Raw genomic sequence first — 123,243 nt, forward strand, 5'->3', positions numbered from 1 at the left:
CACCGATGATTAATACGGGATCTAAACTCACATCTTTCTTCTCAAAACCCCGAAAGCGTATTTATACAAACACGGTGACTGACAGACTAGAGCTCTAACCGTATTGTAGTCCATCATCCACTGATTAGAGCATCCTATACCCTCATACTGGTCACTACATCGACCCTAAATCCAAAATCGAGTACAACTATATTCTTTCACACAATATGATCAATAATTCCATGATACGTACTATTATTGTGTAAATATGTACTCAAAATACAACTCCAAAATCACCAATCCATTCTCAATCATATCAACACACCAATCACACGTCAACCAATATATATATTCCACGTAAATATATATATACGTAATCATCCGCTCAGGGATGACCACTAATACCAACTATAAACCACACATAGTGAAAACCGAGAAATTCACTTTTATAGTTTAAAATACCTTTTACTTACCTATGGATCGTAGAAGATCGAGCCCATGTATTTTAAAACAAATATTCATTTTCGTCAAACATTTTCAATCCATTACGATTTAAGTAAGGTAATTTTGGTTCGTAATATGAACCATGTGAGGTTTACTCACCTCGATATTTCCGCTGCGTCTTCAATTCAACACAATACACACCGAAATCGTTCACCCAAGGGAGACCGTCAATCACCTAAACAGTTGGGTTTGGCCGGAAATTTTCCAGAAACCCGCGAAGAATTGCAGAAACCGATGTGCTATGATTTCGACGTGAAAACTTCATCCTCCGGCCTCGATCCCTTCCGGAGAGTTGTTAAAAACATCAAGGTGAACTCACTGGTTCAAGAATCAATCAAAACGATGCACTACAGCTCGAGATATCACGATCGAAAGGTTTTGGTTTTCGATCGAAAACCGGTCGAGCTCCGACGAACGTGAAACCGGTCACTCCAGGTGCGATCCTTCTGGTATGATGATCAGCAGGTTGAGGCGACTTCATAGAGCTAAGGATCGGAAGTTTTGGTGGCCGGAGCTAGGAGAAAACCGGCGTTGACTACAATCGAACTCAAATCGGTTCAAGCTCCCCGCCGCCGCTACAGACCGCGCCGCCGTGGAAGGCTGCCACATACGGGTGCGCAAGGACCAGGCGAAGCCAAGGGAAGAAGTTTGGTAAAGATTGGTGGCCCGTGGAGGAAGATATGGCCGGTGGAAGTTTGGAGGCGATTTCCGGCTTCGGGAGGAAATCTGCAGCCGGTTTCCATTTTTGGAAATTCTGAAAATATTTTCGGAAATTTCCGAAAATGGAAGCTTTATACTAAATTGGAAACTTTTCAAAAAAAAAAACATAACTAATTCATACGAACTCCGATTTTTGCGTTCCGCATATGCACGCGATCGTATCGACGAGCTCTACAACTTTTGTGAAGGAAGTTTTCCCAATTTCTGTACGTATAAAAAGTCGATTTTCGCGTGCCCCTAATTAACGTACGTTTTCGAAATAAAATCGTTCGAACTAAATCTACACTTCTCCAAGCTTCGTACATTCTCCCATGACCACGAAATCATTCTAAAATGTTCTCGGAAAATAACTTGAATTTTTCGGGTATTACAATTTCAATCTTTCGCTCCATCTCCATTCATTGTTGGAGATCGAAACTGCAATCTTTGTCGACGAATGAGAAGATGAATCAGCAGTGAACACTTTGGGTGATGAGAGAAATGATAGTATTGGAATTTTATTCCTTAGGGTTTCTTTGGTGACCTGATAAAGGAGAAGAACATAAAACTGGATAACGGCAGCTAGTAGCTAACGGACACAACAATTTTTTTTTTTTTTCACATCGTTTTGGTTTACTGTTGGTTAAATGCAGGGATAATTTACCCAGATATGAGTTGTAAAAAAAATCCATGTGGGGAGTTTTGATTGGGGCGGCATACCATGTGGCAGTCCTACATGGTTCTACTGTAGGATGGAAAAATTTCTCGAAATGGTAATGTATCTATTCATAGTTTCATACACGTAAGCACCACTTTTCTTCTTCTTTGGGTCAGACGATATACTTCCCTTAATTAAAGCCTAGAAGGCCCGGTTACAATAGGAGAAGGCCCAATCCAAACAGCAGAAATATATTTAAGCATAAATCCAGCCAATTCACTAATGGTGATGAATTGTATTCCTAATCTCAAGGACCGAAATGTCTATGATTGAGATTCTCGAACCTTTTTGTCATCTAAGAACTTTAGATGACATTTTTTGAATAAATGGTAATTCCATTGATAAAACGCATGCCAAGAAGGCCATTACATACCCACCCGCTGCCTCACAATGGACAGAACAAGGTTTCGTGGTAAAAACCACAGTGATACATAGGATAGACCAACTATATTTGAACTACTTATCGCTCACTTATCTAAAGCGAGCCTATAATTATGACAAAAACATAGTTTATAGGCAAGTACGCAAAGTAACTAATACTCATTAGCGCTCACTAAGAACTAACGAGCATAGGGTCCTAAAAAGTAAGGACTTATTACAAGAACAAAACTAAAAAAAGGCCCAGAACTCAAAGAAAAACAAAGCCCTAGGCCCAACAAGCAAGGCCCAGGTTCACTCCAGATGAACAATCTGCAATCGGCGTACTCCGCTAGCCACCACGACTCGCCGCCGCAGTACCGACCTGCCATAGCCCTACCGCTACGATCCGCTGCCGCCCTGCCGCACCGAAACCGCCGCTGCCACCGCCTCCATTTCGCTTCAGGAGCCACCACCGTTGCCCGCCCAAGGACAAAAGAAAACGACCTGCAAAAACAGGTAGATCCACAACCAAAATAGGTGGGAATCCACCGCTTCCAAACCGCCTAACCACTGCCCTCGCTCGGACGTGAGCCTAGTCCGCCGTCCAATCCCGAAACGATGCAGCCAGATTGCAGCTTGTATCAATCTGAAGAAAACCGCAACCTTCACTGTCAAAACCGTTAAGGCCAAGCCATCTCAAAACTCCAAAGACCATAGACCAAAGCATCACCAGTCCGGCAGCATTCGACGTCGACGAGGCGACGTTAGAACACCACCGGACGAGCATGGAATTGCAGAAGTTGGCCTCGGTTTGGTGGCGGCATCCTTCTTTTGTCTCCTTATTACTAGAACTTTAGATGGCATTCGGTAAAGTTTCTATGCATGAAAATGAAAATATAGTGAAAATATATTCTGTAGGTCCAGGCAAAAATACCTGAAAATTCAAAAACTAGAAAACCTGACCGAAAATGACAAATTGGGCCGGTAGTGTTAAGTGATGCATCTTTGCCAAGGCTCGGGCCTAATGAAGTGGTATATCAGGTTGGGCCCGGGCCCAAGAATGTAGTGATTAAAACGACCAAAAAGCTCGGTCTTGACATGTGTCCGCTTCTCATTTGCTATGGGAGGCAGTATTATTCTACAATCATGCATTCGACTCTACCTGATAAGGGGTGTATAAAACCCCAAATTACTATTCAACCCAACCACAACCATTTTCCCTTAAGTCATTTTCCAGTTCTGAAACCCTAAATTACCGACCAACGACCAATTTGCGATTCCAATTAAGGAAGACCCAAAATCCGACCAGTTATTATGAGGCGATTATTATCCCTTTCTTCAAGCATTCAACCCTGAGAAGGCAGTTTCGATTCTTCAACCCAAATCGACGAGTGCAAGCTGTGCAGCTTCTAGTAGATGGCCCCATCTCTAGCTCCAAAAACTCCATATGGTCATTAGAAACTTATTTATGGTCTTGAAAATGGCTATGGAATGGTTTGATGCAGGTTTGAATATATGAAAGTTGCCATTTCTGGAAGGTTTAGCATTTCTAGGAATTTTGTGACTTGGTCCGAGCCTTTACCGGCCTGGCATTTCTGTGAGCCCTGGAAAAATTGTCGAGCCAAGTTGAGATCGTTGAGGATTTAATTTATGATCTCGGTAATTAATAAAGGTGCTCGAGATTATATTTCAGAATTTTTCACAAGGTGAAATCCTTCATTTAAGAGTTTGATAATAAAATAAACAACATGACGAGTTCGTGAGAATTTTTCAGACACCCGAAGTATTTATTATGAATTTTTGAAGTTTGAGAATTATGGAAATTCATTTTAGATAAAAAAAAAAATGTCTTGATGCGATTTGAACCGTTGACATTAGCATCGCTTGATCTGAGCCATTGAAAATCATTCAAAGAAGACCATATAAGGCCCAGATCGTATCTGACGACCCAGAACTCTCGACCCATTTCTCTAGCTCGACGACCCGCGACTGCGGACCACCCTTGTTTGAATCCTCTTTCCAGCACCAATGTGCTTGTGGTCATGGATCGTCCATGCATGAAGCGGGAAGAGAGAATCGAAGCCCGGAAGCTTCGAGTCTTCCGGCGGTTCCAACGGTTTTCCGGCCATCATCGGGGTTGCATGAGGTACCGAAATTGATCCTCTCGTTGTGCTCTACTTTCCTCTGTAATTAGTTTTTGGCATTGATCGATTTTTGTTGATTTTCGTTTCTGGGTTATTCCAGCCATTTCGAGACATTTTCCAGCAACTCCGGTGGTGGTCTGGCTTTCCTGGCATGCGAAAGTTGGCCTACTTCTTGTGCTCTACACGCTTGTGTAAGTAGCCCTTTGATTCGGTTTAGTTTTGAGGGTTTGTGTTTTGGGTATTTCCACCACCGTCGGCACCACCGTCTGTGGTGGTGGTGTCGAGCTTACATAGGCAATTTCCGGTTCACCTAGATATGCAGAAGTAAGAATTGAGGTTTGGTTGTGTTTAAATTTCAGAATTGGTGAAGTAGTGGAAAGGGAGAGCAAAGGGAGAATTTGTCAAGATTGCTGTGTTCTTCATCAAGGGCTTTGACTTGCCAACTCGGACTCTACTTTTGATTGTATTTGCTATCATGGTTAGTTGGGTTCAGTTTGAAGTTCTGAGCACTGCCTTGTATGGTTAGCTTCTGGAATTGATTTCATGCTTACTGCATGTCGTGTTATGAAAATGGTGATTGGGACTTGGTTCATTCTTGGACAACTAGTTATAATATGTGGAATTGAGAGATTTAGTTATTATTCTGATCTATAAAGTGTAGATAATGGACTGTTGTACTAATTGAATCAAACCAAGTCAATTGGTGTTGAAAAAGGAAGGAAAGTAATAGTAAGTAGAGAAGAAGGTTATTGGGTGCCCTTAGTAAATTTCGGTGCACTTGATATAATTGGTCGATATCTTAATTTCAAGTAAAGTATTCGATAATTGGGACTTTTGTGAAACTAGTCACGATTGGTCAATATTGGTCAAATCCTGGTCAAACTAGGAAAACTGGTTGGACGACTAAATCGATGAAATTTGCGTCTTTATTTCCTTAAGGAAAGTTATTAATATTACTTATGTCGGAATCTAGGACTCTAGTTACTCGAGGAACGGAATGTTTGTGACTCTCCTCGATTAGGTTTCATTATATCACGCTTTTTATAAAATGAAGCATGTTAAGTCTATGTGGTTTGGTTATGTTAAAATGCAATGGATACTAACCAAACCTTGAGAGATGTGATGGCTTGAGAGTGAAATGTGACACTGACTTTCTTGGGTTCGATCCCCTTAACCTCTGGAGGGTTAGTTACACCGGTTGGACGATGGGCGATCGTAATGACGACCCGATTCTGTGTGTGTAGCTAGGTAGCGGACTCTCTCGCTACGTTTACCTGGTTATAAATTAATTTGAGGTAAGTTCGTGTAGTGGGTCTATAGGACCGGCCATTAGGTAATATTTGGTGCGCGCGTATTTATTTTAGTAACATGCATCGATTTTCAAGTGGGAAAATATTTTAAAGTTTGTCGTTCTTTAAATGACATGATTTTAAGTATGTTTTTATAATGTGGCCACAAAGCAATACTCTATTGTTTTTAAACCTAGTCGAGATGATTTCCCAATGAGCAGCGAGGAAGAAAGCTCACCCCTACAACAGTGTGGATGCAGGTACTGTGCACTGGTGACTGGATTGATGGACGGAGCAGGGTACGCGGAGACAACTTTGGTGAATAGTCCTATGGGAAATCAGGTTCCGAGCCGAGTCTTGAACTTTATCTCCTGAAAGTCAGTATTCTGGAAATTGAATAGTCCTTTTTTCATCTTGTATCAAAATGTACGTACCAAGTCTTGTCATCCTAGTGTTGAATTAGAACCACGTACTTTAGATGAACGAGTTATTAAATTATTTTAAAAGTTTTCACCTCAAAAAGTATTTCTACTTTTCCGCTACGCGTTTTACGGAAAGCTATTTAATAAAAATACCTTGCGGGTTTTTAGGATGTAAACTGAAAATTCGGTTTATGTCTTAGAGACACGCGGCACTGTGACGTGCTCAAATTGATGAGGTGCAGTTTGGGGCATTACAATTTCAACTACACAAACTCGGCCCAAAAAAATACAAAACTGGTCGGTCCCGGGCCTTGGAATTTATGAACAAATGTGGCGAGTGACCAGGCCTAGTATTCGACGATTCGACGACTTATTTCTAAAAATGTGAAAAATAAAAATAGAAAATATTTTTAATTTTTACTCCAAACATTGAAAAGTGAAAATAACAATTTGATATTTTCACTTTTTTTTCTTCTCCTAATTTCAAAAAATGTGGAGAATATTTTTCGCATTACACTATCATACACATTTTAAAATTTGACAATAAGATTTTGTTTTCTCTTTTTGTTTGTTTGTTTTGTTTTGATACTTAGTTGAAATTAATGCTGTTTTGCAGTTTTATTTTCTCAAAAAAAGAAAAAGAAAAAAAGAGTATGAATTAGTATTTCATTTATGAAAAAGAAGAGCGACCGCTAGGGTTTCTCAAAATTTCTCTTCTTTTCGTCCGGTGACGCTGTCGTCGGACGGGACGTATTGGCCCGTTGGGTTTATTGGCTGTGTCTTTGGACAAGAGGATCGGAGCAGATGGGAGGGGAGATCAAGGCGATTGGGGAGTCGTGGTTCCGCCCTTGTTGCTCGGGTTTGGGATCGGAGTGGATTGGTGCAGCGGCTGGACCGACATGGTTGCAGGGTCGGTGGTGTGGAGATGTATCGTTGGGTCGGAGACGGAATGGAGGAGATGAGCTCGTGGAGGCGAGGCTGGACCCGGATCAAACTAACCCGATCTAGGTAGGGTCGCGTGATTTCGGTATGATGTTTGGAAGGTTTGGTGCCTCTCCACGGCGCGACAGGGAAGGTGGAAGATTGATCATGGAGGTGCGGCGGATGTGGTCGGGCGGAGCAGAGGGCAGTCAGTCGGCGGTGGCAGTAATGGGGTTGGGCTGGGCTTTACTGGTGGCTTGTGGTCTTCTGATCTCTAGGGTTTGTGCTTGGGCTTGGGCCCTGCTTGGGCTATGTTTTTTATTTTAGTCTGTAGCTTTATTTACTTTAGTTGTTTATTTTTGTCTCGCCTTTGGATTGTAATAAGTCCCTGCATGTATTTTGTAGGGCTAGTCGGGCTTAATGTCTGTGTATGCACTCTAAGTGCCTTGTTTGACCTAGTGAGGCGACGATCCATTCTGGTTAAATGGTCGCAACTTCCTAGTGGCAGGATGAAACTAAGTGTCGTCGAATTTACTTTCCAGCAGCAACATAGTGGGAAAACTGTAATATTGGTAATTATGCTTCGTTGTAATCGAGTTATCTTTCCGGTATGTCACTGCTATGTCAAAGCAAATAGAGTAGCCAGTAGAGCACTCTTTGCTAGTTGGTGCATGGTTGAATACATTCATTTTGTAGAGACTCCTGATATGATTTCAGGACGTACTCTAGATACTTATTGTAATCAGGGGTTTAGGTCTAATGCCCCCCCCCTTATATTCGACAGTTTCATTAATCAAGGCTTGAGGGTAGCTGCACTAGCCCTTTATTCAAAAAAAAAGAATAAATGACACATTGGCGGATCAATTTAGGATTTTGTTTTGGTGTCCACAACATTACTTGAAGCTCAAATATTCATACGCCCCAGTGTTTTGAAAATGAGTTTTCAGTCCCAGTGTCCCACACACTTTAAAGAAAATTGAAGCACAAGTATATGGATGATGTAGGACGAGAATGAGCCTGGTTTTGCCGAAAAACTAGAAAAATAAAGAAGCAGCGTGGAATCAAGAAGAGTGATTGGAAAATAGGTAATTCACGCATAATGAGGTTACTAGCCGCTGCAATATCCAAGAAAATTTGGTTTTGGACTTTTCGGATTTCTCGTGCGAAAAGTCAGGTTCTGGATTGTGAATCAGATTGGAGTAAAATTTGGCTAGAATGTCCGTTTGAGACACATGATCCCTTTCCAGAATGGGAACGACGAGATCTTCAAGACTCACTTTAGTGAGCCCTAACGGATTTAGGCCAAAATATGTCGTTTTAATTATCCGATTCGGGATTTAATATTTTTAGGCTAGTTTTACATTTGTTTTAGAATTCTTTTATTTTAGGTTTTTAGTTTCCTTTTAAATTTGGATTCTTTAGGATTTCTTGTTAGATTATAATTTTAGGTCTTGGATGCCTATATAAGCACCATCATGTTTTGTATTAAAATCAGTTTTATCATATCAAATTTAATAAAATGAGAGATTTTTCTCAAATTCACTGGTGGACTCCAGATTTATCTTTTTAGGGTTTATTGCTTGTAAACTCAGGTTACTTTCGACTGCGTCAGGTGGTATCAGAGCAGGTCTTCCCTGTCTCTCTTATTTACCTCAATTATCCATGGGTGACGAACGTACTGCCCCAATTACAAGAGCGGATTTGGATGCCCTTATACCGCTCATATGACTGCTGTCATAAATGCTCAGATTGCTGCCATGAACGGTCAAATGGCAGAATTTCGTGGGTTGTTAGAAGGAATAAACAACAACAACAAATGTAACAGAGGCGGGGAAGGACAACATGCTAGAGCTCCACGTGGTGGTGGAGGTGATATTAATTATGATTCTGAGGTTCTCATAACCAAGGCTGATATTCCTTACTTTTCTGGTCACATGAGCGCGGATGATTTTCTGGATTGGCAGGTTAAAGTGGATAGATTCTTTGAGATCATGGAGGTTCTAGAACACAAGCAAGCTAAGATGGTTTCTCGGAAGCTAAAGAAAGATGCTGCTTATTGGTGGGATCAGTTGCAGAGCTCTCGTCAGAGGCAAAGAAAAGAGCGTGTTCGGACATGGAGGAAGATGAAAGGTCTTCTTAACGAAAAATTTTTGCCTAGAGATTTTTCGATCAAGAATTACCCTCTTAAGGTTTTTGAGAAGAAGTTAAAGTCCAAAGAGTTTTCTTTACCCGTTGAGATTAATAGTTTATCTGAAGAAAAGTCAGAAGAATTTCTAATGAAAGATGCTCCACAAGAAATCATCCGTCATGACCAAGAAGAGGTTAAAGATGAAATTGTTCATGTAGACATGGTTATTAATAATGAAGAAGTCTTGGAGCCTGAAATTAATCATTCAGAAACAGATCGAGGTCATTGAAGAATGCAACTTTGAGTGCCGAGAAGAATCTACTAAGGTTACTTATGAAAGCCAAAATGCATATGATAGACTCATCTATGGTGTTGGGTTCATGATTGTGCCATCAGAATATGCAGAAGTTCCAGCCAATAATCCACAGGTTTAAATGTCTAATTTTTTCTTAGGTCTCTTGTCTGCCTATTCTTGTTTTTTATTCAAGAGGAACTCGAGGGCGAGTTCTTTCATAGTGGAGGAGAATGATGTAAGACGAGAATGGGCCTGGTGAAAATACAAGGACATAATATGATTTTCTGGAAAACGAGGATTGTAGTGCACTGATAAATCCTTACTGGGCAGCAGAAACCAAAATAACAAACTAAACACCAGATTTTGGTTACGCAGTGAAAACCTCAAGTATAAGATTAAAAACACTGTGGGGCTCTTACTCTTGAGAACCCAAAATAAAGATCATCATATTGAAAAGGATATGTTCTTTTACAAACTTTGAATAGCACTAGCTCGGCTATAAGATTCACACAAAATCTAATAAAAAGTTTGTCTTCCTTCTAGAACTCCTTCACTTGAACGATCTTCAAATCTTGTTCTTCTTTCTTCACAGTCTCCCTACTGATCTCGAGAGAGTATTATGCATATGAAACTATGATCACAAACACTTATACATGGACCAAGTGTTTTGACTCTTTGTGAAGACACAAACTCAAACAAACATGCAAGACTCTATCAAAATTCTTGCCTCTATGGATGTGTGTGCAGACCGTGTATATTTTCAGCTCATATTATAGACCTGCGGCAACTACTCAAAGATGATGCAAAGATTCTACCCTAATTCCCAATTAATTTGGAAAGAAACTTCCCATATATGAACTCCAACAAATCTAAGGGAAATCAATTAGGAATAGACAAGTCCTAAAAACCCTAGGGCATCAACACCACGATTTTAACACTCAGAAAAATAAAAAGACATAAATACATAAAACCTAAAACCTACTTTCCAAAATCGGACTCCACATAAAACTGATGCAATTACCTGTGACTCTTCGAGATCAGTAAAGGGCTTTGTCATAGTTTTGTATGGGAATGCCAATACGATATGTACAAGAATTGTACCTACACCTGGTTTTGCCGAAAAACTAGAAAAATAAAGAAGCGGCGTGGAATCAAGAAGAGTGATTGGAAAATAGGTAATTCACGCATAATGAGGTTACTAGCCGCTGCAATATCCAAGAAAATTTGGTTTTGGACTTTTCGGATTTCTTGTGCGAAAAGTCAGGTTTTGGATTGTGAATCAGATTGGAGTAAAATTTGGCTAGAATGTCCGTTTGAGACGCATGATACCTTTCCAGAATGGGAATGACGAGATCTTCAAGACTCACTTTAGTCTTTAGTGAGCCCTAACGGATTTAGGCCAAAATATGTTGTTTTAATTATCCGATTCGGGATTTAATATTTTTAGGCTAGTTTTACATTTGTTTTAGAATTCTTTTATTTTAGGTTTTTAGTTTCCTTTTAAATTTGGATTCTTTAGGATTTCTTGTTAGATTATAATTTTAGGTCTTGGATGCCTATATAAGCACCATCATGTTTTGTATTAAAATCAGTTTTATCATATCAAATTTCATAAAATGAGAGATTTTTCTCAAATTCTCTAGTGGGGACTCCAGATTTATCTTTTTAGGGTTTATTGCTTGTAAACCCAGGTTACTTCCGACTGCATCAATGGAGCACGAGCTTAGATAAGTTTCAGGGTTATGGCGTCCATAACATTACTTGAAGCTCAAATATTCAAAAGCCCCAGTGTTTTGAAAACTCATTTTCGTCCCACACACTTCAAAGAAAATTGAAGCTCAAGTATATAGAGCACGAGCTTAGACAAGTTTCAGGGGTTAAGTTAGCCAAGATTTGAAATCCCAAAAAGGTGGTTCACCTAGGATATTTTAAAAGACAAGAGTAATTGAGCAAACAGCAGAAGTCTTGTTCAGAAGCGAATAGGAAAACCACGCAGTACCATAATCATCGGTGAAGGATATGAAATGGGAACCAAATTTATCAAAGTTCTTGCATATGCACAAAAAGATGCACCTTCTGACTATGAGATAGTTGCAATCTACACAGTATCAATATTACACAGAGATCTAAGGATTTTAACAAGGGCTAATCTGAAGGGTTGAAATATCAAATTCCAATTCCCATTATTTTACATAAGATTACTACAACGGCTATCTAACTGAGGGACGTAGCATAGTGATCGAATAACCGTTCTGAGACACAATCTCAAAGGAATTCCCTAGTTCAGTTTCATAGCTGTCCTGGTTTCTTTGAGACAGTTGTGTTTCCAGACACTGCTTCAGTTCTCCAACAACTTTACTCATGGTTGGCCTTTTATTGGTCTCTGGAGAGACACATGCCATTGCTATTTCCACTACTTTCCAGGCAGAGCTGACATTGAATATTCCTTTTAACCTCGGATCCACAATAGTGTCAATGTCTCCTTTTGGAATGATTGATCCAACCCATTCATTGATGGCAATTCTCTCTCGTGTCCTCGAAACAGCAGGTCTACCTGTGATAATCTCCAGCGAGCAGTACAACCCCAAAGCTATAGACGTCACTCTTCTCATTGAACCTATTTAGTTGTTTATACCTTCAAGCCAACCATGCAACTCAAGTTTAGTTGAGAAATAAATGTGATGAAGAGAGGCTTCAGATCAGTTCGGATCAATGATCTGGGAAATGATTTGATGCAGGTCACATATTCATAAGATAAGCTTGAGATTTCATTATGAAAGAATGAATCATAATAGAACCGTAGTATGACATATTACTTACTCGGGTGCTAGGTAGCCAGGGGTTCCAGCAACACCTGTAACTATATGAGTCCCATCGCCTGCAGGGAAATTTCTAGAGAGGCCGAAATCAGAGAGTTTGGCTTGGAAATTTTCTGATAGCAAGATGTTTGTTGTTTTCACATCCCTATGGATCATAGGAGGTTTACAACCATAGTGTAGATACTCCAATCCTGCATTTCAAATATTCAATTGATTTCACATTTTAGACAGAAGGAAATCAGATGGTAGCTAAGACATGAGTTGGAATATTGCTAACTATTTGCTTACCTTGTGCAGCGTCTGTTGCTACTTGAAGTCTACCGTCCCAAGTCAAGACATTTGAACTTTTATCTACATCCATAAAAACACAGAATAGCTCAAGCCTCCACAATCATAATGTTTGAGCAGAGTGTAGAATTTACTTAAAAAAATTATATCTCTAGTGTATAAAACTCAAAGCCCTGAAAATTCATTGGAGGACTGAGAATTTGCTAGTGACTAATTTCGATATTGCAGCTACCAAACCTGAAAGATATTCTTGTAAGTTTCCCCTGGCCATGTACTCATAAACGAGTCCTTTGTTGTTTTCATCATCACAATATCCCACAAGGCTAGTCAAGTTTGTATGATGAACCCTCATAAGAAGATTAACCTATAATTAAGAGGTGACAAACAAAACATCTTAGTTGACTATATACATGATTGACAAAGAATATAATGCATTTGCTTATCTTGACAAACTTGCCTCTGCGTGGAATTGTTCAAGCCCTTGACTTGATGATGATGAAAGCAGCTTGATAGCTACTTGAGTATTGTCATCTATGTAGCCATGATAAACAGTTCCAAATCCACCTTTGCCAAGAATCCTTTGTCTATTGTTAGTGATCTTGAGGATCTCTGAGTATGTGAACTGTCGTTGTGTTGGCTCAAGTTCCACTGACCCACTGCGGGGTTGTGCCCCTACGACAGCTCCTAAGATCATAATCGTAAAAAGTTGATGATGAGCATATATATATATGAAGAAAATCTTGCATTGCTACTGCTTCTCATTATTCTTATAATTTCTTTAGTTCTTGCAAGTGTTACTGCACAAATGTCTCCTATTTTTTTTGTTCTGCACAAGTGCTGATTCAGGATCTACAATTCCATCTCATATTTTTTATTGAAATACAAAAATAAAATACAATCTAACATATATTGAGAAGTCTCACCATTCTGTCTTTTCCTTTTCAGGCGCCAGAAGATAATTGCTACAATTAATAAGAGGATTGAAATTCCGATGATTGACCCTATTATGGGAATAACGAAACTCTGCTTCTTCTTTTTTTTGCAAGAAACATTTCCAGATAGATTTGGATTGTCGCACAAACTGACATGAAAATGGTTGATAGCACAGGTAGTTACAATATGATCAGTTGCAGGCACAAATACTGAAATTTCATCTATAATATTAGTAGCAGATGTTTTAGTGCTGAACCATCTTCAGTTTTTGTGGAAAAACCAGAACATTTTATTTTATCATGAAATAAGATATATATTTTTTTTTTTTGGCAAAGCATGAAATAAGATATTTGAAAATAGAAATAACAAAAAAAAAAAAAAACTGATGCCTGCATCTTCATCAATCTTAAGATCATATTTTTAGAGTGAGTAAACACAAATTTGAAACAACAGCCCAAAAGAATACAAAAAATTCTATGGTACAGGTTTTCAACAAAACAAACCTTATTGATAGTAAACCATTTTTTGCTCTTTCAGTAAGTTCATTTGGAACTGAGCCTGTGAGCTTGTTGTTCTCCAAGTATCTGTAAAGGTAAAATTAAGCACTATAGCACACTTCGTAATGAAAGGGTTGAATTGCAGTTTTGCCAATATATATTTAACAACAAGACTTACATGACATTTAAATTTGACATTTGAGACAAGAAGTCCGGAATTGGTCCTGTTAAGTTGTTGTTAGATAAGTCCCTGAAATCATAAGCAGCTCAATCAGATATCAACCAGCTAAATGAAATTCTGCCAAACGCAACTCTGACAATATATATTATGTTGTCTACCGTACCTTAGCAGTTATTTTTGTAACTCATTAACGTTGATGACAATAAGACATATTTTTTTTTTTTTGAAATAGGGTCAGCACGGCTGCCCTCAAGCCTTGTCCATTAATGAAACCTCAGAATACATGGGGGGGCATGATACCTAAACCCCAGATCACAATAAGCATAAAGAGAACAACTCGAGATCATAACGAGAGTCTCAACAGAAAATATGTATTCTACCAAGCACCAATTAGCGAAGAGTGCAACATTGGCTACTCTATACGCTTTACAAAGGTGGTGACATAACAGAAAGATTTTGCTCACGCGGAGCCATAATTGACTATTACTATCAGCTTTCCCACTATGTTGCCACCGAAAAATAATTTCGGTGACACTAAGTTTCATTCTGCCACTAGGAGGTTGCGACCATTTAGGAACTCGCAGCCTAACTAGGGCAGACCAGGCACACAAAAGGTGCAGTCCGGGATAGAACCCACGTCGCCCTACCACAACTGGATAGGGACTTATTGCCGGCATAAAGCCACGTCTAATTACAAACGAAAACATAACAACAAAACAACCCAAACCAACAACAAACGAAAAAAACAAACACCAACACCTGGAAAAAAAACAAACAGAAATTAAAAAACAGCAGCAAAGCCCACAAGCAGAAACCCGGCCCATCCACCATCTCTCCCAAAGGCCCAAAGCAGAAGCCGTCCACCATCCGGCAGCCGACCGCCCCCACCGCGCAGCAACCCTGCACCGCCGCATCACCACGACGCTGTGCAGGCCCTTCTTCAACCATATCGGTGCCCGAACCCAGAACCAGAACCTAAAGCCCAAGCCCTGAGATCGAGATCTCAGCCACCGTCCCCCATCCCCCAGTTGCCGCAGAGCCTCCACGTTTCGCCGCTGGCCATCCGTGTCCCAGAGCCACTCCAACTGCCCTAGAAACAACACGGAACCCCGCCTGCAGACCCACGTCCAAACCCAAACCCATATCAAACTCAGATCCATCCACACCCTGAACCAACCAGACTTCGCCCACCGAGGACCACGCTGCCAGGAATCCCTGTCACCCACCCACGATCGACGGAGAGGAGAAACCGATCTGGAAGCACCGCCCCGATCCAAGTAGGAACTGTCGATCTCCACCTCCGAACCGGATCCCCGCCATAGAGCCTCGCCGCTAGCCTCCATCCTCATCCCCTCCCGGACCGGAACGCAGTGGCAGGGGGCCCTCCGGCGTTCGGCCGGGAGAGAAACGCTCGATCAGTGATTTACTTTTCCGCGCGTGAGGCGCGTTCTGTTTCTCCCAAAGACTTTCTCGTATATTTATTATTGTTCTTTGCCCAACTACAATAAGACATATTTTTGTACTTACAAAGTCTGTATCATTGCGAGATTGGATATAGAAGCATCTATTTCCCCTGTCAATCCACTCGATGACAAGTCCCTGCAGATTGCATGTTCCAGTACTTACAGTTTACAAAGGCGTATGTACTGCAATATAAATTTTCAGTAATTTTTTGGAAAACATATAAACTTACAAGTATATGATTCTCGGTGAATCATTTGGAGAATAGCTACAGTTGAGACCTTCCCATGAGTAATTCTTTGGGAAACATGGATCTCCTTGCCAATTCTTCTCAATTTTATATGCTACCTTGATATTTGTGATTGCATTCACTAGTATTTTCAGAATCAGACAGAAAATGTATCAAATCATTGAAATACGTATGTACATATGCACTTAACAGATAGCAATGAATTTAGGCTAGTGTAAGGGAATAATTACTAACCATCATCTTGGTTTGTTTCTTGTTCTGAGAATTCTTTTACTGTATAAATCTCGATGGCATTAAGGATAGGTTGAAGGTCAGAGTTGCCAGCTCCCTTTATGACTGAAAAGTTGTATTGTCCTCCACTCATTGCCTTAGTGCTCCAAACAGTAAATGTCTCCAAGTATCCAGGAGCAAATGGTCCATAAAACAGTTCTCCATTCATGGTAATTTCAAGCTGTCTAGACTGGTTAGCTGAGAGTTCTTCAATTTCTGCAAAGTGCATGTAAACATAATATTCTGCATTTTTATCAGCAGGCAGCCAGAAGAAACTCAAGTCATCAGTTGCAAGTTTCGGCGTGGCAGCAGTACGCATAACATCAGATGCTGGCTGGTAAAAGCCGTTTTGATTGAGGTCAATGGTCGATGAGGTACTTAATTGTGTCCAATCTTCTCGGCTATGACTGTACCAGAATCGATCATGCATATCGAATGGATACCTATTAAAAGATCATATAACTTCCATTAGTATACATCTCCGACATGTAAATTGATCAACAGTGGATCAATATATGTAAATATCTGATTACCTATATGCAGTTAGATTAGGTGCTATTTGACCAGTGTCAAGTCGTGTGTAAAGTGACAAGGACCCTGTTTGTGTTTGATAAGTTGTATACGGCAAAGGCCTCAGTTCTATTGTTGATATAAATGGAACCCCGGAGCCTGTATCCACAACACAAACATGTAGATAGCTTCTCTTGGCTGGGACATAATGTATGAGCTCCTTGCTTGTGGAACTGGATGCATCTTCCAGACTGACCAAGTCCCACAAATTAGATCCAAGATGTAGTTCAAACTCTGGCAATTTGTTTTCTCCATCATAGTTCCCATAAAAGAAACTGGCTCTGATCAAGTATCTGGTGCCACTTTTAACATTTATTTTGTAGCAGTTCCTGGTTCCTTGAGGAAAGCTCCTAAGAGACCAGTAAGGCTGTTGGTAGCCGTTTCTGTTTTCAGGCAATACCAACTTTCTTTCACCAGTGTCTATGAAGGTTGCATCTGAAATGTAGTCGATGGTTGTTTTCTTTTCAGAATAGGTGGAATTCTCCGCAAGGCCGCAATCTATGCTGATGAAGCCTGAGATACAGACATTTAGATGCACTTACATATCATATACAATATGATAATTTTTTTTTGGAAGAATTTGTGACATAACAGCAAAGTTAACATACCTGTTTGATCCTGCGCATGAACTAAGAGCATAAGAGCAAAACCAGCAAGCAGTGGAACCAGGAATTGCTTGAAAATCCCTGACATTGTTGTACTTTGGGAAACAAGACACAGATTAATTTGTTTTCGATCAATGTCCTTTTATATGCGCAATGCTGTACAAATTCCATTTCTTGACCTAGTAAACCTGGAAGGTGAAAGATCAGTGTTTTAGACTTTTGGTACATTACCTACCCATATACATCATATAACGACTGTTATGGACAAATATACTAACTAATCATAATAGTTTAGTACAACAAGTACACAAACTACCAATTCATACCCTGAGAAAAAAATTGCCACATGAATCACATGACAAAACAATTATATGAATTATATGTTGTTGGCCGGGATCCCCACAAAACTGAATGTTGTAGGGTTTATTAGTAGCCTAACATGGTACCGGAGCTTATTTTTTGAACACCGGCCGCCTGCTCCGGCCAATTCATTTTTTGTTGTTTTATGCTTTTCATCGAACACGTTCTATGCATAATCCACCTTCCCGAGACTACCCAAAAGGAGACAGCATTTGAGATATCAAATATCATCATTGGAGAAAGATTTTGGTTACTGATCCCAGATAAAAATCAAATATGAAGCAATATTAGTACTAAATTGCAAGACCACAACCAGGAGTTGTACGTGTAATGTGAACTTGAAAGCATGGACATATATTTTTTTTCAACATTAACAAAATTTAATAAATAAATTTCTGTTCATGTGGAAAAATTACCCATTGATGTAATAGTGTATGATCAACTAGTGGCCAAAGCACAAGATACGTTGACGAATTCCAGTTGCTGGTCGATCAAATATATTTATATACCGATCTGTTTGCAATTGCAAGTAGAGTTCGCTGAAAGGTTCACTACGACTAGATTATCCATGACTTTGGTTGGGTTGATGGGATTGAAAGATTCATTATTAATAATTTACCACATGATTAACTATTTTTTCTTTGTGACTAAGTTGTTAAAACCCCATACGTATTACTTACTAAAAATAATGAATAATTTGTCATCAACATCTTAAGTGGATGGTTAATTAAGTTGGTCTTTCCATGGAGGAAAAGATCGTACATGCTGTCGTTATATACTATGGCCCTTAGCTCAAGTTGCATGGATAAGGTGAGTATGGAGATATATATATATATAAGGACTAATTTCAGTTTACCCCCTGAGGTTAGGGGTCGTCATCATGTTAGTCCCTCTAGTTTCAATTTTGTCACGCCCCGAATTTTGAATAATAAATTCAAATCCGAAACATGAATAATTACAATTACAAAATCCAAATCTCGAAACTTCGAGTTCATTATTACAATTCACTCTCACAAGCAATATTGTAAAGCTCAAATGAGCATAACACACCTCACAACGTACAATTGCTGTAAAACTCTAACAATTGCTCTAACCGCACGATCACCGTCCTGGTTCTCCTGTCCTGTAGGATTACCCGCTACACAATTTGAATAGTGTACCGGGAGTTGCAACAACACAAAACCCGGTAAGCTTTTTACAGCCAGTATGAGTAAACAAGAAAGAATTGTTGATTTATTTCTTTACAATTAATATAACTCAACACAATCACCATAAAAGGAAGGATACTCTTGAGGCTCTCTTTTAAGAACTCATTCTTAAAAGACTCAAGTATCCTCAACACTTCTCACATAAGACCCCTCACAGTCTCAAGTAACCTCAACATCACTCATACATGACCACTCACAGTCTCAAGTAACCTCAACATTTCCCTCACAACACCACTCAACAATTGGCAGACAGACTAGAGCTCTAACTGATCGTTTCCACCTACCCGGCGCGAGAGCGTGGTTCACGATTTAATACTATCAGTTCCACCTACCCGGCGCGAGAGCGTGGGTCGCTGATAGTATGCCATGGTCACCCCGTGACCTATTGATCTCCACAGATCACAACAATTTATTGTTCCTCAACAATAAAACTCAACATCTCTCTCAATATATTGTTTCTCAACAATAAACTCAATACCCCTCACAATATATTGTTTCTTAACAATAAACTCAACACAACTCCAACAATACATAATATTTCACAACTCCAACAATACATATTATTTCACGTAAATAATATATATACATAGACATTCGCACAGGAATGCCTATTAATACCAACTATAGTTCACACGCATTAAAAATATAAATTCATTTTATACTTAAATTCATTTTCTTACCTGTGAGCCGCAGCCCTATGAACCGTAGTTGATCAAGTTCATATTATTTCAAAACAAATCTTTATTTCATAAACAATTTCCACACAATTACGACAAAAAAAATCAATTAATTATATTCGGTTCGTAATATGAACCATGTGAGGTTTACTCACCTCTAATCCAGCTGCGTCTTCTTAACAGCTCAAAATACGATCCACAATCGTCCACCAACTTAAACCGTCAATCACCTAGTCAGATACGATCTTAACTTAGCAATCATTCATAAACCACACATATACAACAATCCAACGGTCAGATTCTAAATTAATGATGATCCAACGGTCGGATCGAAATTACGCGATGATCTAACGGTCAGATCCTCACGGATTGCCCTTAGGATCATCCTCCAAGATTATCACGAAGATCCAACGGTCAGATCTTCCTGAATCGTCCTTACAAACATCTCCACAAATTTATACTATAATCCGACGGTCAGATTCTCACGAATCGCCCTCCAAATCACTATTTCACATTTATACGAAGATCCAACGGTCGGATCTTCGCCCGTGACCACACAAAGTCATCGGGACAGTCATACGATCAACATATCTAAATTTGAAGTAAAACCGATGGTCAGATCTTCGCAGATCGTAAACTTAAGATAAAACGTAAAAACGTTAAATAGTAACGTAAAAACGTAAATCCACTATTTATCAACTTTTTCTAACATAACCTTGTAATATATCAAAACGCTCGTATGGATGCGTAGAACATAGCCTAGATAATAAAAATTCAAAAAATGGTCGAATGCGCCGCCACAAGGGGCGGTCAGTGGGGGGTCAACGCGGCGGTCAACGACGGTCAACCACCTCCGATGCAAAAGTCGTCAACTACAAACTTGTTCCAAATGACGAGCTGATCCACTTTCATAACTAGCATGAAGTCTTAAAACGAAAGGAAGTGGTCGGAAATTACCTAGAACAGTCGAGGTGACTGGAAAATTTCCAGAATCCGGCGAGAAACTGCAGAAAACGGCGAGCTCCAATTCGACGTAAAAACGTCAATTTAAGGCTTCGATTCCTTCTGAAGAGTTGTTAAGAAACTCAAGAAGAACTCACTGGTTCAAGAATCACAGAAAAATATGGTCTGTAGCTCGAGATATACCGATCGAAAGCTTCGGTGGTCGGAAAAATTCCAGAATTTTGCAGAATCCGGCAAGGCTCGATTTCGACGTCAAAACTTCAATTTAAGGCTTCGATTCCTTCTGAAGAGTTGTTAAGAAACTCAATAAGAACTCACTGGTTCAAGAATCACTCAAAACGACGTCCTGTAGCTCAAGATATTTGGATCGATAGTTCCGGTCTCGTTCTTGGCTGGGTTGACTTGTAGTTGCTGCTACGGGATGCGCCGCCATGCAAGGCTGCTTCTGGGGGCTTCAGGAGGTTGAGGGAAGCACGAGGATGCAGTTTGGCAAGGATCGGTGGCCGGAAGCACGAGTTATCGAGCTTGGAACTAAAACGGGCTTAAAACTAACCGGACTTCCGCCGCCGTTTCGGACCGTTCTGCGGCGTAAGGCTGCCTCCTGCAGCTGCGCAAGATCAAGGTGAAGCTGTGGAACGTGGTCTGGGGTCGATCGAAGGCCTGTGGAGCGAGAACAAGCTTGGAGAAGGAATGCTCTGTTTTGGTTGCTAGTTTCGGCAGAGAGAGAGAGGTTTATTTTTTTTTTCTTTCTTTTCTGCGTGCTGCCTACCCCTTCCACCCATTCTAATTCAATATACAAAAGAAGCAAAGCAAAGCAATGCAGCCGTCCCTTTGTTGCTCAAAACACGGAACATGCCGCACCATTTCTATTAAAAGAAATCTCCACTTAAAAAAAAGGGGTTATTACAAATTTAATCATGTTAGTCCCTGTACTCTCAAATTTCATCATCCGTGTCCAATTTCTACTATTCCGTCCAATTTGGACCGTTAAGTCTGACTTTTGAGGGCTAAAATGGTCATTTCAAGACAAAAAAAATTAAAAAAAAAAAGATTTTTTTTTCTTTTTTCGTTTTTTTTTTTTTTGCATTTTTTTTCTGTTTTTTTTTTTTGCATTTTTTTTTCTTGTTTTTTTTTTTCTTCGCTTATTATTATTATTATTATTTTATAATTTTGTCTTCAACCTATACACCACAAGTTATAATAGGTTTATAAAAACAAAAAAAAAATACTCTAGGTAGTTAAAAAGCCGCTCGCTGGTCTACGATATTTGTGATATATCTCCGATAAAACGAACAATTTTAGGATATATCTGTAAAATATAATAGGTTTATAAAGTGAAGAATTTTAAGATATCCTCAATAAAGTGAAGAAATATCTATAAAATATGATTAAAAAAAATAAATACAGATATTTCTTCACTTTATTGGGGATATATCCTAAAATTCTTTGCTTTATCGGAGATGTTCCACAAATATCGTAGACCAGCGAGCGAAAAATTTTAGGATATATCCCCAATAAAGTGAAGAAATATCTGTATTTATTTTTTTAATCATATTTTACAAATATTTCTTCACTTTATTGGGGATATATCCTATTATTCTTCACTTTATAAACCTATTATATTTTATAGATATATTTTACAAATATATCCTAAAATTTTTTACTTTATCGGAGATATATCACAAATATCGTAGACCAGCGAGCGACTTTTTAACCACCTAGAGTATTTTTTTTTTTTTTATAAACCTATTATAACTTGTGGTGTATAGGTTGAAGAAAAAATTTATAAAAATAAAAAATAAAAAAATAAAAAAATAAAAAAATAAAAAAATAAAAAAATAAAAAAATAAAAAAGAAACACCTAGAGTATTTTTTGTTTTTGTTTTTATAAACCTATTATAACTTGTGGTATATCTCCGATAAAGCGAAGAATTTTAGGATATATCCCCAATAAAGTGAAGAAATATCTGTATTTATTTTTTTAATCATATTTTACAGATATTTCTTCACTTTGTTGGGGATATATCTTATTATTCTTCACTTTATAAACCTATTATATTTTATAAATATATTTTACAGATATATCCTAAAATTTTTCGCTTTATCGGAGATATATCACAAATATCGTAGACCAGCGAGCGGCTTTTTAACTACCTAGAGTATTTTTTTTTTGTTTTTATAAACCTATTATAACTTGTGGTGTATAGGTTGAAAACAAAATTATAAAAAAATAATAATAATAATAAGCGAAGAAAAAGAAAAAAAACAAGAAAATAAAAAAAATGCAAAAAAAAAAAACAGAAAAAAAATGCAAAAAAAAAAAAAAAAAAACGAAAAAAAAAAAAAATCTTTTTTTTTTTTAGTTTTTTTTTTGTCTTGAAATGACCATTTTAGCCCTCAAAAGTCAGACTTAACGGTCCAAATTGGACGGAATAGTAGAAATTGGACACGGATGATGAAATTTGAGAGTACAGGGACTAACATGATTAAATTGAAACTAGAGGGACTAACATGATGACGACCCCTAACCTCAGGAGGGTAAACTGAAATTAGTCCTATATATAATATGCTCTCTACCACCTACCACCGAAAGCAACAAGCTCTAAATACTTTAAAATTTGTAAAGGAGAGACAAAGTAAGATGTTCAATGAAATGTCTCAAAATAAAGTATAATTTATAGAATAAGAGAAGGCTGACACACATGGCTGATTTCATAACCTTCTGTCGTTCCCCATATCTTTTGAGAAATTGAAGGACGATATCATTTCTAGGAAAAAAGTTGTTATGTACAGGGTATTAGTGTACATTCTTTATAAGGATACATTTTTTTTTTTAAGAATAAATAATTTCATTACTTATCCATAGCCAGAAGGCACGTACATCATAAGTTGTCTCACACTAAAAGTTCCACAAGCCGCCAAACAAATGACAAATAACCCTCATTGTAAACAAAAACGCACAATTAATATGCTTAGCCAAATGAAACAAAACCCAAAACTATCTAAATTCATGCCGTAGCAACTTTAATCGCCTAGAGACCTCAATTAGTGTACAACTAGAGAAGCTAAACTTAAATAGCGCCAGAGTCTAAATCAAATGCTAGGCACAGAAGCAGGAAACTTAAAGTTTTCCCTTGCCCTTATCTTTAGGGCCAACATCCTAAGTAGTAGTAGCAGAATGATAGGTGAGGCGTAATGGAGTCATTCCCACCTTCTTTTGAGAGCGAGAATTCTTATTCTTGCTTCCAAGTGGTCTGCCCACTTTCTTCTTCAAAGTCACAAGCGCAACATCATCATCAGTTGCAACCAATCCAAGAACATTAGCATGAAGAGTAAGGAGCTTACCACCCAGAATAGTTTTGAACTTCTTTGGAGAAGGAAAGCATGCTTCCTGCCGACCTCTTTTCTTGTAGGTCAGAGTCTTCTTCTGCTCGGTTTGCATGACAGTTCTAGGGGCAGCAGATACCTCTTTTGTTTCGGAACCAGATGGCACCTCTGAGGTTGCCGCGGTGGTCTCAATCTACAGCACGATCTCTTGGTCCATGACCTCAAGCTCTGTCTTGGTTTGCACGGTATCCTAAGTTGAAACAGGCTCAGAAGTCGAGCGCTCCAATCGTCGAATGACAGACCTCTTCTTTTTCAGCAAGGAAGAAGAGGGTTTGGGTAAGTCCAGACCAGTCTGAGCCGAGAAAGAGAAGGCACCGCCTGAAGTAGAGGGGCTGCCACCAAACTTCAAAACCCTAGAAGCAGATATGGCAGCATTGGGTGCCTCACACTTAGCCCCTGAGTGAGTAACCAGTCCACATTGAGAACATCTACCCTTAAAATGTTCAAATTAATTGAAACTGTAGTAGAGGCTCAATGCCTAGAGCCAGAAAAATCCGACGCTCAAGAAGAACTGGTTTGGAGTTGTCATGAGAGAAAAGAATGCGAATGATACTTTTCCGAAATTCTTTCTTATCATAATCCAGATATCCACCCAAAAGATTTCAGATGAGTATGAAGTTATCGGGTTCTTCATAGAGAGGAGGGATGCCAGAAACCCTAACCCAGATCCTGACGTTCTTCATGGGGACCTCAGTGCTGGGGAGAACGCCATCATACTCCTCCAGACAAAAAACACTAAACACCACCCCTAAGCACCTTGTTCCGATCCCGGACCGAGTCAAAAGAGAACAAGAAGCGGTTATCAACCCTTTCTTGTACCATGAAATCTTTTTCCACCATCCAAGTCTGAAGGAAGTGTGATTTGAAAGCAGCAGAATCAACCGGCTTATGGGTGAGCGGTTTCCTGAGAAGAAAAGACTGGGAAGACTGGCACGGGTTCTCCTCAAATCTTCCCCAGATCCAGGTCGTTACCCCCTTCAGCAAGTGCCAGAGAGGCAGCAAAACTAGAGGTGACAGCATCAATAGAAGCCATTGAGGAATGGAGTAGTTGAGGCAAGGGAAAAAGACGGCAAAAGTCGCTGACGATATTGCTAGGGTTTTGAGAGAGTTGCTAGGGTTTGAGAAAAAATCTGCTCCTAGTTATGAGGTTTATTATATTTTAGCAAGGAAGATGATAAATGGAACTTTTTGTGCATATACTTGATTTAGTCACTCTATTTTTAGCTATAGAAAATATCAAAAGGGAAACACTAAATCCAAACCACTGTTGTGACCTGACCTTCGCAATGATAATTTGGGTTTCACAACTAAAACCAATTGATAATGGTTGGAGTTAACCTAAATCCTTATAAGCCCATAAATAAGGGTATATTTTTCCAATGTGAAAGCTCTGTTTTTGTTTTCACATTCTCAAAACGCAAATGGTCCAAAGTCCGAACTAGTCTACTCTAGGGTGCACATCCAGCTAGTCAGCCTCCTTTCTAAAATATGCATTTATGTGATCAGGAATATAGGGCTTGATTGCAGTTCATGCATAATACAATACAAAGAGTTCATAGGAGGGACTAAAAGTCCTACAGGGTCGAATTGTTACATTCCAATTCTCATTATTTTATCGACATAGGTACTACTACTACCACCTCGATCTACTACCTAACTGAGGGACGTAGCATTCTGATAGAATCATTTAGAGACACCATCTCAACTGGTTCTCCTAATTCAGTTTCATATCCCATCTGCTTTTTCTGAGACAGTTCTTCCGTAGCCATGCACTCCTTCAGTTCCATCAGTACCTGACTCATCATTGGCCTTTTGGTGGCGTTTGGAGACACGCATGCCATTGCTATCTCCACAACTTTCCAGACAGAGTTGACATTGAAATTTCTCTCTAATCTCGGATCAACAATACTGTTAATGTCACCTTGCGCAAGCATGAAACCAACCCATTGGCTAATGTGAATCCTCTCAAGCGTTCCTGTTATAACAGGTCGACTTGTGATAATCTCCAACAGCACAATCCCAAAGCTATAAGTATCACTTTTCTCGTTTAACCTGCTTGTTAAGTAGTACCTGAAGTAAAGCCAAACCATGTTCCTCATATATATCATATTGATTTCGCTAGTTTCAACGTCCATTTGAAGTTTCAAAAATAAGGATTTACCCCATGATGTGAAATTTAAAAACAATCCACAACTACTTACTCAGGGTCAAGATACCCGGGAGTTCCAGCAACAACTGTCGATATATGAGTCCCACCATCTGTAGGGAAATTTCTGGATAGGCCAAAATCAGATACTTTGGCTTGGAAGTTCTCAGTTAACAAGATGTTTGCTGATTTCACATCCCTGTGAATTATAGGTGGCTTACAACCATAGTGCAGATACTCCAATCCTGCATTCCAAAATTCATCAGAAAAATAATTTTCTTAACACAATAAAAAAGTAAACAAAGAGCTGCTGACCTTGTGCGGCATCTGCTGCTATTCTAAGCCTATCTTCCCAGCCCAAAATATTTGAACTGCTATCTACATCATTAGAAATAAAAGGATCTTGATCAGACAAGAAATGCGGAACTTTAGACCTTAGTATTTTCAATTACAGCTAGAAACCTGAAAGATGTTCTTGTAAGTTTCCATTGGCCATGTACTCATAGACGAGCCCCATATTGTTTTCATCATTGCAATATCCAACAAGGCTTGTCAAGTTCGTGTGATGAACTCTCATAAGAAGATTAACCTGTAAATTAAGAGGCCATAAACAGAAAAGTTTTAGTAGTTAATATATGCATAATTGAGCTAAAAAAGACTGCATTTGGTTATCCTGATAAACATGCCTCTGCATGAAATTCTTGAAACCCTTGAATTGATGATGGAGAAAGCATCTTGACAGCTACTTGAAGTTTGTCAATATATCCATGGTAAACTGTTCCAAATCCACCTTTTCCAAGAGTCCTCTCCAAATTGTTAGTGAACTTGAGGATCTCAGAGTACGTAAACTGTCGGTTTTTTTGCTCCAGTTCCAGTGACGGAAAGTGGGGTTTTTCATATATGGCAGCTCCTGGAATCAACATCATTACTAGTTTAATGTGCATATATGCCTTAAGCTTTTTCAAGAGTCATTGACAGTATGACTATATATCTCCTAGAATCTTGAGAGTTTTTAAGTACCATCATTTTTATGGCCACAGAACAAAAAGAAGCTTCATAGAAATTTGGAATTCTTACCATCTTCTCTTTTCCTTTTCAAGCACCAGCAGATTACTGCTACAGATAAGAGGCAAAAAATTCCAACGACGGATCCTACTATGGGTATAATGAAATTGTTCTTCTTCTTTTTGCAAGAAAAATTTCCAGATAGATTTGGATTTCCACACAAACTGCCATCAAATTAAATGTTACAGAAAGAATAGTTAGATTTTGAATATTACAAATTCCATTTACTATTACCAGCAGATATCAAAGTTCTCAACAATCCATTTTGAAGAGGAATATCTGATCATGCATCTTGTCAATCACTCAAATTTTAGCAATAGTTTTCAGGTGAGTCATTAAACATTAAATTTGAAGCAGGTCCTAAAAGTACACCTTAATGATAGTAAACCATTCCTCCTTCTTTCAATAAGTCCGACTGGAACTGAGCCTGTGAGCTTGTTGTTCTCCAAGTTTCTGCAAAAGCAATTAACAAAATTGTATCACCAAAGTTGTATTTAAGAATTTGCAGTGTTGCCCCATATATAATAAACAATATTATGACTTACATGATGGTTAAGTTTGGCAGCTGAGACAAAAAATCTGGAATTGGTCCTGTTAAGTTGTTGTTTGATAGATCCCTGAGTCATGAGCAGCTCGACTTATATAAGTTTAACTGATAGACTTATATACAACAAGCCAAAAAAAAAAAAAAAAAAAAAAAAAAAAAAAAGTGGAACTCATTAGTTTGATATACATGCAACAAGCCATATATATGCTTACAAAGACTGTATCATTGATAGATTGGATAAAGAAAGAGCTGTCTCCCCAGTTAATTCACTCGAGGACAAGTCCCTGCAGATTGTATGTTCCGTAGATCAATTCACCAAGACTTAAGTACTGCAACTAAAATATAGACTGAGTAATGTTTTTCGAAGACAAGTATACTTACAATGATATGATTCTTGGGGACTCATTTATAGGATAGCTACATTTTAGACCTTCCCATAAGTAGTTCTTGGGGGAACATGGATCTCCTTGCCAATTCTTCTCAATGGTATAGGTTGACTTAATGTTTGTGATTGCGTCAACTAATAGTTTAATCAAGTAGGAAATGTAATCAAAACAAATGAAACACAGGCACTTAATTGATAGGACGAAGTCAGAGCTTGGCAAGGGATGAATGACTTACCGTCTTCTTGTTTCGTTTCTATTTGTAGGAATTCTTTTAGCTGGTAGATCTCGATTCCATTGAGGATGGGTTGAAGGACAGAGTTCCCATCTGGGTTTGAGATTGAAAAATTATATTTTCCTCCAGTCAAAGCTTTTGTACTGGTAACCGTTGTGGTGTTGAAGAAATTAGGAACAAATGGCCCATAGTAGTGCTCTCCATTCCAAGTAATATCAAGCTGTCTAGACTGGTTGGCTTGGAGCTCTACAACTTCTGAAAAGTGCATGTATACATAAAATTCTGCACTTGGATCAGTAGGCAGCCAGTAGAAACTCAAGTTATCACTTTCAAGTTTCGGAGTGGCAGCTGTACGCATTACAATAGATGGTGGGTTGTAATCATTATCAGGTGCAGAGTTGAAGGTGGTGGATAAGGTACTTATTTGTGTCCAATCACTTTGGGCATAGTTATACCAAAATCGATCATGAATATCAACTGGAAACCTATATAGAGATTAACAAATCATCATACTATCATATTTAGCTATAATTTGATCATTAGTACGTGCACTCACCTATATCCTGTATAATTAGATGGTGATTGACCAGTGTCAAGCCGCACATAAAGTCCTAAAGACCCCATTTCTGTCTGATATGTTGTACTGGGCAAAGGCCTGAGTTCAATTATTGATATAAATGGAACCCCAGAGCCTGTGTTCACCAGACAAACATGTATATATGTTGTGTTAGCTGGGACATTGTGTATGAGCTCCTTGGTTGTGGGATTAGAGGCATCGGTCAAACTCACCGAGTCCCACAAATTAGGTCCAAGATGTAGTTCAAATTGTGGCAATTTGTTTTCTCCATCATAATTCCCATAAAAGAAGCTGGCTCTGATCAGATATCTGGTGGCACTTTCAACAATTATTTTGTAGCAGTTCCTGGTTCCTTGAGGGAAGCTCCTAAGAGACCAGTACGGCTGTTGGTAGTTGTTTCTGTTAGCAGGCAATACCAATTCTCTTTCACCAGTGTCTATGAATGTTGCATCTGAAATGTAGTTAATTTCTGTTGTCTTCTCAGAATAGCTGGAGTTCTCCTGAATCCCACAGTCAATGCTAATGAAGCCTGAGATGGAGAACATGTAAAAACAAGAGAGAAACCTTAGACATGTCTATACTTTCTTAAAGGGTGTCCATGACATACAAAACAGTAACGTACCTGTTTGATCTTGGGCATGAACTACGAGCATAAGAGCAAACCCAGCAATCAGTGGAAAGAGGAATTGCCTGAACGTCCCTGACATCATTATACTTGGTGAAACAAGACACAATTTCATTGCCAAACAATGTCACTTTATACATGAAAATGATGCTGTTCACATTTCATTTCTTGACCTAGTAAAGCTGGAAGGTAGGTGAAGGATCACTATTAATTGTTGTTTCAAGTATAATAACTTATCGTGATTAGTAGAACAAGTGATAAAGTAATCTGGGGTTCACATCCAAAACCAATTGGCAATGGATGGAGTGGCCCAGACCCTTATAAGCCCATAGGTAAGGTTATATTTTTCCAATGTGGGAGTTATATTTTTCACATTCTCAACAACAAGTACATGAGCAACCGAGTCATGTATTTTGAAAAAGAAAAAAGAAAAAATGGTGCTTTTAGCATTGCTGTTCTCAAGCACAAATGTATAACTGGTCACATGAATCACATGAGGGAACATTATATAGGTTAGCTTTATATATATTGTTGGTTAATTCCCCAAAACTCAATGTCTTGGTGTTCATTGATAGCCTAAATGGAATAGGAGCCTATTGTTTGATCACTACCAGTTCCATGCCATTCAAGTTGTTTCTGTCCTTTCGTCGAACATATTCTGTGCACAATACACCACAGCCTTTCAGATATCAAGAATCATCAAAGGAGCAAAGATTCCAGTTGCTGTCCCTAGATAAATATCAGATATGAAGTATAAGTAAAGCATACGTACGTACGTGCAGGATCACAACCAAGACTATGTGCAATGTGAATTTGAAAGCATGTATGCATTTATTTCTTTAAAATTAACAAGATTAAATAAATGACCAAATTTCTGTTCATGTGGAAAAAACTACCCATGGCTACAATAATGATCAACTAGTGGCCGAAGCAGAAGATATATATGTTGACAAAATTCCCGTTGCTGGTTCAACTCGAATGATATATACCAACCTCTCTGAAATTATATATTGCAAGTAGAGTTGGCTGAAAAGGCTCATTAGTAATAGATAATCCATGATTTGGATGGGTCAATGGGAATTGAAACATCCATAATGAATAATTTACACTGTTTTTTCTCTTTTCCTCAATCCATATTTAGTTGTTAATATATATCCCATTAGTATTAATTATTAGAAGTAATGTGTACTTGGTTAATATTGCATCTTCCGAGCACCCGTTCATCTTATTATCATGGAGGAAAAAATCACTCAAGTTGCATTGATGAGGTAATTTTTTTGGACTGAAGTTAAAGATCCCAAATTCAATTCCCACTAAACATAAGTATTCACATTGAGCCAAAACAGAATGCTACTATTTTTCAGTTAAAGAGGGTGAGGGAGTGTGAACTCTCATCTTGACCGTGAGGATATACCGATATATGTTTTGCTAATGGAACACGTACAAGGTGATAGGTGTTCGATGAACTATCGCAAAGGGGCATTTTAAAAGACAAGACCTTAACAACTGGGTGAAAAAGACCAAGTTTCCTTTCTTAGAGTTAAGATATGCATGAGTGTATAGAATGAAATTGGGTCTTATGCTTGTGAAAGCCATGGAATACATTTCTGAATTCCACCCTAATTCATTGTAATTGAAAATTATGTTCCATTATGCCATTGTTTAGAGGCAACAGAAGCAACTCAGAGGGGTGGAGAGCCTATCTCGCATATATTTCAGAAGGAATCGGAAAGTCACAGGACTGGGAGATGGTCATGAAGTACCAGAAGAAGAATGGGTCCTTGTTTAACTCACCATCAACTACTGCTGCTGCTTTTACTCACCTCAACAATGCTGGTTGTCTTAGTTATCTACGCTCACTCATAGAAAAGTTTGGAAGTGCAGGTTATTACTACCTTCATACTTTCCAAGTTTCCATCAATATTTTTTTCTTTTTAATTGTATTTGCTACATTGAGATTGATTTAAACTGATTATTCTTAATTTACCTTATCCAGTTCCAATGATTTATCCTCTAGATAACTATGCTCGCCTTTCTATGGTTTCTAGTCTTGAAAGTATGGGTGTTGATTGACATTTCAGGGAGGAAATAAGGAGTGTACTTGATGAAACATACAGGTATCAAATCCGACACCATATGTAGAACCAGTAGTGGAATGTAACTTTCATGAAACTGGATTCCACATTATTATTATTATTTTATTATTCTCAAGTGAGATTGTATTAGTTCTCATCCATGGGGAAGCATGACATTACCCAACAAACAGATGCTGGCTGCAGGGGGATGAAGATATATTTTCAGATGCTGGCATCTGTGCCATTGGCTGTTTAATGCAGAAACAAGGGAATATTATTTGTTGCTATTGATTATAACAGGCCTCTTTCGGATTAAGGCCCTTTTGACATTGTGTTGCATAAGGTTGGGAATTTTTCTTTACTCAGCTTCTTCTGTGTGTGGTTTATGTTAAATTCAAAATCATATGATGAAAGAATCAAGAATGTAATAACCTGTTTTTTTTATTCAAAACAATTTGGTGGCAAACACCTTTGTTAAAAGGTAAGGTGTACCTTGATTCAAGGCCGGTTGTTCTAATCATCATACATGTCTGCATAATTGAAAGAAGCAGACAATTCTCTCTCTCTCTCTCTCTCTCTCTCTCTCTCTCTCTCTCTCTCTCTCTCTCTCGCTCGACCGAAACCGAAAAACAGAGCAAAGGCTCTTCGGTCTCTCTCTACCTCCACCGGCCACCAAACGGCGTCGAACCACTTCCTTTTGCTTCGTCTCAGCCTTGCGCAGCTGCCAGAGGCAGCCTTGCACCGTGACACGGCCACCAGCGGCGGCGGGAAGCTCCGCCCGGTTTGAGCTCGTTTTGGAACCAAGCTTGATATCTCAAGCTACCGGTCACCAATTGTCACACCCCGAATTATGAATAATAAAATTCAAATCCGAAACCTGAATAATTACAATTACAAAATCCAAATCTCGAAACTTCGAGTTCATTATTACAATTCACTCTCACAATATATTGTAAAGCTCAAATGAGCATAACACACCTCACAACTTACAATTGCTGTAAAACTCTAACAATTGCTCTAACCGCACGATCACCGTCCTGGTTCTCCTGTCCTGTAGGATTACCCGCTACACAATTTGAATAGTGTACCGGGAGTTGCAACAACACAAAACCCGGTAAGCTTTTTACAGCCAGTATGAGTAAACAAGAAAGAATTGTTGATTTATTTCTTTACAATTAATATAACTCAACACAATCACCATAAAAGGAAGGATACTCTTGAGGCTCTCTTTTAAGAACTCATTCTTAAAAGACTCAAGTATCCTCAACACTTCTCACATAAGACCCCTCACAGTCTCAAGTAACCTCAACATCACTCATACATGACCACTCACAGTCTCAAGTAACCTCAACAATTCCCTCACAACACCACTCAACAATTGGCAAACAGACTAGAGCTCTAACTGATCGTTTCCACCTACCCGGCGCGAGAGCGTGGTTCACGATTTAATACTATCAGTTCCACCTACCCGGCGCGAGAGCGTGGGTCGCTGATAGTATGCCATGGTCACCCCGTGACCTATTGATCTCCACAGATCACAACAATTTATTGTTCCTCAACAATAAAACTCAACATCTCTCTCAATATATTGTTTCTCAACAATAAACTCAATACCCCTCACAATATATTGTTTCTCAACAATAAACTCAATACCCCTCACAATATATTGTTTCTCAACAATAAACTCAATACCCCTCACAATATATTGTTTCTCAACAATAAACTCAATACCCCTCACAATATATTGTTTCTTAACAATAAACTCAACACAACTCCAACAATACATAATATTTCACAACTCCAACAATACATATTATTTCACGTAAATAATATATATACATAGACATTCGCACAGGAATGTCTATTAATACCAACTATAGTTCACACGCATTAAAAATATAAATTCATTTTATACTTAAATTCATTTTCTTACCTGTGAGCCGCAGCCCTATGAATCGTAGTTGATCAAGTTCATATTATTTCAAAACAAATCTTTATTTCATAAACAATTTCCACACAATTACGACAAAAATCAATTAATTATATTCGGTTCGTAATATGAACCATGTGAGGTTTACTCACCTCTAATCCAGCTGCGTCTTCTTAACAGCTCAAAATTCGATCCACAATCGTCCACCAACTTAAACCGTCAATCACCTAGTCAGATACGATCTTAACTTAGCAATCATTCATAAACCACACATATACAACAATCCAACGGTCGGATTCTAAATTAATGATGATCCAACGGTCGGATCGAAATTACGCGATGATCTAACGGTCAGATCCTCACGGATTGCCCTTAGGAACATCCTCCAAAATTATCACGAAGATCCAACGGTCAGATCTTCCTGAATCGTCCTTACAAACATCTCCACAAATTTATACTATAATCCGACGGTCAGATTCTCACGAATCGCCCTCCAAATCACTATTTCACATTTATACGAAGATCCAACGGTCGGATCTTCGCCCGTGACCACACAAAGTCATCGGGACAGTCATACGATCAACATATCTAAATTTGAAGTAAAACCGATGGTCAGATCTTCGCAGATCGTAAACTTAAGATAAAACGTAAAAACGTTAAATAGTAACGTAAAAACGTAAATCCACTATTTATCAACTTTTTCTAACATAACCTTGTAATATATCAAAACGCTCATATGGATGCGTAGAACATAGCCTAGATAATAAAAATTCAAAATATGGTCGAATGCGCCGCCACAAGGGGCGGTCAGTGGGCGGTCAACGCGGCGGCCAACGCCGGTCAACCACCTCCGATGCAAAAGTCGTCAACTACAAACTTGTTCCAAATGACGAGCTGATCCACTTTCATAACTAGCATGAAGTCTTAAAACGAAAGGAAGTGGTCGGAAATTACCTAGAACAGTCGAGGTGACCGGAAAATTTCCAGAATCCGGCGAGAAACTGCAGAAAACGGCGAGCTCCAATTCGACGTAAAAACGTCAATTTAAGGCTTCGATTCCTTCTGAAGAGTTGTTAAGAAACTCAAGAAGAACACACTGGTTCAAGAATCACAGAAAAATATATTCTGTAGCTCGAGATATACCGATCGAAAGCTTCGGTGGTCGGAAAAATTCCAGAATTTTGCAGAATCCAGCAAGGCTCGATTTCGACGTCAAAACTTCAATTTAAGGCTTCGATTCCTTCTGAAGAGTTGTTAAGAAACTCAAGAATAACTCACTGGTTCAAGAATCACAGAAAAATATGGTCTGTAGCTCGAGATATTTGGATCGATAGCTCCGGTTTCGTTCTTGGCGGGGTTGACTTGTAGTTGCTGCTACGGGATGCGTCGCCGTGCAACGCTGCTTCTGTGGGCTTCAGGGGGTTGAGGCAAGCACGAGGATAAAGTTTTGCAAGGATCGGTGGCCGGTAGCGTGAGATATCTCGATTGGAACTAAAACGGGGTTTTAAACAAACCGGCTCTCCGCCGCCGCTGCCTGTCGTTCCAGGGCGTAAGATTGCCACAGACAGCTGCGCAAGGAAGAGACGAAGGCGTGGGACGTGACTTGAAATCGATTGATGGCTTGTGGAGAGAGAACAAGCTTGGAGAAAAATCTTCAGCTCCCTGGGTTCGGCCGAGAGAGAGAGAAAAAAAAACGAATTTTCTTTCTTTTCTTCTGGAGCTGGTACACCACCATCTATCAACATGTAGAGTATAAAACAACTAGTGTCGCACTACCTCTCTTATTGCTTGAAACACGGAGAGCACCTCAATCTTTTTTTTAAACAAAGTATTTGCCACTATAATTTGTGATAAAACCAGAAAAAATGAGGTACAGCAATGATTAATGTAGTGTAATTTGATTAATCCTTGCTACGAAATTAACAATTGAGATTTGACGTAATTTTATTTTCTACCAAATTTAAATGAATACTTCATTGAATAAAACTGCCGCCAAGTATTGCTCGATTGAAAATCGAGGTTATTACACCAATCCTCACCAAAATCCATCCACAAGCTCGCCTCAACTTCCTGAACCTCCCAGAAGCAGCCTCACACGGCGGCGTGGCCCGTAGCAGTGGCTGCAAGTCAAACCCAACCAAGAACGAAACCGGAGCTATCGATCCGGATATCGCGAGCTACAGACCATCATTTCTTGTGATTCTTGAGCTGGTGAACTCAGATTGAAGTTTTGAACAACTTTCATGAAGGGATCGAAGCGATAAATTGAAGTTTTTACGTCGGAATTCAAGCTCGCCGGATTCTGGAAATTTTCCGGCCACCGACGCTTTCGATCAAGATATCTCGAGCTGTAGAGCTTCGTTTTGAGTGATTCTTGAACCAGTGAGTTCGTCTTTAAGTTCTGAACAAGTCTCCTGAAGGAATCGAAGCGAAAAGAGGACATTTTTACGTTGATCGGAGCTTCGCCGGTTTCTGCAAATTCTCGCCGGTTTCTGGAAAAATTCCGGCCACCTCGACTGTTTTAGGTAATTTCAACCACTTCCGGTCATTTTCAGCTTACATGGTAGTTATGAAAGTTGTTAAGCATGATGAGAGGAAGAAGAGCAGCCCGGCCCCGACACCATTGGTGGTGGTCGGCGGCGGCTCTGCCACTAACTCCGGCGGCCCTTTCCGGCCACCTCCGGGGATCAAAAATATGGTTTCTGTACATTTTCAGATTCTATATTTCAATACGATCATTTTGGTATATTACACGTAATTTTTGGATATCGTATGATTAAGTTATGAATTTTTAAGTTTCGATCGATTTCGATCGTTCGATTTGTGATCTGTGAAGATCAGACCGTCTGATGGAATTGTAGATTTGATATGTTGATCGTATGACTGTCCCGATGACTTTGTGTGGTCACGGACGAAGATCCGACCGTTGGATCTTTGTATAATTGAGAAATGGTGATTCGGGAGGCGATTTGTGAGAATCCATCCGTCGGATTTTTATATAAGTTAGAATCCGACCGTCAGATTCCCGTATATGTGTGCTTTTGAGTTGTTGGCTAAGTTAAGATCATTATTGGATTAGGTGATCGATGGATTTATTTGGCGGACGATTCGTGAGATTGTTAATTGAGCTGTTAAGAAGACGCAGCTGGATCAGAGGTGAGTAAACCTCACGTGGTTCATATTACGAACCGAATAAATTTAATTACTTTATTTTGTCGTAATTGTGTGAAAATATTTATGAAATAAATATTTGTTTTAAATCATATGGGCTTGATCAACTACGGTCCATAGGTAAGTAAAATGTATTTAAACTATAAAAATGAATTTCACGATTTTATTGTGTGGACTATAGTTGGTATTAGTGATTATCCCTGAGCGGATAATTACGTATATATATATTTATGTGGAATATATATATGGATGGTGTGGCATTGTGGTATGTGGATTATTGAATTGAATATTTACATATGTCGGAAACATATATGTATTGGTAGAATTGTTGTGATGCAAACAATATTTGTGAGTGAGTTCATATATTGTTTTTGGGTATGACTTTTCGGGAAACAATATGTCGTGGGAAATGGTATTTCTATTGTTTTGAAAAGTGTTTGAGGATTTGGGGAGTTGCAGGTTGTGATTTCTCCTTTTGGGTTGGGAAACATTTTCAGGTCCGGTATGACCATTTTAAATGTTTTAATCTGACGACCGGTGGTCTGAGGATTTGAGCGTCACAGGTTGTGATTTCTCTGTTTGATTTGTTTTAACATTTTGGGTCCAGTGCGACTCGCTTAAATGTTTTGATCTAAGGGTCAGGTTGGCCTAAAGATCCGGGGTTTGCAGGTTGCATCCTCAGGCAATATATCGTAATTACGCCTTTGGCCCGGTTAGTGATTTCGATCAGTTAGAGCTCTAGTCTGTCTGCCAACGTGTCCAGGTTGGACCGGATTTTCATAATGATTTGTTAGGTTAACATTTCCTATGATTTTGTCACGATGTGACTTGTAAGAGTCCTTTTGGTAAAAGGTGTTGAGTTTTGGATGGATTTATTAGTGTGAGTTGATGATGTTTTTAATTAATTTCCTTGTTAATTCTTTTGTTTAAATTTCTATTCTTTTTCTCTTTTCTTCTTTTTCGGTTATATTGTTTATTATCTCTATTTATTTCCTTGATCATTTCTATGGTTCGATTTCCCGTTTATTTCTCGTTTTCATTTTATTGTTTGTTTTTAATGTAATCTCCTTAACTAAATTATATGCAGGGATTACTATGACTTCTGATTTTATGCGTGTTGGTTATTTCCTGAATTAATTTTCTATGCATGATTAATGTTCTTATTAGTTTAATTGGGAAGTGCAGTGATGGATGAGACTTGTAGAAAGTTGAGAAATATTATTCCGTATTGTGGGGATAAAGACATCTTGTTAAGAGTAGAGATGAGTGATTCATTTGATTTCTTTGTGTGTGATTTCAAATGATTTGGAGTTAATGATTTTGGTGATCGATTATCGAGATTGTGGTTTTCTTTGTGGATGTTGAAATTGTTGGTTGTTACTTGAGTTAAAAGTACTGTGTTATAATAAATCAACCATTCTTTCTTTTACTCATACTGGCTGTCAAAAGCTTACCGGGTTTTGTGTTGTTGCAATCCCGGTACACTATTCAAACGGTGTAGCGGATAATCCTACAGGACTGGAGAATTCAGGAAGGTGATCGAACCGTGTAGAGTAGCTACTTTGAAATACTCTGATTTTCAGTTGTGAGGTTTGTTATGCTCATTAGAGCTTTACAATTTACTTTGTACGAGTGAGTTGTAATAATTAACTCGAGGTCTTCGAGTTTTGAATTTGAGCGTGAGTGGCGAGGTTGTTTCTGAAAAAAAAATTCAGAACGTTTATTTGTTTAAGTTGTTTAATTCATGTTTCGGATTTGAATTTGTTATTCAAAATTCGGGGCGTGACAAAGAAAATGTTGTAAATTATTATGGATATATCATGTAAATTATTGTATATTAGAAGATGCTTTCCTCTTTCCTAGTTTTAGGGGATCCATGTTTTAAGGAGGACTTTAAGGGTCCTTGTTTTATGGAGGATTTTAGGCTATATGTTCCTTGCCTTCCACTATATATGTAATCCATTTCTCATCCATGGATGATAGAGAAAACAGAAAATACTACACTCCCTCTCTGCATCAAAACTCTCTCTCTCTCTCTCTCAAGTTCTTTGAAGCAAAACTCTCTCCATTTTCTGAAACACTTTTATGTTAGTTTTACAACACGTTATCAGCACGACTAGCTCTAGGATTCGGATTGCCGATCGACAAGAGAAGAGGTGAATAAGTCTTGGGTTGCAGAAAAGAAGAGGTTCATCATTCAATCAACATCAATCTACCAGCTCTACAACCAAGTATGTTTTTCCAAGCAAAAACGGATTTTACTGTTTCAGTTTACCTTCTGTCCTCTGTGTTCCCGTATTTATTTAAAATAGTAATTCAACTCCAAAATTCACCAAATTTTGTATGCTAGAGCCTCTGTGTGTTTACTGCATCTCTATAATTTTTCAAATTTTTCTGGGTTGTTTTGGTTGGGATTTTGGTTTGTTTTTCGACTGCTATTCAGTAGAAGCTGCAATCACGATTTATGACTTTTATTGAAGCATCTAGTTTAACTTAATCATCTATGAGAGACACTTATTTCTCTTGCACTATAATTGGCATAATGGAATGAGTAAAAGGAAAATCAATAGCTTTTTAATTTAGCTATTAATTCATGTATATTGTGACAAATATCTATAAATACTTGTTTGGACTTTGTGATAATGATACATCTTTCCTTCATTATTTATTATGATAATGTTTTGTGGTGTTACCTGCTCATATTAAATTTAAATATTTTACCCGCTTAAATTCTTTGCATTAGAATATATATGTGCGGAATGCAGGTACTTAACGAACCGGAAGTTCACACACATAAACATTGAACCAAAATTTCATACATAAATATTGAACCAGAAGTTCACATATAGTATCGAACCTGTAGTTTTGACAACACTGAAATATTATGAATCTTTCCAAGTAGGCTCACCCAATTCGATGTGATGTCTAGGCAAGATACAATGAGGCTGTGTACTTAAGAGAGCCTCGCTCCACCCAAACCTCATACTCTTACCTGGTCGTATTTAATTGGAGTTACCAAAAGGGTTGAGTAATAACTTTTCATTCCTTGGCAGACCAGCTTGAGCCCAGCAGGCCCACTCTCCCTCTGCGGGACCTAGCAGCCCAGCAGGCCTCACACACCATTTAAATTACGCATGAAAGGCCGGGTCACAAGCCCGCAGACTAAGCCCGATAGGCTTCACTATCAAGCCCACTCCTTTGGTCCAGCAGAATCAAATAAAAGGAAAAATGATTTGATATTGTAAATAGATTCACCATATTTAATATGTGTAATTAATTGCCAGAAACATTTATTCACATAATTGCGTGATAATTAATATGTTATTTTACTAGCATGCAATTAATATCTCAATTGATTTGTGATTTCCATTTATCCAATTTGTGAGATTATTTCAATCTGCTCAATTCAATATTATTGTGTTACTTGTCTAAATTTTCGCACTAGAATATATGTGTAGAAAATGCAGGTACCTAATGAACTAAAAGTTCTAAATGAACCAGTAGTTCATTCACATATCGAACCTGTGGTTTCGATAATGCCATTTAAGAAACTTGAAGTTTCCTTCATAAATTCACCACACATGATAAAACCAGTAGATTTTACATGTTTAATCCGATTTTCCATACCATGTTATAGAACCTGAAATTCCTATTAGTTGCTTATGGACGATACTACCCAAAGCACTAAGATTATTTGTTCCTTTCCTGTAAGAAATGCCAAATCTCAACAAACTTGACTTTGTTGCTTTGGAGGTTTCCAGAAGAAACTATCTAAAGTGAACTCAAGATGTGAAAATTCATCTGATTGCAAAGAAGATGAGATCAACAATCAATGCTAACAATGTCGTCATTGAGGCTTTTAATATGAGTGCCATAATTTTCAAAGGAAACATATGGAGAAAACACTCCAAGTTGAGTATCCGATGAAGAGGATACACAGACTCTTTGGGTCGCTCTAGAAGAGCACTTTCACCATCAAATGACCATTTTCTTGCTTGAAGCAAGACATGATTGGCAGAACGAAATTAGCCCATATGACCGTCTGCCACTTGGCCAAAGCCCAAGAGGCCATGTAATCAGGCTCCACGTGGCCAAGGCCCACGTGGTAGGAACCATGATGCCATAACTCAGCAAGCCCAAGTTGAAAGGAACACTGGTCCGGCCCGCTGCCACCAGAATCAGCATGATCTTTGTTATCAATGTGGAGGAATTGACTGCTGGTCCCGCACCTGTTGTGCGATAGCCGAAGCAGTAGATGAGTATTTCGCCAGTCGTGGAACTCGAAATACCAACTTTATTGAAGAGTCATTTTCCATCGATTCCACACTAGAGATCATGGATTTTCAGGAAGTTACTAAACATACCGAGAATTAGAACTCGAAGACATGGATATAATTGGCCCCTTGTGCCATATTTTCATCTTAATGAATGAAACATCTTCAGATTTTGGTGATTTATGTTTTCAATTATTTTGGATTATAGAAATGTGGTTATGTTCGAATATATTTAATTCAATAAACTTATTCATACATGTGATCCATTGAATTAAATAAATGAATAGGCATATTCTGTGGGGAAGTTTGTTGTCTGGTTAAAAGTGCTATTACGCACACCATACTCCCAGATCGGAGATATTTTTCAAACTTATTGTCTATTCATACCTCTGTGACAACCGTATCAGGCCAATCCAACCTGATAGAGGGTTATGGCAAAACCCACTATATGTTGTCCAATGGTACTGAACCTACCATTAATGAGGCCTTATAATCTCCACGTTCCAGAAGAACGTTATTGAGTATTAAGGATATTCGAACCAACGGTTATCACGCTGAAACCACTGAGAAAAATGAGTGTAATATCTTTGCATAACCTCCAAAGTGTGTGGCCAGAAGCGTACATTGGAGAAATTGGAATCTGTTAGCTAGAAGCTAACTAATTTAAGCAACTACTTGCTATGGCATGACCGTTTGGGACACCCAGGTCAAAGTATGATGCACCGTATCCTCAATTCATTGCAGGTGCATCCCCTTCTGAATAAGGGTCTTGTATATAATGACACGCTATGCCATACTAGACCATCATATGCAAAGACTAGTATATACACACACCATTTTTCTGCACAGAATGCAAGGAAAATTTGTGGACCTTTCTAACCACCATGCGGACCATTTAAATATTTCATGGTTGTGGTTGATGTATCGACAAAGTGATCACATGTTACACTATTGTCCACAAGAAAATGCTGCTTTTGCTAAACTCTCGCCCAGATCATGAAATTGAGGGTTCACCACTCGGATTATCCCATAAAGTCTATAAGACTTGATAATACCGGAGAGTTTACATTGAAGTCTTTCGATGATTATTGCATATCCCTTGGGATTGATGCTGAACATATAGTTCCCTATGTTCACACCCAAGATGGTCTCGCAAATAGAATCTTGGTAATGCGCACCAAGCTTCTAGTTTTTGCGTGGGGCTATGCAATCTTGCATGCAACTATGTTGGTCCCGTTGAGGCCCACTGCTACCCAACCTTACTCCGCGTTACAGTTGGTAACTGGGTACGAACCTGATGTTTCGCACTTACTCGCATTTGGGTATGCAGTCCGCGTGCCAATTGTGCCGTCACAACGTACAAAATTGGGTCCTCAACGAAGGATGGGCATATATGTCGGTTATGAATCCCCATCCATTATACGCTTTTTAGAGCCCTTGACAGGCGATCTCTTTACCGCTAGATTTGCGGATTGTTACTTTGATGAGACAGTCTTCCCGCCGTTAGGGGGAGATAAGAACGTTACCGTTCCTGATGAACGACGTGAATTGACGTGGAAAGTCCCCACTATGTCTCATCTTGATCCCCGAACCGCACAATGTGATAATGAAGTGCGGAGAATTCTAGATCTACAGAGTGTAGCCCAAAATATGCCAGACGCTTTCTCTGATCTAGCTAAAGTGACGAGATCACATATACCTGCTGCAAATGTGCCTGCAAGGATAGATGTCCCTGTAGGACGCGTCGTCCCAGATGGACGAGGTACGACCATGGCGGCTAACCAGTCACATATCCCTGCCCAGAAGCTAGGTAGACCACTAAGTTCGAAGGATTCTTATCCCCGGAAGAGGGTAAAACCGGCACAAACGAATCCACTAGACATCGCGATCTCAGCTGATCCATCTCACGAGATAATTCCAGATTATGGGTCCGTCCTAGAAGAGACAACGTTGGGGGACGCTCCAACGTCTGAACCCACTCCCGAGAATAGAGAAATCTCGGTAAATTATGCATGCTTAAGTGAGATCTGGAATCGGAATGAGATTATCATCGATGATATATTTGTATTCGCAGTAGCTACCGAAATTATAAATAACGATGACATCGAACCTCGCTCCGTTGATAATGTCAACGTAGAGACGACTGGCCAAAATGGAAAGAAGCAATCCAGGTCAAATTAGATTCCTTGACAAAGAGAAAGGTGTTTTGGACCTGTTGTTCCTACACCTCCCTATGTTAAACCTGTAGAATTTAAATGGGTATTTATAAGGAAGCGTAATGAGAAAAATGAGATTGTGATACACAAAGCTCGTCTAGTGGCGCAAGAATTTTCTCAACGCCCTGTGATTGATTACGAGGACGCGTATTCTCCCGTAATGAACGTCATAACGTTCCACTACCTTATCAATTTGGTAGTTTCCGAAAAACTGAATATGCAGCTTATGAATGTGGTCATAACTTATCTCTAGGGGGATCATAATACAGAAATATACCTGAAAGTTCCTGAAGAACTTAATATACCCGATGCAAATAGTTCTAGACCACGGAACACGCTCTCCATTAGTTTTGAGGCGTTCACTTTATGGATTGAAACAATCCAGACGGAGGTGGTATAACCGTCTAAGTGAATATTTAATCAGGATGGGATATGTGAATAATAAACTATGCCCATGCGTGTTTATTAAGGAAACAAGTTCCTAGTTTAGAATTGTGGCGGTCTATGTCAATGACATGAATTTGATCGATACTCCTGAAGAGATCAAGGAAACCGCAAAGCACCTGAAGTTGGAATTTGAGATGAAAGGCCTTGGGAGAACAAATTATTGTCTCGACCTGGAGCCCGAGCACAGTGCAGATGAAATTTTGGTCCATCAACCAAATTACATCCAGAAGATGTTAAGATGCTTTAATGAGGATAAAAGCAAGCACACCCATGGTCGTCTGAAGTCTAGAGAGAACCGTATCGTCCTGCAGATGATAACGAAGAGATATTGGTACCAGAAGTCTCATATCTAAGTGCAATAGGCGCATTATTGTACTTGGCTCAATGCCCTAGATAGGACATCTCATTCAATGTGAACTTGTTAGCTAGATATAGCTCTGCGCCAACACGCCGCCACTGGAATGGCATGAAAGACATTTTTCCGCTACCTTAGAGGTACAACGGATATGGGCTTATTCTATCCCTACGCATCAAGGAATGGATCAAACCCCCTTGATCCTCAGAATGATGCTCGCCTTGTTGGATATGCTGATATAGACTATCTATCAGACCCGCACAAGGCACGTTCCCAAACTGGTTATGTCTTTACCATTGGGAATACTGCAATTTCTTGGAGGTCTACGAAATAGACACTTGTTGCTACCTCTTCGAATCATGCTGAGATACTAGCTCTTCAAGAAGCAGTATGTGAATGTACATGGCTAAGAGCCGTTACAAAGCATGTTCGAAGCACATGTGGACTGCATTCCACCACTGATGAACCAACCATTATCTACGAGGATAATGCTGCTTACATAGAGCAGATGAAGACGGGTTTCATCAAAGGAGACAACACCAAACATATTGCACCGAAGTTCTTCTTCAATCAGCAACAACAGGAGCATCAGAAGATTGAAGTCAAGCAGATTCGATCTGAAGATAATCGTGCAGACCTCTTTACCAAGTCACTACCAAAGTCTACATTCCAGAAGCATGTTCAAGGTATTGGTCTACGTAAACTATCTGAATTACCTAACATGTAATTTTCAGGGGGAGTCGAAATCAGGGGGAGTATCCCGAAGCATATACACTTGACCATCGTGTACTCTTTTCGTCCTTCGTCCAGGGTTATTTTGTCCCACTGGGTTTTGTTACCTGGCAAGGTTTTAACGAGGCACATCTTTAGAATGGTCACCCCACTTATACTACATCCTGAAGATGCTTTGATTTGACATATATGCATTTGCTCATCTTTTCCCTTCGACCACGGGTTTCTCCCACTGGGTTTACCGGGCAAGGTTTTGGTGTAGCAAATCTAAATGCATCCCTCTCGTAGACATACTACCTACTTATGATGCTGATAAGAAGACTCCACTTATCTCCGAAGCTGTGATATTACTACTTCACACTCATGCGCGTTGTGCTCTTTTTCTCCTTCGACCAAGGTTGTTTTTTCCCACAGGGTTTTTATTACTTGGCAAGGTTTTTGACGAGACAACTTAAAAGCGCACAGCCTAGGCAACACTATTGACATGAAATATCCAAGGGGGAGTGTTGTAAATTATTATGGATATATCATGTAAATTATTGTATATTAGAAGATGCTTTCCTCTTTCCTGGTTTTAGGGGATCCATGTTTTAAGGAGGACTTTAAGGGTCCTTGTTTTATGGAGGATTTTAGGCTATATGTTCCTTGCCTTCCACTATATATGTAATCCATTTCTCATCCATGGATGATAGAGAAAACAGAAAATACTACACTCCCTCTCTGCATCAAAACTCTCTCTCTCTCTCTCTCAAGTTCTTTGAAGCAAAACTCTCTCCATTTTCTGAAACACTTTTATGTTAGTTTTACAACAGAAAAGTTTTAATCTTTGTCTTTTATTCCATTTGTAAAGAAATGTCCTAATAAATGTAGGTGCTTATCTTGACTCATTTTTTTCCTTTATCTTTTCTACTCTGCAGCTTTTGGGAAGAGAGTGATGCTAGATTCTTGGTGCATGGTAGTAGTATCCAAAGGATTCGAGAAGAGGCTATAGTTGGTTGATGATGGTTCGAGCAACATTAGAACGAAGGATCTTGGTATTGAGTCTTGGGTTCTCCCATCCAGTAAGGATGGATATTCCTGATGGCAGACAAGTGAAGGTGCAAAAAAACCCCAGAATCATAGTTAGTGGTTATGACTAGAGTGAAATCTGCCAGTTTGCTGCTTCCATTAGGAAATGGAGACTTACAGAGCCATACAAAGGTAAGAGTGTGAAATTATGCTGAAGGAATTGTAAGAAGAAAGGAGGGAAAAGCAGGAAAGAAGTAATATGTTCTTTCCTTGGCCTTGGTTTATTTTTGTATTCTCACATTTGTGCTTGTCAATATGTATCACAATTATTGTGATTAATGATAGCTGCATGTTGTTCATTCTTTCGGTATTCTACTTGTAAGTAAATCCTATGTGATGTAGATATCTGAATGAAGTTTATTTATTAATAAAAAAAAAACGTGGAGTATATAATTTTTATTTTATTTTTTGAAATATCATTTACGGCGTGCATGGTATGTGTGCTGTAAATGTATCATTTTTTACGGCACACATTTAACTCATTTACGACGCACAGTGCGACTCATTTACGGCATGCATTGTATATGTGCCGTAAATGTACCATCATTTACGGCGCACATTTGACTCATTTACGACGCACAATGTAACTCATTTACAGCGCACATCAAGAGCGCCGTAAATAATCATTGTCTTTTACGACATGTTCATTTACGGCCTACATTAGTGTGCCGTAAATTGTCATTTACGGCGCACAATGTGGGCCGTAAAAGGCCTTTTTTCTGGTAGTGATTACAGTAAATTTCCTACCGTTTTTATCATGCCTAATGCCTATGTATTGACCAACTCTATTGGCCGGCCAGGCCACTAGTGTTGTATTTAGGGTTGGCTCCCGTAATGTGTTTGATGCTGACCGAGTTAAGTTACTGGTAAGATAACATTAGATGGAAGAAAGGTTACGTATGGTTGGTATGGATTGTAGATTTGTGGTTAACGAATACTCTTACAATTAGAAGTTTATTAATGTAGAATCAAAGACATGCGAAGAGTGTATGTTATGAAGACCATATAAAACCTGCAGGATTTTAACATATTCCAACCTGGAGGGTTGAAATAACACATCCGGCACTACTAGAAATTTGCATATAGGGCGCCGTCTATTATCGGTGTTGTTTGTCTACAAAGGGCACCAATTTCCTCAAAGGCCACTGTGCAGCCACCCATCTAATGTCAGTCTCCTATATTGGAGTTTCCTATAGGCCATAGGGCACCCATATGTCTTCCGTGGCAAAATTTCTTCTTGGTCTGCTCTGCCATCTCTGTTTTCTGTCAGACAATGTCCCCATTGTGGCCACTATTCCAAATGGTGTGAAAAATGGATAGATTTTTTTTATTTTTTATTTTTAATTAGGTCTCTTCCTACACTATTGCTTATCCAGTATTTTATATTTTATAATATTCAATTTTAGGAAATTTAAAAGGCAACCAATCATTCAATTAAAAGCAATATGTTGAACATTCCTGCAACAAAGCTATTACAACCCACCAATTCACATGCTGGAAACCATATAAAAAATGGTCTACCAGATTTTACCAAATTTTTTTTTAAAAAATGTAGTTGCAACAGAATCCTGTACGGTTATATGGAGACCTCCAAGGCTGAGCTCCACCTACCGAGCATAACCTCAAGCTGCTCTGAATATATACATCCAAAGAATAACAAGTTAGAACAGTAACAATGTTACTATATTAAGATGCAGCTGATTGATAATTAATGTGCGCACAGTGGAGAAAGAAATGCAACAATAACAAAGTAAAGCAAAATTAATACAAGTATCTAAATGTAACAATACAACAATGCATAGTTGCATACCGTTGAAAAAAACAATACAACATTAATGCATATGCAACTCATTCCATTTCCAGCATATTTTGACATGCGTATACAAAGTTTGTAATTGAATATTGAATATTGATGCAATCAGCATACCAAATATCCTTCACAAGTTATCTCATGCCACAGAGATCTTGATATGCATTGTCTTCTCAAGCCCAAGATTTAGGGTACGCACCATACCTAGAAAAGTTAAACCATAAATGTAAGATACAACTACATACATGACCTAGTCATATATAACTTGTAACGTAAGATATAACTGTATACACAATGTGACGACAAGTTTATTCAACATAAACATGACCAATAGAACTCAATAAAGGTGAACATGTCCATCACATTTAACGTTGAATATATAGAGGAAGCCAAATTGATATAATAGAATGTAAATGAGAAAAGATATATGTAGAGGGTATACAGCTGCATTACCTTGTTACGAGCATATAATGCTACATCATTCAAATGTTTTAATTGCATCCTTAAATCATAATAAGCTACATAATCACCATAATAAGCTAGTCATATATAATGTATAACCCAACTTGTATATCCCAACTTAATTTATACCCAAACTTAATTTACAATAGCTAGAAGCTGGAAATGCATTTATAAATAATGCATAACCCAACTTAATATGCAATGGTCACAGTTAAGCTAGTGAGGACTTTATTCTTCCTATATAGTATATACATATACCTTCTAGCTAGCTAGATCCAAATTGCCACCACAATGGAGAGGTACATGTTCAATTTTCATACTCGTACAAACAGATGATGCACTTACTAAGGAAAATCCCAAAATATGACTAAGTGGGATCATGATCGATTACCTGATAAAATTCATCTCTATAATCAGAGGGTACCACATGAAGCTAAAGATGTTTGGTTCTTTCTAATCTGAAACATGTTTCATAAAGGACATGTAATCATTATCATGGTAGATCAATATAAATGAAACTACAAAATATATATTCACCTTCATTGCATTTACGATGAGAAGAACTCCACATAATATGGAATTGCATGACTATATTAGAATTATCCTTCTCTGCTTCTCCATTTCCAGAAAACCTGAGACCTTCTAGAAGAAGAAGAAAAAATAGCCCCAATATCACCAACTAGAAGAAGTTACATTTAAAAATAAAATAAAAAAAAGCCAACCAATAGATTTAAAAACTTGCATAAAACTGGAATTTGTTTTAAGTTGAGTGCAAATTGAATATATTTTAACAGCTTGTCTCCAGTTTGTAACTAAACAAGATTCAACAAACAGTTGACCCAAAAAAAAAAAAAAAGATTCAACAAGCCAGTTTCTCATTTCAGAAGAAACATCCCAATACACCAGAATACCAAAAACATTCGCTAAAGATTGCATTCCAGCAACAAACCCTAATTAATTAACCAAAAAAAAAAAAAAACAACTCCACGAATTTTCAAATCGAAAATGATCTAGCAATAGTAGGAAAAACTGACATAAAACCATAATAAATAACTGACCCATTGTGAGCTTCTTATCTGGTCTGGATCCATTGAGAATGTGATCGAAGCCGGTTCGAGTCGATATTGGAAAAGTATAAAGCAAGGAGCGGCGCGTGTGGCAAACTCCTGTGACGGCAAGTTTTGGAAGTTTGGGGCTTTTGTAGATCGGCTCAACCTGAAGCCATTGGTGTAGGTGGTGTTGTGTACAACTTAAGAAGAATCTAAAAGCAAAAATTTGTGCAAGAGAATTTTTTTGGGTCGAGTAGGAAGAGAGTAAGTAGTTGAGAACCCTACTCAAGTACCCAGCTCTGTTTGAGCCTTTTGGAGTAGGTATTGGATTGCAGAGTAGTCAATATACAAAATTTGCCACGTATACAAATTGTGGAATATTAAATTGGCAAAAAGCCCATTAGCCACCCATGATCGGTGAATGCTGCATGACAAGGCACCAATCCAACAAAATGGTGACAAACTGTTGGGTAACACACACCAACCCCAATCAGTGGGCTGAATCGGTGCTCACAAGCCCATTTTCTAGTAGTGCGGCTTCACTGAAAAAATTCTGCAACTAAAAGAATGATAAATATGTTAGTAGATGTGATAGTCAAAGGCTCCTTTTGGATTGCTTGTACGTACAAGGCTTAAAAAAGCTGTTTGAATTTAACAAATTAAAACATTTTCCCACATGGAGGTCCAAGCTTAAATGTGATAAGTAATCAACTAGTTTTAGTGAAAGTCAGAGTATCAGATAAATGACGCAATTTCAGCCCATGTGGATAAATTACCCATTGATATGATAAAGTTAGGGTGCTGCTATATTTGGGTTCCGTCCACCAGCTGCGCAGAAACTCAAAACCCAACAACAAGGCCGTATAGTGTATGTCTCAAACGCAAAAACAGAAAATCCCGTAAGCAAAAGCTCAACGACAGAGGAGGTTCCACCCTACCACACCGCCAGAAAAGAAAGAGAGCAACATTGCCAAGGCGAGGTGCACTACTAAAAAAAATTGCAATTGCTTCGCCTTTTTACTTCGGCAACAGTTGCCGTCGCAATTGAGACCCTATTGCTACGGAAAATCTTCCGTCGCGATTAAACTTTATCATTTGCGACGGAAAATGTTTGCCGTAGTAACTCTGCAATCAATTGCGACGAACTTTTCTCGTACCGTCGTAAACTTTTCTCTTACTCTTGGCGCTAACCCAATTATTTTCCCCCTGTTTTTACTTTTGGCCAAAGTTCCCACCAACAATACAGCCCTAATTCTTTATCCCTCTTTTTCCCAAACAACACCTCTCTCTCTCCCCCTCCCTCCCCAAGCTTTGTAGCTCCTCGAACTGGAACTTACCGCAGAGATCGACGAGGTCCGCACCGCAACCTACCGCCAACAGTGACGAGCTCCTCCGTCGACGTTAACGAGGTCTGCGCGCCGGAACATACCACCGAGACTGACGAGCTCCTCCTTTCCATCGAATAGCTCCTCCTTCACCAAATAAACTGTAACAACAGCTCTCTCACACCCCAGACACAACAAATCCAGATCAATATCTCTAGGAATCTAAGGTAAATCCCTTTGTTCTTTCCATTTGTCTCTTGTTGAATATTAATATTTATAGTCTTAGTTTAGTTTGAGATTGGGCTCTGTTAATTCAATTGGTTGTATATGAGAGGTCAATATTTAGATTGTGAGTTCAATTTTGATATGAAACTAATTGGGCACAAATTCAAATTTGAGCACCAGTGGCCAATCCTCCTGGATTATCTTCATGTTTAGTAAATAGATGGGTATCTTTCTCTTAGACATCGATACATTGACGAGTTTGAGGTTGAGCTTGATTTGATGGGGTCAGAACTTGACCTATACATTTGGGGTTTCTTCTTGCATGCAACTTAAATTAATGATGCATCAGATCGTAAATTTAAGTGTTCTTCTGGATTTTATAGGGCTACTGTATACTAATGGTATCTAAATTAACTAAAGGTCAGCAGTAGACTAAAATAATAGAGCTCAGAATAACTAAATAAACTTCTTTTGCAAGTATGCGTGCAGATTGAACGAGGTCTGATAGAATAACCTAGTTGCTCATTGTTAGATAGATATATGATTGAAAGTTAAAGTGCCATTTACAAGTGTTGACTGAATTATTTTGTGAGGAAGGCTGTAATCTTCTGTTCATATTTTGCAGGACCAGCCCAGAACTTCTGCTAAATCCTGTGAGAACCATCTTTACATAGTAAAAAAACATAGTTTTCTTATACCACCCTTCCTACTTTAATGGTTATGTTTGCAAAAGATGGTTTTTTTTTTTTTTTTCATATATGTGGTTTCTACTGCCTTGTCTTGTGCAAGGACTGGCATTCTTTTTTCTTTCCCACACTTAATCTAAATAAGCATATGTAAACTTTGTTGTATCAGTTTCAAAGTTTGGCAAAGATAGTTCCTATTCGTGCCTAAGCTTTATTAGCAATATCTTTACCATTTTTAGACAAATTCTCTGAGTAGGGATGAAGAATTTCAGAGTTAAACAGGCATATAAAAGGTGGAAGTTAGAGCTAATAAAGTGGAAACATCCTGAGCAGTTCCTCTCCATTTTTGTTTTAATATTGTTCTTGTGGAAACATACTTTTGAGTATTCATGCCATATAGTAGGAACAGCTTTTTTTGCTAGGTTCCGAAATGTAGTCTTCACCTGAAAAGTTAATCTATAGACTTCATAGTTTAAGCTACAGCTTACAGGAATTTAAAATTGTCAGTGAACACATAAAACTCGGAAATTCTGGAAAAAGAATTTTGTTACCTAGCTTGTTAAGGTTGTTTCTCCAGGAGTTTGACATCAGTCTTTTGTTCATGGAATTGCTATTACAGGTTTTGATATGTCAAAATGAGGCTGAAAAATGCTTAATTGAGACATCTATTAGTTCCCTTCGTATAAGCCTCAAGGTGAGTATCCATATTTGAATGGTTTTTAGTAATGTAAGTGAGAGTTGGAACTATGGCTTTCTGAGTTTGAAATTATTTAAATAAATCACTACTTTTGGTTGGATTTTTTTATTTCTTTCGTCTGCTCGTCTGAACAACCTAAAAACAACTGTATCTTTCCACTCAGTTGTTATAGACCTTTCTCAATAAACCTGTTTTATAGAGGGTTTATATTGGGGACATCTATATGTACTTATGCTTTCTGTGAACCTTATTGGTGGATAATTTCTGAAATTTCTATTCACATTTGATCCAACTAATTGGAACATTACTATTTTCAGTCTTCAAAATAAAGTTTAATATGTGAATGATCGATGAAGTGGTCAAAAATAGTAAAGGTTATATAGTGATATGTAAAGTTCTAGCAAAATAATACACAGAACACACTATTTCCAATTATTAAACAATGTAGTTAAGGGAAGGGGCAGAAAGTGCACTCAATCTGACAACAATTCCATCTTCTCATTCATGGAATCAACAAGTTTTTAGTGTTAGTTTCCTTTAAGTGGAAACTTTGATTAGAGACTTGGAATATCAATTTTTCTGCAGCCTTATGTTTACAGTTTATTCCTCCTTTTAGAGAGGTTCTATAGTGTAATATAGTATCCTTTGTATACCAGAACCGTGTGGTAGGTTTCTTGTTTATGGAGGCAAGGTCCCAACTCTATTGGATGTAGATTAGGTACATTAGTTTAACGGTTCATGATCATTGAAAACGATGTCTTTACATTGCTGTACTTGGAACTTTGCATTCTTTTAAGTTACTACTTCTATTTAATGTAGGCATATAACATTACATTATCTTGCATTATACAGGAATAAGTCCTCTGATGTGCGAACTCTTTCTAAGAGAAAGATACATTGATTTCTAGATTGATGTATTATAATCTGCCATATGGCTAGTTGGTTCATGCTTACTCGATCACATTAGCATCTGCCATAATGTATTTTCTTATAATTATAACTCTGTTGAATTTTTTGTTTGTGCCCCAATGTGATTGGTCTTTGAAGTAGATGTTCTGGGTTTTGAATTTTCAGACTAGCAGGCCTAAAGATTGGGAGAAAGTCCCTGATCCTAAGAAGTATTTTGTCCAATTTTTTGGAACAGAAGAGATGTAAGTATATATTCTTTGATCATTTTAATGCCTATAAAGTGCAGTTTGTTAGTCATATGTATTACGTTCACTTTGAACTACCTGTTATACATGGGTCTCTTGACAAAACAAAAGACATTATGTATCTGAAAACTTAGGCCAGATATCACAGAATGGTTAAGAAACTTTGCATGGTGAGGCTTTACCCATAAATTGTTGTAAGATATTATCTCCGAATGTAAGGTAGATCGATCTGAGACAGTGTTAAAAGGACTTGGTTGTTTTGAATGTGGTATTCAGAGTCTAGTTTTCTATATGAACTGAACATAAATGCTCATAAAAATGACTAGAATAAAAAGCTTATTTTATTCAAAATTATATGGGAAAAATGTTTGGGTAGTAGCTTTTTATTCATTTGCGCTTCTCTAATGACAAGCAACACTCATATTTTATTTTCTGCAGCAGAGAACACCATCCATTAGTTGAAAAGGCAGCTCATTAGCAAGTCAGTAGTGAAGAATCTGGAGTTGATTTTGGCAATCCAAAGCCAAGAGCTTGATATTAGCAGGTTAGTACTTCATCCTCATTTTTGTATATATTTCTTGGTGTTATGATTCTGATCTTGTTACTTCTTCACTACATACGCATTTCACCTACTTCATGTGCTTATATTCAGATAATGAGTCTGCCAAAGCATCAAGACAACAGCTTAAAGAAGCTAGAAAAAAAAAGCTCACGTTTCCTAGGCATAAGCTAGCATACAGTTACTTTGGTGCTGCAATTCTTTATCTTCCTGAACTAGTACATAGGTGCCACAATCTTTGTGAAGAAATTCTATTCAATGTGCCACGATGGGCTTTAGTTATTTATTTCGCTAATATGAGGTTGTAATTGTTGATTGGTTTAGTTATAATGGATATTTGTAGTTTAACTTTAGATGCATGTATAATAGTTTTCATTTTTGCATGTTCTTAGAATGAAAATATGGTGCAATTTTCACCATATTTTTTTTTAAAAAAAAAATTCGTTTTTTGCGACGGCAAGGTTACCGTCGCAAATACCTCCACATGGATTATCCTAAAACAGACATTGCGACGGAAGTCACCGTAGCAAATGGGCCGTCGCAAAACAATAAATTTGCAACGGCAAGAGAAAACCGTCGCAAAAAAGTATTTGCGACGGCAAATTGCCGTAGCAATTGGATTTTGTGACGCCACCTATTGCAACGCCTGTCTTGCCGTCGCAAAAACCTCAATTTACCGTCGCGAAAAGTTTTTGCCGTCGCAAAAGCTCAATTTGCCGTCGCAAAATAGGCGTCGCAAAAGCAATTGTTTTTAGTAGTGGTGGAGGCTGCAGAGTATGCGCAACAAACAAAGAAAGAAATCATAGTCGAGAAGTTGCATCTGTCATGCCTCTTAGAAGAAAGGGAGGATGGAATGGAAGAGTGTTTCGTAACAAGGTAGAAAGATCGCAATCGAAGTGAAGAAGGCAAAACTTTGCCTAGCTAGGTTTTGTGTTTGTTAAACAAGTCCTACGCCCCTTTTTTCTTTTCTTTTTTTTCCCTTCTTGAGAGGACCTATTTCCCTTTTCTCTTTTGTGAAAAGGGAGGGCCCAAAAAGGCCACACAAAAAAAAAAAAAAAAAAAAAAAACAAGAAACAGTTAAGACGTTGCGCCATCTTTATCCTCTTCAGACGTATGCCTATGAACTTTAGCTCAAGTTACAGGGACAAGATGAGTTTGATTTTTTGTTCATGTTGGATCTAATTAAGATACTACATTCATTTATCTGTAGTAACAACTCATATTTCATCCTTTTTGCTCCAAATACTATTTTGTTTGTTTAGGAAATAAGGTGCCTCTTGCAGATGAATAATTGTGAAATAAAACCAGGAGCAGGCATCAAATGCTCCCACCATACATAATACAGATTAATAGACATTGTACATTAAGACATTATTTTGTCAACAAAATTACTACAACTACCTTACTGAGGGACGCATCATAGTGATGGAGTTATTTTGAGACACCACATCAATGGAACTTCCTAGTTCAGTTTCATAGCTGCTGAGGTTTGTCAGATTGAGTTGTGCTGCCAAACACTCTTTTAGTTCCATCACAACATTGCTCATGACTGGCCTCTTGCTGGCCTCTGCAGATACACATGCCATTCCTATCTCAACAGCTTTCCAGGCAGAGTTGACATTGAAGTTTCTCTCTAACATCGGATCAATGATACTGTAAATGTCTCCTTGCGGAAGCATGAGTTCAACCCATCTACTAATGTGAGTTCTCTCACCATTTTTTCTAGAATAAACAGGTTGACCAGTGATAATCTCAAGCAGTACAATCCCAAAGCTATAAACATCACTCTTCTCATTCAGCCTGTTTGATTGATGGTACCTTCAGCCAACCATACATCTCAAGTTTAGTCACCATGTTTGATACTAATTAGACCAAGAGTCGCCTCATATAAACAAATGAGGCACTGTGGCATTAATTGGCATTCAAAATTTCGGGATGTACACTAGCAAGGAAAAAAAAAAAAAAAACAGAGAAAAAACTTACTCAGGGGCCAGGTAGCCAGGAGTCCCAGCAACACCTGTAACTATATGAGTCCCATCACCTGGAGCAAAGTTTCTTGACAGGCCAAAATCAGAGAGTTTAGCTTGGAACTTTTCATTGAGTAAGATGTTTGTTGATTTCACATCTCTATGGATCATAGGTGGTTTACAACCATAGTGTAGATACTCCAATCCTGCAATTCAGAATTATGATTGTCATTTCTCACAAGTTAAAAAAAGAAAGAATTCAAGAAAAAAAAAAGATCAAAGATTCTAGTTAGCAAAGAATTATGTAAATCAGTCAGTTGCAGACCTTGTGCAGCTTCTGTTGCTATTTGAAGTCTTCCTTCCCATGTCAAGACATCTGAACTTTTATCTAAACTCATTCAAATATAAATCGGGACATGGTTAGTTATTTGTGTCATAATTAAAAGGCAACTTCAATCCTATTGTGATGCAAGAATGTTTCAGCAGAAGACTAAATTGTCCATTGCAGTCAAACCTGAGAGAAATGCTTGCAAGTTTCCATTGGCCATGTACTCGTAAACAAGCCCTTTGTTGATTTCGTCATCACAATATCCAACGAGGCTAGTCAAGTTTGTATGATGAACTCTCATAAGAAGATGAACCTGTAATTTTAAGAGTTCACAGACACATTGTCTTAATTTCATAGATTCATTTGGTGTTTCATCAAAATGTGAATTGTCTAAAATACCATTTAGTCTAGAAAATAAAAACTTATAATGAAATTATCTAACATAGTTATCGTAGTAAAAGAAATTAATTAAAAGGCAGAAAAACATAAATATAAAGATATTGGAGAAGCGTACACGTGCATCGCATATGTATGAAGCTAGTGATTAATTAAGTTAGAAAATACTGCATTAGTATATTTTCAGAAACTTGCCTCTGCATGAAATTGTTGAAGTCCTTGACTTGATGATGGTGAAAGCAGCTTGACAGCTACTTGAGTTTTGTCATCTATGTAGCCATGATAAACAGTTCCAAATCCACCTTTGCCATGAACCCTTTGTCGGTTGTTTGTGATCTTGAGGATCTCAGAGTATGTAAACTTTCGGTTTTTTTGCTCGAGTTCCACTGATCCGGGGTTGGGTTTTGAATTGATTGCAGCTACTAAGATCATCATAATCGCAATTTCAATTAATGGGCGTATATATACGAAAAAAGTCTTATCATGCATGTAATCAAGATCTACACGTTCATGTTATGTAATAAGACCCTCAACCTTCATTAAAACTTCAGCACTTATATATGCTTACCATGTTGTCTTTTCCTTTTACAGAAACAAAAGAAAACTGCTCCAGCTATAATGAGGGTTGAAATTCCGGCAATAGCTCCAATTATTGGAATAATGCTTTTGTTCTTCTTCTTCTTCTTCTTTGTTGTGCAAGATTCATTTCCGGCTAGATTTGGGTTGTCACACAAACTGACATCAAAATGGTTGATAGTAAAAGTAGTTAGACTTTAATCAAGTAGTTAAAATTCCTCAATTATTAGATTTTACGATGTCATAATTTTCAATAATGTGTAAATTTGTATGAGAATACATGATCATGCATGCATCTACATTAGTCACTCTAAGTCTCTAAGTGCGCTGTAAAACATAAAACGGCCAGCTTTAGTATGAGTTCAACAAAAAATCTGAAGCGGGCGAAAAAGCACACCTTATTGATAGGAGGCCACTCTTCCTTCTATCAACGAGTCCTAGTGGAAGTGAGCCTGTGAACTTGTTTTTCTCCAGGTTCCTACAGAGGTAAATTAAATCAAGCACTATTATCTATCACCATGCTTGCAAGCGAAGGATTTATTTGCAATTTACGCCTATTCTGATTGGTAACTTACAGGACATTTAAATCTGGCAATTGAGACAAAAAGTCCGGAATTGGTCCTGTCAAATTGTTGTTTGATAAATCCCTGAAATGAATTCATTCATCAGCTGTTGAGTATACAAATGGATTTTAAGTTTTAACCTTATGGTACGTATTTACCTTGTCATGTTGGTAAGACACACACAGACACACACACACACACCTTGTCATGTTGGTAAGACACACACACACACACACACACACACACACTGTCACGTCCCGAATTTTGAATAATCAATTCAAATCCGAAACATGAATTATACAACTTAATAGAATAAACGTCCTGAATTTTTTTTCTCACAAACAACCACACTTCACACCTCTCAATATTACAATAAATCAAATCCTCAAGTTAATTATTACAACACACTCTCACCAAATCAAATTGTATGGCTCAATGAGCTTAACTCACCTCACTATTACAAATGCTGTAAAACTATAACAAATACTCTAACCCGCTCGATCACCGCCCTGATTCTCCTGACCTGCAGGATTACCCGCTACACCGTTTGAATAGTGTACCGGGATTGCAACAATACAAACCCGGTAAGCTTTTTGCAAAGCTCGTATGAGTAAATGAAAGGATTGCACGATTTAAAGTAACACAATCAACTCAAGCACATTTTAATTTTGTTTTGCATAAGAATTGAAGTGTACAACATCACTTCAAGCATCAATCAACTCACATCTCATCATAACTACTCAATAATAAACAACTTCTTACTCAATATATACTCACAGGCTTATGATTTATTTATATAAATCATCCCATGCAGTATATTATACTTACAGGCTTATGATTAATTATATTAATCACCCCATTCAGTATATCATACTTACAGGCTTATGATTAATTATATTAATCACCCCATTCAGTATGTCATGTCATACCCAAGGGCATATGATAACTCGTTTATCCCCCAAGCAGTATGACGGCAGACAGACTAGAGCTCTAACTGTATCGTAAAGTGTCACCTGGGCCAAGGTTCACCTTACGAATGACTGCTTTTCTCAATTCACTCGACTCCTCATTTAATTCATCTCAACGACTCAACTATCGCACTTTACTCAATTACCCATTATCATAGACAACACAACATCTAAGATAAATCACATATTCCAAAGGGTAATGCTCAAAATATAACTCAGTAAATTACACCATCCAATATATATTCCACGTAAATATATATATACGTAGTCACCCACACAAGAGTGACCACTAATACCAACTATAGTTCACATGCAATAAAATCTAGAAATTCATTTTTTTATAGTTAAATACATTTTACTTACCTATGGACCGTAGTCGATCAAGTCCATATAATTTAAAACAAATATTTATTTTCATAAAACAATTTCCACAATTTCTCAATTAAATAAAATCACCGAATTTCGGTTCGTGAATGAACCATGTGCGATTTACTCACCTCGATATTCCCGCTGCGTCTTCAATTCAACACAATACACACCGAAACCGCTCACCCAAGGAAGACCGTCAATCACCTAGTCAAACATGACCTTAACTTAGCCAACAACTCAAAAACATACTCAAACAACAATCCAACGGTCGGATCGAAATTAAATGATGATCCAACGGTCGGATCCTCACGGATCGCCTTTAGGATCACCCTCCAAAAATCATCACGAAGATCCAACGGTCGGATCTTCCTGAATCGTCCTTACTAACATCTTCACAAATTTATACGAAAATCCGACGGACGGATTCTCACGAATCGCCTCCCTAATCACTGTTTTGCATTTATACGAAGATCCAACGGTCGGATCTTCGCCCATGACCACACAAAGCCACTGGGACAGTCATAAGATCATCATATCAAAACTACAAGTCCATCTGACGGTCCTAACTTCACAGATCACAAATCTAACGATCGAAATCGATCTAAACTTAAAAATTCATAACTTAATCATACGATATCCAAAAATTGCGTATAATATATCAAAATGATCGTATTGAAATATAGAATCTGAAAATGCACAGAAACCATATTTTTGATCCCCGGAGGTGGCCGGAAAGGGCCGCCGGAGTTAGTGGCAGAGCCGCCGCCGACCACCACCAATGGTGTCGGGGCCGGGCTGCTCTTCTTCCTCTCATCATGCTTAACAACTTTCATAACTACCATGTAAGCTGAAAATGACCGGAAGTGGTTGAAATTACCTAAAACAGTCGAGGTGGCCGGAATTTTTCCAGAAACCGGTGAGAATTTGCAGAAACCGGCGAAGCTCCGATCAACGTAAAAATGTCCTCCTTTCGCTTCGATTCCTTCAGGAGACTTGTTCAGAACTTAAAGAAGAACGCACTGGTTCAAGAATCACTCAAAACGAAGCTCTACAGCTCGAGATATCTTGATCGAAAGCGTCGGTGGCCGGAAAATTTCCAGAATCCGGCGAGCTTGAATTCCGACGTAAAAACTTCAATTTCTCGCTTCGATCCCTTCTGAAGAGTTGTTAAGAAACTCAAGGAGAACTCACTGGATCAAGAATCACTCAAAACAAAGCTCTACAACTCGAGATATCGAGCTCCACAGTCCAGTTTCGATCTAGGTCGGGTTGAGCTTCCAGTCGCCACCACAAGCCATGCCGACGTGCAAGGTTACTTCTGGGAGCTTCAGGAAGTTGAGGCGAGCTCGTGGATGAAGTTTGGTGAGGATTGATGGCCGGTAGCTTGAGATATCAAGCTTGGAACCAAAATGAGCTCAAACCGGCCTCGTGTTCCACCGTCGTGTACGGTTCAAGAGCCGGCGAAAGGCTACCACCGGCAGCTGCGCAAGGAAGAAGTGAAGGCGTGGGACGTGGTCTAGGGTCGATCGATGGCCTATGGAGCGAGAACGAGCTTGGAGAAGTTTGCTCTGTTCTTGGATGCTTTCGGACGAGAGAGAGTGAGAGAGAGGTCGATAGAGAAATGAAAAAAAGAAACAGAATGATGGCTCTCCGACAAGAGGAGGACCGTTACAGCTAAAGGGAGGGGTGAGAAAACTAAAGGAAGGGTGAAATGTTTGTCTTTGATTCTTTCACGAGATGGTATTATTCCTCTATCGAGATTCGTATTATTCCTCCGACGAGTTTCGTACAATTCCTCTAACGAGGTTATTACAATCTACCCCCCTTAAAGGAATTTCGTCCCGAAATTCAAGCACCTAATTCCACAAAGAGCTGTGGATACTTCGCTCTCATGTCAGACTCTAACTCCCATGATGCATCACCCTCGTCATGATGACTCCACAGCACCTTCACAAGATCAACCTCCTTCTTACGAAATCTCTTCGTAGAACTATCCCAGATACGAACAGTTCTAACCACAAGGGTCATATCTCAATGGTAACTAAATCAATTCATCACTTCACAAATCACCACATAGAAACTCAATCATAATAGTAATGAGTCACGTATCACTACTCAACAAGTGTTATATCATCTCATAACACAATCATGATAAGGTGTAGCCTTGGCTAACCCACACAATCTCCTCAACCATGAGGCATACATCACACAACTAACCATCCACAACCATTCCAGAACAAGAATCACAGGCAAAAGTTTAACTACAAATATTAGTCAAACTTAACCACACAAAATAATGTGTAGAAGAACAATGCTTCACTACACTCATAATTTAAAGAAGGTTAAACGCCTCCACAACATCTTCTTATTTATCATGGGTTATTTATCATGGGCCACTTGGCCTTCTTGTGGGCTCTGGGAGGGTCCACTAGTACGTGTTCACTCCAATGATGATAGTTTGGGCTTGCCCAATCCTTGGGCTAAGCATTTGAACCGGCCATTTAGGCTGACCATTTGGGCTGAACGTTGGGCTTCCATTTGAGCTTAACATTCGGCCTACCATTTGGGCTTACTATTTGGGCCTACCAATTGGCCCACCAACTTCCAGCTCGGCTACGGTATGAAATTGTACATACCGTATATACGTATGCATACCGTACAGACCGTATATACGTATGCCTACCGTACAACTGTATATACGTATGCATACCGTACAGACTGTATATACGTATGTATACCGTACATACCGTATATACGTCCGTATATCAAGCATATACGAGATCCAAAAATATTTGTAGGAGGTAAGGTTCGAGCCCCCAACCTCAAACACGAAGGTTTTGCTCCCAACCACTGAAGCAAGAGCTGCTTTCATTAATATATGCACACGCGTTATATTTATTATGTCATAGGCGACATAAATAAAATAAAGGGGGAGGCAAGGTTCGAAACCTTAACCTGCTGCACGAAACCTTTGTCCCCAACCACTGGAGCACAAGCTGTGCTTAATATAATGTGTACAAATTTTATACTTATTATGTCATAAACGAACATAATAAAAATAAACGAGAGGCGAGGTTCGAACCTCAGACCTCTTGTACACGAACTTTACACTCAACCACTCGAGCACGGCTGCTCACGTTATTATCCATACCAATCCTTTTATTTAAACCAACTGTTTCAACTGTTTCAACAATTCGGCCCAAAACATCCAAGACTGTTGCAGAAACCCAGCCCAACGTATCCAAAACTGTTACAGAAATCCGGCCCAACTCATCCAAAACTGTTTCAGAAACTCGGCCCATCATGTCCAAAACTGTTTCTGAAACTCGGCCCATCAGGCCTCCACCCACAGCTACAGTGATGCCTTGATCCGAGACAGGCCCAAGTACGGCCCACTTGTGTCACGGCTTATCCCTTCCGTGATTTACGGCAGTCAAATCTGCTTTCGGCTACAGCTGTCTGCCACAGCGCCTCGAGATTCCCTCGGTCCCCTTACACGCTCTCCACGCGCCAACAGCTTTTCCGGGTTTCGGGGCGACTTTAATCCAACGCGTGGATTCAAATTCTGAGATCGTTCATCCAACGGTGGAGATCTGCTCACCTTGTTCTATAAATAGGTGCATTCTGGAGACGCGACTGTTCACTCCAAAGGAAAAGAAATTTTCTTCCGAGCTCAAGCCTTTCTCTCTCAACTCTTCAGCCTTTCTCTTCTCAAATCCCCAGTTTTTCACTCTCAGATCTTCAATCTTTTCCTCCAAATCTTCAATCCTTCTTTCTCAGATCTTTTCTTCCATTTGAAGATTCGATCTCATCTTTCCTCTGAGAATCTCAGATCTCCAATCACCAGTTCAACAACTCCAATCCTTCTAACAAAATCTCCCTCAAACACTAAACCATGTATTCCTCGATTTTCACATCCTCTCACTCCATGACCCAAGAGCCACGAACTCTGCAACTAATGGAGCTCCAAACCCCGCAACAAATGGAACCACAACAACAGCAACCAACAGAGGAGGGAGGAAACACCCAAGCAGCTGGAAGTAGTGCCAACATGGATTTCTGTCGAAGCCGTACCAGGTGGATTCCTACTCCAGAACAAATAAGAATCCTCAAGGATCTTTACTACGTCAAGGGATTTAAGTGCCCAACTTCAGAGCACATTCACGAGATCTGCCTCCAGCTGAACCAGTATGGACATGTTGAGGGTAAGAACATTTACTTTTGGTTCCAGAACGTCAGGGCTCGAGAGAAGCAGATGAATAGGTGTAATCAGGCTGCTCCAGTGGCCATGGAAACTAGTTCTCTTGGTACTGGTGGATCCATTGATCTCAATTTTGGGTCCACTGGTTCTACTGGTGCTGGTGGATCCATCGACATCAATTTTGGGCCAGCTGGTGGATCCATTGACATCAATTTTGGGTCCACTAGTTCTACTGATGATGGTAGATCCATTGATCTCAACTTTGGTTCCACCTATTCTACTGGTAATGAAGGATTTATTTACTTAAATTTTGTTTCGTATTCTTCCTCACACTTCAACACTAATACCAGTACAACTCTTTTGGCACAACAGGAGGACAAACATCCCTGCAACAACGAGGAGGAGATCACCAGGAGGTTCAAACTCTTCCTCTGTTCCCTGTGCACGGCGAGGACGTCTTTGGTAACCTGAAGGCTACTTCCGAGGAAGGTAGCGCTTTTGGTTACTATTCTGGTGGCTCAGGCGGTTACCACAGTGGCTCAAACGTTTCTCTTGAGCTCAGCCTAAATCCATCCGGAGCTGCTGACTAGGCTTAGTATAGCATAGTCCTCGTTTTTTTTTTTTTTTTTTTTTTTTTTTTTTTTTTTTGTAATAAAAAATCAATAAGATGGTGTGCATGTTTTCTTTTCTTTTTGTTTAACCAACAACGACACCAAGGATCGAACCTTGGTCACCCAATACTATTTTCAAAACCATAAACAACTCTACTGCACACTTCTTTCATAATGATGCAATAAAAACAATCACTCAAAAAGAATCCAACAATCAAAAAAATCGCATCGAGGTCTAGCTAGTATCCTCTGAGTCAAACCAAACACAAACAATTTCATCGATAGGATTAGGGATTTATAAAGCTAAACACATCCTGAGTTAGCTAGGAAAAACCCACGTCTTTAGAGTTACTCTTACAAATCTTATAAAATCTCAACCATTTCCTCTATTAATTGCTCCATTAAACTTACCACAATTCATACCCTATGAATTTACGATTTAGAAACCGAATCAAACTCCATATCGCATAGTAATTCACTTGAACCACTATGGATACCCAACAATGTCACTACAATCAATACCCAAAATTGCACTTAACCATTTCTCCTAAAATCCATCACCACAGAAACACACCCTCATCTAATAACATTTACAGAGAGTTGACTCTAAATCTCCCCATTATTTACCGACCAAGATCAAACTCCATTTCAAAACTTTAAGTGTCCCGCCTACTTAAACTTAAAACACAAACAACCTCAAATTCACTTCAGTCCAACTCCATACTACGATCCAAAACTTAAGAAAACTAGTTCACAAAATCAATTTCCTTCACTTAAATAAAACTATGTCCACAAGTCATAGTCAGGTCAACAGACCAAGGTGTCCAAACGGAGAATTTCCAATCCAGTTGTCTTTGTGAAACGCAAAATATCAATCAAAATGATGCTCGCAACATCAACCACGTATACAAAACATGTTCCTCGGATCTCGATTTAAATTTAGAAATACTAAAACTACCACTAGTCCCACTTCAAATAGCCCTTAAGATTTTAGGTACTCGGAGAGAACTCAAATATATAGTCGTTCGTCTCAATCACTCAAACACGAGATCAAACTCCGTTCTCGCACCTCAAACTCTGCTCAACAACTTACAAGCACATGGAAGAATTAACCACAATAATTTCTTCCCTAACCGCAACACTACTCACAACTCCACATGAGTCTAGAATCTATTCAGATGCATCTGTATGTCCAACTTAAGAAGGCAAAATTACTATCAATTAATACTCGTATCCACATCAGATACGAGCATAGGTCCACACCATGCCATCAACCAAACACTTCTACATACAAAAGGAAACTCATTTCCATAAACAATCCTCACTGACTCATCAGAGTTAAATCCGGAGGTTTCCATTCCTCGAAGATCACAACTCGCGGAAACTAAACTTATTCTAATACGAACTTAGAAGGCAACTCTACCGTCCTACGGACATACACGCTGTCTAGACCCCATACTAAGACATACCCAATGATTATACCAATACCGAAGAGTATATGATGGGGATCCGCTGCAGACGGGCCATCACTCGGGAAGTATTGATTATCACCAAATATGTACCTTACGCTCTGATACCAAACTGTCACGTCCCGAATTTTGAATAATCAATTCAAATCCGAAACATGAATTATACAACTTAATAGAATAAACGTCCTGAATTTTTTTTCTCACAAACAACCACACTTCACACCTCTCAATATTACAATAAATCAAATCCTCAAGTTAATTATTACAACACACTCTCACCAAATCAAATTGTATGGCTCAATGAGCTTAACTCACCTCACTATTACAAATGCTGTAAAACTATAACAAATACTCTAACCCGCTCGATCACCGCCCTGATTCTCCTGACCTGCAGGATTACCCGCTACACCGTTTGAATAGTGTACCGGGATTGCAACAATACAAACCCGGTAAGCTTTTTGCAAAGCTCGTATGAGTAAATGAAAGGATTGCACGATTTAAAGTAACACAATCAACTCAAGCACATTTTAATTTTGTTTTGCATAAGAATTGAAGTGTACAACATCACTTCAAGCATCAATCAACTCACATCTCATCATAACTACTCAATAATAAACAACTTCTTACTCAATATATACTCACAGGCTTATGATTTATTTATATAAATCATCCCATGCAGTATATTATACTTACAGGCTTATGATTAATTATATTAATCACCCCATTCAGTATATCATACTTACAGGCTTATGATTAATTATATTAATCACCCCATTCAGTATGTCATGTCATACCCAAGGGCATATGATAACTCGTTTATCCCCCAAGCAGTATGACGGCAGACAGACTAGAGCTCTAACTGTATCGTAAAGTGTCACCTGGGCCAAGGTTCACCTTACGAATGACTGCTTTTCTCAATTCACTCGACTCCTCATTTAATTCATCTCAACGACTCAACTATCGCACTTTACTCAATTACCCATTATCATAGACAACACAACATCTAAGATAAATCACATATTCCAAAGGGTAATGCTCAAAATATAACTCAGTAAATTACACCATCCAATATATATTCCACGTAAATATATATATACGTAGTCACCCACACAAGAGTGACCACTAATACCAACTATAGTTCACATGCAATAAAATCTAGAAATTCATTTTTTTATAGTTAAATACATTTTACTTACCTATGGACCGTAGTCGATCAAGTCCATATAATTTAAAACAAATATTTATTTTCATAAAACAATTTCCACAATTTCTCAATTAAATAAAATCACCGAATTTCGGTTCGTGAATGAACCATGTGCGATTTACTCACCTCGATATTCCCGCTGCGTCTTCAATTCAACACAATACACACCGAAACCGCTCACCCAAGGAAGACCGTCAATCACCTAGTCAAACATGACCTTAACTTAGCCAACAACTCAAAAACATACTCAAACAACAATCCAACGGTCGGATCGAAATTAAATGATGATCCAACGGTCGGATCCTCACGGATCGCCTTTAGGATCACCCTCCAAAAATCATCACGAAGATCCAACGGTCGGATCTTCCTGAATCGTCCTTACTAACATCTTCACAAATTTATACGAAAATCCGACGGACGGATTCTCACGAATCGCCTCCCTAATCACTGTTTTGCATTTATACGAAGATCCAACGGTCGGATCTTCGCCCATGACCACACAAAGCCACTGGGACAGTCATAAGATCATCATATCAAAACTACAAGTCCATCTGACGGTCCTAACTTCACAGATCACAAATCTAACGATCGAAATCGATCTAAACTTAAAAATTCATAACTTAATCATACGATATCCAAAAATTGCGTATAATATATCAAAATGATCGTATTGAAATATAGAATCTGAAAATGCACAGAAACCATATTTTTGATCCCCGGAGGTGGCCGGAAAGGGCCGCCGGAGTTAGTGGCAGAGCCGCCGCCGACCACCACCAATGGTGTCGGGGCCGGGCTGCTCTTCTTCCTCTCATCATGCTTAACAACTTTCATAACTACCATGTAAGCTGAAAATGACCGGAAGTGGTTGAAATTACCTAAAACAGTCGAGGTGGCCGGAATTTTTCCAGAAACCGGTGAGAATTTGCAGAAACCGGCGAAGCTCCGATCAACGTAAAAATGTCCTCCTTTCGCTTCGATTCCTTCAGGAGACTTGTTCAGAACTTAAAGAAGAACGCACTGGTTCAAGAATCACTCAAAACGAAGCTCTACAGCTCGAGATATCTTGATCGAAAGCGTCGGTGGCCGGAAAATTTCCAGAATCCGGCGAGCTTGAATTCCGACGTAAAAACTTCAATTTCTCGCTTCGATCCCTTCTGAAGAGTTGTTAAGAAACTCAAGGAGAACTCACTGGATCAAGAATCACTCAAAACAAAGCTCTACAACTCGAGATATCGAGCTCCACAGTCCAGTTTCGATCTAGGTCGGGTTGAGCTTCCAGTCGCCACCACAAGCCATGCCGACGTGCAAGGTTACTTCTGGGAGCTTCAGGAAGTTGAGGCGAGCTCGTGGATGAAGTTTGGTGAGGATTGATGGCCGGTAGCTTGAGATATCAAGCTTGGAACCAAAATGAGCTCAAACCGGCCTCGTGTTCCACCGTCGTGTACGGTTCAAGAGCCGGCGAAAGGCTACCACCGGCAGCTGCGCAAGGAAGAAGTGAAGGCGTGGGACGTGGTCTAGGGTCGATCGATGGCCTATGGAGCGAGAACGAGCTTGGAGAAGTTTGCTCTGTTCTTGGATGCTTTCGGACGAGAGAGAGTGAGAGAGAGGTCGATAGAGAAATGAAAAAAAGAAACAGAATGATGGCTCTCCGACAAGAGGAGGACCGTTACAGCTAAAGGGAGGGGTGAGAAAACTAAAGGAATGGTGAAATGTTTGTCTTTGATTCTTTCACGAGATGGTATTATTCCTCTATCGAGATTCGTATTATTCCTCCGACGAGTTTCGTACAATTCCTCTAACGAGGTTATTACACACACACACACTTACAATATTTGTATCATTGCGAGATTGGATATTGAACGAGAAACCTCTCCTGTTAATCCACTCGACGACAAGTCCCTGCAGAAGTGCAGATTGCATGCATGTTCGATTACTTATTTGATCACTAAGACATATTTGAACTTGAATCTTTTGTAATCGAAGAGAGATATATACTTACAAGGAAATGATTCTTGGGGAGTCGTTTTCAGGATAGCTACATATTAGGCCTTCCCACAAGTAGTTTAGTGGGAGACATGGATCTCCCTGCCAATTCTTTGTAATTTCATAAGCTGACTTGACGTATGTGATTGCTTCAACTAATATGTTTCACAGTAAACAAAGAAATCTCATCAAAATGAATCCCATATACATTAGAATTAATTAAATATAAAGTCAGTACGTATATAGTGCTGAAATTAATCTTAAGGTAATTCGGAAGAATTACTCACCATCCTCTTGGTTTGTTTCTAATTCTAGGAATTCTTTCAGTGTGTAGACCTCAAGTCCATTGATACTGGGTGGAAGGGTAGAGTTGTCATCCTTGATGATTGAAAAGTTCTGCCCTCCTCTCAAACCTTTAATGCTGTAAATTGTTGTGGTATACAAGTAACTAGCAGCAAATGACTCCTGGAAAAGCTCTCCATGGTTAGTAATGTACTGCATTCTGGACTCGTTTGATTGGAGCTTTTCAATTTCTGCAAAGTGCATGTAAACATAATATTCTGTATCGTTTGCATCAATAGGAGGATCCCACCATAAATGCAAGGAAACATTCGCATTTCGTGATGTGGCAGCTGTGCTCATGACAATTGATGCTGGTTGGTACCTGTTGTGTTTGTCGAAGTCGACTGTGGATGAAGTATTCAATGTTAACCACTCATTGTCAACATCCTCATAGGGATCCCAAAAGCGATCATAAATATCCTTTGGATACCTATAAATAGAGATGATGATGAACATACATTGGTTTCATTAGCTTAAGCTGTCCAAGAATTTATGTATAGCAAGCTGAACATGTTGGTATATTTTATATATATTAGTAAAGGACTCACCTATAAAATTTTAGATCAGGTGCTATTTGTCCAATGTCAAGCCGCCAGTTAAGTGCCAAGGACCCAATTTGTGTTGGATAGGATGTAATGTTCAAAGGCCTTAATTCTAATGCTGATATAAACGGAACCCCGGAGCCATTGTTCACCAGACAAACATGTATATAATTTCGGAGAGGGACATGGATGATCTCCTTGTTTATGAGATAGGATACATTCTCCACCTTCACTGAATCCCACAAATTTGTTCCAAGATGAAGGAGGAATGTTGGTAGTTCATCTTTGCCATCGTAGTTCCCATACACGAAACTTACTCTGATCAAATATTTGTCCCCACTTGTAACATTGATCTTGTAGCAGTTCCTGATTCCTTCAGGAAAGCTCCTGACACCCCAGTATGGCTGTTGATAAATATCTTTTACAAAACGCAAAACGAGCTTACTTTCACCGGTGTCTATGAAGCCTGTGTCAGAAATGTAGTTGATGCCTGTTGTCTTTTCAGTGTAGCTGGAATTTTGAGTTCGGCCGCAATCTATGCTAATGAAGCCTGAGCATACAAGAGAGAGACAACAATATTACTCTTAATTAGCTTAAAATATGTTGAACAAAATTAAATTAGCATGCTTGAGCTACTTTACTGCCGATATATCTATATATCATACCTGATTGATCATCCTGGGCATGGACTAGGAGTATAAGAGAAAAACCACCAAGCAGCGCAAAGAGGATGTGCTTCGGTGGAAGCAACATCATTACACTTTGGAAGATGAGACGCAAATTAATCTGTTTTTGAAGACTATCATTTATATAAGAAAGAAGCTATACAGGATATATATACACATCCAATTTGTTGGCTCATTCAATCCTTGAAGAGCCATATTGTAATATTTGTTGAGTAATAGTTGGTCTAAATGAAATTGGACATATATACCTGTCCAATTGCATTACTCATAAATAACTTGGACTTGTCCAAACTCTCCTTTTCATTACTTAATGTAATATCATGATTAAAACTGTTTCTTTTCTTAATCATTTTTTAAAGATAAAATTAAAAATTATATAGTCATCGTGAATTTGTTCATTAGTTTTGGATGGCTAAATGATTGATCTGTATTTTGCTTCGTGTTTTGTAGAGACTTTTTAAAGAATAATCACTGATGTATACATGCTTTGGGCCAAGTACTGACTTGGTACGTACTTGTAATTGTTAATCGTTCTAAAAGATTTCTCGATCTCCTAATTTGGAAGCCAATATATATAATGAATGTATTAATAATTAATGGAATCGAAATATTCCCACAGCATGGAAGTCGTCTAAATTCCTACAGTACTCTATATTTTTCTATTTTTTTGACCAAGTTTCTATTCAGATCACCTACACATTGATATAGAAGAGTTTATCAACTAGTGGCCAAAATATAAGAACTTCAAAACCAAAAGTCTACGACACGGCTAATTCATCAACTCAAATTTGTATAACCATTGCAAGTAGAGTTCGCTGAATGGTTCATTAGTTCGTTATTAAAATTATCCACGACTAGAGTTTGTCAATGATTTTAAAATATATAATATTATCCCGCCATTTTTAACTGGTTCTTTCTCTTCGTCTCATTCTATCATTAGGTTTAATTACTAATTATTCAAGAATATTCAGTAATTTATTAATTTCGTATCTTCCAATTAAGCACCCACTTGATGAAACCACCTAGATAGTAGACCTGTAATTTTTATGTCAAGTTGCATGTGTAGGGTTGGCGATTATATATTTATATGTATATTTTTAAAGTTCGCGGATATATGCTGCCTATCATTGACTCAAATTAAAAAAAAAAAAAATTTAAATTATTAAGAGAAAATTAGATAAAAACCAAAAAACAAAGCTCCTATTAAGAAAAATCCATCCCTATATTTTCTTTTAATCTACACCCAATTCACATAATTTTTTTTTGAATCAATCCATCAATGATTGTATTACTCAAGCCAGAATGACCATTACATACCCCTCCGCTACCATTCAAAGATAGACAAGAGGTTGTGGAGGTAACACACGGTACATAGAAACTAGACCACTCATTAGACACTCAGTGCTCACTTATTAAAGCAAGCCTATTGACTATGATAACTCTAGACATAGTAATAGGCAAAGTTCAAAACTAGACTTGTTAGGTTCCTAATACAAAAAACTAATTGTAATTAGACAAAAGCTAAAAACATAGGATTGGATCAAGGGCCAAAGCCCTAGTCCAAATTTAAACCTAGCAGGCCAAATATCAGAAGCCCAGAACTCAAGGCCCAGCAGGATTGATGGCCCATTCGGTGACGTCAGCGAGGCCAGTGGGTGACGTCAGCCGCCCAGAAGCCAGACAGCTGCACCGATGCAACTGCACCCGACTCCAGCACCACAAAGCCGCCACCGCCCGATTCGCCGCCACGAAGCCGCAGGACCTTGCCACCTCGAACCATGCTTTCGCACCACTCGATCCAGCACCCACGACCCAGGCCGCCTTCCATTCCGCAGCATCCGACACCGTCAGCGAGGCCCACCGAGCCTGTGCAATCACTCCCCCGCGACGTCGACCGAAATCTGCTACCAACCCCACCCGGAAAACCTCGAGCAAGGAACCTAACGTTGGGAGCCCCAGTGAATAGTATCAATCACCCCGTCCGGCAGCAGCCATCTAACGTCAGCCAGGCCGGACGCCAGGGCGCCGCCGGACGAGGAAAGATCTCGCAGTCGAATTCGGCTTTAGGGTTTTCTAGAGAGAGAGAGAAAAGGTAGCAAGCCCCAATTCACATAATTGAACCTTCCTTATAGGTTTTAAATCTATAATTAACATTTTTCACATTTTTTAGTTTGACTTTTTTGCCCTTCTGATTGAATAAATAAAATATTCTTCAAATATAGCTGTTGACTATTTTTTGAATTTAAATATTTAGAATTTAATACAATCAATTTAATCCTTGATTTTTCTCTTATTTGAAACGATTAATTGCCTTAATTATCCTATATTTCTTCCTTTCCGATGTGATCTATATATTTGCTATTGTGTATCATTAGATTCTGTTATATTCCTATTATATAAATATTTCTCTTTCTCGACATGATTAAACATCCTCTCATTAAGGTATGTTATTTTGCTTATCCGTTCTAATAGGTGTAGTTATACAATCATTCCATATTCATTAATTTTCTAAAATGGTCGAGTTAATGTAATTAGCCCATGTAAAATGTACTTGATGTAGATTGATTGCTTTAAGATTTTTTTTTTCCGCCCCTACATTTTTCTCCACATAGGTGCCTGATTCTATGAGGTGGTCAAGGACCACATAATAGTTATGTGTAACTGTAGAGTTTGCTTAATATATAATTATCTGTTAATTTTGGCACATTGAATAATTTTGAATGTGCAAGAGTTTTTGCACTATAATTTAGCAAACTCATTATTATCATTCATTGTTTTACAATTGAAATTGAACTTTACAATATTAAGAAGTTTATTTCTAATATCAAGATAATTTAAATACACATTCTTTTTGAAGGAATAAACCTAAAAATTTATTGAAATAGGGACAATGAGTACAACCATAAATGATGTTCATCCAGTATTGAAATAAACAATTTTAAATTTATTTTTACAATTGAAATATAAACTTTACATTTTCGAACCTAATATAAAGAACATTATAACACTTCATCCGTCATCTCGACTAGCACTTTGCAATGTAGTCTTCATAAATCTCCCAACTACTAGTGCCCTGCATGTTGTGATTCCTTATACAATTGCAAATTACCTTCATAGATCTATTTGAAAGGTAAAACTCTATTAGGATTTATATACATATATCCAAAATATAGGTATATTAATTGTCAATACTATAGGTTATGGAATAAACAACCTATGATATAGAGTCACACAAATAATTTAAAACTACAAAAACAAACATCTAAATCATAGGTATTACATTTTAAAGCAATCTAAGTATCAGGTAATTAGAAACAACGATTCTATTTTGAAGGAATGAAACTAAGTTTTGTACCAGATTCATAAATTGAAATTTCTAATTACTAAAAATCCATCCAATTCAAGCTTTACACAAAATCAAAAGATTAACAAAGATATTATACTAAATAAATCTGATGAATAGGTAATTTGAATTACGAATATGATATATATACCTATTTGAAAGAAAGTCTCTAACCCATAAGAAAATGATGAAATAAACTTCATGAATAGGTCGTTTGAAATCATCCTTTGAAATCATATGCAACTTTGTGAAAGGTCTCCACCCAAAGAAAAAATGACGAATGAATTCACCAGAAATATATAGGAAGAAACATACCAAAAATTCATCATTATATGATAATAATGACATTAATGTAAACACCTAAAATTAAATACTGATAAAAACCTAAAGTGAAGGTAATACCAACAATAACGTCAATCAAACTCCATAATATTTGCTAGATGATTTTGACTATTAATCCTATTTAATAGGTGAATGAGGAATTTGATAATGGCAGCTTCAGTAATTCTTAACAACATTGGGTTTTAATATTTACCCTATTTAATAGATTTTTTTATTTTGAATAAACCTAATTAATTGGTTTGGGTGTATATTAAAACACTCTTATGGATGAGTTTATTCTAAAAGGGGTGTGTGAATTTGGGTGTAGAATCAAATTCCACAATTATTAATATACACTTAAAGATAAAATATTTGTTGATTTTTTTTTTTTTAAATAGGGCTGGTGTGGCTGTTTTCAAGTTTTTATTAATGAAACTTCATAATACAAGGGGTGACAAAGAGTTTGAACCCCATATTACAATAAACATAAAGAGAACATCCCGGAACAATACTAGAAGTCTCCACTAAAACTATATACAGATTTGCTCACCTAGGCTATGTTTGTTAAGCAGTATTGGATGGGACTGGACGGGCTTATCTATTATAACAGGAGTTATCCCATGTTTGGCAACAACAGGGATTCGATTAAATGAGATTATGCAGTCCGCAAGACACTCCCAACACCTTCTTACACAGCGACCTCAAAATTCACCGGACTGTGGAAGCAAGTCTTCTACAGTGCTGAAATCTCATTCTTAGTCGCTCTTGACTTGAGCCTCATCGTTCTCACTCACTTGCTTCTTTCGTCTCAGTCTCATTCGACTGCTCTTTTTCAGGTTTAATTTCTCATGCTCTATCTCTTGTGTTGATTATTGTTCACTCTCCCCTTCCAACGCTCTCTACCTTCTTCTTTCTCTGTCAACTGTAATTTGTTTTATAAAAGACTATGCAGTGATTACCTTGTAATACCCCGAAAAATCCAAATTAAATTCTGTGGATTTTTAGAAATGATTTCACGATAGTGGGAGCGAGTACGAGGCTCGGAGGAATTGTGGAATTAGTTCGAACGATTAATTTTCGAAAAACGAACGTTATTTAGGGGGTCTCAAAAAGTGACTTTTTATACATTGGGAATTTGGGAAAACTTCCTTCATGAAAGTTGTAGAGGACATTAAACCGAGTGCGTGCATATGTGGTACGTAAAAATCGGAGTTCGTATGCGAAAGTTGTAAGCAAAATATGAAAGTTACTGTTTATGGTAGATTGGTATAAATTTGAAATGTTACTGTAGCCAGGTAACTTTTCTTTCTTTTCTCTCTCCTTCCCCCGTGCTCTCTCAGTCTCTCTCTTCTGCAACTCTCTCTTTCTCTCTTCTGCAACCTCCTCTTTCACCACCTCTAGACCACCAAATGGCGAGCTGCGAGCATCGATAGACTCGTCTCTTCCTCCTTATCACGCATGTGGGAGTTGTTTACGACGATTTGGCCGGAAATGTGGAGATCGAAGCCAACATTTTTACTGTAGCAAATTAGTCAACGCCGATTTCCGGCCACCTCCAGTCATAAACCCAGGTCCATTAGAAGCGCCTTAAGCCGCTCTTCATGCTCGCCAAGTCTCATAACCCAGATCGAAGCATGGAGGAAGAAAGCATAATTGGAAAATTTCACTGTACATCGGAGTGCTTAATTGTTCGGCTACTTCAAGGTATTTTCTGACTTTGTCACAGTTGAGAAAGTGATTGGAAATGTTGAGATGATGCTGTGGATGAAATTTGGTGGCCAGAGGAGGTGGTTGACCGCCGCGTTGACCGCCGTTGACCGCCCACTGACCGCCGCTTGTGGCGGCGTATTCGACCATATTTTGAGTTTTTATTATCTAGGTGATGATCTACGCATCCTTACGAGCGTTTTGATATATTACAAGGTCATTTTAGAAAACGTTGATAAATAGTGAATTTATGTTTTGACGTTACTATTTAACGTTTTTACGTTTTATCTTCGGTTTACGATCTGTGAGGATCTGACCATCGGTTTTACTTCAAATTTGGATATGATGATCTTATGACTGTCCCAGTGGCTTTGTGTGGTCATGGGCGAAGATCCGACCGTTGGATCTTCGTATAAATGTAAAACAATGATTCGGAAGGCGATTCGTGAGAATCCGACCGTCAGATTTTCGTATAATTTTATGGAGATGTTTGTTAGAGTGATTCAAGAAGATCTGACCATTGGATCTTTGTGATAATTTTGGAGGATGATCCTAAGGGCGATCCGTGAGGATCCGACCGTTGGATCATCGTATAATTAGGATCCGACCGTTGGATCATCGTATAAATTCGATCTGACCGTTGGATCATCATTAAATTAGAATCCGACCGTTGGATTTCCGTATATGTGTTGTTGATGAATGATTGCTAAGTTAAGATCGTATCTGACTAGGTGATTGACGGTTTGAGTTGGTGGACGATTGTGGATCGTATTTTGAGCTGAATTGAAGACGCAGCGGGATTATCGAGGTGAGTAAACCTCACGTGGTTCATATTACGAACCCAATATATTTAATTGCTTTATTTTGCAATCATATGAACTATTGTTGGTGTATTAGACATTCCTGTGTGAATGTCTGTATATATATTATTACGTGAAATAATATGTATTGTTGGAGTTGTGTTGAGTTTATTGTTGAGAAACAATATATTGTGAGAGGTATTGAGTTTATTGTTGAGAAACAATATATTGTGAGAGGTGTTGAGTTTTATTGTTGAGGAACAATAAATTGTTGTGATCTGTGGAGATCACTAGGTCACGAGGTGACCATGGCATCTATTAGTGAATCACGCTCTCGTACCGGGCTGGTGGTTATTAATAGTATTAAATCGTAATCACGTCTGTGGCCGGACGAGTGGTTACGTTCAGTTAGAGCTCTAGTCTGTCTGCCAAATGTGGAGTGACCTTATGAGTGAAATTGAGAGTAACTCATAAGTGTCAATATATATATGGTAACCTTATGAGGGAAATTGAGAGTAACTCATAAGGGTCTATATATATATATGAGTCTGTCTACCAAATGTTGGGAAATCTTATGAGCGAATTTGAGAGTAACTCATAAGTGTCTATATATATATATGAGAGTGAGTGATCTTATGAGCTAAATTGAGAGTAACTCATAAGTGTCTATATATATATATGAGAGTGAGAAAGTAACGTGGGTTTGTGGTAGTCTTGAAATCTAATAAATCAACAGTTCTTTCTTGTTTACTCATACTGGCTGTAAAAAGCTTACCGGGTTTTGTGTTGTTGCAACTCCCGGTACACTATTCAAATTGTGTAGCGGGTAATCCTACAGGACAGGAGAACCAGGACGGTGATCGTGCGGTTAGAGCAATTGTTAGAGTTTTACGACAATTGTAAGTTGTGAGGTGTGTTATGCTCATTTGAGCTTTATAATATATTGTGAGAGTGAATTGTAATAATGAACTCGAAGTTTCGAGATTTGGTTTTTTTGTAATTGTAATTATTCAGGTTTCGGATTTGAATTTATCATTCAAAATCCGGGGCGTGACAGTTTGGTATCAGAGCGTAAGGTGCATATTTGGTGATGTGTCAATACCTTCCGAGTGATGGCCCGTCTGCAGCGGATCCCCATCGTGTGCTCTTTGGTATTGGCTAAGTCATTGGGTATGCGTGAGTGTTGGGAGTTGTTTAGGCCGCTAGGTCGTTTAGGGAACGTGAATACATTCCCTATAGTATTGACTTGGTTAATATGAATTTGTATTTGACTTATACTGTGTTTTAAGTGTTATACAAGTATTAGCCAAGCATACTATACTCCTTAGGTGATGGATATTCGAAGGGGTTGTACTTAGAACCTTACAGTTGTCTTGTAGGTTCGTATGAGAATAAGTTCAGTGGCCGCGAGTTACAATCCTTGAGGAATAGGAACCTCTTGATTCAACTCTGTTAAGTCAACGAGGATTGTTTTATGGAAATGAGGTTCTTTTGATTGTTGAAGTGTTTGGTTGAAGGCATGGTCTGGACCTATGCTCGTCTGTAATGTGGATACGAGTATTAATCGATGGTAATTTTGCCTTTTTAAGTTGGATATACTAATGTTCTTGAATAGATTCTTGACTCATGTGGAGTTGTGAGTAGTGTTGCGGTTAGGGAAGGAATTATTGCGGTTACTTCTTCCTTGTGCTTGTAAGTTGTTAAGCAGGGTTTAAGGTGCGAGACAAGAATTTTATTTTGTGCTCGATGGTTAGAGAGGAGAGACCATTGTTTTGGGTTGTCGTTGAGTACTATAATTCCTTCAGAATCAGGATTGTTGGTAGAATTGGAATTAGTAGTAGTTTTGGTGATTCTGAATTTGAATTGAGTTCGCGAGATGTGTCTTATATACGTGGTTGATGTTACTTGCATCATTTTGGAACGATACGTTACGATTCACAAGGAAAACTGGATTTGAAATTTATTCATTTGAACACCATGGGTTGATGACCTGACCGTGACTTGTGAATATAGTTTGTTCAAGTGAATGAAATTGAATTTTGTGGCCTTTGTGTGGTGAACTAGTTTTCTTAAGTTTTGGATCGTAGTATGGAGATGGGCTGCAGTGAATGTGAAGTTGTTGTGTGTTTTAAGTTTAAGTAGGCGGGACACTTAAAGTTTTGCAATGGAGTTGATTTTGGTGTAATTAATTGGGAGAGTTAGAATCAGTTCTTGTGAATGATGTTGGATGAGAGTGTGTGCCTTTGGTGATTGATTTTAGGTGTTATAGTTAAACGCAATTTCGGATATTGATTTTAGTGATTTTGTTAGGTATCCATAGTGGTTCAAGTGAATTACTATGTGATATGGAGTTTGATTTGATTTCTGAATCGCTAAATGTTAGGGATTGAATTGTGGTGAGTTTTTGTTGAAACAATTGATAGATGGAATTATCGAGATTCTATAAGAGTTGTAAGAGTAACTCTAAAAACGTGGGTTTTTCCTAGCTAACTCAGGATGTGTTTAGCTTTATAAATCCCTAATCCTATCGATGAAATTGTTGTGTTTGGTTTGACTCAGAGGATACTAGCTAGACCTCGATGCGACTTAATTGATTGTTGGATTCTTTTTGAGTGATTGTTTTTATTGCATCATTATGAAAGATGTGTGCAGTAGAGTTGTTTATGGTTTTGAAAACAGTATTGGGTGACCAAGGTTCGATCCTTGGTGTTGTTGTTGGTTAAACAAACAGGAAAGAAAACATGCACACCATCTTATTGAGTTTATATTACAAAAAAAAAAAAAAAAAAAAAAAGCGAGGACTATGCTATACTAAGCCTAGTCAGTAGCTCCGGATGGGTTGAGGCTGAGCTCAAGAGAAACGTTTGAGCCACTGTGGTAACCGCCTGAGCCACCAGAATAGTAACCAAAAGCGCTACCTTCCTCGGAAGTAGCCTTCAGGTTACCAAAGACGTCCTCGCCGTGCACGGGGAACAGAGGAAGAGTTTGAACCTCCTGGTGATCTCCTCCTCGTTGTTGCAGGGATGTTTGTCCTCCTGTTGTGCCAAAAGAGTTGTACTAGTATTAGTGTTGAAGTGTGAGGAAGAATATGAAACAGAATTTAAATCAAGAAATCCTTCATTACCAGTAGAATAGGTGGAACCAAAGTTGAGATCAATGGATCTACCATCATCAGTAGAACTAGTGGACCCAAAATTGATGTCAATGGATCCACCAGCTGGCCCAAAATTGATGTCGATGGATCCACCAGCACCAGTAGAACCAGTGGACCCAAAATTGAGATCAATGGATCTACCAGTACCAAGAGAACTAGTTCTCATGGGCACTGGAGCAGCCTGATTACACCTATTCATCTGCTTCTCTCGAGCCCTGACGTTCTGGAACCAAAAGTAAATGTTCTTACCCTCAACATACCCATACTGGTTCAGCTGGAGACAGATCTCGTGAATCTGCTCTGTAGTTGGGCACTTAAATCCCTTGACATAGTAAAGATCCTTGAGGATTCTTATTTGTTCTGGAGTAGGAATCCACCTGGTACGGCTTCGCCAGAAATCCATGTTGGCACTACTTCCAGCTGCTTGGGTGTTTCCTCCCTCCTCTGTTGGTTGCTGTTGTTGTGGTTCCATTTGTTGCGGGGTTTGGAGCTCCATTAGTTGCAGAGTTCGTGGCTCTTGGGTCATGGGGTGAGAGGATGTGGAAATCGAGGAATACATGGTTTAGTGTTTGAGGGAGATTTTGTTAGAAGGATTGGAGTTGTTGAACTGGTGATTGGAGATCTGAGATTCTCAGAGGAAAGATGAGATCGAATCTTCAAATGGAAGAAAAGATCTGAGAAAGAAGGATTGAAGATTTGGAGGAAAAGATTGAAGATCTGAAAGTTCAGAGGAAAGATGGGATTGAATCAACTAGATGGGAGAGAAGATCAGAAGAGAAGGATTGAAATTGATGAAGAAAGGATTTGAGTTTCGAGAGGAAGGCTGCAGAGTTTGAGAGAGAATGGCTGGGGAAAATTTCTTTTCTTTGGTGTGAACAGTTTTTCTCCAGGATGCACCTATTTATAGAACGAGGTTAGCAGATCTCCACCGTTGGATGGACGATCTCTGAGATTCAATCCACGCGTTGGATTAAAGTCGCCCCGAAACCCGGAAAAGCTGTTGGCGCGTGGAGAGCGTGTAAGGGGACCGAGGGAATCTCGAGGCGCTGTGGCAGACAGCTGTAGCCGAAAGCAGATTTGACTGCCGTAAATCACGGAAGGGATAAGCCGTGACACAAGTGGGCCGTACTTGGGCCTGTCTCGGATCAAGGCATCACTGTAGCTGTGGGTGGAGGCCTGATGGGCCGAGTTTCAGAAACAGTTTTGGACATGATGGGCCGAGTTTCTGAAACAGTTTTGGATGAGTTGGGCCGGATTTCTGTAACAGTTTTGGATACGTTGGGCTGGGTTTCTGCAACAGTCTTGGATGTTTTGGGCCGAATTGTTTAAACAGTTGAAACAGTTGGTTTAAATAAAAGGATTTGTATGGATAATAACGTGAGCAGCCGTGCTCGAGTGGTTGAGTGTACAGTTCGTGTACAAGAGGTCTGAGGTTCGAACCTCGCCTCTCGTTTATTTTTATTATGTTCGTTTATGACATAATAAGTATAAAATTTGTACACATTATATTAAGCACAGCTTGTGCTCCAGTGGTTGGGGGACAAAGGTTTCGTGCGGCAGGTTGAGGTTTCGAACCTTGCCTTCCCCGTTATTTTATTTATGTCGCTTATGACATAATAAATATAACACGTGAGCATATATTAATGAAGGCAGCTCTTGCTTCAGTGGTTGGGAGCAAAACCTTCGTGTTCGAGGTCGGGAGTTCGAACCTTACCTCTTACAAATATTTTTGGATCTCGTATATGCTTGATATACGGACGTGTATACGGTATGTACGGTATACATACGTATATACGGTCTGTACGGTATGTATACGTATATACAGTTGTACAGTATGCATACGTATATACGGTCTGTACGGTATACATACGTATATACAGTTGTACGGTATGCATACGTATATACGGTCTGTACGGTATGCATACGTATATACGGTATGTACAATTTCATACCGTAGCCGAGCTGGAAGTTGGTGGGCCGATTGGTAGGCCCAAATAGTAAGCCCAATTGTTCGACCCGATTGGTAGGCCCAATTGTTCGGCCCGAATGGTAGGCCCAAATGGTAGGCCCAAATGTTAAGCCCAATCGTTCGGCCCGAATAGTAGGCCCAAATGTTAAACCCAAAGTGGTTTGGGCCGGTTCGAAATGTGGATGGTTCGGTTTCTTCGGCTCAATTGGCCAGCCTTAATGCTTAGCCCAAGGATTGAGCAAGCCCAAGTCATCATCACTGGGTCACATGTTTTATTGGCGTGCTTTGGAGAATGATTTGTTTTGAGTGATGCTAATTGAGTAGCGAAACGCTTTGTGGGAGTGTTTACTGTGCTTGTATGCCAGTACAGGGTGAAGATCTATGTGAGGATCTATGAGATAATCTCTGTGAAGATCTAAGTAATGATCTATGGGATGATCCATGTGATGATTTTATGTAATTGATGTGGAGTGATGTTGAGCAGTTGTGTTGTGAGTTTACGTTTGTGATGAAAGGATTTAGTGGCCATAGGAATGTATTTTTATACAAAGGGCTGAGGCTTTGTAGATTACTACAGATTTGGAAAAGATGGAGATTCTATAGTTAGGTCAACCTTAATCGAGAGGAATTGACTTACGCTTAAATTTCGGGACGAAATTTCTTTAAGGAGGGTAGATTGTAATACCCCGAAAAATCCAAATTAAATTCTGTGGATTTTTAGAAATGATTTCACGATAGTGGGAGCGAGTACGAGGCTCGGAGGAATTGTGGAATTAGTTCGAACGATTAATTTTCGAAAAACGAACGTTATTTAGGGGGTCTCAAAAAGTGACTTTTTATACATTGGGAATTTGGGAAAACTTCCTTCATGAAAGTTGTAGAGGACATTAAACCGAGTGCGTGCATATGTGGTACGTAAAAATCGGAGTTCGTATGCGAAAGTTGTAAGCAAAATATGAAAGTTACTGTTTATGGTAGATTGGTATAAATTTGAAATGTTACTGTAGCCAGGTAACTTTTCTTTCTTTTCTCTCTCCTTCCCCCGTGCTCTCTCAGTCTCTCTCTTCTGCAACTCTCTCTTTCTCTCTTCTGCAACCTCCTCTTTCACCACCTCTAGACCACCAAATGGCGAGCTGCGAGCATCGATAGACTCGTCTCTTCCTCCTTATCACGCATGTGGGAGTTGTTTACGACGATTTGGCCGGAAATGTGGAGATCGAAGCCAACATTTTTACTGTAGCAAATTAGTCAACGCCGATTTCCGGCCACCTCCAGTCATAAACCCAGGTCCATTAGAAGCGCCTTAAGCCGCTCTTCATGCTCGCCAAGTCTCATAACCCAGATCGAAGCATGGAGGAAGAAAGCATAATTGGAAAATTTCACTGTACATCGGAGTGCTTAATTGTTCGGCTACTTCAAGGTATTTTCTGACTTTGTCACAGTTGAGAAAGTGATTGGAAATGTTGAGATGATGCTGTGGATGAAATTTGGTGGCCAGAGGAGGTGGTTGACCGCCGCGTTGACCGCCGTTGACCGCCCACTGACCGCCGCTTGTGGCGGCGTATTCGACCATATTTTGAGTTTTTATTATCTAGGTGATGATCTACGCATCCTTACGAGCGTTTTGATATATTACAAGGTCATTTTAGAAAACGTTGATAAATAGTGAATTTATGTTTTGACGTTACTATTTAACGTTTTTACGTTTTATCTTCGGTTTACGATCTGTGAGGATCTGACCATCGGTTTTACTTCAAATTTGGATATGATGATCTTATGACTGTCCCAGTGGCTTTGTGTGGTCATGGGCGAAGATCCGACCGTTGGATCTTCGTATAAATGTAAAACAATGATTCGGAAGGCGATTCGTGAGAATCCGACCGTCAGATTTTCGTATAATTTTATGGAGATGTTTGTTAGAGTGATTCAAGAAGATCTGACCATTGGATCTTTGTGATAATTTTGGAGGATGATCCTAAGGGCGATCCGTGAGGATCCGACCGTTGGATCATCGTATAATTAGGATCCGACCGTTGGATCATCGTATAAATTCGATCTGACCGTTGGATCATCATTAAATTAGAATCCGACCGTTGGATTTCCGTATATGTGTTGTTGATGAATGATTGCTAAGTTAAGATCGTATCTGACTAGGTGATTGACGGTTTGAGTTGGTGGACGATTGTGGATCGTATTTTGAGCTGAATTGAAGACGCAGCGGGATTATCGAGGTGAGTAAACCTCACGTGGTTCATATTACGAACCCAATATATTTAATTGCTTTATTTTGCAATCATATGAACTATTGTTGGTGTATTAGACATTCCTGTGTGAATGTCTGTATATATATTATTACGTGAAATAATATGTATTGTTGGAGTTGTGTTGAGTTTATTGTTGAGAAACAATATATTGTGAGAGGTATTGAGTTTATTGTTGAGAAACAATATATTGTGAGAGGTGTTGAGTTTTATTGTTGAGGAACAATAAATTGTTGTGATCTGTGGAGATCACTAGGTCACGAGGTGACCATGGCATCTATTAGTGAATCACGCTCTCGTACCGGGCTGGTGGTTATTAATAGTATTAAATCGTAATCACGTCTGTGGCCGGACGAGTGGTTACGTTCAGTTAGAGCTCTAGTCTGTCTGCCAAATGTGGAGTGACCTTATGAGTGAAATTGAGAGTAACTCATAAGTGTCAATATATATATGGTAACCTTATGAGGGAAATTGAGAGTAACTCATAAGGGTCTATATATATATATGAGTCTGTCTACCAAATGTTGGGAAATCTTATGAGCGAATTTGAGAGTAACTCATAAGTGTCTATATATATATATGAGAGTGAGTGATCTTATGAGCTAAATTGAGAGTAACTCATAAGTGTCTATATATATATATGAGAGTGAGAAAGTAACGTGGGTTTGTGGTAGTCTTGAAATCTAATAAATCAACAGTTCTTTCTTGTTTACTCATACTGGCTGTAAAAAGCTTACCGGGTTTTGTGTTGTTGCAACTCCCGGTACACTATTCAAATTGTGTAGCGGGTAATCCTACAGGACAGGAGAACCAGGACGGTGATCGTGCGGTTAGAGCAATTGTTAGAGTTTTACGACAATTGTAAGTTGTGAGGTGTGTTATGCTCATTTGAGCTTTATAATATATTGTGAGAGTGAATTGTAATAATGAACTCGAAGTTTCGAGATTTGGTTTTTTTGTAATTGTAATTATTCAGGTTTCGGATTTGAATTTATCATTCAAAATCCGGGGCGTGACATACCTATTGTAATTTGTTTATGGGTTGTGATATTTTACGGATTGATTAAGAATTTGGTGTCTGGGTAGTTTGATCTGCTAAGAAGTATGATCAATTTCATGACTGGGTTTATTGATTTTGATGTTGGAATTGCTATACGTTGTTGAGTTAGAATTGCTATACATTTTCAATTCCTTAGTCCTTACAAATTGGGACAGTTCAATCTTCTCATAGGCAGTTTGTCTTCTTTACGTTTCACATTGTATTGGGTAATTTTGTTGGTACAGGAATCCGCCATAGAACAAATTGCCTTGTTCTGCTGAAAGTAAAGTTCCTCCACTTAGAAGCAGGACTTTCTGGAAGGCTTGGCTAACAAAAACAAATGAGATTACCACTTGTGTTCTGTCAATTTTAGTTTACTGGCTTGTTTATTTTGTTGTGTTTGTCAAATGTAGTCTAACATTCACTACACATCTATTCTAAATTCAACTGAAAATCCTTAATTTTCTTTTAAATATATTGAGAATAATTCAACATGATATTTTAAATATATGTGTGAAGGTACTCAGATATGCCTGGTTTATGAACAAAGGAGTGAGTTGAAGCATAGGAAATTTGAAACCCATTGCTGATGCTTTTTTCCTATCAGATTTGGCATGCAGGAAGAGTTTCAAAGAAAGAAGAAAGAGTCTCAAAGAGTGGTAATACACCTTCATGAATTCTCTTCCATCATAAAAAGACCTGTAACCATAATTGAAAAGTTAGACCATAGAAGCATCAGGAATTAGATGTAAACTTGTTAATACAACGTGAGGCACTTGACTATCTGTAGAGTGAAATATACAGAGCAAGTGCATGTAGAGTGAAATATGCATCATAAGATGTAAACCGTTCTGTATGATGGTATTGCTGTTCAATATGAAATAAAGATTATGTGAGGCGCTTGACTATCTGTTTCTTGTAATTGAGGATCCATTTTTTTTTTTTGGAGTCCTCTAACTGGTTGTTTATGTAATTGACTCTCCAAGCACATAGACCTTGCTTGTTTATTGTTTGTCTATGCTATTCTTGCTTTGTCTCTCAAGTTGGTTTCTTTTCCATAATAAAATGGGTCTTTACAAGATAATATTCTCAGACCACGACAAGCTGCTTCCCTGCATTGCTCTTTCAGGCAGTTCTCTGCCTTTTGGGTTGTTATAGCCAACGAAGCTGTAAAAGTAGATAGCATAAAGTTTTGGAAGGAATTTGGACCTCCTTTGTTCAACGAGTATGTATTAGCTGATTTGTCTGGTTGATGAATAAGGGTGGCTATCTACTTTGCAGAGGCCATTTTGACCCTTTAGGATGCCTTGTATGTCCACATTTTATTAATGAACTTATTTCCTATTGATAAGAGAAAAAAAAAAAAGGTGCAAAACTACATTAGAAATATTATCTTTTATTAATAGATAACTTTTTGCTCAAAAAAAAAAAATATTGTGGTATCCAAAATTAATTTAGTCCAATATGCCATCAAACATGGGATATCACTATTGTGATTATTCTGCTCTTTAGTCCTACACTTACCAAACATGGGTCAGGTATTAGTATAACATAAGCCAGGCTAGTGGAGTCCTGGATTGTTATAGAAATTAAGGTGGGGGATAATAGTCCTGTGAAACAAACATAGCCCTAAGGGACAGTTTTTAAGGGACTGTGAGGGACAAGTGAATCTGATGGCTGAAAATAAATGCACAGTTTTAAGTTGTTATAATTTCTGCTTTTATATTTAATACATGTGGTTGAGATGCATTTGTCTCTCACAGTCCCTTAAAACTGTCCCTTAGGTGAGCAGGCCTTAAACTATATATTCTAACAAGCACCAACTAGCAAAGAGTTGTGTCACATTTCCACATTCAAGTTCCTAATATTCTTTTGTCACATATCAATATTAACAAAACCTTTGCTTGGTCACTGATGTGTTTAGGAGTAGCTCTGGGAATATTTTGACTCCCTCAAACTTGAGAGTATTCAGTGCACCTGACAGCTGGATAAAATTAAGTACATTTTTGTGTTGTTAAGAAAAATGTTGCTTATATCAATGGCTGAGATCTGCTGGTACTTTTGTTATGGTACTAAAATTGGATAAACTGCATAATTTTTATTTACTGATTTGTGCACAACTGTAGGGTGGGATCTTAAAATTTATCTGATTTTCTGGAAGTATAGATCTGCAATGGCTCCTTTTCAATCACATCATGGGTCTGATTTATTAGGCTCGAACTTCCTAATGCTATAGCCACTACTAGAATAATGTCATTAGACATCGCCACTATTAAATCGGTCAGGATTGCACCTGATGTTAAAAATCGTTCTAACATCAGTTTGTGAAAAAACCGATTTCTATTGTTATTATAGACATCAGTCCCTAACTGAAACGATGAGAAAGGTTTTGTTGGAAAATTTTTAAAAAATGCGGAGGGACTAACTTTAAAAAATTTGAGAACGCGCGGGGACTAAAATTTCATTCCCCCCCAACACTTAGTATTTTTTCCGCTTTCTCTAAAATTTCGAACCCAGACCTCCAGGACCTCCTTCTCCAAGCTGACCTGCATCGACTCCCGATCTCCTTCTCCAAGCTGACCTGCGTCGACTCCCGACCTCATTCTCCAACCTAAGCCTACTGGAGCCGCCTCCAACCTGACCCCGAGTCCCCGACCTCGCTCTCTGACCCCGAGTTCCCCTGCCTCGCTCTGACCCCGAGTCCCCGATCTAGTTTTCCAGACCTCGAGCTTGAGCTCCGATCTGACCTCGAGCTTATTAGCCGACCTGAGCTTGTCATTCTCCAACGTCTAGTCTCGTAGGTCCTCTCTCTCTCTCTCTCTTCTCTTGGTTACCACCAGTACTGATTTTCTGTCCGGTTTTGATCTAAAGTTCAGTCTTTTTTGTTTAATTCTTGTGTATTTGAGTTGGGTTTGTCTTTGAATGGCTTAAATGTGTGGTATTTTGAGCTGGTGCATGTTGATTGTGTTTGATTTTAGTTCTTGCACATGTTGGTTGTCAATCTGCAGAGGAAGATCGTAGATTGAAGGTTTTCAAGAAGGAGTGGTTTGAAGGCAAGGACTGTCTTGACATTGGCTGCTATTCTGGGGTTATCACTATACAAATCGGTAGTTATTCTTGCTTATAATGATCATCATTGTGTGTTATGAGTTTATTAGCTATGGTTTATTGTAATTTTCCTCTTCTTCTAGTCAAATGGAAAGAAGAGCATCAATCTGGGTATTTGATTGCCCATTCTGTTCTTTTTGTCCTTCCGAATTCTCATGCATTGGTTTGTTGCTTTTGTTATAGTGGTTTGATGCTGTTCTTTGGTTTTCATTGTAGTTGTTTGATGCTGTTCTGCATTTACCTTTTGTTATTGTTTTCAATTTTCGGTTTGTTATTCTGGAGCTCTGCTCTTGAAGTCATTATTATTAAATGAAATCTGTATCACTGAAAATTTATGTTCAAGTGAATTTGAAGCAATCTGTATCTATGTAGTTAGATGTAGGCAGTTAGGCATTTAAGCATTCATGACAACTGTTTGATGTTTTATTGGATGTGTTGAATTGTCATGTAATTGCAGCGGTTAGTCAACATTGCCTTATGATCACCCAAGATTGCAACCCCCTGAACCTTCCACCCTAAACTCTAAACCGTGAATATGAGCTATTGTTTTCTGAATTGAAGTTCTTTCAATACTGTATACTGTGCATGTTTTGCACAATGAACAATACTGAGAAACATTAATTCAGGAGAATTTCAGACTTAAGGTTTAGAGTCAGCATACTTGAGTTAAAACTCTGAACCTAACTTTTCTATTCTCAAGTACCGTTGAATCTATTTGGGGTCCAATCACTATTACATTGGTTTCTTTTTCATTGCACAGGTTATTCATGAAAATCTGGAAATCATGTTATCACTTTCTTTAAGGTTGATATTTAAAAACTTCATTTGTTCTCAGATTCTCTCAACCCATTGATGGAGTAACTTATATATGGTTTAACCCATTGATGGATAACATGCAGTAACTTATATATGTTTGGACTTTGGAAGAAGCATTAATAATTGTGTTTGAATGGAGTGTGTTTACTACTTGGCCATTTTGATTGATATATTTTTTTTTCTTTTTCAAAATGGGTTGAGAGAGAAGGGAAGCAGGATTAGTTTAGTGGTTTACATATTGAGAATGGTTACTGTGGTATCAATACACTATGGTGCTTTGTTGGTGGAAATTGGGGTACATATGGTTTAACCCAGTTTTTAACAGAGCAGTGGTTGTTTTGGATGTTATGGCAGGATGGAAGGCCGCGATGACTGGTGGGGCCGGGCTTACTGATGGCAGCGGCAATGTGGAGGTCAAAAGTGACTCAATTAGTGAAGGGAGTTCGGATTTTGATCTGGAATCAGATGGGTCACTGCCCTTTTACATGCTTGATGCTTACGAAGAGTTCTATGGACCTAATATGGGCACTGTTTATCTATTTGGGAAGGTAAACATGACGAGTTTTATGTTATAACACTTATTTTGCGTTCTTATTAATGAATGTTTTGCAATTCGTTTCATTTCTGAAGAGTTATTATCTTACAAGCTTAATCATATCAACCTATTTTATAGTTGATTCATTGTTGTGATGTAGGTTAAAGTAGGAAGTTCATATCAGCTTGAAAAGGATGCCGAGGACTCAAGGATTTCACCCACAGATTTTCGTAAGAAGCTGCATGTAGGTTTTTTCTTCTGTATAAGCTTGAATATAGATAAAATTTAGTTTGGCCTTGTCTTTGTTTTTTTTTTTTTGGTTGCTACTGTTGATGCTCTTTTCTACATCATCAGGATGCGGCTTCAGAATTAAAGAATGAATTAGCAAAGAAGTTGTTGGATCTCAATGTATCAGCTTTTAGCATGGCACCTGTCAAGGTTCGCATACTCAATAATTCTGATATTTCCAATTGTGCGTTGACTCAGTTATGAGAAAATAAACTTTTTTGGAGGTTCATAGTACTTTCATGTTCTTTCTTCCTCTGTTGCTCACTTTCTGTTATGTGAACACTGCAGAGGAACTATGCTTTTGAGCGATCTGACATACCTGCAGGGGAGAATTATGTACTGAAGATCAATTATCCATTCTGGGTATATAACTCAACCAGTATGAAATCAATAGGGTTATTAGGTAGCACTAAAGTGACCTTCAATCGCAAATCAACTGTATTACAGCTTCTTGCTCATAGATGTTTGGAGTTTCATAGGTCGTTGCTGTTTAACGTTGCCTGTGAAGCAGAGATGCATAATGCAGAATGACTTGATGATTTATTAAAGAAACTTTTTGACTCAGTTTCTTATGAACATTATTTGCACTGGTGCAGGATCCACCAGTATCAGCAGATCTAAAAGGAGAAACTTTTGGTGGGATACAGGGAGAGAGAGAGAGAGAGCGAAGGGACTAGAGGAAGAAGAAGAGATTCAGCAATATATAGACAGCGATGGTGATTGCTCATGTATTTTTTTTTTCTTTCTCTAATTGGGCATTGATTTGGGTCAAAGCTTCCGACGAGGATTACCAAGAGTTTGAGTCTCTTCATGCTGTCAACATCAAGCAAGTCTACAGAACTGGGTTTCACTTTCGACCTCCCGGCCACTTGATTAACGGTACTCAATTCTGTTGATTTCCTTACTGTCAACTAACCACTAATATTTGTTTAATTAAATCATAAAGTAGTTTCTCCGTTTGGTCCATGCACTACGTTTTTCTTTGCAATTTCTTTATTCATGTTTAGCAAGCTGAAATAAAAAAATAAAAAAAAAGTACATAATAAGAAGATGAGAACTTTATGTTATACCCTTAGTTTATATTTCTGTAGTGGTATTCAATCAATTCAAAGTAGTTCTGCTGTTTAATATAAAGTTGCAGAAATTGAAGAAAGCAATGCTTTAGCTCTTGCTCTTGCTATATTTCCACATTGTAGGCTCAAATGCTTGGGATCGAGAAAACTTTGCCAAATGTGAATTGTGAAATTTGATGATCATCGACTATTTTGCCTTGCAGGGACTGAACCCAATCTGGATCAATTTTGAGTGATATTGGTGGGATTTCAGGTATGTCAAGTCCTAACTAATATACCAGCACATATTTGATTTTAAAAAGGGTTGCTTCTTGTGTCAGGCTTTTTCTTGATGCGTACTTCGGTACTTGCATGCTAAAGCTAGCATGCTTGACACTCTTGTTTGAGCCCAAAAGTAATTTTGGCAATATCCTTCAGTGGATCTAGCACAGCGGGCCGATACCTGCGGCCCAAAAATAAACATACTTGGTTTTGGGTTACGACTCCGCCTATTCCGGAATCCATGAGGAGAGCGAAGTCCTATTGGAATCAAGTAATAGAGATTGACTAGGAAACTCCAGTCAATAATCCTTCTACGACAAGGAGCGGTCGAAACCCTAGGTATATATACCAGGTTTCGAGGACAGATTAAGGACCTCTCTAAAATCAATCAATCCCAGCGATTACAAAGCCTCCCAGGAGCAAGCCTTCAACCTCGTTGAAACTCGGTGACCGCGATCCAGTCCCAGTCTCTCCAAGAGCCGACTGCTAGCATCACCAGACCAACCCGGCGACCGTACTTCCAGTCCTAGTCTCCCCAGGAGCCGACTGCGAGCGCAACCGCCACCGTTACTACCAGCGAAGCAAGGGTAACGCCCTCGCAACCCAGCGAAGCTAAAGTCACGCTTTAGCGCAACCCCGTGTTTCTCCCAACTTCCCAGTGATTGCTCTGCTTAGTCTACAACACTAAGTATCGATTCGGTGAACGCAAGAGACCACAACCAAAGTCCTTATCCGTAAGGCAAAAGTCCTTTTCTGAAAGGCTAAAGAAGAACCCTGTGATGAGGTTGGTGCTCTCCTCGTCCACAGCGCTTGAAGAAGAAGTCAGGTCAAGGGACTACCCCAACGACTGCACCCCGCGGTGCTGGCACGCCTGCGCAATCACTTGCTCAAAAGAGACAGTTTGCAAGCCAACTGGTTTTGGAGCCAAACAACTCTTCTGAACTGTTACTAATTCCTTATGCCTTACAATATCTCAAATTGACTGGTAGAAGCGATGAAACTGTAAGTACTTTACCAAGTAACAAGAGTTATGGCAATTAGCTTCCCAATTGTTTTCTTTTCTATTTCAGATAAGTGATTTATTTATTGAATTATAGGTATTTGTAGTGGGCGGTAAAGGATCGGAAAGGGTATACCCAACAACAACTTGACGAGGTCCGCATTGAAATAGCCGACTACTTACAGACTCTGTTGTAGGTTCTGACCAGTTTCTTGATTTTGAGTTAGTTTTAACTAACTTTTTTGTAGCAATTATGAACAAACAAGAATACTAATTGCTAGGCTAGCCTTGTAGTATATAGGTGCATATATGAATTGGAGTTTTATTTTGCCCATTTTGTAAACTGTTAAGGATGATGAATGTCGGATATAATACCCCAATTTGCAATTTATAATCACAGTTCTATTTTGTGGACAGAATCCTCTTTATAGAATGTGATGTGTAGATATAAAGTTGAAATTAGTTTTAGCCATAAAAACTGATGTCCAGTAATACAGATACATCAGTTCTAAAATGAAAATTGATGTTACTAATATATCCAGACATCGGTTCATTGTTAAAAACGATATACTACCAAGTGCCAGACATCAGTTCTGAAATGAAAACCGATGTTACTAAAATATCCAGACATCGATTCATTGTCAGAAACGATATACTACTGAGTCCCAGACATCAGTTCCGAAAGGAAAACCGATGTTACTAAACTATCCAGACATCGGTTCATTGTCAGAAACGATATACTACCGAGTGCCAGACATCAGGTCCGAAATGAACACCGATGTTACTAACATATCCAGACATCGGTTCATTGTCAGAAACGATATACTACCGAGTGCCAGACATCAGTTCCGAAATGAACACCGATGTTACTAACATATCCAGACATCGGTTCATTTTCAGAAACGATGTCTTTAACAGTATTACTCATCGGTTCTTAAATCAATAACGATGTTAAAACTCAAACTTGTGTTATATAATCTATATTTCTTTAAGCTTTAAATACAATAAAATGTGGGTTTAACAATAGTAAAGCATGCAAGTTTGTTATCATTTAAACCTATTTACATCGGTTTATTATAAGGAACCGATGTCTACCCGAATATTAGACATCGGCTAAAAACCGATGTCTGCATTTTCCGGATCTTTCTCATCACCCACAAAGACATCGGTTGGGTTTTTGTTTCTCATCGGTTTTTGACCGATGTCTGGGGCAATAATTCTAGTAGTGAGCTGGATTAGAAGTGTGGATGATTGATTGTAAAGATGTCTTAGCTGTGATGAAGCGTTAACTCCGGTGTTCAATGGCAGGAGTATGTTTAAGAATAATGCATTAGCTCCGTTGTTTAACTTGACCACCCAGTTTCTAATGTTGGATTTGGTTTCTAGATGGCATGTGAGGGGGTTGTTGCGAATGAATTTTACATCGAAAAGGTGAAAAAGAACTATGGTTGATGATTGATTTGATAGCAATTGTAACAAGGTACGTATTTTGAATAGAATATATCTCACATCTAACTACATGTGGTTAACTTGAGAACAATATCAAAATTGTGTTAAATGATAGTAGAATCCGTGAGCCGTGAGAAAGTGTTTTGTGGAACTCCTGTGAGAAATGGAAGGATGATATTATTTGCAGGGGCTGTGTACAATATTATATACCACCTTTGTGTAGTGGTAGTAATGTAGTATACAATCTAGAAAATGTCAAAAACGAAGCACTTGGAGAATGGAGGCACTACAAAACTGTTACTTCTGAATGAAGATGGTTAAAGGGTTTCTCCTTCTTGTTGCCCAAGTTTGTTTGCTCAAAAATCTAGAGGAGATACATATATCTAGCTCCTAAATTTTTATAGATCTCCACTTGTGTGAGCAAAATGTAACAGTGTGTTACGTTCTTAGCTAAACAAACCTTCGCTAAGGGTCCACGTTGTTGAGAATGTGTATAAATATAACTCCCACATTAGAAAAATATAACTTTGCTTATGGGTTTATAAGGATTTGGGCCACTTCATCCATTGCCAATTAGTTTTGGATGTGAACCCCAGATTACTTTATCATGGTATCAGAGCGGGTTACCCACGTGTTTGGTTTCAGCAATGGCCACACGTGCTCACCGTCACCCAATATAACTTGTCCACGTGTATGGCTTGAGAAATCGTCACACGTGCTGGGGCGTGTTGAGAATGTGTATAAATATAACTCCCACATTGGAAAAACATAACTTTGCTTATGGGTTTATAAGGATTTGGGCCACTCCATCCATTGCCAATTGGTTTTGGATGTGAACCCCAGATTACTTTATCATGGTATCAGAGCTTTGGCTCTTGATCCTGTGGACTATTTCATACTGTAGAAGTGTTCGTCTACTTTCTAGCTTCCGCATTTGAGCTTCGTTGTTCTTCATCAGGTGAAAAACTCTAGAATTGCGATTTCTGCTTCGTTTATGTAAATCAAGCTCATCGATCTCATCCTAAGCTTTATCTTTGCCATGCTTTCTACTGGTGAGCTCAATTCTCACTACAGATCGCCTATTTTCACTTTGATATTCTGGATCTGAATACTGTAGTTGTTCCTTGTTGTCCATGCATCATCTTTAATCTGTGAAGCGTGATGATATATTAGCTCATAAGCTGTGGAATTTGTGATAACATAATAGATTGATAACAAGTGACTCCACCGTACATATTTGATTTTGGATATGGATTGTGGAGGCTCGATTGTCTAATTTTTCATGTTGAAGGGATTGTTATTCTATCAGGCCTAAACTCAATCATTCTCTTCGTGTGGCTTGCAAATTCATGGTATTATCTTTTCAATTCACCTAGTTTACTGGTATTTGGAGTATCTACAATGCTATACATCTGTGTTGTTGATGGATTCTTCCTACATATGATGGATGCTGCTATGATTGAAAACTTGCATTGATATGTGAAGCACTGAAGCTTTTGGAATACATAGTAAACAGAGTTATGATGATTGGTGATGTTACTGAGGATTGGATGGTGATGCTTAAAGACAAAGTGTCAAATAAAGGAAAACAAAGTCATGACGTTGCAAGCCATTCGGTGGCTTTGAAAACAAAATTTTTATAATGTTTGGTGGTAGTCAAAATCAAACAAAATTTTGGTGATTAGTGAACTTGAAATTTCATTGATTCATTGTGCATGGAGTTGGACAATTGATTCATTGTGCATGGAGTTGGATAATTGGACATAGTTACTTTGTTGTCAGCAAACTAGTTAAAGCATATATGGCTACTAGTCAAACTCCATTTGAGATTTATATGTTGCTTAGTATGATGACGAGAAGATTGGATTACAATAACTTCATTACTTGGAGCTACCAATTTCAAACTCTTTTAGAGGGACAGGACCTCTTCGGTTATATTGATGGCAATACTCCTTGTCCTACAAAGTATGTGATCACTAGTAATGGGGAAGTAACAGGTGAGATCACTGCAGCCTACAAAATGTGGAAGAAAATAGATAAGGCTTTGCTTAGTCTTCTTGTTGCAACTCTGAATGATGATATTATGGATATTGTTGTTGGAAGTAAATCCTCAAGGGAAGCATGGATGTGTTTACAAGAAAGATTTTCCAATGTTTCCAGAGCCAATATTATGAAGTTAAAGACTGATATTCAGACAATTAAGAAAGGAAGTGACTCTATTGAGAGGTACCTGCTCAGAATCAAACAAACTAGAGATCAATTGAGTGCTGTTGGAGTTACTATATCAGACGAGGATATTGTGGTTCTCACTTTAGATGGTTTACCTGATGAATATGCTATGTTGAAAATGGTTATTCGTGGCAGAGAAACTCCCATCAATGCAAAAGATTTCAGGTCTCAGTTGCTGGCAGCAGAGCAAGATGTTGAAGGGTTTATGCATTCTTCTTCTAGCATGAGTGCTATGCTTGCTCTAGGTCGTTTTCAGAATTCACAAGGGAACAACTCTAATTCCTTTTTTGCTGAAGGAGATGATAAAGAAGGTTACAGAAGGCAGTGGTCCAACAATGACATAAACTACAAAAGGAGTTATCAAGGGAACTCATGTGGTGGATATTACAACAATGATAAGGGAAAATCCTATACATGGAAGTCTACTGCTTGGAATGGAAATTATAAAAGTGTAGGAGGTGACTCTTATAACAACTTGAATGGTGGTGGAGGCTACAAGAATCATTTTAGGTTGTCTCTAGAGTGTCAAATATATAGGAAGAAAGGTCACACCGCTGTAAATTGTTGGTACAGGAATGACATTCCTCTTGATCATCTCTCTAACTCTGTAGTCATTTGTCAAATTTGCAGTCTGAAGGGACATGCTGCTCTAGTCTGCCATCATAGGTCAAACTACTATGCCTTTCAAGGAGCCAAATCATCTTCTACTCTTACTGCAATGATTGCATGTAATACCAATGGAGCTAGTTCTTCCGGTGCTTCTAGTGCTTCTACTTTTGCAAGTGGTTTTTCATCTGTTGTACCATCTGTTGGTACTGATTCTTCCTGTCCTTCTTCTGCTACTTTACACAGCATGATGCCTTTTCTTCCAATCAGTTCTGCTTCGAGTAACTCTCTTGACACCCACATTGGAGTCTCTCCTGCTGTGGTTGATGGGGGAGAACAGAATGTGACAAATAATGATCATACTGATGCACAGTTGAAGGTGCCTCGTGAACCTCAATACCTTAGTAATTGTGTTGTATCTGCTTCTATACATCACAATGTTAATATGATCCCTGGAGTGTCAAGTGTGCATCACTACAATACATCATCTACTGATGCCTCCGCTACACACTTTGGATATGCTATGCCACAAAATACTATGATGTCAAGCTCTGGATTTGCCATTGCTAATGTTCCTACAAATCATCAGTCTTCATACAACTCTGGTGGTCCTACATTTGGTACTTCTTCAGCTCCTAATCCTGGATATGTGTTGAATAATGGTATTGGTAATGATATTTTTGCTTGAACTTTTTCTGCCCAAGATCAAGCATATAATCAGCATTCCATGCTTACCAGAGCCAAAAATGAAATTGTCAAGAAGCTGACATTATTTCAAGAATTTTGTGCTTATGATGAGTCTGCGTACTTCAATGGCGTTACTTGTCAAGAAAAATATGCAAAGGATTTAATTCATAGAACTGGTAAGGATACATCAAGAGCTGGTATGCAAAGCATTTTCCCGTTGTTAGAGAAAGAGTGCAAAGGTATGATCGGTTACTTCAATATGTTCCTACTACTGAGCATACTGCAGACATTCTTACTAAAGGTTTACACAAGCCCAATATTCAGTACACATAGCTCTAATCTCAGTGTGCTTAACCCCACTGAGATTGAGGGGAGGTGTTAACGAGTCAACCCTGTGACTGGTCAAGATTTGCTGAAGAGTGAAATGTGCTGATGTGGCCCAGTTTGTTATCTGCTTAGCTGGATCCTAGCAGAATTTACCTTATGTAAAAGTTAATTACATGAGTTTGTTAGAGTTTTATCTAGAGACTATTATAAATAGGTGTGGCTGTAATCATTTGGATTAGCTTGCGTTATTGAAAAACTCTGTTAGATATTCTCTCTCATTAGCTCATCTTCATCTTCTACCTTGAGATCAAGCTGTAATGGCAGCAATGTTATCACACATCATTCTAGCCTTCTAGGGTGAATTCTTGTACATTAAGAACATGCATTTATGCAATTATATATTAATTAGTTGCAATCCGTTCATGTCTTATTATTATTTTAACAAAACACCTCAAGTTCAATTGACAAAACCAGAACAGAATTTAGATATTCAAAAGCTAGGGGGGACATAGACCTTACCCTGCAAAGGACCAAAAAAAAAAAAAGAAGAAGAAGAATTACTAACTGATCAGCAGAACCTGTATTCATGAACAAATTTATTCCATAAGCCATACCAAGAGGAGCCACTGTGTGTCGCCCCATAGTTCTCAAGATGATCCGCAACCTGATTACCTTCCCGATAAATATGAGACATGCGACTGCATTTTAGATAAATTAAGTTGCAATAACTGAGGGATGTACTCTGATCGACTCATTCTGAGAGATCATCACAGTACGTGGAATATCCTAAACCAGTTTCATTTCCTCTCTGCTTTGTTCGAGCCAGTTCTGTTGCCAAACACTCCTTCAGTTCCATCACTACCTGACTCATCATTGGCCTTTTGACGGGGTCTGGAGATATACCTGCCATTGCTATCTCCAAAACTTTCCACACACAGTTAGCATTGAAATTTCTCTCTAATCTTGGATTAACAATACTGTAAATGTCTCCTTGCGCAAGCATGGAAGCAACCCATTGACTAATGTGAATTCTCTCAACAGTTCCTGATATAACAGGTCGGCTTGTGATAATCTCCAACAGCACAATCCCAAAGCTATAAACATCACTTTTCTCATTTAACCTGCTTGTTAGGTAGTACCTGCAGCAAAGCCAAACCATGCAACTCAAATCACAATGATTTCGCAAAATTACAACGTTGGATTGAAGTCTGAAAAATAAAGATTTAAAAACTAATGATGATCAGTAAACTAAAATTAATCTAGAAGTACTACTTACTCAGGGTCAAGGTACCCGGGAGTACCAGCAACGCCAGTTGTTATATGAGTCACAAGGTCTGTAGGGAAATTTCTGGATAGGCCAAAATCAGATACTTTGGCTTGGAAGTTTTCGGTCAGCAAGATGTTTGCTGATTTCACATCCCTGTGAATTATAGGTGGCTTACAACCATAATGCAGATACTCCAATCCTGCATTTCAAAATTCATCACAAAAACTTTAATTTCAACAAAAAGAGGTAAAAACATAGACCAAAATCATTGAGTTGCTGACCTTGTGCAGCGTCTACTGCTATTCGAAGTCTATCTTCCCAACCCAAAGTAGTGGAACTGTCATCTAAATCCATAGACAGTAAATAAGAAATTCTGAATGTTAGTACTAAATAACTTTAATTGCAGTCAAACCTGACAGATGTTCTTGTAAGTTTCCATTGGCCATATACTCGTACACGAGCCCTATATTGGTTTCCTCATTGCAATATCCAACAAGGCTGGTCAAGTTTGTATGATGAACTCTCATCAGAAGATTAACCTGTAATTTAAGAGGCAATAATCACAACAGCGCTTAGTTTATATTGTTGAGCTCAAAAAGATTGCATTTGGTTATTTGGATAAACGTGCCTCTGCATGAAATTCTTGAAACCCCTGAACTGATGATGGCGAAAGCATCTTAATGGCTACTTGAGTTGTGTCTATATAGCCATGATAAACTGTTCCAAATCCACCTTTCCCAAGAGTCTTTTCCAAGTTGTTGGTGAACTTCAGGATCTCAGAGTGCGTAAAGTGTCGTTTAGTTGACCCCAATGATCCTAATTGAGTTTTGAATTTTGCGTCTGTACTCATTCAATATTAATTCAAGTTTAGTAAGCATCTATGCTTCCACTTTTTCAGGGAGATCGTTTTGTTACTAATCACCAAAAGAAATTGAAAGACACGTACTTGAACTGAAAGCACTGAATACTGAAAAAGACAATCCTTTCAGTATTTGTAGTCTTACCATGTTTCCTTTTCCTTTTCAAACCCAACAAGATAGCTGATACAGTTAATAAGAAGATTGACACTCCAGCAATTGACAGAACTACCGGAATTAAGAACTTCTGCTTCTTCTTCTTTTCCATCTTCGTGCAAGAAACAAGTCCAGATACATTTGGATTTTGGCACAAACTACGTACATCAAAATGGTTGATGGCAACTGTTGTAAGATTTTGATCAATTATAATTACCACTACTATATTCCCAGTAGTCATCAGAAAACATGCATTACATGAATAATCCTGAATAAATTATTGTTCATTGCGTTCAGTCAATAAACTCATACATTCTCATTGAACTCCGATGATCATATAAAATAACAGAAAAAACAAGTATGATTGATTGAAGTTGAAGAGATCATGAAATGGAACCAAAGATTTTGTCAAAGTTATAGCGAAAGCAGAAAAATGACTTATATTGTCCTTGTCATTGTGCAATGAAGCATGCACCCAACTTTAATCCAAGAGACTAGACTATAAGTACCATGAGGACATCTAGATTATAAAAATAGATACTGTATATAATTCCCAACAATGTAGTTTATAGGAATAAGTAAGAAAGAAATTTGAAGTTCAATAAAAGACTGGTGTGGTGTTTATGTTAATGGATTAAAGTTTCAACACATGATAAGGGGAGTTACTAAAAAACTTCGAAAGTGGTGGACTTGTGGTGTTCTAAGAAAAAGAGGAAACAACACACCTTAATGTTAGTGAACCATCATTCATTCTTTCAATCAGTCCAACTGGAACTAAGCCTTTCAGATTGTTGTTCTCCAAGTTTCTGCAAAGGGAAATTATGCTCACCACACTATCTAACTAAGGGTTTCAATTTAATTAACTTTACAGGACTTTTATATTTGACAATGGAGACAAAAATTCTGGAACAGGTCCGGTTAAGTTGTTGTTCGATAAATCCCTGAAATGAGTAGTTCAACTGGTTTAGAAAAGACTCTGCAAATGAAATACTGATCAAATGAAAGTGTACCTCGTCATTAGTTTGGTAATTCATTAATTTTGACAGACAGTAAGACGAAACAAACTTACAAAGTCTGTAGCATTGTGAGATTGGACATAGAAAGATCAATCTCCCCTGTTAGTCCACTTGAGGACAAGTTCCTGATTACATGTTCCGGAGCTTAATAAGACATGTAAGTGATAGTTTAATTGATAATTGGTAACCTAATTTGTATGAAGAGATACTCACAAGGATATGATTCTTAGGGCCTGATCACTTTTCAGATAGCTACAGTTTAGACCTTGCCATGAGTAAACTTGAGGGGCACACGGATCTCCTTGCCAGTTTCTTCTGATTTTATAAGATGACTTGAGTTGTGTGATTGCAACAACTAATATTTTTCATATGCATGAAAACAGAAAAACTGACATCAAATTATGTTGAAGGGTAAACATTAATTAAAGTAATCGTAATTTGTGAAAGCTTGCATAAGGAATTAGAATTTTTTTACTTACCATCTCCTCGACTTGTATCTAGTTCTACGAATTTTTTCACCTTATAAATCTCAAAAGCATTGAGGATGGGTGGAAGGGTGGAATTCTCAGCCTTGAAGATTGAAATGTCTTGTCCTCCACTCATTGCTTTACTACTGTAACTAGTAGCTGGGTACATGTACTCCAAAGCAAATAGGTCATTATAGATCTTTCCATTTTTGGTAATGTATTGAAATCTAGTCTGGTTTGGTTGGAGCTTTTCAACTTCTGCGAAATGCATGAAAATATAATATTCTGCATTTTGATCAGTAGGCTGCCAAGAAAAATTCAAGGACTCATTTACATTTTTTGGCTTGATGGCAGTACTCATAACAACAGATGGTAATTCAAAGCTGTTCTGATTGTCAGGGTCGATGGTGGATGAAGTATTTAATTGTTCCCAATTGTCGAGGCTTTCGTAGATATACCAGAAGCGGTCATGAACATCCTCTGGATACCTAATATAGATATTTCATCAGTACATATATAGCACGTCAAATCAAAAGTTCAGGAATTGCAAACATGTATATTATGTAATATAAATAATCACCTGTATCCCCTCTTATTAGCCATTAGACCTGTGTCATACCGCCATTCAAGTGCCAAGGATCCCACTTGTGCTTCATACGATTCATTAGATAAAGGCCTCAGCTCTATCCCTGATATAAATGGAACCCCAAAGCCTGTGTTCACCAGGCAAACATGTACATTTGAGACTCCATCAGGTACAAAATGTATAAGCTCCTTGTTTATGTCTGTGGATGCATCATCAAAAGTCACTGAATCCCACAAATTAGCACCAAAATGAAGTTCAAATTCTGGTGATTTATCTTGACCATCATAGTTCCCGTAACAGAAACATGCTCGGATCAAATACTTGCTGCGACTTGTAACATTTATTTTGTAGCAGTTCCTTATCCCTTCGGGAAACATCCTAAGAGACTCGTATGGCTGCTGCTTCTTATCTCTGTATTCAGGAAATACCATCTTAATTTCACCAGTGTCAGTGAAGTTGGCATCTGATGTATAGTTAATGCCGGTTGTCCTTTCAATATAGCTTGAATTTTCTGCCGGGAGTCCACAATCTATGCTAATGAACCCTGACACATATGGATCATCTATATGTATTATCTATAAGAGATTAAGAGAGGCATAGCTAATTTGGCCTGTATAAAATATAAATGCATGTATATATATACTTTAAATTATGTTGATAACTAACATTTTCCTTATAACAGGGAACTCATACCTGATTGATCCTGGGCATGAACTAGGAGCTTAAGATTAAGAGCAAAACCACCGAGCAGTAAAGCTGCAAAGACCAACAAATGCTTCAATGTCCCCCACATCCTTGATTAGACTTGCTGCAAAACAAGAAGCAATAAAGTAAAAACTATTTATGGTCAGTGGATATCGCATGCATCAGCATATAGAAGCAAATCTTTTCTGAGTCACGTCTATATGCCTTTCGTCAGGCCACGTTGTTGTTTGCTCAAGTGATTGAAACCAGAGTACATTTCCAAATCAAAGAATATTATAATAGAGGAAAGATCGGTGAGCAATGATCATGATCAACAGATCCACATTTGAGTCTTTGACACAATCTGGATTGGAACTACAGACTGTACAGCCAAGTCAAGGTACGTACCATTCATCCAAAAATACATAAAGAAACTGTGGTATATCTAGTTCATGATAGAGTTAGGTATCGTGATCTTTGGCCAATTGAAAAGCCAAATTAAGCAAGGAAGTACATTCCATGCCACAAACAAGACAATTGACCTAGCTATAATAGCAGCGCATGCAGTTTGCTACCAATTAAGTTGACAAGCTAGCTGAAGACCTTTTCTAGCAACCTAATAAGAAATAGTAATAAAACCCGTCAGAGTTCCCCTAAATGATACACCAATTGTTGCAATCCCATCTCTAAATGCTATAGTTTAATGTTTAATTAGCAGAGTCAAATCAATGCATGGTACGGTGTTGTCCTTTAGTTGGAGGAGCCATGATCATTTTTTCTTTTTCTTTTTTTCTTTGGTACGTAACAGCTGGCATGGGCATATCAAATTAAGCAAGAACAATCTAAGCAAAGCCCCTCATGTATAGATTCTGAGAGTTTAAAATATTTCAGTTCATACCTGCAACACTTCGGTTACGCCCACGGCTATACCTCACCCAACATCTGAACACCATGTCCCCTATGGACCACAATATTATTTAAGGCTAGCTGCATTTCCAATATCAATAGAGCCAGGTCAACCAGGCCCTAGCATCCATCTTGACCCACACCTCCACCAGACCATCCTTAAACAAAGGCAGATCCAATTGCTCAGCCTCCAGCTCCACCGGGACCAACTCAAGGCCATGGCGGCTCCTCTTCGGAGTCGGAATGTCTTCAGTTTCCTCTTCCCGGCTCGGCGCACCTTAGTAATTGGAGCACCACAGAACTTCTCACTACGCCCATTAGGGATGGGCCCATACCTAATACTCTCATAGCGCAAAGACCCATAGCCCACACGCAGCCCATTGCCTGAAGGCCCAGCAGCACCTATTTTGAAGCTAGGTTCTCCCGCCAAGAACCACAGCGGGAACCTGTTAATAATATGGTAGTTTGTATGTCAACTAATCAATCCAGCAATAATACACTACAACAAAACTGGTATTTTACGGCACACATTTTTACGGCCCACATCGTAAAAGACTGTTATTTACGGCGCACATTTCATGTGTGCTGTCAGAATATGTTTATTCAGGTCATTCATGGCATATATTTTATGTGTGCCGTAAATGAGTTATTTTATTAGTTTTTTACGACTTACTTTTTTAGCATGTCTTAAATGAGTTATAAAATATTAAATTTTTTTTTTATCGAAGTATATTAATTTTTTTTTATTGAAAAAAGAAAGAGAAATTTTATTCACACATTGCTAAATGATACATACACATCTCTTACTTAATACACAACCTATTAGTTTTTTTATTTTAATATTTTACTAGAAACACAACCCCAAACTTCCTAAACTACCGTCATTCACAATACACAATATCTTTTCATTAAATACATATCCTTTTTTTTTTTTTGCTGAAATAAATTGAGATAAATATCTGGTAAGAGACTACCTATTGCATTGCTGCAGTTGAAAAAAAAAAAAAAAAAAACCGAGACCCAAAGAATGGCATATTACACTAGAAGACTCATGAGCATCAATTCCTCAATGGCTTAATGTGAGAGCTTCCGTAAATCACATGGTCATCACTAAAATTAATACAATGGCACCCAAAGAATGTTTTAATTGCTTTTCGCTTGTTGGGTTGAACATACTCAAATGCCAATGGGGAATTGCTTGTCATTGAGGACTTGACCAAGACAATATTCATATGCTAATTGTTGAGATTTGTGAACTACTGGTGATGAAATTGGAGCGAAACAAAACAATACAATACATCACAAGAGTTCTTGAGGAATTTTTCAACGCTTTTCACTTGCTCTTGTTTGTCCATATCATTTGGACAGTTAATACATTTTCGAAACTAGATTGATAAGAAGGCTCGATTCCATGCATGCTAAATTATTGAGAATCAAATTTATGATATCTATCTGCGGTAGACTTGGGAAAAAAAAAAACTGCATATATTTCTTAATTCAAACTATGTTTCTTTATTGTTAATATAAATATCACTTTTGGTAATTTAACTTGCCCATAAAATGTGATGTTGGGTGTGTGAAAAAAGGATGTGTATTTAGTATTTAGAGGTGTGAGAATAAAATTTCTCAAAAAGAAAAAAGAAAAAAAGAGAGATCTGATTTCGAATGGAAGAAGATCGAGCTTAAGCTCTCTTGGAATCCCTTCGCTCACTTCGTCTCAGAACCTCCTCTACTTTCACTTCCGGCTCTCGATTTTCAGGTCAGTTACTCAATTCTCTCTTTGAATTTTTCGGATCTGAATGTTGAAATTGCTCGTTATGGCTCGTTTACAGGTCGAGGAAGGTCTCGCCGACCTTGTCGCCGGTGAAGGAAAGGACGGGGATGGTGGCGGTTAGGGTTAGGGGTCGGTTGTCGCCGCCGAGGCTGAACCCAAGCCGGCTTCTGATTCCGGGAAGCCGTTCAGCGTCATCGTGGAGTTTAGTAACTGGCGGAAGCAGCCTCATTTGGCTGAGGCCGTGGCGGCGATTCGGGCCTTGGCGTCTGTTATAAGTTCCAGCGAGGCCCTGATGGAGCTCAAGAAGGCTTCTGATTCCCTAAAGGTGACTCAATTTCTCAGCCCTAATCTGTGTTCTGATTCTTTGATTGGCAAGTAAAGTAGTTCATATGCTAGTTCAATTTGGGAAAAGTTATTTTAGCTTGGAAATCAATGTGTAATTGAAATTTGTGGGTTCATGAATCCTCTACTGAAATTGAAATTTAGCCATGTAATTGAAATTCTCTTTTTCGAGTTTTGGCTAAGCTAAAGTTTTTGTATTCATTATTCCCTGTGAATTCTGTTGTGCATTTCTCTGGAAAGTGAAATAGTAAGCGTAAAAGGATTTAATTGGTGAGAGTATAAATTTGGAACAGGAATGGAAATTAGCTGCACTGAATGAGAATTGAAGTTTAGTTTACAACTGGGTATATGGTTTTGCAGGTTTGAGACATGTCGTCTGATTTCAAGTTAGAGGGAGTTAAAAGCCATGAAATTAAGGACCCAGAAGTTGGTTCTCCAAATGGAATACATAATATTCTTGCAGAGCGAAGAACTTTGACTCTCATTGACAGGTAAAGTCATCATCAGCTATTGTTTTTTATTTTTACAAGTTTCAGCAAAATAGGGATTTCTTTTGTCATCTAGTTCAACTAAAAAAATTGGCCATTGTGAATTCCTCAATTACATCAAATTTTCATTTGTAAGCCATATTCCTCAAGATTTTCTAACGTACATGTAAAGCTTACTGTATTGTGGTTCAACTTTTTTCTTTCAGTTTGAAATACGTAAATATTGCAATGGTGACCATTCTGAAGAATGTGACAAATATTTTAACAGCACTGGGAGAATTATTTATGTTTCTGATGGTAATCAGTACTTTACTTATCATTTCACAGAAAACTGCAAGCACACTTAAGATCAGATACATTCTTCCATACAGAAGAAATGTATATACTTGTATATTCTTAGTGGAGTTCTGATCTCTTTTTTCTTCATGTATTGCAGATTATCCCTGCTATCAGCAGTGGCATTACAGATATCTCCTTTGACACTGTAGGCTATGCTTGGCAATTTTCAACTTGCATACTAACAGCAAGCTACTCAGTAAGCAGTAATTGTTAAGTTCTGGATCAGTTTAGTTTTAGTTTGGTTTGGAGTTCTGTAAGCATGAGACTTTTCTCGTTGTGATAGTTCACTCTCGCTTTTACAGAATAACTTTTGGAAATGTTGAAAAGGTACATTTATTGCTGGTAAATGCAAACTTAACGCTGAATTCGTGCTTTGTTGCAATAAAAAACTTGCATTTATTCGTACATTTATCACAATAATGCAAAAGTTTTTGTCGCAATAATGCATTTATTCGTACAACCAAAACTTTTGGAAAATTTTCTGTGTGTCGTAAGTTTTTTATCCAAGAATTCATTGCAATTACATTTTTTTATCTTTCTTTCTTAACAAAAATCGTCCAAGTGGAGGTTTTGCTGCGGTCTAGTCTGACATCAAACTTTGAAACGTTTTCCCATTTCTTAGCTTATGTGTGTCAAAAGGTTTGTGGTTTGGAGAACGAATTCTGAAAAATCGAAGTTTAATTAGGCTCTATTTGATTTCCCAGATTGATATTGGTGAAGGGAGTGGAGAATTCAAATGCCTGCCAGAGTGCCAGGTCCTGCACTGTATTTGTGAAGGTAAATGAAATTTCTCCTTTTGTTTCACTTTTCTTTTTTGGCCTGAAGTTGAGTTGGGTTTATTCTTATGACTTTGGTTTTAATTAAATTTTAGATCTGAGCTTTTTTGGTTTGGTGATTTTGTATTTCAGAGGATCATAGGCATCCCTGGACTCCCATCTTTGGTTCAGGGGCTTGAGGTTGGATCTCAATTTTGCATGTCCCTGTCTTGGTGCCCCAGATTCGGAACACAGTCACATAGGAAAACAAGGTAGACTATTGATTCTATATGTCCCTTTTCTGATCTTCTAATATTGTGTGCAGGAGAAATTTGATAAACTGCGGCCAACTTCACTAATGCTTGTCATTCCTTGTCTTTGTAGGCTCTATGATGTACGACTTCTTTATGGGAAATGGTTGGCATGTGGCATCATATCAGCCCCTTCAAGTAATCATGTAATAAATCTGAAGACAATTCTAATCTAGCTAGCATGTTCTATATTTGAAAACAGGTTTAATTATACTAGGATTTTGTAATATGAAGTTATTTAATTGATATAATTTATTACATGAATGCTTTTGTTTACTATGCTTGAATGAAAGCTTTAATATTGTAAGAAACCCTAATGCGACTCTAGCCGCTCCCAAACCCTATTCTTCCTCCTAAAGGCGGTACACCTCACGGCCTCTGTTTACTGCACAATGACGTCCATTGACGAAGTTACTGCAAGCTTCGCGGCCTCTCTCGCCCTAGCGGGCTCTGATGTCGTTGACATCTCGCACTTGAACGGCTCGGACAGGCGTTCCAACTCTCAGGCTTTCCTTCTAGCCAAACCAATGACAAAGAAACAGTTTGGCACTCAGGATCTGCAGCGTCACTTCCGACGCATCTGGATCATTGATGGAGCCTTCAAGGTTCACGACAGTACTCAAGGCCGCTTTGTTTTTTCCTTTGATCTGAAACGTGATCGAAATAAGGTTTTACGGGGAGGGCCGTGGTATTTTAACAAAGCTCCGGTTCTGCTACAGCATTATGATGGCATGGAGGATCCTCTTGTCATCCCAATGAATCTGCTCTTTTTTTGGGTCAAAATCACAGGTATCCCTCCAGCCCTAGAAGAGAAAACGATTATCATGAATGTTGCTTCTGTTGCGGGTAAGTATTTGGATTTTGATCAAAGACTGTATAACAATAAGAATCAAATTAGGGTTCATGTAGCTCATGCTATTTCCCATCCTTTCTTCTTGAAACGGACTCTCAAGATCATCCCTGGAGTGGTGAAAGAGATTACCTTTTTTTATGAAAATTTACATGGAATATGCAAAGATTGCCAACTCCTGTGTCATGAACAGGACGTTTGCCCTACTGTTGATGCCCAAGCTATGCATAACACCACTACCCGATCGGAGACATCAGGGAAGTCGCTCACATCCCATTTTCCAGGTTTGTCTGATCTTCGTTTCCAGAATGGATCGTTCCGCTTTCAAGGCCTGCAAACACCGCTACTGCCTCCAGTAGTGCGTAACCTATTTGGCACTTCTGCTATAAACAAGCATCGCAAGCCTATTGTTGTGCGTAGTGAAAACCTAAGGCCTGCTGCGGAAGGAAATGCCCTAGCCCTAGTTCCTGTGGACGTGGAACCATCCACTGTGAAAAGAAATAGGCCTGCATCACCATATACGTCCCCAAAGAAACTGAAATTTCTGTTTCATGATGGTGAGACTGCTGCTAGCTCCGCTATGCTGCCTAAGAAACTGAAAGTTCCAGAATTCCACACCAAATTCTCTGCTAAATCACTGGGTCTCATTGCAGCCCCGGGGGGTGTCTTAGTTCCTAAGGAAGGATCACTCCCTAAGGAGTCTCTGCAGCTCGTCAAAGTGGAATCAAAGAAGAAAAGAGGCCGGCCTTTGGGCTCGAAAAACAAGAACTCTTCAAAGGGTAAGAAGATTGCAACTGACGAGGTGCTTAGCATGCTTTGCCCTGGAAAACCTCCTAGCCCTAGTGTTAAGGGCAAGGAAAAGATTTAGTTTTTTCTTTTGAACTAAGCCTATTTACTTGTCATTGTAACATAGTTTCTAGGCTTTTAATAAGTGAGCATGGGTACCGTCAAATGATCGGACCTAATCTATGTATCGCTGTGGTTTTCACCACAAACTCTTTATCTACCCAGAGATGGTAGAGGGAGGATATGTAATGGTTCTTTCTGGCCTGAGTATTAATATATCGACATGATATTCTTCAAAAAAAAAACTATGCTTGAATGAAAGAGTTTAATTGAAAGTATTGTCTATTAGAAGTGTGAATGAGGATTTCTTTTATGGCACGCAAAATGGTCTTTTATGGCACACAAAATCAAACTTGTAAAACATCTTTCACGGCACACAAAAGAGTATTTTACGACATGCAAAATGGTCTTTTACGACATGCAAAAAGGTTTTTTACGACACGCAAAAGGGTCTTTTACGACACAAGAAATGTTTTTACGGCGCATATTTTGTGTGTCACAAGAGAAATTTATTTTTTTACGATATGGTCTTTTACGACACATTTTTTTATGCAGTAAAGTTGTCTTTTACGGCACACATTATGTGTCGTAAAAGACCAGTTTTGTTGTAGTAATAGTATAACTTTTTTTTTTTTGATAATTAATCCGTGCCTTGGCATTACTCTTTTGACTAAATAAATTCTGATGTATTCATGTTATCAGTTGAGGTTGGCACAATGAAACAGTTGAGAGAACGTATAGCTAGAAGCATCACAAGTGGTCTTGAAGCATCAGAATCACTAGTTCTTGAACTTGCAAATTTGCAATACTATGAGAACATTGAGTGAGATATATTAAGTTTGAGATCCTATTTATATTTAAGCAGATCCGAAACCCTAGTTTCTCTTTGCTAGAGTTCCTATCATAGATCTTGTCGTCAACACCTAAACCTTGCTTCAGCCATGTCTGACCCAATTTTTAGCCTCGCTGCAACCTTTACTCTTTCTAAGGAGGCATAAGTTGATTATTTCTGCCTCACTAGAGAGGCAGCAATTCAAGATAGCCACTACTACATATGGTAGGGTTGTAAATTAATATTGATGTATATATGGATATATGTGTTATGCTCAAGATTAAGAACACGAACTCACTCATGCATAGGGAATGAAGATTGTGGAACTTAATACAAACCTGGTGTAGATATGGACGAATCTTGGTGCTTCTCCTCTGAGCTAACCCTTAGGCTGTCTCTAATGGGTAGAGAACAATGTATGCTTGATAATAGCTAGAGCAGGGACCAAGTACTTAAGTAGGCAAACAAAACTAGCCACCTTCCCATAAAGGTTTACTAGTCCTAATTGCAATAGGGATATCAATCCTGATTCAAATACAAAAGAGTTTACTAATGATACAAAGCATGGCCATTACATAAATTTGTATCCTCAATGCAGGAGGAATTAAACTAGAATAGCACAACTCTGTCCGATTACTTTTTCTGCAAGTAGAGTAGCAAATTATTGCATTCCTAATCGAGATTGATAAGTCCACAAATTCTTACAGTCTCCCACTTGGACTATCAATACTCGAAGCAACAAGAATGCCACTAGAATCAGATATAGTAATTATGAAGTGTGCGCTGGACAAGTTATAAATTCAAGTTTATCCCCAAACTCAGTCAATACCAGACAATGAGAATACAAGTGTTCAACAAAGCACTAGCACCTCACTACCATGATGCAGCAGCCACAAATCACAGGAGTCACAAAATGTATAAGAATATATGTAGATGCATGCTCAGAGAATTAAAGAGCACAATAGGGTCCAACTATAGGATTCTTTAAACGCATAATCAATAACATAATGCTTTCAATGAAGCTGAAACAAGTTTGATTATATATGTGCATGTATACTTGCATATGCTTAAGTACTGAAACAACTTTATTACTCGAGTAAATTAGTAATATGCAGAACACATAACACAACAGCTTAGATCAAAACCTGCTGTAATACACTGAATAGGAACTTCAAAAGGTTAATGTTACGAGCATATATAATTTCACATCTGCAGCAAATTCATTTAAGCACAACCAAAATTGAAGCCTCAACAAAAATATTTTACTCCCACTAATCAACAGAATTGGTAAGAACATGAAAGATAAGTATTAGCTGTTGTAGTCTCCAATATCCTATGACGTTGCATGTATAGCTAATATTATTCAATTCATTCACACTTTATAAGATACAATTGGAGATCTTTTGTTCTTACCTTAGTTTCCAATTTATGAAAATTAGTGTGGGAACAATTATAACTTCAACTGTATTTTAAACTGTTGAGGACTTGGTATGTTTTTCGATGTTCGGCACAAACTAAGAATACACGCTTTAGCAGATAGTTTATGAAATAAAGATTAATGGATGAACTATCTGGCCGGAGCAAAACGAGAGGAATGCACTTTGTCTATCATGCCAAGAACTGTCAAACAAGATTTACTTGAATTCCCTTAAATGAATATCATATAAGCTTAAAGTTTTCAAGAATATAATTAAATTCAGAAGATCAAAAGTATCTGCAAACCTTAATTGATTATTTGCAATTAATCAACTACAACTCAAACAAAACAAATTAAGGCCAATATCGATCTTCTCATCTTGTTAATGTAACCAAGTTAAATTATTAGTGTAACAAGGAAACTATAATCACAACGAGGATGAGCTTCTAAGATTCAAGATGAGACATATATAAAAACATACTAATGACTAGTCCAAAATAGATAAATGTATTTATTCTCCTTAACAGTTGTCATATTCATACACTAAAGTTTTATGACCAAAAGAAAAATACTAAACTTTTCACTTCCTTGTCAAATAATTGAAACCTACCATCTTTGGAACTAAAAGCCAGACAAAGAGAAGTGATCAGAATAGACCAGAGAATACCAAAATAATTGTTTCAACAAGAAGCTCGAAATGAAAATGAAGAAAGCAATAGCAAGAACCAAACTAACGGAAAAACCATAGAGAGTTCAAACAACAGGAGTACCCAAATATTGCAGTAATTTATCTACCCATAGAAACTCAAACAATTCATAGCAGACACAACAACAGTCAATGGAAGAAAATTTACTTTTGGGAAAACTTGACACGATAGGAAAACATAGGCACCAGAAAATTAGTTCCAATTACGTGTTAGAAGCTAGCTATCTCCCAAGAAAACCAACCTGCCCATTTGACAATTTACTTGACCTTAATTTACATTTTATTATGAAATAGTTTAGTCTGTTATAGTCTTAGATGCATATGAAAACATACCTAAGCTTGTCGTTGGCTAGGTAGGAAGATCAAGCAATAGTTGATGATGAAGCCAAAGATGAAAACATGAACAACACCAGAATAAAGTTGAAGTCAATCAACTCAGATACAATGTATGAGGTTAGACGAAGAGCTCAGCAAAGTAAGTAATGAAATCAAAATTGAACCTCAATCTTTCAGGCTAAGATATATCTTCAATTATCATGATTCAATGCTTATAACAACCAAATCAGAAGTCAACTTACAGCAATTACTTTCCTCCAAAGGGATATGCAAAAAAAGCAAACTGGAACAACATATAGACACTTACCATATGACCAAAACAGAACTGTTTACTCGTAAAACTTGGAAGCATTTATCACTTACACTTTCAACTACTGATTTTCTGACTTTCATTGAGATTTACACCAAAAAGAAAAGCACAAAATATTTTTCCCCTCTTAAGAACTGAAGGAGAGGACAAACTTTATTCCCTCCATTTTTATTTTAAGAGCTGAAGAGAAGAGAATAAATTTATTTCGTTTTATTCATATATCTGCATTTGTTGAATACATATAGACATAGACAGCTAAAAGTTCAAAGAGACCTGCCTGCCAATTCCCTACTAGTATATATTAGGATTAATTCTTGTTTACCTACTTGAACTTTTACTCATTCTTCATGTTAGTCCCTGAACTTCCAATTTCATCAAGACTACCCCTGAACTCTCAATTTTCATCAGCCGTGTCCAATTCTCGAAGCTCCGTCCAATTTAGACGTTAAATCTTACGTTCGGGGCCCACTATCAGGGGTAAAATGGTCATTTCGTGAAAAAAAAAATGAAAAAAAAAAACATAACTAAATTCCTCAGCCCTCCTTTCTTCTTCTTTCTTCGTTCTTCTCTGTTCTTCTTCTTTTTTTCTTCATCTTCTTTATTCTTTCGATTCCGGTCACATCTTGGTGTTGCACCGATGGGGAGAGTCTTCCTCTCGACATTCCCAAGGTTTCTGTGGTGTTAGTTATCCGAAGACGAGCTTTGCTAAGGAGAATCGAAGGAAAGAAGTCTTCCGGGGTCCGACGGGTTCTGGGTATTTTCAGGCGACTCAGACAGTGATCCTCGATAAGTAAGAGGCCTTTGGACATTAAGTGGATTTCTGATTTTGATTTCTGAGATTCATGAATTGGATCTTTGAAACTCTCTGTGATAGGTTTGCATGTGTTGAATTGAGGAAATTTGATGACTTTTATGCGATCCAGCTCCCTCGCCGGAAACCCAGCCTACTAATGCTTCTCAGCCGGAGCGGGAGCCGACGATCGACGTGACGACAGGACCAACCGACGCCATCAGCTGGAGGACTCTATTTTTGCTGCGACCAAGCTCCTCCTCCGCTGACATGGCCGACGACAGAGAGCAGCCCTTGAGTTTCTTAGAGTCACCGCTTGTGACGGGGATGGCGAGGCCGGCGATTTGGAAGGTTGGGATTCGGGAGGTGAAGAGATCGACGACAGGGATGTGGGGGTTGGTGGAGATCGACAGTGATTTCAGGGATAGATTGGGGGGAAGTGGTTGGAGGAGTTGATTTGAAGGAGGGGTGGGGAGAGAGGATGAGGATGGTGCCCTGAGAAAAAGTGTGGAGGGAGAGGCCGGAGGAGAAGATCACGAGGCCGGTGCCGTTCAGCGGGTCGTCAAGGATGTTGGTGATTTGGTCATTCAAGCCTTTTAATTGATACCCAGATCATAATTTGGTCATTCCAATCACCTCCACCATTTCTACAAGGTCCGTCAGTCACTGTATATGACACCTTCACCTTCTTCCAAATGCACTCAAAATTGTACTGGATTAATTGATGCATTGTTTACAGGGGCATATGGGATTTCACAATGTGCATCAATATCTCATGGCATGGAGATGGGTTTCTCAAATTGTCTCATTTTACTTGTTCTTTCTCAATATTGTTGCTGATACTCAGGCCTATGATTACCCATCTCTTTCTTCTTCTGTTTATGCTTGTGAAGATGTTAACAATTACTATGCCAATATGGAGTATTTAGAGGATAAATCGATGGTTTAGGGAAATAGGTGTGGAATGCTCTCAAGATCCTAGATGCTTCGGATGTTGACAACCCAGGAGCTTCATCAAGGATATGGGGTAATCAAACCAAAGTGAGGGGTTGGACATGGTTGGTGAAACCGTGAAGATTTTTTTTTTTTTTTTTTTTGCTCATTTAGGTTTGACAAGGGGTAGTATAGGAATTTAGCAATTTCATCTCCTGCCACGTCATGATTTAACGTCCAAATTGGACGGACCTTCGAGAATTGGACACGGCTGATGAAAATTGAGAGTTCAGGGGTAGTCTTGATGAAATTGGAAGTTCAGGGACTAACATGAAGAATGAGTGAAAGTTCAAGTAGGTAAACAGGAATTAATCCTATATATTATTAGCAAGCACAACAAATAAAGAATTTAGTGAGTTAACATGAAAGCAAAACAAATTTAGGTTGGATCATTTGTTCAATATAAGGATGAAAGGCTGATGACATTTGAGAGTGAAAACCTATTTATCATCAAGTCAAACAAGGCTTCAAAGCAGTCTAGTTCAACTAAAACAACCTAACACAATGATATATGTCACAATCTCAGACTAAGTATTCTTTTTTATCATATGCAATCTTTAAACATGCAATTTATAACAGATAAATACATGATGTCTGTGAAAGAAGGATAATAAGAATCAATATCAAGTTAATTAAAGAAAGTGGCATTATCAAAATTTCGTTCACAATTGATACACTCTTAACAATAGTTACAGTTTTTAATTTTTGCTTGAACTATGTATATTCAGATCCCGTTTTGTATAATGTCATACATAATATTCTAAAAAGGCAACTGCTATTGTTTACTAGTGAAGTTTAGGTATCTGTTCAAAGTAATGGAATCGATCTGTTCAATATATGTAGAATGCCACAATTTAATATGCAAGTACTTATATACACTTCATGCATCAAAAACGATGAACGCTTGTGTGTGTGTTTGTGTGTATATATATGTATATTTCATTAACAATATATAAAAGGTCAAACCGCATGAACCTTATAGCAAGCATATATATGACACATATTTTGAACTCTACAAGAGAATCATAGGCAACATATTTTGGATTCTAGTTCAATACTGCATAGACAACTTTTGAAGTACGTAGTTAATAAGTGTCAACGTCAAAATTGAACCACACAGAGAGTTCATGAATCTAAATTTCAAAAGCAATTTGAGGTTTAAACAAACTTCCAAAAACAAAAATTGGTTATTCAAGAAGATTGAATACTGAACCAGTCATTTTGTGTTTCCAAGATGGAAATTTTTGCTTTTATAGTTCAGAAAACAAAGAGAATTATAATACATATGCAACTTCAAAGAACATAAATTTTGGATTCAAATAAACGGCAAATACTAAACTAAAAAATATTGCAAAATCTTTCGCAATCAAAACAAAAATAAAGGTTCTGACTCCATAATAGAACAAACCTAAAGGTTCCAAATCTTTTAATGCAGCTTCCAACAGAATATATATATCATATAGTTGTTAAAAAAACCTAAGCCTCTTCAAATAAAATCGGGATAGTCAAATTGAACAAAAATTTTAAAGGCTTGGTATGCAAAATTCTAATGATATAAGGCATAAGCACCTAGCAAATATGAAAGAAGAGATTATCAGTTCCATTATTTAATTCAGAATAAGATCATATGTCGTCTGCAATACAAAACAATGAACATAATGAAATCAAAATCAATCAAGTTCTATAAACAATTGATACTTTTCTCCCCCTTAAAAATTCGATAATTATGAATTTACCACTCTCACTGATCCTTTAGATATAGACATTCATATCTATTATATATAAGCCTTATACCCATCTAGAGGGTCGCTTATGAAACTGAGGTTTCTCTATTTGATAGTCCAGTGAGTTATACATATTAGCAAAGCAAATACACTCACACCCCAGAAAAACTAGAAAACTAAGGGTGGTAAACTTTTCCATCTCTTAACTCATTTACGAACAAACTTCATACCCTGACATAAATATGCACAGCTACAAGAAAGAAGGAAAAATACAAACTAAGCCATGATATTAGTCATGTTACAGAAGGTCTTATTTTGAATTGATTATATATGATTGGTACCAAAAGAATATATGTATATGTATATGAAGTGTGCTCAAAGATCATTGCAAAAACATTTAGAGGTTCAAGTTGACTAAAGCATAAGCAATATCTGCTCATTGATGATAACATTAACTGTTCCTTAAGAAGAGAAAATTTAAAATGTAGTAGGCATTTTAATGAAGAGCCCCAATTTACTTTACTCGTGTCAGCCTTACCTAGAGTGGCAAAAGGACAATTGACACATACTTAATCATATACCCAAAATTCAAAACTCAACTATAGGTAGTTTAGAACATGTCAACACCTAGGGTGGCAAGAAGACAGTTCAGTTCACCTTCTGAAGGCAAGTTTTAAAGCCTATTATATGCTGACATCAATCTCAGGAGTCATAATCATTTAAACCTCCTATGGGGAGCAAGGATTCCAGCTTCTAAAACTAATGTCACAAGATGTTGATCTAATACTGAGGTTTAATTAAAGTTTTTAACATGGGATTGCTATTGACAATACTATATGTGAAAAAATTAACTAAACTGGATCAACAGAATTTTAAGTGTTTCGAATTTTATGCATGAAGGGTTACTGTGTAGCTTTACAATGAATCAGGAGACTTAGATTTTCTAATGGCAAACAACACAGCAACAAGAAAACATATACTCAATCAAAACACAAAATCAATCAACCATCTGGTGCAATCACATATATAGGCCTCAACAAGGCTATCATCAAACCCAATTCAATATCCAAACATATATAATACTGATAGTAAAAGAACAAAATTTCTGGGTTGCAGTATTGGTACACCTGCGTACCTTAGAGAAAAATTGCACTGCGAATTTTTGTCGATGGCAATGAGATGAAAGCAAACTCTTCAGCAATAGGATCCCTCGATCAAGATTTTAATTGTAGCTTTAGAATTTAGGCAGAAATTCTACTATTAAAATCCCAATTGAAGAATCCTAGAAAACCAATTTGGGGTCACGTCTATTGTGATGAAGTTTGAGTTTGGTTTTGGAAAACTGACTTGAAACAAAGCCGTTGAAAACATAGGCTTTCATCTTATGGTGATTAACATTGGGCTTTAATTAATGAAGACCCAAAATTGCAGCAAAGTTTTTTTTTTTTTTTTAAAAAAAAGGTTTTGCAAAATTGAGTCGATTCTTAATTGAGCACAATGGCTCTGACACCTAATGTAAATTAATATTGATGTATATGTTGTAAAACTATAGTAAACGAATTTGAGAGAGAGAGAGTATAGACATAGAGTATAGAATGTGTGTATCTTTCATCTCACCATGAGGGGGTTTATATAGGAGTACATGATGTATACAAATAGGCAACGTTTAATAGCAACGTCAATTACTCCTATTCACAATCATATCAATCACTAATCTATAGTGAAAGGCATATATGACTCTCCATCTATTTACATGATATTAGCCATAACTATTTACAACACTCCCCCTTGGATATTTCATGTTAATAGTGTTGCCTAGGTTGAGCACTTCTAAGTTGCCTCGTCAAAAACCTTGCCAAGTAATAAAAACCCTGTGGGAAAAAAACAACCTTGGTCGAAGGAGAAAAAGAGCACAACGCGCTTGAATGTGGAGTAGCAGTATCACAGCTTTAGAGATATGTGATGTAATACCCCGAAAAATCCAAATTAAATTCCGTTGTTTTTAAGAAATGATTTCACGATAGTGGGAGCGAGTACGAGGCTTGGAGAAGTGGTGGAATTAGTTTGAACGATTTTATTTCGAAATCGTACGTATTTAGGAGCGTCTCAAAAATTGACTTTTTATACGTATGGAATTTCGGAAAACTTCCTTCATGAAAGTTGTAGAGATCGTCGATACGATCTCGTGCATATGTGGAACGTAATATTCGGAGTTCGTATGATTAAGTTATGAATATTTGAAAATTGGGAATTTTCTATAAATAGGAAAAATATCTGATTTTTTTCATTAAGGACGAAAAAAATCTGATTTTTGCGGAATAGTCCCCCCCTCTCTCTCTCTCTCTCGCGCAAAACCCTCCCACCCTTGCCGACCCGCCGACCCGACCCGACGCCAGCGGCGCCGTCGCTCGTCCTCCGGCCACGACCCGGCCCTCCCCGAGGTCGGCTCGAGCCGTCCAGCCGCTCCCTGCCACCGCCTTGCCCCGCCGCTGCCCCCAGATGGAGATCGAAGACACCCCAGCCATGCAAACCCGACCAGGCCGGAAATCCCCGATTCCGGCGTTGCATGGGCCGATCGTTCCCATTTTCGTGATCTCCTCTTCCCCCTGATCATCCCCATGTAAGCCTTTCATCACGATTTTGTGTATAGAACGCTAGATCATGGTTTGACTTTTTCGACGTCCCTGATTTAATCTGAAATCTGATCGGACGCACAGGATTAATCCGACTTCCAAGCTTGATCTAGGACGATCTAGGCCAAACCAGACTTAGCTCCAGGTATGGAAGTCGATCACCCTTTCATTTTGAACCAGTTTGTAGTTGGTCACTTTGCCATCTGAGGTGGTTGACCGGCGTTGACCGCCGCGTTGACCGCCCACTGACCACCGCTTGTGGCAGCGCATTCGACCATATTTTGAATTTTTATTATCTAGGCTATGTTCTACGCATCCATACGAGCGTTTTGATATATTACAAGGTTAGGTTAGAAAAAGTTGATAAATAGTGGATTTACGTTTTTACGTTACTATTTAACGTTTTTACGTTCTATCTTAAGTTTACGATCTGCGAAGATCTGACCATCGGTTTTACTTCAAATTTAGATATGTTGATCGTATGACTGTCCCGATGACTTTGTGTGGTCATGGGCGAAGATCCGACCGTTGGATCTTCGTATAATTGTGAAATAGTGATTCGGAAGGCGATTCGTGAGAATCTAACCGTCGGATTTTCGTATAATTTTGTGAAGATGTTAGTAAGGACGATTCAAGAAGATCTGACCGTTGGATCTTCATTATAATTTTGGAGGATGATCCTAAGGGCGATCCGTGAGGATCTGACCGTTGGATCATCATTAAATTAAGATTCGACCGTCGGATCATCATATAATTAGAATCCGACCGTTGGATTTCAGTATATGTGTGGTTTATGAGTAATTTACTAAGTCAAGATAGTATCTGATTAGGTGATTGACGAATCGAGTTGGTGGACGATTCAGATGGATATGTGGCTTTTAGAAGACGCAGCTGGAATTGGAGGTGAGTAAACCTCACGTGGTTCATATTACGAACCCAATATATTTAATTGCTTTATTTTGCAATCATATGAACTATTGTTGGTGTATTAGACATTCCTGTGTGAATGTCTGTATATATATTATTACGTGAAATAATATGTATTGTTGGAGTTGTGTTGAGTTTATTGTTGAGAAACAATATATTGTGAGGGGTATTGAGTTTATTGTTGAGAAACAATATATTGTGAGGGGTATTGAGTTTATTGTTGAGAAACAATATATTGTGAGGGGTATTGAGTTTATTGTTGTGAAACAATATATTGAGAGAGATGTTGAGTTTTATTGTTGAGGAACAATAAATTGTTGTGATCTGTGGAGATCAATAGGTCACGGGGTGACCATGGCATACTATCAGCGAACCACGCTCTCGCGCCGGGTAGGTGGAACTGAATAGTATTAAATCGTGAACCACGCTCTCGCGCCGGGTAGGTGGAAACGATCAGTTAGAGCTCTAGTCTGTCTGCCAAATATTGAGTGACCTTATGGGGGAAATTGAGAGTAACTCATAAGTGTCTATATATATATATATGAGAGTGAGAAAGTAACGTGGGTTTGTGGTGGTCTTGTAATTTAATAAATCAACAGTTCTTTCTTGTTTACTCATACTAGCTGTCAAAAGCTTACCGGGTTTTGTGTTGTTGCAACTCCCGGTACACTATTCAAATTGTGTAGCGGGTAATCCTACAGGACAGGAGAACCAGGACGGTGATCGTGCGGTTAGAGCAATTGTTAGAGTTTTACAGCAATTGTACGTTGTGAGGTGTGTTATGCTCATTTGAGCTTTACAATATTGCTTGTGAGAGTGAATTGTAATAATGAACTCGAAGTTTCGAGATTTGGATTTTGTAATTGTAATTATTCATGTTTCGGATTTGAATTTATTATTCAAAATTCGGGGCGTGACAGTTTGGTATCAGAGCGTAAGGTGCATATTTGGTGATGTGTCAATACCTTCCGAGTGATGGCCCGGCTGCAGCGGATCCCCATCGTGTGCTCTTCGGTATTGGCTAAGTCATTGGGTATGCGTGAGTGTTGGGAGTTGTTTAGGCCGCTAGGTCGTTTTAGGAACGTGAATACCTTCCCTATAGTATTGACTTGGTTAATATGAATTTGTATTTGACTTATACTGTGTTTTAAGTGTTATACAAGTATTAGCCAAGCATACTATACTCCTTAGGTGATGGATATTCGAAGGGGTTGTACTTAGAACCTTACAGTTGTCTTGTAGGTTCGTATGGGAATAAGTTCAGTGGCCGCGAGTTACAATCCTTGAGGAATAGGAACCTCTTGATTCAACTCTGTTAAGTCAACGAGGATTGTTTTATGGAAGTGAGGTTCTTTTGGATGTTGAAGTGTTTGGTTGAAGGCATGATGTGGACCTATGCACATACCTAGTGTGGATACGAGTATTAATGGATAGAAAGTTTGCCTTCTTAAGTTGGACGTACATATGTTTTTGGATGAGATATACATGTCAAATAATAGATATCTTGTTTTGTAACGAGATGTCTTAGTGGGGTTTTGGTAATTGGCATGGGTGATGTGTTTAAAGTGGCTTTGAGATAACTATGCTAATCTTGTGTGAGATTGAGTTATTAGTATAGATTGAGAAGGTTTTGTAGTGACGCTATATACACAACGTGATGAACTTTTAGAAGGAAAAGTTATGAGTAAAGGTATGGGTTTTTCCCTGATGTCTATAGTAGACTTGTGCATATGGCAGCGTTTGTGGCAGTGCCAGTAATGATTTTGTAGCAGCTTTCGTAGCAATGCTTATGTGATAGGCAGCTTGTGTAGTAGTGCTTGTGTGGCAGTGCTGGTAGTGCTTTAGTGGTAGTTTGTGTGACAAGGAATTTTATGGGGGCTAGATAAAGCTAGGCTTTATCTTGATTGTATTCTAAGTGGTAGGACACCTGTAAACAGGGATTGGAAATTCTCCGTTTGGACACCTTGGTCTGTTGACCTGACTATGACTTGTGGACATAGTTTTATTTAAGTGAAGGAAATTGATTTTGTGAACTAGTTTTCTTAAGTTTTGGATCGTAGTATGGAGTTGGACTGAAGTGAATTTGAGGTTGTTGTGTTTTAAGTTTAAGTAGGCGGGACACTTAAAGTTTTGAAATGGAATTTGATCTTGGTCGGTAATTAATGGGGAGATTTAGAGTCAACTCTCTGTAAATGTTATTAGATGAGGGTGTGTTTCTGTGGTGATGGATTTTAGGAGAAATGGTTAAGTGCAATTTTGGGTATTGATTGTAGTGACATTGTTGGGTATCCATAGTGGTTCAAGTGAATTACTATGCGATATGGAGTTTGATTCGGTTTCTAAATCGTAAATTCATAGGGTATGAATTGTGGTAAGTTTAATGGAGAAATTAATAGAGGAAATGGTTGAGATTTTATAAGATTTGTATGAGTAACTCTAAGGATGTGGGTTTTTCCTAGCTAACTCAGGATGTGTTTAGCTTTATAAATCCCTAATCCTATCGATGAAATTGTTGTGTTTGGTTTGACTCAGAGGATACTAGCTAGACCTCGATGCGACTTAATTGATTGTTGGATTCTTTTTGAGTGATTGTTTTTATTGCATCATTATGAAAGATGTGTGCAGTAGAGTTGTTTATGGTTTTGAAAATAGTATTGGTGACCAAGGTTCGATCCTTGGTGTTGTTGTTGGTTAAACAAAAAGAAAAGAAAACATGCACACCATCTTATTGATTTTACATTACAAAAAAAAAAAAAAAAAAAAAAAAAAAAAAAGGAAAACGAGGACTATGCTATACTAAGCCTAGTCAGCAGCTCCGGATGGATTGAGGCTGAGCTCAAGAGAAACGTTTGAGCCACTGTGGTAACCGCCTGAGCCACCAGAATAGTAACCAAAAGCGCTACCTTCCTCGGAAGTAGCCTTCAGTTTACCAAAGACGTCCTCGCCGTGCACGGGAACAGAGGAAGAGTTTGAACCTCCTGGTGATCTCCTCCTCGTTGTTGCAGGGATGTTTGTCCTCCTGTTGTGCCAAAAGAGTTGTACTGGTATTAGTGTTGAAGTGTGAGGAAGAATATGAAACAAAATTTAAATCAAGAAATCCTTCATTACCAGTAGAATAGGTGGAACCAAAGTTGAGATCAATGGATCTACCATCATCAGTAGAACTAGTGGACCAAAAATTGATGTCAATGGATCCACCAGCCGGCCCAAAATTGATGTCGATGGATCCACCAGCACCAGTAGAACCAGTGGACCCAAAATTGAGATCGATGGATCCACCAGTACCAAGAGAACTAGTTCCCATGGGCACTGGAGCAGCCTGATTACACCTATTCATCTGCTTCTCTCGAGCCCTGACGTTCTGGAACCAAAAGTAAATGTTCTTACCCTCAACATGTCCATACTGGTTCAGCTGGAGGCAGATCTCGTGAATGTGCTCTGTAGATGGGCACTTAAATCCCTTGACGTAGTAAAGATCCTTGAGGATTCTTATTTGTTCTGGAGTAGGAATCCATCTGGTACGGCTTCGCCAGAAATCCATGTTGGCACTACTTCCAGCTGCTTGGGTGTTTCCTCCCTCCTCTGTTGGTTGCTGTTGTTGTGGTTCCATTTGTTGCGGGGTTTGGAGCTCCATTAGTTGCAGAGTTCGTGGCTCTTGGGTCATGAGGTGAGAGGATGTGAATATCGAGGAATACATGGTTTAGTGTTTGAGGGAGATTTTGTTAGAAGGATTGGAGTTGTTGAACTGGTGATTGGAGATCTGAGATTCTCAGAGGAAAGATGAAATCGAATCTTCAAATGGGAGAGAAGATCAGAAGAGAAGGATTGAAATTGATGAAGAAAGGATTTGAGTTTCGAGAGGAAGGCTGCAGAGTTTGAGAGAGAATGGCTGGGGAAAATTTCTTTTCTTTGGTGTGAACAGTTTTTCTCCAGGATGCACCTATTTATAGAACGAGGTGAGCAGATCTCCACCGTTGGATGGACGATCTCTGAGATTCAATCTACGCGTTGG

At 38.4% G+C, this 123,243-nt stretch overlaps 7 protein-coding genes, 7 long non-coding RNA genes and 1 pseudogene across 22 annotated transcripts; 9 read left to right on the top strand and 6 right to left on the bottom strand.

Moving 5' to 3' along the window:
* Window positions 1-4,229: 4,229 nt before the first annotated feature.
* Window positions 4,230-5,125, top strand: LOC133741166 (uncharacterized). The gene is made up of 3 exons (XR_009861663.1): window positions 4,230-4,406; window positions 4,505-4,595; window positions 4,764-5,125. It is a non-coding gene; the product is annotated as an uncharacterized LOC133741166 (long non-coding RNA).
* A 6,365-nt stretch (window positions 5,126-11,490) lies between these two features.
* Window positions 11,491-16,605, bottom strand: LOC133740289 (LRR receptor-like serine/threonine-protein kinase IOS1; annotated as a pseudogene).
* Window positions 16,606-25,437: 8,832 nt separating this feature from the next.
* On the bottom strand, window positions 25,438-29,503 carry LOC133740300 (LRR receptor-like serine/threonine-protein kinase IOS1). Its single transcript, XM_062168231.1, has 12 exons — window positions 28,861-29,503; window positions 28,308-28,789; window positions 28,068-28,206; window positions 27,899-27,970; window positions 27,685-27,756; window positions 27,512-27,592; window positions 27,152-27,303; window positions 26,761-26,984; window positions 26,537-26,663; window positions 26,390-26,452; window positions 26,130-26,319; window positions 25,438-25,998 (listed from the first exon to the last, which is right to left on the bottom strand). Exons 1-12 carry the CDS (start codon window positions 29,424-29,426, stop codon window positions 25,578-25,580), a joined length of 2,589 nt encoding a protein of 862 aa, XP_062024215.1. The 5' UTR covers window positions 29,427-29,503; the 3' UTR covers window positions 25,438-25,577.
* A 1,522-nt stretch (window positions 29,504-31,025) lies between these two features.
* Window positions 31,026-31,921, top strand: LOC133740311 (ent-kaur-16-ene synthase, chloroplastic-like). 4 transcript variants are annotated; one of them, XR_009861122.1, is made up of 3 exons: window positions 31,026-31,390; window positions 31,588-31,623; window positions 31,773-31,921. XR_009861122.1 is itself a non-coding variant. In XM_062168241.1 (2 exons), the coding sequence occupies exons 1-2, from the start codon at window positions 31,159-31,161 to the stop codon at window positions 31,577-31,579; spliced, it is 309 nt and encodes a 102-aa protein (XP_062024225.1). In that variant the 5' UTR covers window positions 31,026-31,158; the 3' UTR covers window positions 31,580-31,921. The 4 variants fall into 4 exon arrangements, 1 of the variants encoding a protein (XP_062024225.1); XR_009861121.1 differs by having other exon boundaries at window positions 31,555-31,921; XR_009861120.1 differs by having other exon boundaries at window positions 31,588-31,921.
* A 574-nt stretch (window positions 31,922-32,495) lies between these two features.
* On the bottom strand, window positions 32,496-34,695 carry LOC133742120 (uncharacterized). The gene is made up of 3 exons (XR_009862365.1): window positions 34,466-34,695; window positions 33,664-33,738; window positions 32,496-32,647 (listed from the first exon to the last, which is right to left on the bottom strand). It is a non-coding gene; the product is annotated as an uncharacterized LOC133742120 (long non-coding RNA).
* Window positions 34,696-47,246: 12,551 nt separating this feature from the next.
* LOC133740322 (uncharacterized) lies at window positions 47,247-49,609 on the bottom strand. 2 transcript variants are annotated; one of them, XR_009861127.1, is made up of 5 exons: window positions 49,105-49,609; window positions 48,584-48,685; window positions 48,438-48,504; window positions 47,702-47,788; window positions 47,247-47,406 (listed from the first exon to the last, which is right to left on the bottom strand). It is a non-coding gene; the product is annotated as an uncharacterized LOC133740322 (long non-coding RNA). The 2 variants fall into 2 exon arrangements; XR_009861123.1 differs by having other exon boundaries at window positions 48,584-48,688; window positions 49,105-49,608.
* Window positions 49,610-50,091: 482 nt separating this feature from the next.
* On the top strand, window positions 50,092-54,467 carry LOC133740330 (uncharacterized). 2 transcript variants are annotated; one of them, XR_009861141.1, is made up of 6 exons: window positions 50,092-50,647; window positions 51,271-51,298; window positions 51,951-52,025; window positions 52,881-53,179; window positions 53,621-53,726; window positions 53,835-54,467. It is a non-coding gene; the product is annotated as an uncharacterized LOC133740330 (long non-coding RNA). The 2 variants fall into 2 exon arrangements; XR_009861131.1 differs by having other exon boundaries at window positions 53,103-53,179.
* Window positions 54,468-55,032: 565 nt separating this feature from the next.
* On the bottom strand, window positions 55,033-70,142 carry LOC133725319 (senescence-induced receptor-like serine/threonine-protein kinase). Of its 2 annotated transcripts, none has more exons than XM_062152530.1 (13): window positions 69,926-70,142; window positions 69,267-69,810; window positions 68,664-69,148; window positions 68,393-68,531; window positions 68,221-68,292; window positions 57,584-57,655; window positions 57,406-57,486; window positions 57,001-57,167; window positions 56,628-56,851; window positions 56,223-56,349; window positions 56,034-56,096; window positions 55,725-55,914; window positions 55,033-55,559 (listed from the first exon to the last, which is right to left on the bottom strand). In XM_062152530.1, the coding sequence occupies exons 1-13, from the start codon at window positions 70,014-70,016 to the stop codon at window positions 55,139-55,141; spliced, it is 2,676 nt and encodes an 891-aa protein (XP_062008514.1). In that variant the 5' UTR covers window positions 70,017-70,142; the 3' UTR covers window positions 55,033-55,138. The 2 variants fall into 2 exon arrangements, with proteins under 2 accessions (XP_062008514.1, XP_062008513.1); XM_062152529.1 differs by having other exon boundaries at window positions 56,628-56,854.
* Window positions 70,143-74,168: 4,026 nt separating this feature from the next.
* LOC133725320 (uncharacterized) lies at window positions 74,169-85,448 on the top strand. Its single transcript, XR_009854355.1, has 2 exons — window positions 74,169-74,446; window positions 84,786-85,448. It is a non-coding gene; the product is annotated as an uncharacterized LOC133725320 (long non-coding RNA).
* On the top strand, window positions 74,857-78,345 carry LOC133740337 (uncharacterized). The gene is made up of 3 exons (XR_009861145.1): window positions 74,857-75,314; window positions 76,049-76,125; window positions 76,941-78,345. It is a non-coding gene; the product is annotated as an uncharacterized LOC133740337 (long non-coding RNA).
* LOC133707645 (uncharacterized) lies at window positions 82,278-84,477 on the top strand. The gene is made up of 3 exons (XR_009845250.1): window positions 82,278-82,660; window positions 83,395-83,471; window positions 84,287-84,477. It is a non-coding gene; the product is annotated as an uncharacterized LOC133707645 (long non-coding RNA).
* Window positions 85,449-87,029: 1,581 nt separating the features above from the next.
* On the top strand, window positions 87,030-92,029 carry LOC133740342 (DNA polymerase alpha catalytic subunit-like). 3 transcript variants are annotated; one of them, XM_062168295.1, is made up of 9 exons: window positions 87,030-87,341; window positions 87,549-87,647; window positions 88,819-89,012; window positions 89,160-89,243; window positions 89,354-89,437; window positions 89,576-89,650; window positions 89,884-90,166; window positions 90,564-90,613; window positions 91,719-92,029. In XM_062168295.1, exons 3-7 carry the CDS (start codon window positions 88,833-88,835, stop codon window positions 89,962-89,964), a joined length of 504 nt encoding a protein of 167 aa, XP_062024279.1. In that variant the 5' UTR covers window positions 87,030-87,341; window positions 87,549-87,647; window positions 88,819-88,832; the 3' UTR covers window positions 89,965-90,166; window positions 90,564-90,613; window positions 91,719-92,029. The 3 variants fall into 3 exon arrangements, with proteins under 3 accessions (XP_062024279.1, XP_062024286.1, XP_062024271.1); XM_062168302.1 differs by lacking the exon at window positions 91,719-92,029 and adding an exon at window positions 90,681-90,740; XM_062168287.1 differs by lacking the exon at window positions 91,719-92,029 and having other exon boundaries at window positions 87,030-87,337; window positions 90,564-90,734.
* Window positions 92,030-97,663: 5,634 nt separating this feature from the next.
* On the bottom strand, window positions 97,664-104,861 carry LOC133730079 (probable LRR receptor-like serine/threonine-protein kinase At1g05700). The gene is made up of 16 exons (XM_062157753.1): window positions 104,689-104,861; window positions 103,136-103,304; window positions 102,888-102,939; window positions 101,962-102,024; window positions 101,263-101,812; window positions 100,695-101,170; window positions 100,429-100,570; window positions 100,269-100,340; window positions 100,069-100,140; window positions 99,925-100,005; window positions 99,191-99,357; window positions 98,815-99,026; window positions 98,599-98,725; window positions 98,468-98,530; window positions 98,196-98,385; window positions 97,664-98,058 (listed from the first exon to the last, which is right to left on the bottom strand). Exons 1-16 carry the CDS (start codon window positions 104,859-104,861, stop codon window positions 97,671-97,673), a joined length of 2,997 nt encoding a protein of 998 aa, XP_062013737.1. The 3' UTR covers window positions 97,664-97,670.
* LOC133740361 (GDP-mannose transporter GONST1-like) lies at window positions 104,484-107,125 on the top strand. The gene is made up of 8 exons (XM_062168311.1): window positions 104,484-104,617; window positions 104,691-104,957; window positions 105,335-105,465; window positions 105,669-105,759; window positions 105,899-105,997; window positions 106,506-106,578; window positions 106,710-106,828; window positions 106,941-107,125. The coding sequence occupies exons 3-7, from the start codon at window positions 105,344-105,346 to the stop codon at window positions 106,754-106,756; spliced, it is 432 nt and encodes a 143-aa protein (XP_062024295.1). The 5' UTR covers window positions 104,484-104,617; window positions 104,691-104,957; window positions 105,335-105,343; the 3' UTR covers window positions 106,757-106,828; window positions 106,941-107,125.
* A 134-nt stretch (window positions 107,126-107,259) lies between these two features.
* On the top strand, window positions 107,260-109,390 carry LOC133730088 (uncharacterized). The gene is made up of 2 exons (XM_062157764.1): window positions 107,260-108,496; window positions 109,266-109,390. Exons 1-2 carry the CDS (start codon window positions 107,260-107,262, stop codon window positions 109,388-109,390), a joined length of 1,362 nt encoding a protein of 453 aa, XP_062013748.1.
* The last annotated feature ends 13,853 nt before the right edge of the window (window positions 109,391-123,243 follow it).

The sequence above is a fragment of the Rosa rugosa genome, chromosome 1 (genome assembly GCF_958449725.1).
Source record: "Rosa rugosa chromosome 1, drRosRugo1.1, whole genome shotgun sequence".
Lineage (NCBI taxonomy): Eukaryota > Viridiplantae > Streptophyta > Magnoliopsida > Rosales > Rosaceae > Rosa > Rosa rugosa.

Coding starts and splice junctions, on each gene's coding strand:
- LOC133725319 (XM_062152529.1), bottom strand. CDS start 70,016: ATGATGTTGCTTCCACCGAAGCACATCCTCTTTGCGCTGCTTGGTGGT. Junction 69,149..69,266: donor CCTGATCTAAAATTTTATAG/GTGAGTCCTTTA, acceptor CTCTATTTATAG/GTATCCAAAGGATATTTATG. Junction 55,560..55,724: donor CCTGGCTACCTGGCCCCTGA/GTAAGTTTTTTC, acceptor GGTTGGCTGAAG/GTACCATCAATCAAACAGGC.
- LOC133740311 (XM_062168241.1), top strand. CDS start 31,159: ATGCCATTGTTTAGAGGCAACAGAAGCAACTCAGAGGGGTGGAGAGCC. Junction 31,391..31,502: donor AGAAAAGTTTGGAAGTGCAG/GTTATTACTACC, acceptor TACCTTATCCAG/TTCCAATGATTTATCCTCTA.
- LOC133730079 (XM_062157753.1), bottom strand. CDS start 104,861: ATGAGGCTGCTTCCGCCAGTTACTAAACTCCACGATGACGCTGAACGG. Junction 100,006..100,068: donor TTGTCAAATATAAAAGTCCT/GTAAAGTTAATT, acceptor TTCCCTTTGCAG/AAACTTGGAGAACAACAATC. Junction 99,358..99,924: donor GATGGTTCACTAACATTAAG/GTGTGTTGTTTC, acceptor TGATGTACGTAG/TTTGTGCCAAAATCCAAATG.
- LOC133740300 (XM_062168231.1), bottom strand. CDS start 29,426: ATGTTCTCCATCTCAGGCTTCATTAGCATTGACTGTGGGATTCAGGAG. Junction 26,985..27,151: donor GAAAAGGAAAAGAGAAGATG/GTAAGAATTCCA, acceptor TGTTGATTCCAG/GAGCTGCCATATATGAAAAA. Junction 25,999..26,129: donor CCCGGGTATCTTGACCCTGA/GTAAGTAGTTGT, acceptor GCTTTACTTCAG/GTACTACTTAACAAGCAGGT.
- LOC133740342 (XM_062168295.1), top strand. CDS start 88,833: ATGACTGGTGGGGCCGGGCTTACTGATGGCAGCGGCAATGTGGAGGTC. Junction 89,438..89,575: donor TTAGCATGGCACCTGTCAAG/GTTCGCATACTC, acceptor TGAACACTGCAG/AGGAACTATGCTTTTGAGCG. Junction 89,651..89,883: donor AGATCAATTATCCATTCTGG/GTATATAACTCA, acceptor GCACTGGTGCAG/GATCCACCAGTATCAGCAGA.
- LOC133730088 (XM_062157764.1), top strand. CDS start 107,260: ATGACGTCCATTGACGAAGTTACTGCAAGCTTCGCGGCCTCTCTCGCC. Junction 108,497..109,265: donor AAACAAGAACTCTTCAAAGG/GTAAGAAGATTG, acceptor TCATGTTATCAG/TTGAGGTTGGCACAATGAAA.
- LOC133740361 (XM_062168311.1), top strand. CDS start 105,344: ATGTCGTCTGATTTCAAGTTAGAGGGAGTTAAAAGCCATGAAATTAAG. Junction 105,760..105,898: donor AATTATTTATGTTTCTGATG/GTAATCAGTACT, acceptor CATGTATTGCAG/ATTATCCCTGCTATCAGCAG. Junction 106,579..106,709: donor CCTGCACTGTATTTGTGAAG/GTAAATGAAATT, acceptor TTTGTATTTCAG/AGGATCATAGGCATCCCTGG.